Consider the following 144,179-nt stretch of genomic DNA (forward strand, 5'->3'; position numbering starts at 1 on the left):
TCTCAAGGGCCAGTTCACACTTGGTGTGCTTTTGGTGGAGGGCGTTTCTGCTCTTTGCTGATAGCCGGTATTCAGCAAAGCACTGTGGTAAATCCTTGCAGTGCCTGAGGTGTGCATATGTCGCACAGGTGCACTGCGTGCAACATTTCGGTGGCAGTTAGAATGCCATTCTCATTCTCTGGAATGCGATTCGAAAAACGCAATCAATGCAGCATGGAGCCACAATTGCTTGGTAAAAATGCAATCACACTCCATAGGCGATTGTGATTTGCCTTTTGAGATCCCAATGTTAAACCAGGCCTAAGGGGGACCAACTGGGTCCGAATTATTTATCAAGTGGTCGTTGTGTTTCCAGACTTTACACTTGAGGGTGTAAGATGGTACCCATGATTACCACCTATCCCTCTTATCCCTCTTCAAAACTGCCATCCCCTATACCTCTCTCACTTCCTTTCTCCAACCTGCCCTAAGAGTCTACCTTGCCATGGTGGGCCGGCTTACAATCCTATTGGCCAAAATGTGATCTACTTTTAGCCAATTGGATTAGCCAAAGTACTCTGCCAAAAAAGAATATAATAAACCATCTGAGAGGGAGATCAACTAATTAGAGCCCTTTTGTATTAGGCACGTTACAATTAAAAAATGGTATCGTGCCCATTTTGCCAATAGCAACAGCACGGCGATGAACATGTAAATTGCATTGCCTGGTTTTTGCTAGTGCAATTGGTATTTTCAATAATTACCATTGTCGGCCTGCATCTTTTTTGTTTTGTTTGCGCTTCTATGCTTTGTAACTTTTTGGTGAGGGTTGGTATGGCTGTGGGGAGGAGGAGGCCATACGTAGAACTTGGGGGTTTATTTAAATCATTTTAAATATGCCCCTGAGTTCTACACTGCAGGCTGCAACAATTTGTAATCACCAATCAAATTCTCTTAAGGGCCAGTTCACACTTGGTGTGCTTTTGGTGGGGAGCATTTCTGCTCTTTGCTGATAGCCGGTATTCAGCAAAGCAATGTGGTAAATCCTTGCAGTGCCTGCGGTGTGCATATGTCGCAAAGGTGCACTGCGTGCAACATTTCGGTGGCAGTTAGAATGCCATTCTCATTCTCTGGAATGAGACTCGAAAAACGCAATCACTGCCGCATGGAGCCACAATTGCTTGGTAAAAACGCAATCACACTCCATAAGCGATTGTGATTTTCCTTTTGCGATCCCAATGTTGAACCAGGCATAAGGGGGACCAACTGGGTCCCAATTATTTATCAGGTGGTTGTCATGGATTCCAGACTTTACACTTGAGGGTGTAAGAGTGGTACCCATGATGACCACCTATCCCCCTTATCCCCCTTCAAAACTGCCATCCCCTATGCCTAACTCACTCCCTTCCCCCAACCTGCCCTAAGAGTCTACCTTGCCATGGTGGGCCGGCTTACAATCCTATTGGCCATAATGTGATTTACTTTTAGCCAATTGGATTAGCCAAAATACTCTGCCAAAAAAGAATATAATAAACCATCTGAGAGGGAGATCAACTAATTAGAGCCCTTTTGTATTAGGCACGTTACAATAAAAAAATGGTATCGTGCCCATTTTGCCAATAGCAACAGCACGGCGATGAACATGTAAATTGCATTGCCTGGTTTTTGCTAGTGCAATTGGTATTTTCAATAATTACGATTGTCGGCCTGCATCTTTTTTGTTTTGTTTGCTTTGTAACTTTTTGGTGAGGGTTGGTATGGCTGTGGGGAGGAGGAGGCCATACGTAGAACTTGGGGGTATATTTAAATCATTTTAAATATGCCCCTAAGTTCTACACTGCAGGCTGCAACAATTTGTAATCACCAATCAAATTCTCTTAAGGGCCAGTTCACACTTGGTGTGCTTTTGGTGGGGAGCAATTCTGCTCTTTGCTGATTGCCGGTATTCAGCAAAGCAATGTGGTAAATCCTTGCAGTGCCTGCGGTGTGCATATGTCGCAAAGGTGCACTGCGTGCAACATTTCGGTGGCAGTTAGAATGCCATTCTCATTCTCTGGAATGAGACTCAAAAAACGCAATCACTGCAACATGGAGCCACAATTGCTTGGTAAAAACGCAATCACACTCCATAAGCGATTGTGATTTTCCTTTTGCGATCCCAATGTTGAACCAGGCATAAGGGGGACCAACTGGGTCCCAATTATTTATCAGGTGGTTGTCATGGGTTCCAGACTTTACACTTGAGGGTGTAAGAGTGGTACCCATGATGACCACCTATCCCCCTTATCCCCCTTCAAAACTGCCATCCCCTATGCCTAACTCACTCCCTTCCCCCAACCTGCCCTAAGAGTCTACCTTGCCATGGTGGGCCGGCTTACAATCCTATTGGCCAAAATGTGATTTACTTTTAGCCAATTGGATTAGCCAAAGTACTCTGCCAAAAAAGAATATAATAAACCATCTGAGAGGGAGATCAACTAATTAGAGCCCTTTTGTATTAGGCACGTTACAATTAAAAGATGGTATCGTGCCCATTTTACCAATAGCAACAGCACGGCGATGAACATGTAAATTGCATTGCCTGGTTTTTGCTAGTGCAACTGGTATTTTCAATAATTACGATTGTCGGCCTGCATCTTTTTTGTTTTGTTTGCTTTGTAACTTTTTGGTGAGGGTTGGTATGGCTGTGGGGAGGAGGAGGCCATACGTAGAACTTGGGGGTGTATTTAAATCATTTTAAATATGCCCCTGAGTTCTACACTGCAGGCTGCAACAATTTGTAATCACCAATCAAATTCTCTTAAGGGCCAGTTCACACTTGGTGTGCTTTTGGTGGGGAACATTTCTGCTCTTTGCTGATAGCCGGTATTCAGCAAAGCAATGTGGTAAATCCTTGCAGTGCCTGCGGTGTGCATATGTCGCAAAGGTGCACTGCGTGCAACATTTCGGTGGCAGTTAGAATGCCATTCTCATTCTCTGGAATGAGACTCGAAAAACGCAATCACTGCAACATGGAGCCACAATTGCTTGGTAAAAACGCAATCACACTCCATAAGCGATTGTGATTTTCCTTTTGCGATCTCAATGTTGAACCACGCCTAAGGGGGACCAACTGGGTCCCAATTATTTATCAGGTGGTTGTCATGGGTTCCAGACTTTACACTTGAGGGTGTAAGAGTGGTACCCATGATGACCACCTATCCCCCTTATCCCCCTTCAAAACTGCCATCCCCTATGCCTAACTCACTCCCCTCCCCCAACCTGCCCTAAGAGTCTACCTTGCCATGGTGGGCCGGCTTACAATCCTATTGGCCATAATGTGATTTACTTTTAGCCAATTGGATTAGCCAAAGTACTCTGCCAAAAAAGAATATAATAAACCATCTGAGAGGGAGATCAACTAATTAGAGCCCTTTGTATTAGGCACGTTACAATTAAAAAAAAGGTATCGTGCCCATTTTGCCAATAGCAACAGCACGGCGATGAACATGTAAATTGCATTGCCTGGTTTTTGCTAGTGCAATTGGTATTTTCAATAATTACGATTGTCGGCCTGCATCTTTTTTGTTTTGTTTGCTTTGTAACTTTTTGGTGAGGGTTGGTATGGCTGTGGGGAGGAGGAGGCCATACGTAGAACTTGGGGGTATATTTAAATCATTTTAAATATGCCCCTGAGTTCTACACTGCAGGCTGCAACAATTTGTAATCACCAATCAAATTCTCTTAAGGGCCAGTTCACACTTGGTGTGCTTTTGGTGGGGAGCATTTCTGCTCTTTGCTGATAGCCGGTATTCAGCAAGGCAATGTGGTAAATCCTTGCAGTGCCTGCGGTGTGCATATGTCGCAAAGGTGCACTGCGTGCAACATTTCGGTGGCAGTTAGAATGCCATTCTCATTCTCTGGAATGAGACTCGAAAAACGCAATCACTGCAACATGGAGCCACAATTGCTTGGTAAAAACGCAATCACACTCCATAAGCGATTGTGATTTTCCTTTTGCGATCCCAATGTTGAACCAGGCATAAGGGGGACCAACTGGGTCCCAATTATTTATCAGGTGGTTGTCATGGGTTCCAGACTTTACACTTGAGGGTGTAAGAGTGGTACCCATGATGACCACCTATCCCCCTTATCCCCCTTCAAAACTGCCATCCCCTATGCCTAACTCACTCCCTTCCCCCAACCTGCCCTAAGAGTCTACCTTGCCATGGTGGGCCGGCTTACAATCCTATTGGCCAAAATGTGATTTACTTTTAGCCAATTGGATTAGCCAAAGTACTCTGCCAAAAAAGAATATAATAAACCATCTGAGAGGGAGATCAACTAATTAGAGCCCTTTTGTATTAGGCACGTTACAATAAAAAAATGGTATCGTGCCCATTTTGCCAATAGCAACAGCACGGCGATGAACATGTAAATTGCATTGCCTGGTTTTTGCTAGTGCAATTGGTATTTTCAATAATTACGATTGTCGGCCTGCATCTTTTTTGTTTTGTTTGCTTTGTAACTTTTTGGTGAGGGTTGGTATGGCTGTGGGGAGGAGGAGGCCATACGTAGAACTTGGGGGTATATTTAAATCATTTTAAATATGCCCCTAAGTTCTACACTGCAGGCTGCAACAATTTGTAATCACCAATCAAATTCTCTTAAGGGCCAGTTCACACTTGGTGTGCTTTTGGTGGGGAGCAATTCTGCTCTTTGCTGATTGCCGGTATTCAGCAAAGCAATGTGGTAAATCCTTGCAGTGCCTGCGGTGTGCATATGTCGCAAAGGTGCACTGCGTGCAACATTTCGGTGGCAGTTAGAATGCCATTCTCATTCTCTGGAATGAGACTCAAAAAACGCAATCACTGCAACATGGAGCCACAATTGCTTGGTAAAAACGCAATCACACTCCATAAGCGATTGTGATTTTCCTTTTGCGATCCCAATGTTGAACCAGGCATAAGGGGGACCAACTGGGTCCCAATTATTTATCAGGTGGTTGTCATGGGTTCCAGACTTTACACTTGAGGGTGTAAGAGTGGTACCCATGATGACCACCTATCCCCCTTATCCCCCTTCAAAACTGCCATCCCCTATGCCTAACTCACTCCCTTCCCCCAACCTGCCCTAAGAGTCTACCTTGCCATGGTGGGCCGGCTTACAATCCTATTGGCCAAAATGTGATTTACTTTTAGCCAATTGGATTAGCCAAAGTACTCTGCCAAAAAAGAATATAATAAACCATCTGAGAGGGAGATCAACTAATTAGAGCCCTTTTGTATTAGGCACGTTACAATTAAAAGATGGTATCGTGCCCATTTTACCAATAGCAACAGCACGGCGATGAACATGTAAATTGCATTGCCTGGTTTTTGCTAGTGCAACTGGTATTTTCAATAATTACGATTGTCGGCCTGCATCTTTTTTGTTTTGTTTGCTTTGTAACTTTTTGGTGAGGGTTGGTATGGCTGTGGGGAGGAGGAGGCCATACGTAGAACTTGGGGGTGTATTTAAATCATTTTAAATATGCCCCTGAGTTCTACACTGCAGGCTGCAACAATTTGTAATCACCAATCAAATTCTCTTAAGGGCCAGTTCACACTTGGTGTGCTTTTGGTGGGGAACATTTCTGCTCTTTGCTGATAGCCGGTATTCAGCAAAGCAATGTGGTAAATCCTTGCAGTGCCTGCGGTGTGCATATGTCGCAAAGGTGCACTGCGTGCAACATTTCGGTGGCAGTTAGAATGCCATTCTCATTCTCTGGAATGAGACTCGAAAAACGCAATCACTGCAACATGGAGCCACAATTGCTTGGTAAAAACGCAATCACACTCCATAAGCGATTGTGATTTTCCTTTTGCGATCTCAATGTTGAACCACGCCTAAGGGGGACCAACTGGGTCCCAATTATTTATCAGGTGGTTGTCATGGGTTCCAGACTTTACACTTGAGGGTGTAAGAGTGGTACCCATGATGACCACCTATCCCCCTTATCCCCCTTCAAAACTGCCATCCCCTATGCCTAACTCACTCCCCTCCCCCAACCTGCCCTAAGAGTCTACCTTGCCATGGTGGGCCGGCTTACAATCCTATTGGCCATAATGTGATTTACTTTTAGCCAATTGGATTAGCCAAAGTACTCTGCCAAAAAAGAATATAATAAACCATCTGAGAGGGAGATCAACTAATTGGAGCCCTTTGTATTAGGCACGTTACAATTAAAAAAAAGGTATCGTGCCCATTTTGCCAATAGCAACAGCACGGCGATGAACATGTAAATTGCATTGCCTGGTTTTTGCTAGTGCAATTGGTATTTTCAATAATTACGATTGTCGGCCTGCATCTTTTTTGTTTTGTTTGCTTTGTAACTTTTTGGTGAGGGTTGGTATGGCTGTGGGGAGGAGGAGGCCATACGTAGAACTTGGGGGTATATTTAAATCATTTTAAATATGCCCCTGAGTTCTACACTGCAGGCTGCAACAATTTGTAATCACCAATCAAATTCTCTTAAGGGCCAGTTCACACTTGGTGTGCTTTTGGTGGGGAGCATTTCTGCTCTTTGCTGATAGCCGGTATTCAGCAAGGCAATGTGGTAAATCCTTGCAGTGCCTGCGGTGTGCATATGTTGCAAAGGTGCACTGCGTGCAACATTTCGGTGGCAGTTAGAATGCCATTCTCATTCTCTGGAATGAGACTCGAAAAACGCAATCACTGCAACATGGAGCCACAATTGCTTGGTAAAAACGCAATCACACTCCATAAGCGATTGTGATTTTCCTTTTGCGATCCCAATGTTGAACCAGGCATAAGGGGGACCAACTGGGTCCCAATTATTTATCAGGTGGTTGTCATGGGTTCCAGACTTTACACTTGAGGGTGTAAGAGTGGTACCCATGATGACCACCTATCCCCCTTATCCCCCTTCAAAACTGCCATCCCCTATGCCTAACTCACTCCCTTCCCCCAACCTGCCCTAAGAGTCTACCTTGCCATGGTGGGCCGGCTTACAATCCTATTGGCCAAAATGTGATTTACTTTTAGCCAATTGGATTAGCCAAAGTACTCTGCCAAAAAAGAATATAATAAACCATCTGAGAGGGAGATCAACTAATTAGAGCCCTTTTGTATTAGGCACGTTACAATTAAAAGATGGTATCGTGCCCATTTTACCAATAGCAACAGCACAGCGATGAACATGTAAATTGCATTGCCTGGTTTTTGCTAGTGCAACTGGTATTTTCAATAATTACGATTGTCGGCCTGCATCTTTTTTGTTTTGTTTGCTTTGTAACTTTTTGGTGAGGGTTGGTATGGCTGTGGGGAGGAGGAGGCCATACGTAGAACTTGGGGGTATATTTAAATCATTTTAAATATGCCCCAGAGTTCTACACTGCAGGCTGCAACAATTTGTAATCACCAATCAAATTCTCTTAAGGGCCAGTTCACACTTGGTGTGCTTTTGGTGGGGAGCATTTCTGCTCTTTGCTGATTGCCGGTATTCAGCAAAGCAATGTGGTAAATCCTTGCAGTGCCTGCGGTGTGCATATGTTGCAAAGGTGCACTGCGTGCAACATTTCGGTGGCAGTTAGAATGCCATTCTCATTCTCTGGAATGAGACTCGAAAAACGCAATCACTGCAACATGGAGCCACAATTGCTTGGTAAAATTGCAATCACACTCCATAGGCGATTGTGATTTTCCTTTTGCGATCCCAATGTTGAACCAGGCCTAAGGGGGACCAACTGGGTCCCAATTATTTATCAGGTGGTTGCCATGGGTTCCAGACTTTACACTTGAGGGTGTAAGAGTGGTACTCATGATGACCACCTATCCCCCTTATCCCCCTTCAAAACTGCCATCCCCTATGCCTCACTCACTCCCTTCCCCCAACCTGCCCTAAGAGTCTACCTTGCCATGGTGGGCCGGCTTACAATCCTATTGGCCATAATGTGATTTACTTTTAGCCAATTGGATTAGCCAAAGTACTCTGCCAAAAAAGAATATAATAAACCATCTGAGAGGGAGATCAACTAATTAGAGCCCTTTTGTATTAGGCACGTTACAATAAAAAAATGGTATCGTGCCCATTTTGCCAATAGCAACAGCACGGCGATGAACATGTAAATTGCATTGCCTGGTTTTTGCTAGTGCAATTGGTATTTTCAATAATTACGATTGTCGGCCTGCATCTTTTTTGTTTTGTTTGCATTTCTATGCTTTGTAACTTTTTGGTGAGGATTGGTATGGCTGTGGGGAGGAGGAGGCCATACGTAGAACTTGGGGGTATATTTAAATCATTTTAAATATGCCCCTGAGTTCTACACTGCAGGCTGCAACAATTTGTAATCACTAATCAAATTCTATCAAGGGCCAGTTCACACTTGGTGTGCTTTTGGTGGAGGGCGTTTCTGCTCTTTGCTGATAGCCGGTATTCAGCAAAGCACTGTGGTAAATCCTTGCAGTGCCTGAGGTGTGCATATGTCGCACAGGTGCACTGCGTGCAACATTTCGGTGGCAGTTAGAATGCCATTCTCATTCTCTGGAATGAGATTCGAAAAACGCAATCGATGCAGCATAGAGCCACAATTGCTTGGTAAAAATGCAATCACACTCCATAGGCGATTGTGATTTGCCTTTTGAGATCCCAATGTTAAACCAGCCCTAAGGGGGACCAACTGGGTCCGAATTATTTATCAGGTGGTCGTTGTGTTTCCAGACTTTACACTTGAGGGTGTAAGGGTGGTACCCATGATTACCACCTATCCCTCTTATCCCTCTTCAAAACTGCCATCCCCTATACCTCTCTCACTTCCTTTCTCCAACCTGCCCTAAGAGTCTACCTTGCCATGGTGGGCCGGCTTACAATCCTATTGGCCAAAATGTGATTTACTTTTAGCCAATTGGATTAGCCAAAGTACTCTGCCAAAAAAGAATATAATAAACCATCTGAGAGGGAGATCAACTAATTAGAGCCCTTTTGTAATAGGCACGTTACAGTTAAAAAATGGTATCGTGCCCATTTTGCCAATAGCAACAGCACGGCGATGAACATGTAAATTGCATTGCCTGGTTTTTGCTAGTGCAATTGGTATTTTCAATAATTACGATTGTCGGCCTGCATCTTTTTTGTTTTGTTTGCGCTTCTATGCTTTGTAACTTTTTGGTGAGGGTTGGTATGGCTGTGGGGAGGAGGAGGCCATACGTAGAACTTGGGGGTATATTTAAATCATTTTAAATATGCCCCTGAGTTCTACACTGCAGGCTGCAACAATTTGTAATCACCAATTAAATTCTCTCAAGGGCCAGTTCACACTTGGTGTGCTTTTGGTGGAGGGCGTTTCTGCTCTTTGCTGATAGCCGGTATTCAGCAAAGCACTGTGGTAAATCCTTGCAGTGCCTGAGGTGTGCATATGTCGCACAGGTGCACTGCGTGCAACATTTCGGTGGCAGTTAGAATGCCATTCTCATTCTCTGGAATGCGATTCGAAAAACGCAATCAATGCAGCATGGAGCCACAATTGCTTGGTAAAAATGCAATCACACTCCATAGGCGATTGTGATTTGCCTTTTGAGATCCCAATGTTAAACCAGGCCTAAGGGGGACCAACTGGGTCCGAATTATTTATCAAGTGGTCGTTGTGTTTCCAGACTTTACACTTGAGGGTGTAAGATGGTACCCATGATTACCACCTATCCCTCTTATCCCTCTTCAAAACTGCCATCCCCTATACCTCTCTCACTTCCTTTCTCCAACCTGCCCTAAGAGTCTACCTTGCCATGGTGGGCCGGCTTACAATCCTATTGGCCAAAATGTGATCTACTTTTAGCCAATTGGATTAGCCAAAGTACTCTGCCAAAAAAGAATATAATAAACCATCTGAGAGGGAGATCAACTAATTAGAGCCCTTTTGTATTAGGCACGTTACAATTAAAAAATGGTATCGTGCCCATTTTGCCAATAGCAACAGCACGGCGATGAACATGTAAATTGCATTGCCTGGTTTTTGCTAGTGCAATTGGTATTTTCAATAATTACCATTGTCGGCCTGCATCTTTTTTGTTTTGTTTGCGCTTCTATGCTTTGTAACTTTTTGGTGAGGGTTGGTATGGCTGTGGGGAGGAGGAGGCCATACGTAGAACTTGGGGGTTTATTTAAATCATTTTAAATATGCCCCTGAGTTCTACACTGCAGGCTGCAACAATTTGTAATCACCAATCAAATTCTCTTAAGGGCCAGTTCACACTTGGTGTGCTTTTGGTGGGGAGCATTTCTGCTCTTTGCTGATAGCCGGTATTCAGCAAAGCAATGTGGTAAAACCTTGCAGTGCCTGCGGTGTGCATATGTCGCAAAGGTGCACTGCGTGCAACATTTCGGTGGCAGTTAGAATGCCATTCTCATTCTCTGGAATGAGACTCGAAAAACGCAATCACTGCAACATGGAGCCACAATTGCTTGGTAAAAACGCAATCACACTCCATAAGCGATTGTGATTTTCCTTTTGCGATCCCAATGTTGAACCAGGCATAAGGGGGACCAACTGGGTCCCAATTATTTATCAGGTGGTTGTCATGGATTCCAGACTTTACACTTGAGGGTGTAAGAGTGGTACCCATGATGACCACCTATCCCCCTTATCCCCCTTCAAAACTGCCATCCCCTATGCCTAACTCACTCCCTTCCCCCAACCTGCCCTAACAGTCTACCTTGCCATGGTGGGCCGGCTTACAATCCTATTGGCCATAATGTGATTTACTTTTAGCCAATTGGATTAGCCAAAATACTCTGCCAAAAAAGAATATAATAAACCATCTGAGAGGGAGATCAACTAATTAGAGCCCTTTTGTATTAGGCACGTTACAATTAAAAAATGGTATCGTGCCCATTTTGCCAATAGCAACAGCACGGCGATGAACATGTAAATTGCATTGCCTGGTTTTTGCTAGTGCAATTGGTATTTTCAATAATTACGATTGTCGGCCTGCATCTTTTTTGTTTTGTTTGCTTTGTAACTTTTTGGTGAGGGTTGGTATGGCTGTGGGGAGGAGGAGGCCATACGTAGAACTTGGGGGTATATTTAAATCATTTTAAATATGCCCCTAAGTTCTACACTGCAGGCTGCAACAATTTGTAATCACCAATCAAATTCTCTTAAGGGCCAGTTCACACTTGGTGTGCTTTTGGTGGGGAGCAATTCTGCTCTTTGCTGATTGCCGGTATTCAGCAAAGCAATGTGGTAAATCCTTGCAGTGCCTGCGGTGTGCATATGTCGCAAAGGTGCACTGCGTGCAACATTTCGGTGGCAGTTAGAATGCCATTCTCATTCTCTGGAATGAGACTCAAAAAACGCAATCACTGCAACATGGAGCCACAATTGCTTGGTAAAAACGCAATCACACTCCATAAGCGATTGTGATTTTCCTTTTGCGATCCCAATGTTGAACCAGGCATAAGGGGGACCAACTGGGTCCCAATTATTTATCAGGTGGTTGTCATGGGTTCCAGACTTTACACTTGAGGGTGTAAGAGTGGTACCCATGATGACCACCTATCCCCCTTATCCCCCTTCAAAACTGCCATCCCCTATGCCTAACTCACTCCCTTCCCCCAACCTGCCCTAAGAGTCTACCTTGCCATGGTGGGCCGGCTTACAATCCTATTGGCCAAAATGTGATTTACTTTTAGCCAATTGGATTAGCCAAAGTACTCTGCCAAAAAAGAATATAATAAACCATCTGAGAGGGAGATCAACTAATTAGAGCCCTTTTGTATTAGGCACGTTACAATTAAAAGATGGTATCGTGCCCATTTTACCAATAGCAACAGCACGGCGATGAACATGTAAATTGCATTGCCTGGTTTTTGCTAGTGCAACTGGTATTTTCAATAATTACGATTGTCGGCCTGCATCTTTTTTGTTTTGTTTGCTTTGTAACTTTTTGGTGAGGGTTGGTATGGCTGTGGGGAGGAGGAGGCCATACGTAGAACTTGGGGGTATATTTAAATCATTTTAAATATGCCCCAGAGTTCTACACTGCAGGCTGCAACAATTTGTAATCACCAATCAAATTCTCTTAAGGGCCAGTTCACACTTGGTGTGCTTTTGGTGGGGAGCATTTCTGCTCTTTGCTGATTGCCGGTATTCAGCAAAGCAATGTGGTAAATCCTTGCAGTGCCTGCGGTGTGCATATGTTGCAAAGGTGCACTGCGTGCAACATTTCGGTGGCAGTTAGAATGCCATTCTCATTCTCTGGAATGAGACTCGAAAAACGCAATCACTGCAACATGGAGCCACAATTGCTTGGTAAAATTGCAATCACACTCCATAGGCGATTGTGATTTTCCTTTTGCGATCCCAATGTTGAACCAGGCCTAAGGGGGACCAACTGGGTCCCAATTATTTATCAGGTGGTTGCCATGGGTTCCAGACTTTACACTTGAGGGTGTAAGAGTGGTACTCATGATGACCACCTATCCCCCTTATCCCCCTTCAAAACTGCCATCCCCTATGCCTCACTCACTCCCTTCCCCCAACCTGCCCTAAGAGTCTACCTTGCCATGGTGGGCCGGCTTACAATCCTATTGGCCAAAATGTGATTTACTTTTAGTCAATTGGATTAGCCAAAGTACTCTGCCAAAAAGAATATAATAAACCATCTGAGAGGGAGATCAACTAATTATAGCCCTTTTGTATTAGGCACGTTACAATTAAAAAATGGTATCGTGCCCATTTTGCCAATAGCAACAGCACGGCGATGAACATGTAAATTGCATTGCCTGGTTCTTGCTAGTGCAATTGGTATTTTCAATAATTACGATTGTCGGCCTGCATCTTTTTTGTTTTGTTTGCTTTGTAACTTTTTGGTGAGGGTTGGTATGGCTGTGGGGAGGAGGAGGCCATACGTAGAACTTGGGGGTATATTTAAATCATTTTAAATATGCCCCTGAGTTCTACACTGCAGGCTGCAACAATTTGTAATCACCAATCAAATTCTCTTAAGGGCCAGTTCACACTTGGTGTGCTTTTGGTGGGGAGCATTTCTGCTCTTTGCTGATAGCCGATATTCAGCAAAGCAATGTGGTAAATCCTTGCAGTGCCTGCGGTGTGCATATGTCGCACAGGTGCACTGCGTGCAACATTTCGGTGGCAGTTAGAATGCCATTCTCATTCTCTGGAATGCGATTCGAAAAACGCAATCAATGCAGCATGGAGCCACAATTGCTTGGTAAAAATGCAATCACACTCCATAGGCGATTGTGATTTGCCTTTTGAGATCCCAATGTTAAACCAGGCCTAAGGGGGACCAACTGGGTCCGAATTATTTATCAGGTGGTCGTTGTGTTTCCAGACTTTACACTTGAGGGTGTAAGATGGTACCCATGATTACCACCTATCCCTCTTATCCCTCTTCAAAACTGCCATCCCCTATACCTCTCTCACTTCCTTTCTCCAACCTGCCCTAAGAGTCTACCTTGCCATGGTGGGCCGGCTTACAATCCTATTGGCCAAAATGTGATCTACTTTTAGCCAATTGGATTAGCCAAAGTACTCTGCCAAAAAAGAATATAATAAACCATCTGAGAGGGAGATCAACTAATTAGAGCCCTTTTGTATTAGGCACGTTACAATAAAAAAATGGTATCGTGCCCATTTTGCCAATAGCAACAGCACGGCGATGAACATGTAAATTGCATTGCCTGGTTTTTGCTAGTGCAATTGGTATTTTCAATAATTACGATTGTCGGCCTGCATCTTTTTTGTTTTGTTTGCATTTCTATGCTTTGTAACTTTTTGGTGAGGATTGGTATGGCTGTGGGGAGGAGGAGGCCATACGTAGAACTTGGGGGTATATTTAAATCATTTTAAATATGCCCCTGAGTTCTACACTGCAGGCTGCAACAATTTGTAATCACCAATCAAATTCTCTCAAGACCAGTTCACACTTGGTGTGCTTTTGGTGGAGGGCGTTTCTGCTCTTTGCTGATAGCCGGTATTCAGCAAAGCACTGTGGTAAATCCTTGCAGTGCCTGAGGTGTGCATATGTCGCACAGGTGCACTGCGTGCAACATTTCGGTGGCAGTTAGAATGCCATTCTCATTCTCTGGAATGAGATTCGAAAAACGCAATCGATGCAGCATAGAGCCACAATTGCTTGGTAAAAATGCAATCACACTCCATAGGCGATTGTGATTTGCCTTTTGAGATCCCAATGTTAAACCAGCCCTAAGGGGGACCAACTGGGTCCGAATTATTTATCAGGTGGTCGTTGTGTTTCCAGACTTTACACTTGAGGGTGTAAGGGTGGTACCCATGATTACCACCTATCCCTCTTATCCCTCTTCAAAACTGCCATCCCCTATACCTCTCTCACTTCCTTTCTCCAACCTGCCCTAAGAGTCTACCTTGCCATGGTGGGCCGGCTTACAATCCTATTGGCCAAAATGTGATTTACTTTTAGCCAATTGGATTAGCCAAAGTACTCTGCCAAAAAAGAATATAATAAACCATCTGAGAGGGAGATCAACTAATTAGAGCCCTTTTGTATTAGGCACGTTACAGTTAAAAAATGGTATCGTGCCCATTTTGCCAATAGCAACAGCACGGCGATGAACATGTAAATTGCATTGCCTGGTTTTTGCTAGTGCAATTGGTATTTTCAATAATTACGATTGTCGGCCTGCATCTTTTTTGTTTTGTTTGCGCTTCTATGCTTTGTAACTTTTTGGTGAGGATTGGTATGGCTGTGGGGAGGAGGAGGCCATACGTAGAACTTGGGGGTTTATTTAAATCATTTTAAATATGCCCCTGAGTTCTACACTGCAGGCTGCAACAATTTGTAATCACCAATCAAATTCTCTTAAGGGCCAGTTCACACTTGGTGTGCTTTTGGTGGGGAGCATTTCTGCTCTTTGCTGATAGCCGGTATTCAGCAAAGCAATGTGGTAAATCCTTGCAGTGCCTGCGGTGTGCATATGTCGCAAAGGTGCACTGCGTGCAACATTTCGGTGGCAGTTAGAATGCCATTCTCATTCTCTGGAATGAGACTCGAAAAACGCAATCACTGCAACATGGAGCCACAGTTGCTTGGTAAAAACGCAATGACACTCCATAAGCGATTGTGATTTTCCTTTTGCGATCCCAATGTTGAACCAGGCATAAGGGGGACCAACTGGGTCCCAATTATTTATCAGGTGGTCGTTGTGTTTCCAGACTTTACACTTGAGGGTGTAAGAGTGGTACCCATGATGACCACCTATCCCTCTTATCCCTCTTCAAAACTGCCATCCCCTATACCTCTCTCACTTCCTTTCTCCAACCTGCCCTAAGAGTGTACTTTGCCATGGTGGGCCGGCTTACAATCCTATTGGCCAAAATGTGATTTACTTTTAGCCAATTGGATTAGCCAAAGTACTCTGCCAAAAAAGAATAAAGTAAAGTAATAAAAAAGAATTGGTATTTTCCAGAACTACGATTGCCGGCCTGCATCTTTTTTGTTTTGGTTGTGCTTCTATGCTTTGTAACTTTTTGGTGAGGATTGGTATGGCTGTGGGGAGGAGGAGGCCATAAGTAGAACTTGGGGGTATATTTCAATCATTTTAAATATGCCTCTGAGTTCTACACTGCAGGCTGCAACAATTTGTAATCACCAATCAAATTCTCTTAAGGGCCAGTTCACACTTGGTGTGCTTTTGATGGGGAGCATTTCTGCTCTTTGCTGATAGCCGGTATTCAGCAAAGCAATGTGGTAAATCCTTGCAGTGCCTGCGGTGTGCATATGTCGCAAAGGTGCACTGCGTGCAACATTTCGGTGGCAGTTAGAATGCCATTCTCATTCTCTGGAATGAGACTCGAAAAACGCAATCACTGCAACATGGAGCCACATTTGCTTGGTAAAAATGCAATCACACTCTATAGGCGATTGTGATTTGCCTTTTGCAATCCCAAGGTTGAACCAGGCCTAAGGGGGACCAACTGGATCCCAATTATTTATCAGGTGGTCGTCGTGTTTCCAAACTTTACACTTGAGGGTGTAAGAGTGGTACCCATGATGACCACCTATCCCTCTTATCCCTCTTCAAAACTGCCATCCCCTATACCTCTCTCACTTCCTTTCTCCAACCTGCCCTAAGAGTGTACTTTGCCATGGTGGGCCGGCTTAAAATCCTATTGGCCAAAATGTGATTTACTTTTAGCCAATTGGATTAGCCAAAGTACTCTGCCAAAAAAGAATAAAGTAAAGTAATAAAAAAGAATTGGTATTTTCCAGAACTACGATTGCCGGCCTGCATCTTTTTTGTTTTGGTTGTGCTTCTATGCTTTGTAACTTTTTGGTGAGGATTGGTATGGCTGTGGGGAGGAGGAGGCCATAAGTAGAACTTGGGGGTATATTTCAATCATTTTAAAGATGCCCCTGAGTTCTAGACTGTAGGTTACAACAATTTGTAATCACCAATCAAGTTCTCTCAAGGGCCAGTTCACACTTGGTATGCTTTTGGTGGGGAGCGTTTCTGCTCTTTGCTGATAGCCGGTATTCAGCAAAGCAATGTGGTAAATACTTGCAGTGCCTGCGGTGTGCATATGTCGCAAAGGTGCACTGCGTGCAACATTTCGGTGGCAGTTAGAATGCCATTCTCATTCTCTGGAATGAGACTCGAAAAACGCAATCACTGCAACATGGAGCCACATTTGCTTAGTAAAAATGCACTCTATAGGCGATTGTGATTTGCCTTTTGCGATCCCAATGTTGAACCAGGCCTAAGGGGGACCAACTGGGAACTGAAGTAAGAGTTATACGGAGGCTGCCATATTTATTTCCTTTTAATCAATACCAGTTGCCTTGCAGCCCTGTTGATCCTCTGCCTCTAATACTATTAGCCATAGCCCCTGAACAAGCATGCAGCAGATCAGGTGTTTCAGACTTTAAAGTCAGATCTGACAAGACTAGCTGCATGCTTGGTTCTGGTGTTATTCAGATACTACTGCAGAGAAATAGACCAGCAGGGCTTCCAGGCAACTGGTATTGATTAAAAGGAAATAAATATGTCAGCCTCCGTATACCTCTTACTTCAGTTCCCCTTTAAAGTGTCATTATCTCTGCTTTGTTTTTTTTAGCTTAAAAGACAGCGTGGTTTTATAATGGAAACTGGGACAGTATGATGCAATGTTATACAAAAAAAAAGGCTATATAACGGAAAATAAAAATACGGGACTCTTTTCTTCACTACTAATGTTGTAGTCATTATCCATAGTGCACATAATATTCATTATATCATAATTTTTTTTTCTCTTCAGATTTGCTTTAAACAGCTGAACTAAAAGAATATATTTTTACTGATACTATATTTCTTGCCCCAGCCACAATAATGAACAGGAAACAAGCATATCAGGAGTGGCGTAGCAATAGGGGGTGCAGAGGTAGAGACCACACCTGGGCCCTTGGGCCAGAGGGGCCTGCTAGGGTAACTCCTTCAGTCATCTTATTCACTTTCTATTGGTGCTATGCTGCTAATTAACACCTCTATATATGCATTGAATAGTAATAATCCCTAAAAAGCTATTGTCTTACTCTGATTACACCTCTCTGACACTGCAGCTCTCCATACTGATAGTGCTTGGGGCCCCTTGTAAAACTCGCAACCAGGGCCCCAAGCTCCTTAGTTAGGCCGCTGCGTTCTAGCTTTTATAAGATGCTATGATAATGACCAGTCTCACCTCTCCTGTGTCCTTATCCCTCTGTGTGAGCAGCAGCTACTGCTGCACTGACTGTATAACAAACAATGATATATCAGGCGCGTTTGGAAAAGCCGTTATTTTTTTCTTCTATTAGTGTCTATAAAGCTGTCACATTGTGTAATGCAGACTATTATCAAACATTATGATCTCTTCTGATACGATACTCTGTTGCCAAATGACATGCCAGCAAAGATATAACATTAAAAGGGCCGGTCCAGAAGGACAGACTTAGTTTGTTTGTCATCATTAAAAAAAGGAACTGTAATGACATAGAGTAGCATGCAGTAAATTATTCAGGATACCCAGTTTTTCTCTAATTTTCCTGGTTTCAGCATCAGAAACACTTCCTGTATCTGTATACTGGCGTGTAGCTCCGCCCTCCCAGTGACGCTTAGCCTAGGCTGTTTATTATGCGGAATTCTTCCCCCAGCGCTTTCTGGTTGACCAGCTATGAATATTGTAAAAGAATAAACAAATTTGTCCGTTATGTTATTTTGGTTACAGTTTCTTTCTAAGGCCGGTTTTACACTTGAGGCGTGTGTTTGCAGTGTGATGCCCCACCCCCGCTGCATCGAACCACAACGCACAAAATCACAGGTGCTCCCCTCACCGCCCCTCACTCAGTGACATACTCCCTGCTGGACAGGAAGTATGTTAAAGGGACTCCAGGGGATCCCCATCGTATTCTCATTGTTGTGCGCCGCAATGCTGGCGCCAACCATTTAAAAGCTATGCATTATCCATTGCCTTACATTACTTCCACCGTAGCGAAAGTCCAGCGGTAACGCGCTGTTGGCTTTGTGGTGCCGGATTGTGCACTTCTGGCGTGATGCGGTAAGTGTGCTAAGCTCCATTGAATTGCATTGCAGTAAAAGACGGTAACACAACACTCACTTGCAGTGCAGGTGTGCCTCAAGGAAACCTGAAGGGTTAAAATGTGCCCTAAATAGGTACTTACCTTAGTAAAGGTAATTCACCGGATAATCCAGAGACTTCCCCCATCCCCTTCGCTTCCACTGATCCAGTGCAGGGAGCCCACAAATGTCTTTGACAAGGGCTTGCTGAAGAGTGCCCTACTACCCTCCAGTCTCTGAACGAGCTCAGCCACACTGCGCAGGTGCAGGATGCTGCAGGGGATCGGCAGAAACAGCCAAGCCGGAGTGACCACTGCGCAGGCACGAGGTGTTCAGCACCTGTGCAATGCAGCTGTGCTTGTTCATCAACGGGAGAGTGCCTGCGAACGTCCAGAGGGTCCCGGGGTCCAGTGGTGGTCTCAAGGAGGTTGTGGGAAGCCTCTGGAACCTGGCCATCTGCCCATGTAAGTGTCTAACTTTTCCCTTTCTTACAGATACAGATTTGCTTTAAAGGGATAAAAAATTCAATATTTCTTACCTGGGGCTTCTACCGACCCCTTGCAGTCGGCCTGTACTGTAGGATGCTGCAATCCCCTGCTACGGCTCCGTTTCGATTTTGGCGACTGTGTCTGTGGCTGGCCACAGCACCTGCATGACCCTGGCTGTGCGTGTCCTCATTCGCGCTCCCGTCACTGGGATCTTCCTACGCAGGTGCAGTATGAGAAAATCTCTACTGCGCCTGCGCAGGACACTCCAGGCACCGGGAGCGAGTACGAGGGTGCACGCAGCCCAGGCTCAGTGGCCTTTTGTCGCCAAAAGCTAAACAGATCTGCGGCAGGGGACCAGAGCATCCTTGAGTACTATACTTCATTTTTTAGACTGACTTAAGTTTCCCTTTAAGAGCCCAAGGGAGTTATGTAGCTGCGAACATAATCGACTCCAGAAAAATCAACCTGCAGCAAACGACAGTAAAGGATATGAACGCTCCCACTCATCTTAATTACAGCGCGGTGGATTCCTAGCGTTAAACGTCAGGGACAGTTGCTGTACATCTGAACCAGCCCTAACTAACTTTATTGGAGTTCAGTAAATACTAAATTCAAGTGCATCCTTGAGACATCATTATATAGCAGCACATTGAGGTCACACAAAAAGCTTGCTTAGTTGTTGGCTCTTGTGACAAAGGACAGAATGCAAAAATCTTACAGCTATACCACAGATCTGATAGGACAATTATAGAAAGTAAAACAGTGTACAGGGCGCTCAACAAGAAATTGATAATAATAACATTAGCATCTGCGTAAAACACTTCACGTAATGAATACAAAAGAGTCCTCATAAGCTTCCCTCAATGCTGATGACCCTTGAGGTTTAAACTCTTCCCTAGGCAGCTCCTTCACCAATAGTACAAGTATACGCTCACCAGATAATATGGCTGTCCAATCTAGGATCAGCAACACATGCCTCTGGCCTTGCCAGTTCACAGATATGCCACATGTACTCCACCTCCGATCTTCATGGCTCCATGCATGTAACAACAAATAACAACACAATAGTGCAACACTCACTGTATGGCTTTTCCAAGCTACCACAACACCACCAGTGTTCCTTAGCAGAACTCAAGCACCCAGTGTTCCACCACCGAGCTAGAAACTTAAGCCTCTCACCAGAAATGCTGGCCGACCCAGCACAGATCAGCAGTCAGAGCTTGAAAGCGTGTAACGATCACTCCTTCCAATATAGGATTTCCTAAGCCTCAAACAGGCTGGATATAGTGTAACTCCGTTTTTATTAAAATATTTAAAAAAAAGTAGTGCACTTACAAATTTCCACTTTAAAATGTGCATATCAGATCAAATTATCCCGGGCTCATCTAGTTTCTGCTTCGCTCCTTTGGCTCCGCAGTGCACTACTTTTTTAAATATTTTAATAAAATCGGAGTTACACTATATCCAGCCTGTTTGAGGCTTAGGAAATCCTATATTGGAGGGAGTGATCGTTAAACCTCAAGGGTCATCAGTGTCACAGAGCCCCTGGTGGCCAGACCACAAATTGCCTTCCAATCGGTTTCAGTACACAGACCATGCAAGCTGTGGTCGCGATCACTTGGCAGAAATCGACAGAATTTTTGCAGCAGCCCGACCAGAAGGGAGCCAGTGAGGTACGGTAATTACAACTTACACATATTTCAGGGTATAACTGCCACAGTGGCGGACACAGCCAGCAGTGGGCCCCTGTGCAAAATTGTAATTGTGGTCCCCCTATGACCTGCGGCGCGCTAAGCGCGCCGCGGCAAAAAATAGTGGATAGAGCCGCGGCAAAAAATGGGCGTGGCAATGACCGGATGAGGGCGGAGCTAACTGTAACTTAAAGCGAACCCGGGGTGAGGGTTTATTTCCTTTTAAACAATACTAGTTGTCTGGCGGCCCTGCTGATCTATTTGGCTGCAGTAATAAACTGAATTACACCAGCAACAAGCATGCAGCTAATCTTCTCAGTTCTGACAATATTGTCAGAAACCCCTGACCTGCTGCATGCTTGTTCAGGGTCTATGGTTGAAAGAATAAGAGGCAGAGGACCAGCACGGCAGCCAGGCAACTGGTATTGCTTAAAAGGAGAGAAATATGTCAGCCTCAATATTATTCTCACCTCAGGTTCCCTTGAAAAGTGCAACGCAAAGACAGTGGGCCCAAGTTTTGGTGACCCTTTCCCCAGAAAATTCACATAATTGTGCAGGTTTTCTCAAGAAAATACACATATATGCCCAGAAAATACGTGCAATCATGTCGGCAGATATGCCCAGAAAATACGTGCAATCATGTCGGCAGATATGCCCAGAAAATACGTGCAATCATGTCGGCAGATATGCCCAGAAAATACGTGCAATCAAGTCGGCAGATATGCCCAGAAAATACATGCAATCAAGTCGGCAGATATGCCCAGAAAATACGTGCAAACAAGTCGGCAGATATGCCCAGAAAATACATGCAATCAAGTCGGCAGATATGCCCAGAAAATACGTGCAAACAAGTCGGCAGATATGCCCAGAAAATACGTGCAATCATGTCGGCAGATATGCCCAGAAAATACATGCAATCATGTGGCAGACCTGCCCAGAACATACACCTGCTAATATAAATAAAACAAAAACATTTACTCACCTGCAGCAGCAGACCTCCTGTCCCAGCCTCCATCCGGCGCGCAGCTCCCATGGGTGGTTGGGTGGATAGGTAGCCTAGTGGGTGGGTTAGTGGGTGGGTGAGTGAGTGGGTGGGTGAGTGAGTGGGTGAGTGAGTGAGTGGGTGAGTGAGTGGGTGGGTGGGTGGGTGGGTAGGTAGCCCGGTGGGTGGGTAGGTAGGTAGCCTGGTGGGTGGGTTGGTAACTAGCCCGGTAGGTAGCCGGGTGGGTGGTTAGGTAGGTAGCCGGGTGGGTGGTTAGGTAGGTAGCCTGGTGGGTGGGTGGTTAGGTAGGTAGCCTGGTGGGTGGGTGGGTGGTTAGGTAGGTAGCCTGGTGGGTGGGTAGGTAGCCTGGTGGGTGGGTTGGTAACTAGCCCGGTAGGTAGCCGGGTGGGTGGTTAGGTAGGTAGCCTGGTGGGTGGGTTGGTAACTAGCCCGGTAGGTAGCCGGGTGGGTGGTTAGGTAGGTAGCCGGGTGGGTGGTTAGGTAGGTAGCCGGGTGGGTGGGTGGGTAGCCTGGTGGGTGGGTGGGTAGGTAGCCTGGTGGGTGGGTTGGTAACTAGCCCGGTAGGTAGCCGGGTGGGTGGTTAGGTAGGTAGCCGGGTGGGTAGGTAGGTAGGAAGCCTGGTGGGTGGGTAGCCGGGTGGGTGGGTAGGTAGGTAGCCGGGTGGGTAGGTAGGAAGCCTGGTGGGTGGGTAGGTAGCCTGGTGGGTGGGTGGGTAGGTAGGTAGGTAGCCTGGTGGGTGGGTAGGTAGCCTGGTGGGTGGGTTGGTAACTAGCCCGGTAGGTAGCCGGGTGGGTGGTTAGGTAGGTAGCCGGGTGGGTGGTTAGGTAGGTAGCCGGGTGGGTAGGTAGGTAGGTAGCCGGGTGGGTAGGTAGCCGGGTGGGTAGGTAGCCGGGTGGGTGGTTAGGTAGGAAGCCTGGTGGGTGGGTAGGTAGCCGGGTGGGTGGTTAGGTAGTTAGGTGGGTGGTTAGGTAGGAAGCCTGGTGGGTGGGTAGGTAGCCGGGTGGGTAGGTAGGTAGGAAGCCTGGTGGGTGGTTAGGTAGTCGGGTGGGTAGGTAGGAAGCCTGGTGGGTGGGTAGATAGGTAGCCGGGTGGGTAGGTGGTTAGGTAGCCGGGTGGGTAGCTATCCGGGTGGGGGGCCCGACTCCTATCCTCCCTCCCTCCCTCCCTTCCTTCCTCACCTCGGGGGGCCCCCTCCCGATATGCGCGGCGGGAGAGCGAGCGGCAAATGCAGGAAGTCTTCAGGGCTCTCCAGGCATCCGCTAGAGGCCCAGCCGCTGAGTCTCCAATATGTCTCCAACTGGAGACATATTGGAGACTAAGCGGCTGGGCCTCTAGCGGATGCCTGGAGAGCCCTGAAGACTTCCTGCATTTGCCGCTCGCTCGCTCGCTCTCCCGCCGCGCATATCGGGAGGGGGGCCCCCCGAGGTGAGGGAGGGAGGGAGGATAGGAATCGGGGGGCCCCCCGGGGAATAAAATAATTTAAAAAAAAAAATACTTAATGGGCCCCTGAAGAAAACGGAACTTCAGGGGCCCTCGTGCGGCGGCACGGCCTGCACGGCCGTATGTCCGCCACTGAACTGCCACCACTTCTGCTTTCCTGGGCCAGAAGCACCCACTGACTAGCTATTTCTAGACCTGCAAATAAAACACACTCTATTCTGTCTAGCTAGCAACGAAAGTAGCGTCTCCTCAGAAGTCTGGGTTCAGTTTCTGTGTATAGCTGAATAATAGGGTAGCTGAATAAACAAAGGACGTTTGAACGTCCTTTAATAAAATATGCAATATAAATAATTAATATATACAGAAAATTATTAAAATCAACAATTATTGAGACATGAGATAACACAGTATGAAAATAAAAGGGAGAAAAACACGGATACTTAACCACTTCGGGACCACAGTCTTTTCGCCCCTTAAAGGGACACTTAAGTCAAACAAAAAAAACGAGTTTTACTCACCTAGGGCTTCCAATAGCCCCCTGCAGCTGTCCGGTGCCCTCGCCGTCTCCCTCCGATTCTCCTGGCCCCGCCGGCAGCCACTTCCTGTTTCGGTGACAGGAGCTGACAGGCTGGGGACGCAAGTGATTCTTCACATTCCCAGACACATTAGCACCCTGTATGCTGCTATATGGTATATGATATATGGTATAGTAGCATAGATGGCGCTATTGTGGCCAGGAACGCGAAGAATCACTTGCGTCCCCAGCCTGTCAGCTCCTGTCACCGAAACAGGAAGTGGCTGCCGGCGGGGACGGGAGGATCGGAGAGACACGGCGAGGGCAACGATCAGCTGCAGGGGGCTATTGGAAGCCCCAGGTGAGTAAAACTCAATTTTTTTGTTTGACTTAAGTGTCCCTTTAAGGACCAGAGCCTTTTTCTCCATTCAGACCACTGCAGCTTTCACGGTTTATTGCTCGGTCATAAAACCTACCACCTAAATTAATTTTACCTCCTTTTCTTGTCACTAATACAGCTTTCTTTTGATGCTATTTGATTGCTGCTGCGAGTTTTACTTTTTATTATATTCATCAAAAAAGACATGAATTTTGTCAAAAAAATGACTTTTTTAACTTTCTGTGCTGACATTTTTCAAATAAAGTAAAATTTCCTATACATTTGAGCGCGAAAGTTATTCTGCTACATGTCTTTGATAAAAAAAAAAACATTCAGTGTATATTTATTGGATTGGGTAAAAGTTATAGCGTTTACAAACTATGGTGCCAAAAGTGAATTTTCCCATTTTCAAGCATCTCTGACTTTTCTGCGCACCTGTCATGTTTCATGAGGGGCTAAAATTCCAGGATAGTACAAATACCCCCCAAATGACCCCATTTTGGAAAGAAGACATCCCAAAGTATTCAGTGAGAGGCATGGTGAGTTCATAGAAGATTTTATTTTTTGTCACAAGTTAGCGGAAAATGACAGTTTGTGACAAAAAAAAAAAAAAAAAAAAGTTTCCATTTCTTCTAACTTGCGACAAAAAAAAATGAAATCTGCCACGGACTCACTATGCTCCTCTCTGAATACCTTGAAGTGTCTACTTTCCAGAATGGGGTCATTTGTGGGGTGTGTTTACTGTCCTGGCATTTGGGGGGTGCCTAATTGTAAGCACCCCTGTAAAGCCTAAAGATGCTCATTGGACTTTGGGCCCCTTAGCGCAGTTAGGCCGCAAAAAAGTGCCACACATGTGGTATTGCCGTACTCAGGAAAAGTAGTATAATGTGTTTTGGGGTGTATTTTTACACATACACATGCTGGGTGGGAGAAATATCTCCGTAAATGACAATTTTTTTATTTTTTTTACACACAATTGTCTATTTATAGAGATATTTCTCCCACTCAGCATGGGTATGTGGAAAAATACACCCCAAAACACATTATACTACTTCTCCTGAGTACGGCGATACCACATGTGTGGCACTTTTTTGCACCCTAACTGCGCTAAGGGGCCCAAAGTCCAATGAGTACCTTTAGGATTTCACAGGTCATTTTGAGAAATTTCGTTTCAAGACTACTCCTCACGGTTTAGGGCCCCTAAAATGCCAGGACAGTATAGGAACCCCACAAATTACCCCATTTTAGAAAGAAGACACCCCAAGGTATTCCGTTAGATGTATGGTGAGTTCATAGAAGATTTTTTTTTTTTGTCACAAGTTAGCGGAAATTGATTGTAATTGTTTTTTTTCACAAAGTGTCATTTTCCGCTAACTTGTGACAAAAAATAAAATCTTCTATGAACTCGCCATTCTCCTAACGGAATACCTTGGGGTGTCTTCTTTCTAAAATGGAGTCATTTGTGGGGTTCCTATACTGCCCTGGCATTTTAGGGGCCCTAAACCGTGAGGAGTAGTCTTGAAACCAAATGTGGCAAAATGACCTGTGAAATCCTAAAGGTACTCATTGGACTTTGGGCCCCTTAGCGCACTTAGGGTGCAAAAAAGTGCCACACATGTGGTACCGCCGTACTCAGGAGAAGTAGTATAATGTGTTTTGGGGTGTATTTTTACACATACCCATGCTGGGTGGGAGAAATATCTCTGTAAATGACAATTATTTGATTTTTTTTACACACAATTGTCCATTTACAGAGAGATTTCTCCCACCCAGCATGGGTATGTATAAAAATACACCCCAAAACACATTATACTACTTCTTCTGAGTACGGCGATACCACATGTGTGACACTTTTTTGCAACCTAGGTGCGCTAAGGGGCCTAACGTCCTATTCACAGGTCATTTTGAGGCATTTGGATTCTAGACTACTCCTCACGGTTTAGGGCCCCTAAAATGCCAGGGCAGTATAGGAACCCCACAAGTGACCCCATTTTAGAAAGAAGACACCCCAAGGTATTCTGTTAGGAGTATGGTGAGTTCATAGAAGATTTTTTTTTTGTCACAAGTTAGCGGAAAATGACACTTTGTGAAAAAAAAAACAATACATATCAATTTCCGCTAACTTGTGACAAAAAATAAAATCTTCTATGAACTCATCATACACCTAAAAGAATACCTTGGGGTGTCTTCTTTCTAAAATGGGGTCACTTGTGGGGTTCCTATACTGCCCTGGCATTTTAGGGGCCCTAAACCGTGAGGAGTAGTCTTGAACCCAAATGTCTCAAAATGACCTGTGAAATCCTAAAGGTACTCATTGGACTTTGGGCCCCTTAGCACAGTTAGGCTGCAAAAAAGTGTCACACATGTGGTATCGCCGTACTCAGAAGAAGTAGTATAATGTGTTTTGTGGTGTATTTTTACATATAACCATGCTGGGTGGGAGAAATATCTCTGTAAATGACACATTTTTGATTTTTTTTACACACAATTGTCCATTTACAGAGAGATTTCTCCCACCCAGCATGGGTATGTGTAAAAATACACCACAAAACACATTATACTACTTCTCCTGAGTATGGCGATACCACATGTGTGACACTTTTTTGCAGCCTAGGTGCGCTAAGGGGCCCAACGTCCTATTCACAGGTCATTTTGAGGCATTTGTTTTCTAGACTACTCCTCACGGTTTAGGGCCCCTAAAATGCCAGGGCAGTATAGGAACCCCACAAGTGACCCCATTTTAGAAAGAAGACACCCCAAGGTATTCCGTTAGGGGTATGGTGAGTTCATAGAAGATTTTATTTTTTCTCACAAGTTAGTGAAAAATGACACTTTGTGAAAAAAACAATAACAATCCAATTTCCGCTAACTTTTGACAAAAAATAAAATATTCTATGAACTCATCATACACCTAACAGAATACCTTGGGGTGTCTTCTTTCTAAAATGGGGTCACTTGTGGGGTTCCTATACTGCCCTGGCATTTTACGGGCCCAAAACTGTGAGTAGTCTGGAAACCAAATTTCTCAAAATGACTGTTCAGGGGTATAAGCATCTGCAAATTTTGATGACAGGTGGTCTATGAGGGGGCAAATTTTGTGGAATCGGTCATAAGCAGGGTGGCCTCTTAGATGACAGGATGTATTGGGCCTGATCTGATGGATAGGAGTGCTAGGGGGGTGACAGGAGGTGATTGATGGGTGTCTCAGGGGGCGGTTAGAGGGGAAAATAGATGCAATCAATGCACTGGGGAGGTGATCGGAAGGGGGTCTGAGGGGGATCTGAGGGTTTGGCCGAGTGATCAGGAGCCCACACGGGGCAAATTAGGGCCTGATCTGATGGGTAGGTGTGCTAGGGGGTGACAGGAGGTGATTGATGGGTGTCTCAAGGTGTGATTAGAGGGGGGAAATAGATGCAAGCAATGCACTGGCGAGGTGATCAGGGCTGGGGTCTGAGGGCGTTCTGAGGTGTGGGCGGGTGATTGGGTGCCCGCAAGGGGCAGATTAGGGTCTAATCTGATGGGTAACAGTGACAGGTGGTGATAGGGGGTGATTGATGGGTAATTAGTGGGTGTTTAGAGGAGAGAATAGATGTAAACAATGGATTTGGGAGGTGATCTGATGTCGGATCTGCGGGCGATCTATTGGTGTGGGTGGGTGATCAGATTGCCCGCAAGGGGCAGGTTAGGGGCTGATTGATGGGTGGCAGTGACAGGGGGTGATTGATGGGTGGCAGTGACAGGGGGTGATTGATGGGTGATTGACAGGTAATCAGTGGGTTATTACAGGGGAGAACAGATGTAAATATTGCACGGGCGAATTGATAAGGGGGGGGTCTGAGGGCAATCTGAGCGTGTGGGCAGGTGATTGGGTGCCCGCAAGGGGCAGATTAGGGTCTAATCTGATGGGTAACAGTGACAGGTGGTGATAGGGGGTGATTGATGGGTAATTAGTGGGTGTTTAGAGGAGAGAATAGATGTAAACAATGGATTTGGGAGGTGATCTGATGTCGGATCTGCGGGCGATCTATTGGTGTGGGTGGGTGATCAGATTGCCCGCAAGGGGCAGGTTAGGGGCTGATTGATGGGTGGCAGTGACAGGGGGTGATTGATGGGTGGCAGTGACAGGGGGTGATTGATGGGTGATTGACAGGTAATCAGTGGGTTATTACAGGGGAGAACAGATGTAAATATTGCACGGGCGAATTGATAAGGGGGGGGTCTGAGGGCAATCTGAGCGTGTGGGCAGGTGATTGGGTGCCCGCAAGGGGCAGATTAGGGTCTAATCTGATGGGTAACAGTGACAGGTGGTGATAGGGGGTGATTGATGGGTAATTAGTGGGTGTTTAGAGGAGAGAATAGATGTAAACAATGGATTTGGGAGGTGATCTGATGTCGGATCTGCGGGCGATCTATTGGTGTGGGGGGGTGATCAGATTGCCCGCAAGGGGCAGATCAGGGGCTGATTGATGGGTGGCAGTGACAGGGGGTGATTGACGGGTGATTGACAGGTGATTGACAGGTGATTGACAGGTGATTGACAGGTGATCAGGGGGGATAGATGCATACAGTACACGGGGGGGGGGGTCTGGGGGGGGTCTGGGGAGAATCTGAGGGGTGGGGGGGTGATCAGGAGGGAGTAGGGGGCAGATTAGGGACTTAAAAAAAAAATAGCGTTGACAGATAGTGACAGGGAGTGATTGATGGGTGATTAGGAGGGTGACTGGGTGCAAACAGTGGTCTGGGGGGTGGGCAGGGGGGGGTCTGAGGGGTGCTGTGGGCGATCAGGGGGCAGGGGGGGGGGAAATCAGTGTGCTTGGGTGCAGACTAGGGTGGCTGCAGCCTGCCCTGGTGGTCCCTCGGACACTGGGACCACCAGGGCAGGAGGCAGCCAGTATAATAGGCTTTGTATACATTACAAAGCCTATTATACACTGTTGCAGCGGCGATCCGGATGCCAGTAACCCGCCGGCGCTTCCGAACGGCCGGCGGGTTACGGCGAACGGGGGGCGGAGCCAGTCCCCGGCGGCTGATCGCGTCACGAATGACGCGATCGCCGCATAGCCACTCCCGCAGCCGCCCCCGCCGATGGGCGTATTGCGGTCGTTTGGGCCCAGACTTTGCCGCCGCCCATCGGCTGGGGGCGGTCGTTATGTGGTTAAAGTTCATGGAGAGATGTCCTTTTGTGGGAAAATCATAAAGTCCTTGGTTTCAATTTCAGCAAAGTTCTTTAGTTTCAGCTCAGAGCAAAGTCCAAACAGGATGGCCGCTAACCATGTATCCTCTGGCTAGCAGCAGACAGGCTCTCATAAAGATGGAATTTGGAGGACTGAAGTCCGCCTGCTGGCACCGTGCTTTTGATGAAGCTGGCTCGGGGGTGTGGCAATGCCCGTCCTCTCTGAATTACCAACCAATGACAGTTCATTCTCTCTGAGAGAGATTTGAGGTTTAAACTTATAAAATGCCGTAACTCGTGGACGATACATGTCATATTTAGGTGGATAGCAGATTCCTAATTGTCAGAAAATACTGATTAATATGACATCAGACATGACTAAGGCAGCGGGTCAGGTTCCTGAGAAGATTCATACCGCAATAACTGGACGAGATGTTGCCATGAATGTTATATCAGCGCGTTGGGCAGACTTTAACGAATAAGACTATAGCTGTGCGATATACGGTCTCCATATAATAGGTAAGAAACCATACATCACATGCATTCATATCTGTCACTATCGGTGCCGCCCCGGCTGGCTTTCTCGGGGCCCCCCTGGGAAGCCAGCTTCCTGGCTCTTTTCATGGAGCCATTTGGCTGTGGGGGGAATGAGCTGGTCCCTGCAGGGAATCTGGCCACGTGCGACATTCCTGAGGGGTGAGGGGAATGCTTTGCTCACAGGGGGACAGATCTCTGGTTTAAAAAAAACAACAACACACACAAGCAATAGAACACAGCAGTACATGCATCCAGCTACATTTGAAATTGGTCAGCAGGTGCTCGTCAGCCAATCAGGATGCACTGTCATACACCCTTTACCTGCCATATCATATCTAGCAGCCATTAGCATTCAGGTGGGAGGCTTCAGTTGGACGCCATCGCAAGATTGCGTCGCTAGCAGGACCGCCCCGTGCAGGCATCCCTCCCACAGGGGTCCCTCCCTAACCGCTCACCTGTCCGCCATGTCCTAGAGCTGAAAGAAGACGTTTAAAAACACACGATTGGTTCACACGATGGCCAGGGGCCCCGGACCTCTCTCACTGGCCGGGGTCCCAAGGCCAACACGTGATACCTGGAGGGGAGTGCAGGTGGGCCTGGACCTCTCACACCCAGGCTCTGGACCTCTCACATCCAGAAAACCCACCAACACTGCCTCCATACTGAATGCTAAATTCAACACACACAAGCAATAGAACACAGCAGTACATGCATCCAGCTACATTTGAAATTGGTCAGCAGGTGCTCGTCAGCCAATGAGGATGCACTGTCATACACCCTTTACCTGCCATACCATATCTAGCAGCCATTAGCATTCAGGTGGGAGGCTTCAGTTGGACGCCATCGCAAGATTGCGTCGCTAGCAGGACCGCCCCGTGCAGGCATCCCTCCCACAGGGGTCCCTCCCTAACTGCTCACCTGTCCACCATGTCCTAGAGCTGTTTTCTTTCAGCTCTAGGACATGGCGGACAGGTGAGCGGTTAGGGAGGGACCCCTGTGGGAGGGATGCCTGCACGGGGCGGTCCTGCTAGCGACGCAATCTTGCGATGGCGTCCAACTGAAGCCTCCCACCTGAATGCTAATGGCTGCTAGATATGGTATGGCAGGTAAAGGGTGTATGACAGTGCATCCTGATTGGCTGACGAGCACCTGCTGACCAATTTCAAATGTAGCTGGATGCATGTACTGCTGTGTTCTATTGCTTGTGTGTGTTGAATTTAGCATTCAGTATGGAGGCAGTGTTGGTGGGTTTTCTGGATGTGAGAGGTCCAGAGCCTGGGTGTGAGAGGTCCAGGCCCACCTGCACTCCCCTCCAGGTATCACGTGTTGGCCTTGGGGCCCCGGCCAATGAGAGAGGTCCGGGGCCCCTGGCCATCGTGTGAACCAATCGTGTGTTTTTTAAAAAAAACCACAAAGAAGTAATTTTCTGATCGCTTGCACGACTGGCAAATCTGACCAAGAATTTGGAAAAATCGTTCCTCCCGGCTTTTCCGTGACAGCTGGGAGAAAGAGAAACTCCAGGTTGCTACAGGTAGCCCCTACACAACCAATCCAGATCCTATTGATCTGAATCGCAATCGATGCAGAGAATCGATTGCGTTCGCATTTTCTTCACAGGCGGTTCTTTGACGCGTTTGCGGCCACGCAACCGTCCGTGACAATCAGCATTGAGGGAAGCTTATGAGGACTCTTGTATTAATTGCTAATCTGAAAGGACATTACGTGAAGTGTTTTACACAGATGCTGATGTTATTATCAGTTTCTTGTTGAGTGCCCTGTACACTATTTTATTATCTGACTTAAAGTGGTACACACACTATTTTAGCAGGTGTGATCCAAGCTATATGTATTAACTAACTGGGATATAGGCACAACCTCAAGGTGAAAAGTTTAGTGTAAACAGAAGTGAGATTAACCCTTTTAATTATAGAAAGTAAATAGTGAAAGATGGAATAGAAAAAAGGCATTTAATGTGGACTTGAATTCAGAACTTCTTCTCTGCTCTAAAAGATACCCAACAGGATAATAACCTTTAAAGAAAAACATGTCTTTGTTACAGCTGATACAAATCCTACAATAAATCTGCAGTGTGTCTACTTCCTGTTTTCATGGAAGCAGACATATTGTTAATATCCCGTGCTTTCAAATGAGCTTATCTACCGTGGCAGACGTGGGAGAGTTCAAATTACAACTTGTGATTGGACACAGATGAGATGTTTTCCTTCTTCCCTGTGCAAGAGTTCAGGTCCACTTTAAGGCCTTGTTCACATTATAAATCGCCAGCGCTATCGCAAGCGCTGGCGATTTATGGGGGGATTTTGAAAGCGCTTTTACAGGAGCTTTCAGAGCGATTTCGGCGGAGCGAATGTTTTTTTACTTCCTGACATCAGTGAATTCTTTAACCCAGAAATGAATAAATACAATGTATTTATTCTTAAAATCGCTTGTGAAATCGCTATACAAAGGGCTTTTTCAAAAGCTTTGCGATTTCCCTATACCTTCCATTGAGCCAAAATGCTCCGACAATGGTACAGGTAGTGCGTTAGCATTTATAAAAAAAATCCAAACGCTCAAATGTGAACATTCTCATAGGAAGTTATTGCACAAACGCTTTTAGAGCGATTTGCAAAATTGCCAGCGCTTAAAAAATTCAGCAAAAACTCATAGTGTGAACAAGCCCTAAGGCTACTTGCACACCAAGACGTTGCGTTAGGTGCTACGTTAAGGTCGCATAACGTGCACCTAACACAACGTACGGTGCTGCAAGAGCCGACGGTAGAGTGAGCCGCGTTAGGCGGCTCGATTCCTATAATGTCTCCCAGAGTGGCGCTGATTGGCCAGTGGGTCCACGTGATGCGGAGCGAGACACTCCGCATCACGTGGTCCCGCCGGCCAATCAGCGCCCGCCAGTGCAGTGAATATTAAGTAGCCATGTGCGCGGCTACTGTAGCTGGCTCTTCCCACCTCCTCTCCGCCCCCCACTGCGCATGTGCAAACAGTCTAACACGGCTATAGCCGCTCCAACGCCGTAGCATGCTGCACTTTGCGGAGAACGTGCAGCGTTACATGTAACGCAACGTGGGCTGTGTGAACAGCCCACTTGTGTTACATTGCTGTGCGTTGGGGGAGCGCGCCTGTAACGTCTTGGTGTGTAAGCAGCCTAAAGGAAAGTGCACAAAATGATCCAAGAGACTTGAGCGCAATCAAGCAGGCACACGGATAGGACCACGCATGCGCAGCAACCCCCAACAAAAAATGGTTGTAGATCTTTCTGAGGGGGGCAGTGGCACAATGGAGGGGACATGAAGGGAGCCGATACATTTAAAAGACTAAGGGGGGAGGCTGCAAGGGCTGCTGCCCTGAAAGTCATGAATAAATACAATGTGTTGGGTCTTATTTACACACTTGGTAAGTGTTGGGTCTTATTTACACAATTTTCTGTTCGTTGCCCTTAAAATAAACCTGAGATGATTTGTACTTACCTGGGGCTTCCTCCAGCCCCCTGTAGTCTATTAGTTCCCTCAATGTCCTCCCGGTCCGATCTGCTGTGCTGCTGTGAAGTCTGTGATCCATCTGGGTTGCGGGTTACTGTGCATGCGCTGTTCTGGGCGCACACCACCTCGATCGTTCTGCCGTGACCGGGGGCGTTCTGCTCAGGCGCAGTTACAATCTTAATGAAGTTCCCATTTGCAGAACACTCCTGGGCACCACAGCATGATGGGGGCAAGGGTTTTAATATTGTACCCCCCTCCCCCGTGGGCTTGAGAATGGTAATTACGATGCGATAATTAGCCCCCAAGTATAGGTAGCCAGCTATAGGCGCCCCATAGTAGGTTATCCAGCCATAGGTGCCCCAGTAAAGGTTAGTTAGCCATAGGTGGCCCAGTATAGGTTAGCCAGCCATTGGTGACCCCAGTAAAGGTTAGCCAGCCATAGGTACCGCCAGTGTAGGGTTAGCCAGCCATAGGTGCCCCCAGTATAGGTTAGCCAACCGTAGGTGCTGCCGTAAAAGGTTAGCCAGCCATAGGTGCCGCCAGTGTAGGGTTAGCCAGCCATAGGTGCCCCTAGTAAAGGTTAGCCAGCCAAAGGTGCCCCCAGTATAGGTTAGCCAGCCATAGGTGCCCCCATGTAAAGGTTAGCCAGCCATAGGTGCCCCCAGTAATGGTTAGCCAGCCATAGGTGCCCCCAGTATAGGTTAGCCAGTCATAGGTGCCCACAGTATAGGTTAGTCAGCCATAGGTGCAGCCGTAAAAGGTTAGCCAGCCATAGGAACCCCCAGTATAGGTTAGCCAGCCAAAGGTATTGTTGCCAGTATAGCTTAGCCAGCCATAGCCGCCCCCATCGCTGACAGTGGCATAGCGGATCGGACTGGGAGGGCATTGACAGACTTAAGCAGGTTCCCCAAAGGTTTTCGGTCGAGGGCCGGGTCAACATACTTCAGACTGCTGGGGGGCCGGAATATACATAAAATGATGTAGAAGTCTTTGCGGGCCAGACAGTGAAGCATACCCAAGTAACAAACTGCAGTCCAATTGGACAGCAGTGTCACCGGATGTGGAATTTGATTGGATGTGAATGGGTGGCCAGCACTGCTATTCTATATGCAGACCACCAATATTTAAAGATGTAGCTGACCGCATCTATAAGTTATACATTTTGTGTTTGGGGGCCGGTAAAAAAAGCCTCAGGGGGCCATATTCGGCCCGCGGGCCTTAGTTTGAGGACCACTGGACTAAAGGGAAGCCTCAGGGAAGTAAGCATCTCTTTGTCCCGTTCATCTCAGGTTTACTTTAACATTGTTCACTTTGCCTATCCCATATCCATATTTAGGACAGATCAATCAATACATTTTTCTTACAGTTTTATTTTTTTCCTTATAATATTTACAATACATTTTTATTCTCATGAATCCATTATTTATTTCTCTTTATTCCCAGCAGCATATCAGTAGTGGAAGTCATCAGTTTGAGCCTCCTGTTTAGAAGGGATGCTGCCTCCCTGGATGTGATTAGAAGGTGGGTTATCATTCTCCTTTTTTATTAAAATCGACCAATATTGCCTCCAGCTTTCTAACATCCCGGTAATATATGGATGTTTTTGTGATTTCTTTGATCTCAGTCTAGATTATCAGTATTGTTTCTAGCATTGAGTGCATTTTTATTGTTTACCACAAGATGGCAGCATTTAGCAATATTAAGTATTGTTAGTTTTGATGGCAGTGAAATGCTAAATTCTGAATACTCACCTGAAGACACAGGAAGATGGATCACAATGAGAACACCAGACTAAGAGCATTCCCCCACCCATCGTCCTGCCCGTGGGAACATGCAATGTCACGTTATGGCACACGTCGGGCGCAAAGGAGAGTTCAAACCATCGCCGCACTTTCTGCGGGAGTCATCCGGGATCTTAACAATCTGTTCCGCCATGACAGTCATAATCGATGCGTGCTACAAAACATTGTTCCTCTAATAGCACGCTCATACTCACATCGCGAGATCATGGAAACAATCGCTTGTTGCTCATAAAATCGCTGGTGGCTGGAAGAATAACCTACAAAATCACGACGTGGGTACGAGCCTTGAAGGAAAACTGTAACGAGAGGGACATGGAGGCGGACATATTTATTTCCTTTTAAACAATACCAGGTGCCTGGAAGCCCTGCTGGTCTGTTTGGCTGCAGTAGTGTCTGAATCACACCAGAAACAAGCATGCAGCTAATCTTGTCAAATCTGACAATATTATTTTAAAGGATTGCGGTGATGCCGCCGCGCAGTCTGGCGGGGGGGCGGCTCTCTCCGCGTTCAGACCGGCGGTTTCCGCACAGCAGCATGCGTCTGGTTTGTCTGAGCCTTCTAGTGCACACAGATGGAGAGCTACGCGCGCGCTGGGAGGCAGGACCTTTATGCCAGGAGGAGAGGGATCAGCTGATCAGGTTGGTCAGCTGATCCCAGCGCAGACTGTCATTGGCTGGGTAGCGCTGAGGAGCGCGGCACTATATATATAGATCTCGCTGGTCAGTCTCAGGTTGTCTGCCGTTGCGAATACATACGTGTGAGCACTCAGAACATAGTCAGATCTCACAGTGTGTTAGAACCAGGTGGACCTGGGAATTCACACTTAGCCAGATTACGCTTGTGTCATTACTGTGTTATACTTTAGACCAGTTCCAGAGTGTTGTGACCAAGGACCTCACACCCAAGCTTAGGAATACTGTGTCATTGCTGTGTTATACTTTAGACCAGTTACAGGGTTTTGTGACCAAGGACCTCACACCCAAGCTTAGGAATACTGTGTCATTGCTGTGTTATACTTTAGACCAGTTCCAGGGTGTTGTGACCAAGGACCTCACACCCAAGCTTAGGAATACTGTGTCATTGCTGTGTTATACTTTAGACTAGTTCCAGGGTTTTGTGACCAAGGACCTCACACCCAAGCTTAGGAATACTGTGTCATTGCTGTGTTATACTTTAGACCAGTTCCAGGGTGTTGTGACCAAGGACCTCACACCCAAGCTTAGGAATACTGTGTCATTGCTGTTTTATACTTTAGACTAGTTCCTGGGTGTTGAGACCACGGACCTCACACTCTAGACTAGGCCTCTGCTTTATCTGTTATGACCAATTGCTCTCTCGACCTCTCTCCTGCTTTCTGATTCGGTACCTATGCATATCTGCCTACCTGTTGCCATACCCTGCCTGTACCTGGTTACCGAATCAGCTTTCTGTCTCTGTACCTTATCTGCTCGTGTGTTGCCAACCTAGCCTGGCCGACCCTTCTGGCTGTCACTCATGCCTTGAGTGTTCAGTCTGTCTGTACTACCTGTGACACTACCCCGCCAAGTGTCAGGTAGCTGCAGAGACCTCCTGTTCCTCAGATAGGCCTCACGGCAGTCCAGTCAGGGGCTCTATCCCTTAGGATTCCTTTGGCTGCAGTATAGTCTGATTCCCAGTATTGCAGGGAATCACTGGCTCGCAGGTTATCTCTATCCCCTTTCCTAGGAGATAGTTCACACACAGCCAGGGGCCTCCTGCTCCTCAGGTGGTCCATGCTCATTGTTATCTGCATCTCCCGCCCCACGGGAGGCAGCCTACTGTTGCACCAAAACACTTACAATTTATCAGGTGTCCAGAGGTTAGTCATACTTGTATTATTGGTGATTCTGCAGATCATCAATAACCGGGTATATATCTGTATTGTTGGTGATACTGCAGATCACCAATAATCAAATTCTCTCTGTGTGCTGACACCAATCGTTACAGAACGGCAGACCCAAAAAACAAAATGGATGCACTCCACAGCCATCTTGATGCACTCACCACCTCGGTGGAGAATTTCATCAGAGTGCTGGACGGTCATCAGACCCAGATCACTGCCTTGTCTGGGTCCATACAAGTCCTTCAGACGGCTGTGAATTCAGTGCGATCCCCTCCAGTTACAGACTTACGTATGTCTGTACCCGAAAGGTTTTCTGGTCATAGATCTGACTTTCAGAATTTTAAAAATCGAGTAATGTCATATTTTGAGTTGAGACCCAACTTGTCAGGAACTGACACACAGAGAATTACATTTATTAAGACCCTGCTGTCAGGGGATTCTCAAACATGGGCATATAGCCTTCAGACAGGGAATGAGGCTTTGACGTCAGTCGAGGAATTTTTTAAGGCCATGGCCATAATTTATGATTATCCGGACATTGCCTCCACTGCTGAGCGGAAGCTCAAAACTTTGCGTCAAGGCAAGGATCCGGTAGAAGTCTACGCAGCTGAGTTCAGGAAGTGGTCTGTGTCAGCTAGGTGGGGGACATTTGCATTGTTAGACTGTTTTTTATCAGGGTTGTCAGACGCAGTCTCAGATTTGATGTTGGGACACCCTGAACCTAAGTCTATCGATGAGGCAATCGCCTTAGCAGTACGGGTTGATCAGCGTTTACGCTATCAGAAACAGACCCGGGGTAAGAACACTGTGAGATATGTCTCCTACGCCTCTCCTCCACCTGTGTCACCTCCACCAGAGCCAATGCAAATTGGGCAGTCAAAATTGACACGGGTGGAAAAGAATCGCAGGAAAACAGAACTGCTCTGTTTATACTGTGCAGAGGAGGGTCATAAGGTACAGAATTGTCCCAAGAAGTCGGGAAACGCTGCCGCCTAGGTGTAGTCAGATGTAATACCCTAGGCGCGCAGTCTTTACCTCTAAACGATAATCGCTTGCTCCTTCCCTGTTCTGTCACATGGGAAGGTCAGACTGTTTCCACTGAAGCTTTCTTAGACTCTGGCTCAGCGGCCAACTTTATGGATTACGAGTTTGCAAAAAAGTTGGGGATTCCCATACTTCCATTGGACCTGTAGGTTTTTGGTCACTGCAGTAGATGACTCTCCTATGCAAAGTAGACATCCCCTGTCTCGGACCCCGGAGTTGGGGTTCAGTGTTGGGGTACTACATAAAGAGAGTCTACAGTTTCTGGTCTTGCGTATGGCAACCTCCACCGTTATTCTTGGTATGCCATGGTTACAGCTTCACTCACCTCAGATAGACTGGGTTTCAGGTCAGCTAACAAGCTAGTCTACCCATTGTTATCATCACTGTTTAGCGAAAGTAACCGTGGGTAACACCAAGATTCAGGTTAAAGGTGTGCCAAGCCAATACGCAGAATTTGCAGACGTGTTTTGTTCCAAATCAGCTGATAAACTTCCCCCCCACCGTACCTTTGACTGTCCCATCGATTTAAGATCTGGTTGTATGCCTCCCAGAGGTCACCTCTATAATCTATCTGGGCCTGAGAAACTGGCAATGCAGGAGTATATCAAAGAAAATTTGGCTAAAGGGTTCATCCGCCCCTCTCGTTCACCAGCAGGGGCAGGATTCTTTTTTGAGAAAAAAGATGGAGGCCTTCGTCCTTGCATTGATTACCGAGGTTTAAACAAGATTACAGTGAAAAATCGTTATCCTCTGCCCTTGATTGACCATTTGTTCACTCAGGTTACTAACGCCAAGATTTTCTCGAAATTAGATTTGAGAGGTGCATACAACCTAGTTCGTATCAGGGATGGTGACGAATGGAAGACGGCCTTCAACACACCCGACGGACACTACGAGTACCTGGTGATGCCCTTCGGGTTGTGTAACGCCCCGGCCGTCTTCCAGGAGTTGATTAATGAGGTGTTCAGGGAGGTGTTGGGGAAGTTTGTCCTAGTATATCTGGACGATATTCTGATCTTTTCGTCTAATCTCTCGGAACACCGAAAGCATGTCAAGTTTGTCCTATGGAAGTTAAGACAGAATCTGCTTTACGCTAAACTTGAGAAATGTCTTTTCGAAGTGACCTCTGTTGCCTTCCTGGGGTAGATTATCTCTACGTCTGGCCTCTCTATGGATCCTGGTAAGGTTTCTGCTGTCTTGGAGTGGCCTCAGCCTGTGGGACTGAAGGCGCTCCAAAGGTTTTTGGGCTTTGCCAACTACTACAGGAGGTTTATAAAGGGGTACTCTACAGAAGTCTCGCCCCTCACCAGTCTCACCAAAAAGGGGGCTGATACTTACCACTGGTCAGCAGAGGCACATACTGCTTTTTCCACACTGAAAAAACTGTTCTATTCTGCACCCATATTGAGACATGTGGATGTCACCTTCCCCTTCATCGTGGAGGTGGATGCTTCAGAGGTAGGGGTGGGGGCTGTATTGTCTCAGCGTTCGGGTTTACAGGGTAAACTCCACCCATGCGCCTACTTCTCTCGTAGGTTTTCACCCACAGAGAAAAACTACGATATAGGCAACCGGGAGCTTTTGGCTATCAAGTTAGCCTTTGAGGAATGGCGACATTGGCTAGAAGGTGCAGAACACACTATCACAGTTTATACAGATCATAAAAATTTGGAGTACATAGAGGGTGCCAAGAGACTTAGCCCCCGTCAGGCCCGATGGTCTTTGTTCTTCTCGAGATTTAGATTTGTAATTACGTATACCCCTGGTAGTAAAAACGTCAAGGCCGACGCCTTGTCCAGGTGTTTCGAGCCCGAGACGGTACAGCCCTCAGCCCCTGAGACCATTCTACCTCAGAAGGTGGTTTTGGCAGCCACTGAGACCTGGAAAGATTGGACAGTCACTCTGATCCCTTACCAACAGGATGTTCCAGAGGGGAAGCCTGACGGGGTTATGTTTGTGCCACTAGCTTTCCGTCTACAACTGTTACAGCTGTTCCATTCTCACAAAAATGCTGGTCATGCCACCAGAACTTAGGATTTGCTGGCCAGATGTGCTTGGTGGCCTACATTAGCAACAGACTGTAAGGAGTTTGTAAGAGAGTGTGCAGTGTGTGCTAGGAGTAAACCTTCTCGTCAGGCTCCTGTTGGTACTTTACAACCTTTACCAGTCCAGAGTGAATCTTGGACTCACTTGTCCATGGATTTTGTGGGAGAACTCCCCAGGTCTGAGGGCAAGACGGTCATTTGGGTGGTAGTAGACAGATTCAGTAAGATGGCTCACTTTGTCCCCTTGAAAGGACTCCCCTCAGCCCAGGAATTGGCCGATCTCTTCATCCAGCACATTTTCCGGCTGCATGGCATTCCGGAAAATGTAGTGTCAGATCGGGGAGTCCAATTTGTATCTAAGTTTTGGAGAGCTTTTTGCCATCAGCTGGACATGGATCTTGCATTCTCATCAGGCTACCACCCACAGACCAATGGCCAGACCGAGAGAGTTAACCAGTCCCTGGAATAATTTCTTAGATGTTATGTTGCAGATGCGCAATCCGATTGGGTAAAATTTTTGCCGTTTGCAGAATTTGCACACAACAACCTGAAGAGTTCCTCTTCAGGGTTTTCCCCATTTCAGATAGTGTCGGGAAGATCGCCCAAGTTTGCCCCATTGCCAGTGGCTTCTACACCATTCCCGGCCCTGGAGGACTGGCAGAGGGCTTTGAAGGAGATTTGGTGAATGGTTAAGAGAAACTTGGGGAAAGCCTTCCAGACCCAGAGAAAGCAGGTGGACAAAAGGAGGTCCGCAGAGTGGAAATTCTCTCCAGGGGACTTGATGTGGGTGTCCACTCGGCATTTGGCCTTGAAGCAACTGTCACCCAAACTGGGTCCTAGATTTATAGGACCTTTTCCAGTGACCAGAAAAATCAATAACGTCACTTATGCTATTGATCTCCCAGCCAGCATGCGAGGTGTGAGATCATTCCATGTGTCTCTGTTGAAGCCGGCAGTGCACGTGGATTCCTCCCCCCCCCCCCCCCTTGTGTTGGTTGATGACCAACCGGAATATGAGATTGAAAAGATTCTAGACTCTCGGTTAGTGCAGAATTCCGTGCAGTATCTGGTTCATTGGAAGGGATATGGTGTAGAGGAAAGAACTTGGGTGCCAGATTGTCGCATGCATGCGGAAGAATTAAAGAAAGAGTTTCATGACTCACATCCTGGGAAGCCTGGTGGGAAGTGTCCGGAGTCCACTCCTCGGGGGGGGGGGGGGGGGGTACTGTAAAGGATTGCGGAGATGCCGGCTGTCTACGCGTTCAGACCGGCGGTTTCCGCACAGCAGCATGCGTCTGGTTTGTCTGAGCCTTCTAGTGCACACAGATGGAGAGCTACGCGCGCGCGCTGAGAGGCAGGACCTTTATGCCAGGAGGAGAGGGATCAGCTGATCAGGTTTGTCAGCTGATCCCAGCGCAGACTGTCATTGGCTGAGTAGCGCTGGGTGGCACTGAGGAGCGCGGCACTATATATAAATCTCGCTGGTCAGTCTCAGGTTGTCTGCCGTTGCGAATACATACGTGTGAGCACTCAGACCATAGTCAGATCCCACAGTGTGTTAGAACCAGGTGGACCTGGGAATTCACACTTAGCCAGATTACACTTGTGTCATTACTGTGTTATACTTTAGACCAGTTCCAGGGTGTTGTGACCAAGGACCTCACACCCAAGCTTAGGAATACTGTGTCATTGCTGTGTTATACTTTAGACCAGTTCCAGGGTGTTGTGACCAAGGACCTCACACCCAAGCTTAGGAATACTGTGTCATTGCTGTGTTATACTTTAGACTAGTTCCTGGGTGTTGAGACCACGGACCTCACACTCTAGACTAGGCCTCTGCTTTATCTGTTATGACCAATTGCTCTCTCGACCTCTCTCCTGCTTTCTGATTCGGTACCTATGCATATCTGCCTACCTGTTGCAAACTCTGCCTGTACCTGGTTACCGAATCAGCCTTCTGTCTCTGTACCTTATCTGTTTGTGTGTTGCCAACCTGGCCTGGCCGACCCTTCTGGCTGTCACTCATACCTTGAGTGTTCAGTCTGTCTGTACTACCTGTGACACTACCCTGCCAAGTGTCAGGTAGCTGCAGAGACCTCCTGTTCCTCAGAGAGGCCTCTCGGCAGTCCAGTCAGGGGCTCTATCCCTTAGGATTCCTTTGGCTGCAGTATAGTCTGATTCCCAGTATTGCAGGGAATCACTGGCTCGAAGGTTATCTCTATCCCCTTTCCTAGGAGATAGTTCACACACAGCCAGGGGCCTCCTGCTCCTCAGGTGGTCCATGCTCATTGTTATCTGCGTCTCCCGCCCCACGGAAGACAGCCTACTGTTGCACCAAAACACTTACAATTTATCAGGTGTCCAGAGGTTAGTCATACTTGTATTATTGGTGATTCTGCAGATCATCAATAATCGGATTCTTTCTGTGTGCTGACACCAATCGTTACAATTATCAGAAACACCTGATCTGCATATGATTGTTCAGGGTCTATGGCTACAAGTATTAGAGACAGAGAATCAGCAGGGCTGCCAGGCAACTGGTATTTTTTTTCAAAGAACGGGATCTCCTGGACGGCTTCCCCCGTCGCCATGGCGACGGGCGGGATGACGTCACCGACGTCATCGACGTCGTGACGTCAGAGGGGACTCCGATCTGCCCCATAGCGCTGCCTGGCACTGATTGGCCAGGCAGCGCACGGGGTCTGGGGGGGGGGGGGGCGGCCGCGGCGAGAGGAATTGCGGCGGATCGGCGGGTAGCGGCGGCGATCAGATGCTACACGCAGCTAGCAAAGTGCTAGCTGCGTGTAGCAAAAAAAAATTATGCAAATCGGCCCAGCGGGGCCTGAGCGGTGCCTCCCGGCGGCATAGCCCGTGCTCAGCACGGGCTTACCGCCAGGGAGGTTAACACATCAGGTACACTTTTATGTTTGATGCTGTTATTGTGCATTCTGCTGATCTGTGTTTTATAGTTTGTTGTATTTCTTGCTGTTGTGAAGCTTACCAGTTAATTCCTAACACATTCAGCTGGCAAAAACAATTGCATGCCTTGGACATGAGTGATGCACATACCCCAGGCATCTGCACTCTGCAGACAAATGGGGCAGATCAGCTTGTGGTGGCACATGGGCACTGTAGGACCATGTTACTTGTTGTCTCCATGGGCCTCTCTACTGGACTTGGTGAGACTGGCTGGCTTGTTTATGGCATGGCACATGTGGTGCACTAGACATGCCCAGTGTTCTGCCCCTCTGTTGGAATTATAAAAAAAACCAGATACTCCACAGCCTGTCCTGTCCCCTGAGAAAAACTCAAAACAGAAAAAATACACCTTTATTTCAAATTCAGGGTCGTAACAATAGACCATGCAAGGGATGCCTCCGCAGGGGGCCCAGAAGCCACAGGGGGCCCGTGGGGGGAACAGTTTGAGTGTCTGACAGCTAAGGACATGGAGAGAAAAAACGTATTCTGCTCTCGCACCATTGTTATATTGACTGCATATGACACAGATAAGGACTCATACACTGTCCCTGCTCCTTAGGGTTCATAAAAAAACATCTGTCTCTAACTGCTGCAAAGTTCTGATGACTTCATGTACAACCTTACAAAGTAGTCACGTTTTGAAAAAAAGTTGAAGACTTTCCCTTTTCAGCAATCACTCCGAAAGGATTCCTAGATTCTTATCACACACAGGCTAATGACCTTATGGCTCTGATTACATTTACAACACAGTGGAGTGGAGATTGATGTCTGACTGTTGCTGCCTTTTTGAGAGCTTGTTGTCTCACATGGAGTCCAAGATCCTGTAATAACAGTATCAATCAGTGACATTTTGAATGTTTTGCCAAAGTTACAGTAAATACTATATCTTCTTATGTTCAGCATGCCATTGTTGTTCCTCCATATAGCATGTGCTCTCATGTAGTAAGATAATACGGCTGTGTGTGTATGTATGTAGTGGGAGCAGAGCTTCGACAAGGGACTTGTCGGCTGCAAGGGGCTGGAGGAAGCCCCGGGTAAGTAGATCTAGGGGTAGCATAGATTGCCTGACGTTTCCTTTAAGTCTAAGTGTTTTTATCAGCATGGGGAAAACACATTGGTCCTGTAATGAACAGCGGAGATGCCGCCGCATGGTCTAGTGACAGGGCGGCTATCTCCGCGGTCAAACCGGCGGTTTCCGCGCAGCGACACACGTCTGGCTTGGCTGGACCTTCTAGTTCACACAGATGGAGAGCTACGCCGCGCGCCAGGCGACAGGACAGTTATATCAGCAGAAGGGGAATCAGTTGATCAGGCCGATCAGCTGATCCCAGCTGGACTCTGGATTGGCTGAGTGGCTCGGGCGGAGCTGCACAACACTGCAAGTATATATAGATCTTGCTTGTCAGTTGCTGCTTGTCTGCCGTTGCGAATACTTACGTGTGACCACTCAGACCTCAGTCAGATCCTACAGTGTGTTAGAACCAGGTGGACCTGGGAATTCACACTTAGCCAGATTACGCTATTGTTATATGCTGTGTTATACTTTAGACCAGTTCCAGGGTGTTGTGACCAAGGACCTCACACCCAAGTTTAGGATTACTGTGTCATTACTGTGTTATACTTTAGACCAGTTCCAGGGTGTTGTGACCAAGGACCTCACACCCAAGCTTAGGATTACTGTGTCATTACTGTGTTATACTCTAGACCAGTTCCAGCAGTTCCAGGGTGTTGAGACCAAGGACCTCACACCCAAGCATAGGATACTGTGTTATTCTTTAGACTAATTCCTGGGTGTCTAGACCAAGGTCCTCACACCCCAGACTAGGATTGTGATTTATATCTGTTATGACCATTTGCTCGTGTTTTGCCGACCTGGCCTGGCCGACCCTTCTGGCTGTCACTCATCCCTTGAGCGTTCAGTCTGTCTGTACTACCCGTGACACTATTCCACCAAGTGTCAGTTAGCTGCAAGGACCTCTTGCTCATCCGAGAGTCCTTCCTGCAACACAGCCAGTGGCCTCTATCCCATTGGAGTCCCTTGGCTGCAGTACAGTCTGATTTCCAGTTTACCAAGGAATCACTGGCTGCCAGATTATCACTATCTCCTCTCTCTAGGAGATAGTCCCTGCACAGTCCAGGGCCACCTGCCCCTCAGGTGGTTCCTGGCCGAGCTGCCTGTATCTCCCGCCTCACGGGAGATAGCCTACAGTTACACTTAACACTTATACTTCATTAGGTGTCCAGAGGTTAGTCATACTTGTATTATTGGTGATTCTGCAGATCATCCATAATCAGGTATACATCTGTATTGTTGATGATTCTGCAGATCATCAATAATCAGATTCTCTCTGTGTGCTGACACCAATCGTTACAGGTCCTCAGTTTTCCTGTGCAGAAAGCGAGGGGGGTGGGAGGGCCCCATCCAAAGCCTTGTACCTGCCGTATCTGTGACTTTTACGTCAACTTCATCTTAGGGTTATGACATCTGCACTTCACGAACTTGGTTGACAGCAGCCCCATTCTGTAGGACGTCACATCACTGACACAAGTATTGGCTTATCTTAACTCCTACCTTCATCAGTAAAGCAGCCTGCGCTCGCTTGCACACATGCCAAAATACTAATGTTTACCAGCTTCAGAGATCAGCTTACATAATGTGGTATTTATAAGGTGGGGACATTTCTTGGCAGCACCGAGTGTCAACATACCAGTTCTAGAGACAGTGCTGAAACACTGGCAGTGTAAATAGCTTCACTCGTAAACACCTTGCTTCACGAAAATAAACTCCAGGCTGGTGGAGTGTGCACCGCAGAGGGGAGGAGCTACTATCAGCTAATACTGGGTGACCAATAGCAAGATTTTCTATTCAGAAACTGTTACTGTTTTGCACTTTAGTTCTGTTGTCTTATAGTATTAAGTGTACTTATGATGAAGATATGGGGTTAACTCTAAATTGTCCCCAGATTATTCATGTAACTAATTATGACTCTTTACTCCCTTAAAGCAGAATATAACCCAGCATTTCATATTTGCTCTAAAACATTGTTTACAGCATATTATATGAAATCAGCATATTTTTTTTATTCGAAGGGTTACACACAGAGCTTGAAAGTTCAGTGCAGTGAAATGTGGACACATCCGAAGATTTAGATTATGTTATCTTGTGTTTACTTAAATGTATCAAGTGAGGAATGTGACACATTCTCTGACTGCGGAGAAGCAGCTCAACACAGAGACTCAAAGCATGTCTGCCTTTAATACATAATGAATAAAAACAGTTATTAATACAATGCAAAGTCAGCTCACAAAGCAAAAAACTGTACTTTTGGAAACCTATAACTTCTAAATGAATAATAATACTTATGCACATATGCAAATATGATAACCGTATGGCATATAAAAAGTAGGAAAACATGTTTTTATTGAATATTATGTCAGGGTTTTAAATCACTTTAAAGAGATCTGAGGCCCCCAGCTGCATATTGTTCTTATTTTAATTACATATGACACACTTTATTGGCAATCTTTAAACTTAAAGGGTACCAGATGTGAAAATAGTAATAGAAACGGAGGGAGCAGGCATATAGTCTTACCTGTCCTGATGCCTGTCGCTCCCCCCATTCTCTTTTCTGCCCCCCGCATTATGCCTAAATGCCCCCCGGGACCCTCTTCCAGGTTGCCGGAGTCAGGCTTTACTGCTCAGATGCTGGCCAGGCTGTGCGCATCCTACAGCGCACGCCTGTGGCTGGGAGAGCTCTGCACATGCATATGACTTAATTCGCATGACGTAGTGACATCACTGTAGGACGCGTACAGCCCGTCCAGCACCTGCTCAGTAAAGCCCGACTCTGGCGACCCGGAAGAGGGATCTGGGGGACATTTAGGCATAATGTGGGGGGCAGAAAGGAGAACAGGCGAGCGACATGCAAAGGAAACCAGGAAAAAAATGATTGACTCGCATACATGCCCCTTTTCCAGTATAGCCCCCTCCAGAATAGCCAGATGTGCCCCCGGTACAAGTCAGCCCCCTCCCCATAGCTAAAGGTGCCCCAAGGATGATGCAGCAGTGTCTCAAGAAGCAACTAGATGGTGTCATAGATTTGAGATACAGCCATTGCTGCACAGGAAGCATCCCCGATCATTGCACTGCAAATAAATTGCTTGCACGCTCAACTCCACAAGCCAGGGGACATAGGTAGTCTTGAGCAATGCACTCTGCACACCATGTTGCCGGGGATGGAGGGCATAGTGTGTATCCAGGCTGAAGTACTTCCTCACATGTGGTAGGAGCGTGCGAGTGCTGCTGTAGGCTTGGACTGCTAGGCTATAAACAAAATACATGGCAGCCGGTCAGCATAATGGTAGTAGCGGTGGGGGAGGGGCGCCTTTTCCCCACACAGCACCTCAAGCAGTTGCTTGTACTGCCTTTTGGTAGAAGCACCCCTGTTCACAAGGGAAACATCACTGTTGCAAATTACAGATGCAGAAGAGTCTCAATCTTTCACTTGTAATATTAAAATACTTAACTCAGGAAGAAGTGAAGGCAAGACTAAATAAATAAAAAATAGACAAGGCACCTGGCTCGGATGGCATAAATCCTCGGGTCCTAAGGGAATTAAGTTCAGTTAGAGATAAACCCCTTTATCTTATCTTTTTTGTGAGTCTCTTTCAACTGGCAGAGTCCCAGTGGATTGGCGTACAGCCCACATTTTCCCATTATTTAAGAAGGGCAAACAATCAGATCCAGGAAATTATAGACCTGTAAGCGTAACATCAGTTGTATGCAAACTATTTGAAGGGTTACTAAGAGATACTATGCAGGACTTCATAGTAGAAAATAATCTTATTTCTGAGCATCAGCATGGGTTTACTAAAGACAGGTCCTGTTTGACTAACATGCTCAGCTTTTATGAGGTAGTGAACGCTAATGTGGATATTGGGAATGCTGTAGATGTGATATACTTGGACTTTGCTAAGGCCTTCGAACCTGTTCCCCACTGGTGCAAAAGTTGAGGATGCAAGGACTGGGGAAGAGTCTGTGTGCATGGATAGGGAACTGGCTAATGGACAGAAAACAAAGAGTTGTGGTCAATGGATCATACTCAAAATGGGAGACTGTTAGCAGTGGGGTCCCACAGGGATCTGTACTGGGTCCAGTGCTCTTCAATTTATTTATTAATGACCTAGTAGATGCAGTAGATCATCAACTCTCAGGAATATAGTGACATATTGCAACAGGATCTGGAAAGGATGGCTATATGGACACATAAATGGCAGATGAAATTCAATGTTGAAAAATGTAAAGTCATGCATTTTGGTCATACCAATGGCCTAGCACCATATAAAATAAATGGGATACAGTTGGGGACATCAAACTTGGAGAAGGACTTAGGAGTACTCATCGACAGCAAGTTACATAGTTATTTTGGTTGAAAAAAGACATACGTCCATCGAGTTCAACCAGAGAACAAAGTACAACATCAGCCTACTCCCTCACATGTCCCTGTTGATCCAGAGGAAGGCAAGGAAGTTAAATAATCGTATTCAATGCCAAGCCGCTGCAGCTAAAGCTAATAAAATTTTGGGATGCATTAAAAGGGAAATATAAACTTGAGATGCTAGCATAATATTGCCCCTATTTAACTCTCTAGTAAGGCCACATCTGGAATATGGAATTCAGTTCTGGGCACCACATTACAGGAAAGATATTGCAGTTTTAGAGCAGGTGCAGAGATGAGAAACAAAATTGATATGAGGGACGGAAGGTCTCACTTACCAAGAAAGGTTAGATAAACTGGGTTTATTTAGTCTAGAGAAAAGACGCCTTAGAGGGGATCTAATTAACATGTATAAATACATCAGAGTGCAATATAAAAGATTGGTGGATGAGCTTTTTGTCCCTAGGCCTTCTCAAAGGACTAGCGGACATGATCTGCGCATGGAGGAAAAACATTTAAGCCATTTATTTAGATAAGGGTTCCTTACAGTAAGAGTGATTAAGATGTGGAATGCATTGCCACAGAAAGTAGTTATGGCAAATTCTATATCTGCATTTAAAGGGGACTTAGATGCTTTCCTTTCGTTGAAAGACATCCATGGCTACAATTACTAGGTAATGCCCAGTGATGTTGATCCAGGGATATTATCTGATTGCCATTTGGAGTCAGGAAGGAATTTTTTTACCTTTTGGGGCTAATTGGACCATGCCTTGTAAGGGTTTTTCGCCTTCCTCTGGATAAATATGTGAGGGAGCAGGCTGGTGTTGTACTTTGTTCTCTGGTTGAACTCGTTGGACGTATGTCTTTTTTCAACCTAAACAACTATGTAACTAAAATCTCTAAAAACGTCTGTAAATGCTCATTAATGTTAAGGTCTGGGGATTGTGGTGGCCAGATGAGTTGCTCAACTTCATTAGAATGTTCCCCGTGCCATTCTTTAACTATTCTAGCTGTATGGATTGGGGCATTATCATCTTGAAAGATGACATTCCCCTCCGGAAACCGTTCTTGAACCATAGGATGAACTTGGTCACCCAAAATTCCTAAATAGTCTCTGCTGTTAATTCTTCCATGAAGGTGTGAAGGATTGCGGAAAAGCCGCCGTGTGCTCTGACGGCGCGGCGGCTGGTTCCGCGTTCAGCCTGGCGGTTTCTGCGCGGCGACATGTGTCTGATGTGGTTCAGCCTTCCTGTGCACATAGGCTGAGGAATGCGCACGCCGAGAGGCAGAAGCTTTATGGGAAGCAGAAAGGGGTCAGCTGACTCTACTGGTCAACTGATCCCAGAACGAATGGCGGTTGGCTGAAGGGGACTGGGCGGCGCTGATCTGCGCTGCACTATGTAGCTGCTTGTCCTTCAGTCTCACGTTGTCTGCCGTTGCGAATGCTTATGTGTTGGCACACAGACCACAGTCAGATCCTACAGTGTGTTAAGAGCCAGGTGGACCTGGGGATTCACACTGAGCTAGATTACTCTTGTGGCTATGTTGTGCTTTAGACCAGTTCCAGGGTGTTGTGACTATGGACCTCACACCCAAGACTAGGACACTGTGTCAGTTCTATGTTATGCTTTAGACCAGTTCCAGGGTGTTGTGACTAGTGTTGGGCGAACACCTAGATGTTCGGGTTCGCGAACGTTCGCCGAACATCGCCGCGATGTTCGGGTGTTCGCGCCGAACTCCGAACATAATGGAAGTCAATGGGGACCCGAACTTTCGTGCTTTGTAAAGCTTCCTTACATGCTACATACCCCAAATTAGCAGGGTATGTGCACCTTGGGAGTGGGTACAAGAGGAAAAAAAATATTTGAAAAAGAGCTTATAGTTTTTGAGAAAATTGATTGTAAAGTTTCAAAGGAAAAACTGTCTTTTAAATGTGGAAAATGTCATGTTTCTTTGCACAGGTAACATGCTTTTTGTCGCCATGCAGTCATAAATGTAATACAGAGAAGAGGTTCCAGGAAAAGGGACCGGTAACGCTAACCCAGCAGCAGCAGCACACGTGATGGAACAGGAGCAGGCGCAGGAGGAGAAGGCCATGCTTTTTGAGACACAACAACCCAGGCCTTGCATGAGGACAAGAAGCGTGCGGATAGCATGCTTTTTAACGCCATGCAGTCATAAATGTAATAAAGATAAGAGGTTCAATAAACGGGGACCGGGCGTCAACGCTAACCCAGCAGCAGCAGCAGACGTGATGGAACAGGAGGAGGCGCAGGAGGAGAAGGCCACGCTTTCAGGTGCAACTCAGGCCTTGCATGAGGACAAAAAAATGTGTGCGCAAAGCAATGCAATGAGTAGTTTTCAGGACACAATGGGCTATTCGGAGGAGCTATTCCCACCCCCACAATCTTCTACCTGTGAAAGGTCAATGGAACAGCCACAAATGTTGTGCCCGGATTCACAACCTTTTTCTGTGGAAAATGCACCTCGCACTGAAATGCAAGGCGAGGCCGAGGATGAACATGACGTCAACAACTCAACATGACGCAAAATGGGGGCGGAACAGAAAGCTGCTTTCAATGTTTTGAAGGCCTTAATTGCCTCCGGTGGCCAGTTAGATGCATCATTCATCACACCCAAATCCCAGAGCAATGTGTGCAGGAATTTGAATCGCAGGAGGTGTACCGAGATCATCTGGACAAGTGACCAAGTGACAAGTGACCAAGTGACAAAGTGACCAGTGACAAAGTGACAAAATGACAAAGTGACAAGTGACAAAGTGACAAGTGACAAAGTGACAAAATGACAAGTGACAAAATGACAAAGTGACCAGTGACAAAGTGACAACTGAGAGGTTGTTCTGGGGAGCTCCACTGCACTCAGTCGCATATGAGGAGAGGTCTCGTCGGGACTGCTGATCCTCCTCAGCTTGCTCAAAGCCTTGAGGGTTCCTGAAGATCCTCTGCTTGGAGTTCGCCGGGGTTCAGCTTGGTGTCGGGGTCGGCGGCGTCCTCCTCACTCCAACGTGGCAGATCTTCTGTTGGAGGAAAAAAAAAAAAAACATTGTTAAAAGTCCAGTACCGCTTCTGAAGGACTCACCAAGAGATGCAGGAGATGCTTCATCGCTCGCTGGGTGATGTCCCTCCCTACGCGCTGGAATTCTACGCTGCACATGCTAGCACGCTTTTGCGCAGTGCCGAGGCGCATTCCAGCAGCTAGCTACCAAGCTTCTGTGGATCTGATTGGGCCACCATGTTAGATCTCTGCCAAGTCCTCCAAAATTTTGAGCAATCCACGTTGCGTGACTGAGCAGTGACAACTCTACAGTCAGCATTACAATACCACTGCTGTGTTTACTGAAGAAATCAATGTTGAAGATGGAAACCGCTGGCATGATGCAAGTGGGGGATTCTGAAGATGAAAACGATCAGCGTGATGATACCAACATCAGGCAACCTGCCTCAGGAAACGCTGGTCCCAGCTATGACAAAGAACAGGACGAGGAACAGCTGGAGTTGGAGCAGGAATTGGATGCCCCCACTGCCGAGGGACAGAGCGGTGCACGTTGGACTTCCACAATTTAGCGGGAATGGACAGCAGAAGAGGAAGAAAGTGATGCTGGTGACGAATATGGTGCATCACAACAATCACAACGCTCACAAGAACATGAAGACAGAGGAGTCTGGCAGGACTCTCTGGCACACATGGCTCAATTCATGCTAGACTGCATTGAACGCGGCCCGCGCATTATTCACTATTCATTATTATTCATTATTCTGGAATCTGGACAACACCAATTACTGGGTTTATACCCAGTTTATACAAACACAATGTTAAAAAACTGATTGAAGAAAGTGTCAGACAGGTCAAAAATGGAACAATTCCAGCAGGCCCTTGACGATGGAGACTTTAGAGAGGAGATTGACATCCTCCTCCTTCTCTAGCCAGTTGTACGCCGACAGACTGACTTCAGCAAACCCAGGAGGACCAGGAGGGCAGCAAAGAACACAAGCTGCTGCTAGTGCCGAAAAGGGAATGGTATTGGCAGTGTCCTTGGAGTGGGAACATTTTCTGACACCCATGCAGCAGCCCACAGAACAGCAATCGGGCAGTTCCACGTCCTCCAACACCAATCGCCTGGAGAAGATGGTCAAGGTCCAGGACTACATGTCAGATGGCGTAGCTGTGTTGAACAATCCATCTGCAGACAGACGGTGAGTGTGACAGGCAGCACAGAAGGACCATGGCAACTCACTCATAGTACCACAGTTTGATAGTGCTGCCCAAAAAATTATATGGATCCGTGGACCCGGGCACTGCGGGCAGTACTGGGAAGTGGGAACGCAGATTTTAGTACCTAAACACACGATACAACATGTTTTCCGGGGTCGGACTCTGAGGCACATACAGATGGTCCCGATCATCATCCTCATCATACAACTCTTCTCCTGAGTCTGACCCACCCACCACCTCTGCCACCCCAACATCCCCAGACACAGACCCCTCATCGTCCTCAACATTAACTTGGGATGCTGGCCTGAGCCAGACCTCCTCCTCCACATCAGGCCCCATCATCTCCTCAATGGCAGCCCTCATTAATCGCTCTGGCGACGGACCGATGGACACAACGTTCTCCTCCGGGGAGGGCTGCTGCTGACCACTGGCTGCTGGGGTGGAGTTTATAGCTTGCGTGGGGCGTTGGCTGTTGCTGTTGTTGGGAGTGCTGCTCACAGCGGAGGTCTCTGAGGAACTCATGGTGAGCTCATATAGTGGTTGGCGGTGAGTGGAGTATTACTGATCCCAGCAATATACACACTGACTGGCAGAGTACGCAATGCTATATAGTCTGGCTGAGCGGTGTACACAGAGTGGCAGTACACACAATGCTATATAGTCTGGCTGAGCGGTGTACACAGAGTGGCAGTAAACAGAATGCTATATAGTGTGGCTGAGCGAGCGGTGTACTACTATTCCCAGCAGACACAGAACAGTAAACAGAATGCTATATAGTGTGGCTGAGCGAGGTACACAGAGTGGCAGTAAACAGAATGCTATATAGTGTGGCTGAGCGAGCGGTGTACTACTATTCCCAGCAGACACAGAACAGTAAACAGAATGCTATATAGTGTGGCTGAGCGAGCGGTGTACTACTATTCCCAGCAGACACAGAACAGTAAACAGAATGCTATATAGTGTGGCTGAGCGAGGTACACAGAGTGGCAGTAAACAGAATGCTATATAGTGTGGCTGAGCGAGCGGTGTACTACTATTCCCAGCAGACACAGAACAGTAAACAGAATGCTATATAGTGTGGCTGAGCGAGCGGTGTACTACTATTCCCAGCAGACACAGAACAGTAAACAGAATGCTATATAGTGTGGCTGAGCGAGGTACACAGAGTGGCAGTAAACAGAATGCTATATAGTGTGGCTGAGCGAGCGGTGTACTACTATTCCCAGCAGGCACAAAACAGTAAACAGAATGCTATATAGTGTGGCTGAGCGAGGTACACAGAGTGGCAGTAAACAGAATGCTATATAGTGTGGCTGAGCGAGCGGTGTACTACTATTCCCAGCAGACACAGAACAGTAAACAGAATGCTATATAGTGTGGCTGAGCGAGGTACACAGAGTGGCAGTAAACAGAATGCTATATAGTGTGGCTGAGCGAGCGGTGTACTACTATTCCCAGCAGACACAGAACAGTAAACAGAATGCTATATAGTGTGGCTGAGCGAGGTACACAGAGTGGCAGTAAACAGAATGCTATATAGTGTGGCTGAGCGAGCGGTGTACTACTATTCCCAGCAGACACAGAACAGTAAACAGAATGCTATATAGTGTGGCTGAGCGGTGTACCACTATTCCCAGCTGCGATACAGAGCACAATGCTATACAGTGGCGGGTGAGCGGTGTACCACTATTCCCAGCAGCGACACAGAGCACAATGCTATACAGTGGCGGGTGAGCGGTGTACCACTATTCCCAGCAGCAACACAGAGCACAATGCTATACAGTGGCGGGTGAGCGGTGTACCACTATTCCCAGAAGACAGAGTGGCAGTAAACAGAATGCTATATAGTGTGGCTGAGCGAGCGGTGTACTACTATTCCCAGCAGACACAGAACAGTAAACAGAATGCTATATAGTGTGGCTGAGCGAGCGGTGTACTACTATTCCCAGCAGACACAGAACAGTAAACAGAATGCTATATAGTGTGGCTGAGCGAGGTACACAGAGTGGCAGTAAACAGAATGCTATATAGTGTGGCTGAGCGAGCGGTGTACTACTATTCCCAGCAGACACAGAACAGTAAACAGAATGCTATATAGTGTGGCTGAGCGAGCGGTGTACTACTATTCCCAGCAGACACAGAACAGTAAACAGAATGCTATATAGTGTGGCTGAGCGAGGTACACAGAGTGGCAGTAAACAGAATGCTATATAGTGTGGCTGAGCGAGCGGTGTACTACTATTCCCAGCAGGCACAAAACAGTAAACAGAATGCTATATAGTGTGGCTGAGCGAGGTACACAGAGTGGCAGTAAACAGAATGCTATATAGTGTGGCTGAGCGAGCGGTGTACTACTATTCCCAGCAGACACAGAACAGTAAACAGAATGCTATATAGTGTGGCTGAGCGAGGTACACAGAGTGGCAGTAAACAGAATGCTATATAGTGTGGCTGAGCGAGCGGTGTACTACTATTCCCAGCAGACACAGAACAGTAAACAGAATGCTATATAGTGTGGCTGAGCGAGGTACACAGAGTGGCAGTAAACAGAATGCTATATAGTGTGGCTGAGCGAGCGGTGTACTACTATTCCCAGCAGACACAGAACAGTAAACAGAATGCTATATAGTGTGGCTGAGCGGTGTACCACTATTCCCAGCTGCGATACAGAGCACAATGCTATACAGTGGCGGGTGAGCGGTGTACCACTATTCCCAGCAGCGACACAGAGCACAATGCTATACAGTGGCGGGTGAGCGGTGTACCACTATTCCCAGCAGCAACACAGAGCACAATGCTATACAGTGGCGGGTGAGCGGTGTACCACTATTCCCAGAAGACAGAGTGGCAGTAAACAGAATGCTATATAGTGTGGCTGAGCGAGCGGTGTACTACTATTCCCAGCAGACACAGAACAGTAAACAGAATGCTATATAGTGTGGCTGAGCGAGGTACACAGTGACAGTAAACACAATGCTGAGCGAGCGGTGTACTACTATTCCCAGCAGCGACACAATGACTGGGGGGACCCTGGCTAGCGTGGCTGGAGTGCGAACTACCCTGCCTGCCTACCCAAAGCTAAACCCACAGACAAATGGCGGAAATATGACGTGGTTCGGGTATTTATTTACCCGAACCACGTGACAGTTCGGCCAATCAGAGCGCGTTCGGGTCCGAACCACGTGACCCGTTCGGCCAATCACAGCGCTAGCCGAACGTTCGGGGAACGTTCGGCCATGCGCTCTTAGTTCGGCCATGCGGCCGAACGGTTTGGCCGAACACCATCAGGTGTTCGGCCGAACTCGAACATCACCCGAACAGGGTGATGTTCTGCAGAACCCGAACAGTGGCGAACACTGTTCGCCCAACACTAGTTGTGACTACGGACCTCACACCCAAGACTAGGATACTGTGTCAGTTCTATGTTATGCTTTACACCAGTTCCGGGGTGTTGTGTCTACGGACCTCACACCCAAGACTAGCATACTGTGTCAGTTCTATGTTATGCTTTAGACCAGTTCCGGGGTGTTGTGACTACGGACCTCACACCCAAGACTAGGATACTGTGTCAGTTCTATGTTATGCTCTAGACTAGTTCTGGGGTGTTGTGATCACGGACCTCACACCCCAGAACTAGGGTAATTCGGTAGGCTAGTTCCAGGGTGTTGTGATCACGGACCTCACACCCAGAGCTAGGATTGTATTGTATGTGTATTTGCCTTAGCCCAGTTCCAGGGCATAGATAATAGGCCCTCACACCTAATTAGGGCCAGTCTGTTCATATTAGCAGCAGGGCTTCCTGCAACCCAGCCTGGGTCCCTCTCCTAGGGAGTCCTCAGGCTACAGGAATATTCCCCACAGTCAGGGGAGTATTCCTCAAGTCACTCAGGCCACCGGGGTCCCTGGTGGTCTATACTTTACAGTTGTACTGTTACACCAAACACTCACATTATACTGGTGTCCAGAGGTTAGACATTCCCGGATTATTGGTGATACTGCAGATCATCCATAATCTGGTGTATATCTGCATTGCGGGTGATTCTGCAGATCACCAGTAATCAGATTCTCTCTGCGTGTTGACACCCATCGATACAGAACGGCAGACCAAAACAATATGGACGCACTTGACAGTCGTCTGCTTGCATTCACCACCTCGGTGGAGAATTGCATCAGCGTGCTGGATAGTCATCAGACCCAGATCAATGCTTTGTCTGGGTCTATGCAAGCCCTTCAGACGACTGTTAATGCAGTGCGGTCCCCTCTTGTTACCGATTTACGCATGCCGGTGCCCGAGAAGTTTTCTGGTCACAGATCTGACTTTCGAAACTTTAAAGATCGAGTGTTATCATACTTTGGGTTAAGACCTAATTCATCTGGTACTGTCGCACAGAGAATTATCTTTATTAAGACTCTGTTGACAGGGGATTCTCAGACCTGGGCATATGGTCTGCAACCAGGGGATAAGGCCCTGACCTCGGTGGAGGAATTTTTAAAGCTATGGCTATAATTTACGATGATCCGGATATTGCTTCGACCGCTGAGCGGAATCTCAAGACTCTGCGGCAGGGCAAGGATTCGGTAGAGATTTATGCAGCTGAGTTCAGGAAGTGGGCGGTGTCGGCTAGATGGGGCTCATTCGCACTGTTAGACTGCTTCTTGTCAGGATTATCAGATGCAGTTTCTAGTCTGATGTTAGGCTATCCTGAACCAAAGTCCATTGATGAGGCCATTACACTAGCAGTCAGAGTGGATCGTCGCTTACGATATCAGAGGCAGACTCGGGGCAGGAATAGTGTGATATATGTTTCCTATGCCTCGTCTCCACCTACGTCACCTCCTCCTGAACCCATGCAGATTGGTAGGTCAAAATTGTCTCGGGTCGAGCAGAGTCGCAGGAAAGCCGAGCAGCTCTGTTTGTACTGTGCAGAGGAGGGTCATAAAGGGCAGAACTGTCCCAAGAAGTCGGGAAACACTGCCACCTAGGAGTAGTCAGAGGTAATACCCTAGGCGTGCAGAATTTATCTCTTCATGATGATCGGTTGCTTCTCCCATGTATAATTTCATGGGAAGGTCAGACAGTTTCTACTGAGGCCTTTCTTGACTCTGGCTCTGCGGCCAATTTTATCGACTACGAATTTGCCAGAAAATTGGGAATTCCTATTCTCCCATTAGATCATAAAGTGTTGGCTACTGCGGTGGATGACTCTCCTCTGCAGAGTAAATACCCTCTGTCTCAGACTCCAGAGTTGGGGGTCACCATAGGGGTTTTACATAGAGAGAGTCTGCAGTTTTTTGTGTTACGGATGGCAACTTCCACGGTTATCCTTGGCCTGCCGTGGTTACGACTTCACGCCCCTCAGATTAATTGGGCCTCTGGTCAGCTAACGAGCTGGTCTACCCACTGCCATCATCATTGTTTGGCGAAGGTAACCATGGGTAACACCAGAATTCAGGTGTAAGGATTGCCAGAGCAGTATAAAGAATTTGCTGATGTATTTTGTCCTAAGGCAGCAGATAGACTACTTTCAAATCCTAATTATGGGTGCACAGGTGCTGAATAATATGGATGGAGAATTAATCGATAATAAATGGATCAATATTTTATTATAAAAGTCAAAATTACATGCATAATCCACATGCATTACACTCAATCACACTGTATCCACACATGCATGGGAGTCATATGGTGTCCATTAAAAAATGTGTAAATTACATATATACTTAGAGACTCCGCAGGGTTTTTCTTTAAAAATACTAAAAGACTGAAAGAGTATCTCTAATCAATCCCACAGTTCCGTGGCTGTTATCAGCTTTCCCTGTATATGTTTATGTCCCAAACAAATTGTTGTCCACAAATATGCACTATATATACTGTTTGGTGGGTTTTGAAAAAAAAAAGGTTGATGTCACCTGACACTGTGGTATTCCTGATGCTTAGTTCGTTTTGAACTCCCGACCTGGGTAGCGGCGAGCTACGCTTTGATCTCTGTGGCTCCACGTAGGTACTGGACGGTGTCACCGGCCGAGTTCTCCTATAGTCTCGTGGGAACTCGCCGGACTCTCCAGTCATACAACTCAGAGCGCTCCTGCGCGGTGACGTCACGTCTTTTCCCAGTGGTATGGAGCTGCGTATTGGTCCGCTCTATTTTGTGTTAAGCTCCGGGTTTTCACCTTGCTGTTTTGCGTTCCACGGCGCTTCCTGGATTGGATGCGTTCCACAGCGCTTCCTGGATTGCAAGAGTTGAAATAGTACTGATTCTGAGGAAGACAATAGTTATTGTCGAAACATGTCAATCAAAGTCAGTCTGTAGGGGCGCCCCATTGACTGCTGAAGTACCGAGCACTAGGAGGTTTGACTGACATCTGAAGTTGATGCTAAAAAATCTGCTGTTTATTTCAACTCTTGCAATCCAGGAAGCGCTGTGGAACGCATCCAATCCAGGAAGCGCCGTGGAACGCAAAACAGCAAGGTGAAAACCCGGAGCTTAACACAAAATAGAGCGGACCAATACGCAGCTCCATACCACTGGGAAAAGACGTGACGTCACCGCGCAGGAGCGCTCTGAGTTGTATGACTGGAGAGTCCGGCGAGTTCCCACGAGACTATAGGAGAACTCGGCCGGTGACACCGTCCAGTACCTACGTGGAGCCACAGAGATCAAAGCGTAGCTCGCCGCTACCCAGGTCGGGAGTTCAAAACGAACTAAGCATCAGGAATACCACAGTGTCAGGTGACATCAACCTTTTTTTTTCAAAACCCACCAAACAGTATATATAGTGCATATTTGTGGACAACAATTTGTTTGGGACATAAACATATACAGGGAAAGCTGATAACAGCCACGGAACTGTGGGATTGATTAGAGATACTCTTTCAGTCTTTTAGTATTTTTAAAGAAAAACCCTGCGGAGTCTCTAAGTATATATGTAATTTACACATTTTTTAATGGACACCATATGACTCCCATGCATGTGTGGATACAGTGTGATTGAGGGTAATGCATGTGGATTATGCATGTAATTTTGACTTTTATAATAAAATATTGATCCATTTATTATCGATTAATTCTCCATCCATATTATTCAGCACCTGCGCACCCATAATTAGGATTTGAAAGTAGTGTTTTTTAAGGTGGGAGGAGGGGGATACCCACCTCATCTGGGAAGCAGCAGGTGGGCAGTATCAGGATCTTTTTAGCTTTATTCAGGCAGCGCCATCTAACTTTTGTTGAGCAGATAGACTGCCTCCTCACCGTCCCTTTGATTGTCCAGTTGACTTAAGATCTGGTTGTATGCCCCCTAGGGGTCATCTATATAACTTGTCCGGGCCAGAGAAATTGGCAATGCAAGAATACATCAAAGAAAATGTAGCCAAGGGTTTTATCCGTCCCTCTCGGTCACCTGCGGGGGCCGGGTTCTTTTTTGGCAAGAAAAAAGATGGGGGCCTACATCCCTGCATTGACTATCGGGGCGTAAACAAGATCACAGTAAAAAATCGTTACCCCCTGCCTATGATTGATGATTTATTTTCTCAGATCACAAATGCTAAAATTTTCTCGAAATTGGACTTAAGGGGTGCATACAACCTTGTACGTATCAGGGACGGTGATGAGTTGAAGACATTCTTTAATACACCCGATGGGCATTACGAGTATCTGGTGATGCCCTTCGGGTTGTGCAACGCTCCTGCCGTCTTCCAAGAGCTGATTAACGAGGTCTTTAGACCGATTTTGGGCAAATTTGCCTTGGTATATCTCGATGATATACTGATCTTTTCAGCTACTCTTTCAGAGCATCGGAGACATGTCAAGTTCGTGCTGGGAAGACTAAGACAAAATCAATTGTATGCCAAACTGGAAAAGTGTATTTTTGAGGTGACCTCTGTTGCTTTCTTGGGGTATTTAATATCCACCTCGGGCCTATCTATGGATCCTGGGAAGGTCTCTGCAATGCTGGACTGCCCGCAGCCTCTGGGTTTGAAGGCCATCCAGAGATTCCTGGGTTTTTGCAAATTACTACAGGAGATTTATAAAGGAGTACTCTACAGTGGTCGCGCCCCTCACCAGTCTTACCAAGAAGGGGGCTGATACTTACCACTGTTCCGAGGAGGCTCTTATGGCGTTTGACACACTGAAGAAACTGTTTTGTTCTGCACCAATTTTGAGACACGTTGATGTCACCTTCCCTTTTATACTGGAGGTCGATGCCTCAGAGGTGAGGGTGGGGGCTGTGCTGTCTCAGCGTTCTGGTTTGCAGGGTAAGCTTCACCCATGTGCCTACTTCTCTCGTAGGTTTTCCCCAGCAGAGAGAAACTACGATATAGGTAACTGAGAACTCCTGGCCATCAAGTTAGCCTTTGAGGAATGGCGGCATTGGCTAGAGGGAGCAGAACACATTATCATTATTTTATGGTTAACACGGACCATAAAAATTTAGAGTACATAGAAAACGCTAAGAGACTCAGTCCCCGACAGGCCCGGTGGTCACTGTTCTTTTCCAGATTCAATTTTGTAATTACATACACTCCTGGTAGTAAAAACGTTAAGGTTGATGCCTTGTCCAGGTGTTTCGAGCCCGAGACGGCACAGCCCTCAGCACCCGAGACTATTCTGCCTTGGAAGGTGGTTTTGGCAGCCACAGATACCTGGAAGGATTGGGCTGCCACACTGGCCCCATATCAGCAGGATGTTCCTGAAGGAAAGCCTGAGGGAGTGTTGTTTGTGCCCCTGCCTTTTCGCCTACAGCTCTTACAGTTATTTCATTCTCATAAGAATGCTGGTCATCCAGGGGCCACCAGGACACAGGATCTCCTTGCCAGGTGTGCATGGTGGCCATCTTTAGCCACGGACTGTAAGGAGTTTGTGAGAGAGTGTGCTGTGTGTGCTAGGAGTAAACCTTCCCATCAGGCACCAGTGGGAACTTTGCAGCCTTTGCCGGTGCCAAATGAACCGTGGACTCATCTGTCCATGGATTTTGTGGGTGAACTCCCCAGGTCAGAAGGCATGTCTGTCATTTGGGTGGTAGTAGACAGATTCAGCAAGATGGCCCATTTTGTCCCTCTGAAAGGACTCCCCTCAGCCCAGGAGCTGGCTAATCTCTTCATCCAGCACATTTTCCGGCTGCGCGGCATTCCGGAGAATGTGGTGTCAGATAGGGGAGTCCAATTCGTTTCTAAGTTCTGGAGGGCATTTTGTCATCTAATGGGCATGGATCTTTCGTTTTCATCAGGCTACCACCCGCAGACCAATGGCCAGACAGAAAGAGTCAACCAATCCATGGAACAGTTTCTCAGATGTTATGTGGCTGATGCGCAAACCGACTGGGTTAAGTTTTTGCCTTTTGCAGAGTTTGCGCACAACAATCTGAGAAGTTCTTCCTCTGGGTTTTCCCTATTTCAGGTGGTGTCAGGAAGGTCACCTAAGTTTGCTCCTTTGCCAGTGACATCTAGTCCTTTCCCAGCATTAGAGGATTGGCAGGGGGCGTTAAAACAGATTTGGGCTATGGTGAAAACAAATTTGGAGTAGGCATTCAAGTCTCAGAAAAAACAGGCGGACAAAAGGCGGTCTACTGAATGGGACTTTTCACCAGGAGATTTGGTCTGGGTGTCTACGCGACACCTGGCACTGAAACAACTGTCACCCAAATTGGGGCCTAGGTTTGTTGGGCCTTTTCCAGTGACCAAAAAGATTAATGCTGTCACTTATGCTGTAGATCTTCCTACCAGTATGCGAGGTGTAAGATCTTTCCACGTGTCATTGCTCAAGCCGGCAGTACAGGTGGATTCTGCTCCCCCCCCCCCCTGTGTTGATTGATGATCAACCTGAGTATGAGGTTGAAAAGATTCTGGACTCACGGCTAGTGCAGAACTCCGTGCAGTATCTGGTGCACTGGAAAGGTTATGATGTGGAGGATAGGACTCGGGTGCCAGAATGTCGCATGCACGCAGAGGAGTTAAGGAAAGAGTTCCATGACTTACATCCTGGGAAGCCTGGCGGGAAGTGTTCGGAGTCCACTCCTCGGGGGGGGGGTACTGTGAAGGATTGTGGAAAAGCCGCCGCGTGCTCTGACTGCGCGGCAGCTGGTTCCGCGTTCAGCCCGGCGGTTTCTGCGCGGCGACATGTGTCTGATGTGGTTCAGCCTTCCTGTGCACATAGGCTGAGGAATACGCACGCGCGCGCTGAGAGGCAGAAGCTTTATGGGAAGCAGAAAGGGGTCAGCTGACTCTACTGGTCAGCTGATCCCAGAACGAACGGCGGTTGGCTGAAAGGGACTGGGCGGCGCTGATCTGCGCTGCACTATATAGCTGCTTGTCCTTCAGTCTCACGTTGTCTGCCGTTGCGAATGCTTATGTGTTGGCACACAGACCACAGTCAGATCCTACAGTGTGTTAAGAGCCAGGTGGACCTAGGGATTCACACTGAGCTAGATTACTCTTGTGGCTATGTTATGCTTTAGACCAGTTCCAGGGTGTTGTGACTACGGACCTCACACCCATGACTTGGATACTGTGTCAGCTCTATGTTATGCTTTAGACCAGTTCCAGGGTGTTGTGACTACGGACATCACACCCAAGACTAGGATACTGTGTCAGTTCTATGTTATGCTTTAGACCAGTTCCAGGGTGTTGTGACTACGGACTTCACACCCAAGACTAGGATACTGTGTCAGTTCTGTGTTATGCTTTAGACCAGTTCCAGGGTGTTGTGACTACAGACCTCACACCCAAGACTAGGATACTGTGTCAGTTCTATGTTATGCTTTAGACCAGTTCCAGGGTGTTGTGACTACGGACCTCACACCCAAGACTAGGATACTGTGTCAGTTCTATGTTATGCTTTAGACCAGTTCCAGGGTGTTGTGTCTACGGACCTTACACCCAAGACTAGGATACTGTGTCAGTTGTATGTTATGCTTTAGCCCAGTTCCGGGGTGTTGTGACTATGGACCTCACACCCAAGACTAGGATATTGTGTCAGTTCTATGTTATGCTCTAGACTAGTTCCGGGGTGTTGTGATCACGGACCTCACACCCAAGACTAGGGTATTCGGTAGGCTAGTTCCAGGGTGTTGTGATCACGGACCTCACACCCAGAGCTAGGATTGTATTGTATGTGTATTTGCCTTAGCCCGGTTCCAGGGCATAGAGAATAGGCCCTCACACCTAGTTAGGGCCAGTTTGTTCATATTAGCAGCAGGGCTTCCTGCAACCCAGCCTGGGTCCCTCTCCTAGGGAGTCCTCAGGCTACAGGAATATTCCCCACAGTCAGGGGAGTATTCCTCAAGTCACTCAGGCCACCGGGGTCCCTGGTGGTCTATACTCAGAGTTGTACTGTTACACCAAACACTCACATTATACTGGTGTCCAGAGGTTAGACATACCCGGATTATTGGTGATACTGCAGATCATCCATAATCTGGTGTATATCTGCATTGCGGGTGATTCTGCAGATCACCAGTAATCAGATTCTCTCTGCGTGTTGACACCCATCGTTACAAAAGGGAAATCATTTGCCTGGCGGATTTCCAAGAAATAGCACCCCAGATCATCACAGAACCCCGCCATGTTTTATGGTTCGGAGAAGGCAGTCTGGATGAAATGCTTCTTTCGGCTGTCTCCAAACGTACACTCGGCCAGAAATAAGGTAAGCGATGATTCGTCAGAGAAAATCTAATTTTTCCACTGCTCGAGGGACCAATTCTGGTGGTTTCTACACCACTCTTCTCACACGCTTTGAAACATTTGTCATTGAGAGCAGAGGTTTTCTAATTGCAGTTCTTCCGTGGAATCCAGATTTGTGCAGCTCCCAATGAACAGTTTTTGTGGAAACTGGGTTCTGCAGGTGTTCATTCAGCTCTGCAGTGATTTTAGGAGCCGTGGTCTTGCGAGCTTTTGTAACAATTCGATTTAGAGTCCGACGGTCTCTCTCAGACAACTTCGACTTTCGGCCACACCTGTGCTTTGCTGAGGACGTTTTTCCTTCTCTCTCAAAGGCAGTCCTTTCTTTTGAGACAGTACCTCTTGAAATATCCAAGCATTCGGGCAGTTTTTGTTACAGTAGCGCCTGCCATACGAGCACCAACAATTTGGCCTCTTTGAAAGTCTGAGAGATCTGCCATTTTTATAAATTACTAGCTGATTGCCCGGCATTGCCCGGGTATGTATTTGGTTGGTGTTGGCTCCGCCCACTTTTCTAACCCAAACACACAATGACTCAATGGCCTAGTTTGTGAGCTTTGCATTGTTTGGCATCAATAATTTGCATTGAAATGAAACAAATCTGATTGGCTGTGGCTCCACCCTCTTTTCTGATTTTGAACCCCAGTCACCAAATGACCAACTGTACCAGGTTTTAAGCTTGTGTCCTTAACAGTGCAAGAATGGCAGCAATTGAATATTCCCCTTGAAAAGCAATAAATGAATTTGGATTGGCTTTTGTAGGCTCCACCCTCTTTTATGAATATTAATCCCAGTAACCCAGTGACCAACTGTGCAAAGTTTGAGAACTCTACCGTTAACAGTGTAAGAATGGCTGTAGTTTACATTTTCCCGGTGACATTTCTATTTGTCTCCGCCCACTGATGACCCAGCATTGCCTGGGTATGTATTAGGCTGGTGATGGCTATGCCCACTTTTTTAATAGTAACAGACAATTACTTAATTACTCAGTGACCAAATTTGTGAGCTTTGCAGTCTTGGGCTGTTTGTGTCTTCACCCCTTTTCTGCATTTGAACCCCAGTCACCCAATAAATAACTGTACCCAGTTTGGGGCTTGTGCCATCAACAGTGCAAGAATGGCAGTAATGAAATACTTCCCTTGAAAATCAATAGATTAATTTTGATTGGCTTTTGTAGGCTCCATCCACTTTTATGAATAATAGCTGATGAATCGGCGTTGCCCGGGTATGTATTTGGCTGGTGTTAGCTCCGGCCACTTTTTCTAACCCTAACACACAAATACTCAATGACCAAGTTTGTGAGCTTTGGAGTCTTTGTCATCAAAAATTTGTATATTCCCGGGGGCGTGGCCGGCTATGCAGGAGTGAAGACGCGATCTCCCGCGGCTCCTCCACCTCACCTCTAATCCTGCGGTATCCTGATTCTCCCAGCAGCCCAACTGCCACGCAACCTTGCCCCAGTGACGGCGGATCACCTCAGCTCCCAATTGAGCCCCGACATGCCGAAATCCGCGCAAGCCAGAGCCGAGGAGGCGGCAGAGAAGCTGGCTAAATATGCGCACAGGGCCAGCCAAGATGGCGCCGCTCCGTTCCCAGCCAACCCGCCCGTCATACAAGCTGACACTCTCTCGAGCGACGACACAGACATGGAACAGGAGGGGGAGACAGAACACACAACCTCTCAAACTGTGAGTAGATGCCCCAGCCCCAAGATTCATGAAGGGGAATCCAGCAGGAAAAAAAAGCGGGCACAAACATCTAGTGATGGGGAATCAGACAAGGGGGAGAGGGAGCCATCCAGAGCCGAGCTTCTAGAAGCAATAAGAGCATTACAAGTTAATGTGACAGCCAAACTCGATACAGTACAATCTGACTAATCTCTGGTAAAAGATGATTTGAGAAAACTAAGGGAAAGGCTGCAGCATCAGATAGAAGAATCAGTGACATTGAAGATGCTATAAAACCCATGCGAGCAGCACAGTATACCATGATAAAAACTTCAGTCTCACACGCTCTGAAATTAGATGACCTAGAGAATAGATCAAGGAGATCCAATTTACGGTTTGTGGGATTCCCTGAAAAGTCAGAGGGAACCGCCCCAGAGAACTTTCTAGAACAATGGCTGAAGTCCACCATTCCAAACGTCATACCTCCCAACATTTTAAGTGTCGAAAGTGGGACACTTAGACCACGCCCCCAACCCCCTAGTCACGCCCACTATTTTATGTTATTTTTTTTAATTTATTTTTTATTAAAAAAATGTAATTAATTACTCCCGAAAGGGAGGGTGCCAGTGGGAGGGGGAGGAGGGTGGTGAGGGTGGCCGAGGGGGGGAAAAGAAAACCCGATCGAGGCACCAGCCCGGGGATGCGTATGCGGCATGGATGCCGCATGGACGCTATTAAGCTTCTCCCTCCCTCCCTCCTAATGTGCCCCCAGTGTCCCATTATGTGATTAATTAGGGGGGTTGTCAGTGGAGGGGGGGAGAATGCCCGTCACCGTGGGTGGGGAGGAGGGTGCCACTTTTAGGTGGGGGGGGCGCCTGGGCAGAGAATGGAGGCGGAAAAACTGATCGAGGCTCCAGCCGCGGTACTGAGGGATGCGGGAGCCCGGCTTCAATACTTCCTCCCTCCCTCCCTCTGTGAATGCCCCCTAATGTATGTCCGTGTGCCCCCCTCTCCTCCCCTCCCTATAGGCAGAGTGAGCGCAGCGGAGCGGGCAGTCGGGTCCTCTTACCGCTGGCTGATGCACGCGTACTGTCTCTGGCATCCGACCTCCATGTGCTTCCTGTGACGTCATAGTAAACAGGAAGCACATGGAAGTCCGATGCCAGAGACAGTACGCGTGCATCAGCCAGCGGTAAGAGGACCCGACTGCCCGCTCCGCTGCGCTCACTCTGCCTATAGGGAGGGGAGGAGAGGGGGGCACACGGACATACATTAGGGGGCATTCACAGAGGGAGGGAGGGAGGAAGTATTGAAGCCGGGCTCCCGCATCCCTCAGTACCGCGGCTGGAGCCTCGATCAGTTTTTCCGCCTCTATTCTCTGCCAGCCGTCGGGATTCGAGAGGGGGGGCCCGGGATAGCGGGAGGGCCCCCCCAAATCGGGAGAATCCCGACGAAAACGGGACGGTTGGGGGGTATGCAAACTTAGTTCTCACACACTCCTTTTCAATAGAAAGGGCGCACAGAATCCCAGGTGGGAACCCAACACCAGGCAAACCCCTGAGACCTATGATTGCTAAATTGCTAAATTACAGAGACAAAACCGAGATTCTGCAGAAAGCCAGGCTGGCTCCTCAAATGGAATATAACGGCAAAAAAATCTCCATCTATCAAGATTTCTCTGCTGAAATACAAAAACTCAGGGCCACATTCCAAGCTGTTAAAGCAGGCCTCAGGGACAAACAGATTAATTACAGTATGCTTTTTCCAGCCAAGCTGAAGATCCTGTTTAAAGGCAAAGCACTCTTCTTTACAACTTCTGCTGAAGCAGCTGCTTGGATGGAGGAACAGGATATTCCAATTCCAATCATCTCCAACAAGCCAAAACGCTGAACAGTAATGCAGCAACCTATCTACTTATATACACTGATTTACAGGTCTGGAATTTAGGTCCTTGGAAAATTTGACACTGGATCAATACACCAGCCCACTAGATCCTTTTTTTTTTCTCATGCTCCAATGTTCATAGCATAGATGTGTGCTGGTTTTCCTTAAATTACAAACTAACTGTGTAATAATTCAAATCAGTTTACTGACTCTCTTCCCCAACCAATAACAGCATACCAAGATAACTTTCCTCCTGGGATGACTTCCCTATTTTGTTTTTTTTCCACAGGTTCCCACTTTCAACTTTCAATTGAATATAAGTTTATCAGCACCATATAACCATTTGTAATACAACAGCGACACCTACTGGCATGCTTTTGAATTAATGGTTTAAATGTTTTTCTCAGCTGCTTTCTCATACTCCAAATGGTTCTCTGATTTCAAATATCCAACCGCATACTACCTCTTGCTGTATTGGACACCGGATAACATAATAATCTTTAACTATCTACACAGAATAATCTCTTTTAGTTAACTATTATGGTAGCAGGCTGAAATGTTACATTGACACTTATATGTTTTTATCCATGTATGTTGTTATTCTAGCAATATATGCTCCCCTCCCCCCTGTACCCTCCTCCCCTCAACCTCCCCCCCCCCCCCCCCTTAACCTGAGACTGCTAAGACACTAATGTCATTGAGTTTGTTTTCTCTAAACATGAAGGTACTATTCTATCTCAAATAATGGGAGAAAAACATTTTTTCTGATGGTGAGTTGGACATAGTCGACCCTTTGTTGCTTACTCCTTTCGTTAGTTTAGGGCACAAGACTCTCTGTAGTTGGAACAGGGAGTAGGGTGTTTGAGTTTGTTTTAGGTAGGTAATCTCGTAATGACGAGACGTCCTCCTAGGGATTTTTGGTTATTTTTCTCTTCCCTTTTCTTTTTCCCTTTTCTTCTTTTACTCCATTCCAGCAAAATGTGATAGACAACTTTTGTCTCACAGTGTCATTAGAGAAGGAATAATAGTGAATAACCCATTCTTTAAGACATATGAAACAATATATCTATGGCTCTGATTCCAATACTGTCGTGGAACGTCAGGGGAATGAATAATCCTATTAAACGTAAACTAGTGTTCAACCATATCCGTAAATTAGCCCCACAAATAATCTGCCTGCAAGAAACCCACCTATTAGGAGCCAGAGCATTTCTCCTTAAAAAACCCTGGGTAGCCAAATATTACTTGGCACACTATTCTTCCTACTCGAGGGGCACGGCCATTTTGGTCACTAGAACATTCCAGGGTAGTGTCTCGGAGGTCAGGGTGGATCCCAAGGGAAATTTCGTAATAATTAAATGCCTAATAGAAGGGCGCTCATTTATATTTGCATCCATATATATAGCCACCTCCTTTTGACATATCTGTATTATCAGCACTGATGTCCAAGACACATTCCCTGCTAGACGGTCCATTAATCATAATCGGAGATTTTAATGCAGTTCTAGACCCAGACATAGATAGACTAAAAACAGGGGGGAGATCCTTTCCAACATTACTAAACTGGCTAGACACATACAATTTACAGGACATATGGAGATGGAAATTCCCTGACTCTAAAGTATTTTCCTGTTTCTCAGACCCATATAAAACTATGTCTAGAATTGATATGTGCCTAGGCTCCTCAGATACCCTACCACTAATAGACTCTATTAACTATTTACCACATGGTATATCAGATCATTTCCCCCTGCTTTGCAAACTACGGCTCCCTACCCTGACCTCCCAAACATTGTGGCGAATGAATCCATGTTGGCTAGAAGACGAGATGGTTCTTCAGGAATGTCAGAGGGGTATGGATGACTTCTGGCGCATTAACACAGGGACAGCTGGGGAGAACATATGCTGGGATGCAGGCAAGGCGGTGCTTAGAGGCCACTTTCGTGCATCTCTCTCACGAATTAGACAAAACGAAACCGCATCGCAGGAATATCATGAAGAAGCCACCAATGACGCCCAAACCGCTTTAATTAATAACCCCTCGGATGACAACTATACCAGATGGCAAATAGCCCGCAGAAAGCTTGAATTAATCAATTTACAAAGAACCAAACGCAAGGACATCATTCAGTCTCAGCGGTATTTTGAATATGGGAATAAGTGTAGCAAATTGCTAACATATCTATTAAAATCTACGTCAGAGTCTATGGCAATTCCCAACATCAAGTCCCCCGCTGGCACTGTATGTAATAAATCTCCTGACATTGCTCATGCCTTCACTAATTTCTATACAGACCTATACTCCACTAAAGTTGGAAATATAGACACAGAAATCGAGGTGTTTCTTCGAGATCTGGATCTGCCAACTCTATCAGAAGAGGCAATTAAAACCCTTGATGCTCCCATAACACCCCAGGAAATAAGTATAACCATCTCCTCCTTTAAACATAACAAAGCCCCAGGCCCGGATGGTATACCTATCGAATGGTATGCAAAAAATAAGTCCTCTATAATTCCCCACCTAGTATCTTTATTTCAACACATATATGACACTGGCTCTCTCCCTGATACTATGTATGAAGCTTTAATTACGTTAATTCTTAAACCTAACAAAGACCCCACCTCGTGTGATTCATATCGTCCAATATCACTTATTAACACTGATATAAAAATTCTCACTAAAATTCTGGCCTCTAGACTCAATAACTGCATTACCTCCATTATACACCAAGACCAAACGGGCTTTATCCCCAATCGCTCTACCAGGCTTAATATAAGGAGACTTTTTTCAAACTTACAATTTCCACACAAAAATTCTGGTTCAAGAGTAATCTTATCACTCGACGCTAATAAAGCGCTTGACTCAATCGAATGGATATATGTAAGAGCAGTTCTCAAAGCCTTCGGCTTTGGTCCAGTCTTTCAAAATTGGTTCCAGATTTTATATAACAAACCAAAAGCCAAGATAAGAATTAACTCTTTGATTTCCCCTCTTTTTTCTATTTCTAGAGGTACGAGGCAGGGATGCCCACTTTCACCTCTTCTTTTTGCCATTGCTATTGAACCCCTTGCCCAAGCTATCCGTCACAGCCCTTTAATTCAAGGCCTCAAAATACACAATGTTGAAGAACGCATCTCCCTATATGCCGATGACATGCTGGTATATTTGGCAGATCCAGGTCCCTCTTTAGAGGCCACTTTAAATATATATAATGCCTTTTATAAAATATCGGGACTCTCTATCAATTGGTCCAAATCAATCTTATTTCCTCTGGATACCTTTGACCACCAGAGAATTTCCAAACTCTCTCAACTACAGGTAGTGGAGGAATTTAAATACCTAGGAATATGGGTAAGACGCCATCTAAAATCCTTCATAGAGACAAATCTCGACCCTGTTATGACACAGGTTGAATTAAAACTACGAAAGTGGGCCTCTTTGCCCCTAAATCTAGCTGGTAGAATATGTATTATTAAAATGGTAATAGCCCCCAAAATACTATATATTATGCAGATGTCCCCAGTTTGGATCCAACAATCCTTTTTTAAACGTATCAACTCTATGATACTTTCATTCATTTGGTCCGGCTCCCCAACGCGCATATCATTAGCTACACTCCAACTCCCCCCAGCTTTAGAAGGCCTGGCCTTACCTAATTTTATGCTATATCACATGGCGGCACAACTAATTCCCATTCAAAGTTGGCTGAGTGATGACAGATCAAATTCCAGCTTAGCGGTGGAAGCGGACATTGCAGGCTCCTATGAATCATTATGCGGTGCGGTCTATCGATATAAAGTCTCTGGAGGTCTAGAGGGAACATCCCTCATTTGTAACACCATACGAATGTACAAAAAAGCGCGAAAACTACTAGATGAACCCCTGAGATATGTCTCCCTTAGTTCTCCCTTATGGGGCAACCCCAAGCTCCCTGAATTACATACACTGCCTGATATTATCTTCTGGCATACACATAATGTCAAGTATATATCCCAACTGCATGACAGTGGCACTTTTAAAGACTTTAATACTCTACGCTTAGAATTTGGTCTACCCAAACATGCTCTATTTCGGTATTTTCAATTACGACACGCCTTAAAAGCACAAATTGGGCTAACAGGGGTAACCCTTGAACCCTCGGAACTAGAAAAACTTCTCCTCAAAAAAGATCACACAAAACAACTATCCACCTTATCCAATTTTTTAAGCACCCACGGAAATAACAGGAGAATCCTGGTTTCGAGAAACCGATGGTCGGCTATCGATCCAAATTTATCCCAAGAGAAATGGTCAGAACATGCGGAAGGCTTTAATAAGAATATCATTGCCTCATATGACAAAATTACAAATATTAAATGGTTTCACCAAGTTTACTATACACCACTAAGATTAGCTAAAATGAGTTCCTCTTATGATGATTGTTGCTTTAAGTGCAAAGCCCCCCACGCTGACTTCCTCCACTGCGTATGGAGCTGTCCTTTAGTCAATAACTACTGGAAATCTGTCATACATTTTCTACGAGATACTCTACAACTACCGGTGATGCTAGATATACAGCTGTGCTTGTTAGGGATCCTGGGAGACATACCCTGTAGCAAATATCAGTCTATCCTAGTTAAAATTCTTCTATATTATGCCAGAAAAGCTGTAGCCTTAAAATGGAAACTACCTACAATTCCCTCAATAAGAGACTGGAAAAAACTGGTAAATTCAGCGCTCCCACTTTACAAAATCACCTACCAGTCACGAAACCAATTCAAAAAATTCGATAAAATCTGGTATAGATGGGTAGATGCTACGGAAACTACAATCCCTAATCTCGATATAAGCGTAGCTGTTCAAGACCTACAATGGGTTTAAAAAAGATGTTTGCAGACACATTTATGGGCATCAATGCCACCTTCACCACAACGAATGTCAATAATACCTGTGAGAAATCAAAGTTTGTCTAAAATATTAATGTTTATGACCAACTGCTGATTATAATCAAATCATTGATCTGTGCCAATATTCGTATGTACGCTGGAATGTTTTTCTTTTTTTCTTTCTCTATTTTATGTTTTTATTGTACTGCTTTAAAAAAAAACAATAAAAATTCTCTGTTAAAAATAAATAAATTGTATATTCCCATAGAAATTGAGCAAATCAGATTGGCTGTTTGTGGCTCTGCATTTGAACCCCAGTCACCCAATGACCAACTGTAGCAGGTTTGAGGCATCTGCTATTAATAGAGCAAAAATGGAAGCAATTTAAATATTCCCCTTGAAAATAAACAGGTGAATTTTGATTGGCTATTATAGGCTCCACCCACTTCCCATAATATTAATCTCAGTCACCCAGTGACCATCTGGGCAAAGTTTGAGAACCCTTGCCATTAACAGTGTAAGAATGGCTGCAGTTTATATTTTCCTATTGAAATTTGTTTTTGGCTCTGCCCAATTTTTGTAACCTTGACACACAGTCACTCAATGACCAAGTTTGTGAGCTCTGGGGTCCTTGGCATCATTAATTTGTAATTTACCAGTGAGATGAAACAAATCTGATTGGCTGTTTGTAGCTCCACCCCTTTTCTGAATTTGAACCCCAGTGACCCAATGACCAACTGTACCAGGTTTGAGGCTTGTGCCATTAGCAGTGCAAGAATGGCAGCAATTTAAATATTCCCCTTGAAAATCAACAGGTGAATTTTGATTTTCTTTTTAGGCTCCACCCACTTTTTTGAATATTAATCCCGGAAAATCCCAGTGACCAAGTTTTAAGCTTTTGGGTTTCTGCCATCAAAATTGTGTGAATGGAAGCAGTTTATCCAGTAAAGTAATCTGATTGGCTGTTTGTGGCTCCACCCCTTTAGTGCATTTGAACCCCAGCCACTTCATTACCGACTGTAGCTGGTTTGAGGCTTCTGCCATTATTAGTGTAAGAGTGGCAGCAGTTTCAATATTTCCCTTAAAAATCAATAGGTGAATTTTGATTGGCTGTTGTAGGTTTCACCCACTTTCCTGAATATTAATCCCATTCATCCATTGACCAACTGTGTCACGTTTGAGAACCCTGCCAATAACAGAATGGCTGAAATCAATCTAACAAATCTGATTAGCTGTTTGTGGCTCCATCCCTTAAGTGAATTTGGACCCCAGTCACCTATCAGCTAAGAGGCCTCTGCCATTAACAGTGTAAGAATGGTAGCAATGTAAATATTCCCCTTGAAAATCAATAGGTGAAATTTGATTGGCTGCTGGCTCCACCCACATTTCTGAATATTAATCCCAGTGGCCCACTGTGTCAAGTTTGGGAACCCCGCCATTAACAGTGTAAAAATGGCTGCAGTTTATATTTTCCCCTGGAATAAAATATAGTTGTTGGCTCTGCCCACTTTTTCTAACCTTAACATACAGTCACTCAATGATCAAGTTTATGAGCTTTGGGCTTTTGGTATCAATTATTTGTGTATTCCCATTGAAATTAAATAAATCTGATTGGCTGTTTGTGGCTCCGCCCCCTTTCTGAATTTGAACCCCAGTCACCCAGTGACTAACAGTACCAGGTTTGAAGCATCTGCCATTAACAGTGTAAGAATGGCAGCAATGTAAATATTCCCTTTGAAAATCAACAGGTGAATTTTAATTGGCTGTTGTAGGCTCCACCCACTCTCTTGAATATTCATCCTATTCACCCATTGACCAACTGTGCAAAGTTTGAGACCCCTGCCAGAAACAGTGTAAGAATGGCTGCAGTTTATATTTTCCTAGTGAACTTTATTTTTGGCTCCGCCCACTTTTTGTAACCTTGACACACAGTCACTCAATGACCAAGTTTGTGAGCTTTCAGGTTCCTGGCATCAAAAATGTGTGAATGGAAGCAGTTTATCCAGCAAGGAAATCTGATTGGCTGTTTGTGGCCCCGCCCCTTTAGTGAATTTGGACCCCAGTCACCCAATGACCAACTGTACCAGGTTTGAAGCCTCTGCCGCTAACAGTGTAAGCATGGCAGCAGTTTTAATATTCCCCTTGAAAATCAATAGGTGAATTTTGATTGGCTGTTGTAGGCTCCACCCACTTTCTTGAATCTTAATCACATTCACCCAGTGACGAACTGTGGCAAGTATGAGAACCCAGTCTAAGAATGGCATTTACATGTTTCCATTTAAAATGAATGGCTGAAATTTGATTGGCTGTGTTATGCTCCTCCCACTTTTCCTGGATTTGTAACCTCAGTCACCAAGTGACCAACTGTGCCAAGTGTGGGGACTCTGGCTTGATTACTGTGAGAATGGCAGCCTGTAACGATCGGTGTCAGCTCGCAGAGAGAATCTGATTATTGGTGATCTGCAGTATCACCAAGAATACAGATCTATACCTGGTTATGGATGATCTGCAGAATCACCAACAATACAGATATAGTGCTAACCTCTGGACACCTCTTAAAGTATATAGTGAGTGTTTGGTGTAACAGTATAACTTTGAGTAACCCACCTGAAGAGCAGGTGGCCCTAGGCAGTACAGGAAGTACTGCTATAGAGAGTACAGAAACCTTCCAGCAGCTTGAGACTCTCCAAGGGGTGGAATCAGGCTGAAGGTAGGAAGGACCAGAGAGTGAGTGACACCTGGAGGTGGATGTCACTGACAGATCTGGAGACTATCTCTTAAGTGGAGAGAGATAGCTCTCGAGGTCGGACAAGCCAGGTCGGCAACACACGGACAGACAAAGTACAAAAGACAGAAGGCTGATTCGGTATCCAGGGCAGGCAGGGTTTGGCAACGGTATATCAGATATGGGTGGTACCGATTCAGAGAGCAGAGGGATAGTCAGGAAAGTAACAGGTCATAACAAATATCAAACAATGCCTAGTCTTGGGTGTGAGATCCGTGGTCTCTACACCCTGGAACTAGTCTGATGTATAACAGAATGATAACACAAGTTCCCTAGTCTTGGGTGTGAGGTCTGTGGTCTCTACACCCTGAAACTAGTCTGAAGTATAACAGAATAAACACAAGTAATCTGGCTCAGTGTGAATTCCCAGGTCCTCCTGGTTCAAACACACTGTAGGATCTGACTAAGGTCTGAGTGCTTCCACGTAGTGATCGCAATGGCAGACAATTTGAGAGTGGCCAGCAGTAACCATATATAGAGCAGTGCTCACTGGCGCCGCCCTAAAATGATCAACCAATGGTTACCAGCTCTGAGGTCAGCTGACCAGCCTGGTCAGCTGATCCCCCCTTGGCCATCATAAAAGTTCTGCTTTTCAGCGCGCGCGCGTGTATTCCTAAACCTATGTGAACTAACAGGCTCAGCCACCCCGGCTGCACGCTGCTGCGTGCAAACCGCCACGCTGGACGCGGAACCAGCCGCCTCGCTATCAATACATGCAACAGCTTTTCCGCGTTCTGCCATGTCACTAGATGCACGCTTCCGCGTGCAGACTGCCGCATTGGACGCGGAATCAGCCACCTTGCTGCTAGTACACGCGGCGGCTTTTCCGCGTTTTCTCACACAGCCTTTTACATTTTTTCCATTGACTTGAATGGGTGAAATCTGATTGGCTGTTTGTAGCTCCGCCCAGGTGTGCAGGGGTGCCGCGAGACCCCCAGAACATATCATCCCAGGTAGTAAGGGATCTGTGGTCTCTACACCCTGAAACTAGTCTGAAGTATAACAGAATAAACACAAGTAATCTGGCTCAGTGTGAATTCCCAGGTCCTCCTGGTTCAAGTTTAGTTCAAATCGGTCGAGCTGTTTTCGCGTGATCGCGGCACACACACATACATACACACATACATACATGCACACACATATACATACATACATACGATTTTATATATATAGATAACCAACTTTTGTTTAAATATCTGTAAAAAACTATTATTTTCATTAAACATCAAATGACAAAAATAATAAAAATTAACATATGTCAAGTTTTGATTGCTTAAAACATGTTCAAAGATTATGATGCCAAAAGGTGTTTCCATTATTTTGTCCAGCCCCTGTATTGGTGTGCAAGATCTGTCCCCTGGAGTTTAAAGGGAATTGCGTTGAATCTCTTCACATAAGGATCCGCACCATTCAGTTAAAGCCACTTTATTTAATCTTCTTAAAATCACATTAAAGCATCAAATGTACCAGATCTACCATGACAACTCCTTTCAAATCTGGTGATGCTTCTTCAAGTCATTAGACACAAAAGCACAACTGCTTGCAGTTTTTGAAAGGGACAGTTGAAGCTATGTAATCAGTTCCTACCCGTTTTGATTAACTCAGTTTCTAGCTGCATACAATGTGCACGTAAACTGGAATTATAGACATCTTATTGCCTATCTCTGTACTTCACACATCACACCAAAGCTGTATCATTCACAAGGCCACCCAAGGCAGGTGCCTAGAGCCTAATCCGTGTTCAGGGGCCTGGCTGGCAACCAGAGCCGGGACAAGGTCCTCCAGCACCCAAGGCTGAGACACCAAAGGGTGCCCTCCATCACCCCCACCACAGTCTTTACACTCTGGTTGCTATTTGATTACTAGAAAACCCAACCCCCCCCCCCCCCTGCCCCACCACCACCTTAATCTCTAGTAATCTGGCTTGCAGTCACTGCCATGTATCCCCTTTTCTTATTTCTCTCTGCTTCAGACACAATAGGGTATTGATAGCTGAATGAGTTGTGCGCCCCCTCCTACACTGCGCCCTGAGGATGGAGCCTCTCTCGCCTCTGCCTCGGCCCTGGCAACTTTTATGAACCCTATTCCCCTTCTTACCTAATCAAAGAAAGGTAAATCCACAATATCCAGGCAAGTCTCTCGCTTTTGACAACTACAATCACGTTAGTAAAATATTGAGTTTAGAGCGCAGCTTGGTGGACAGCCAGGCTATGTTTGTAATTGCCAAGTGCTCTGTATAGGACAAGCCATGCCAACTACACTACTGCAGTAAATCACTAAGACTGTTTATTTGTTGTTTGGGTGCTGTCCTAACGCTGATAGGTGTTGCTCTTTGCTCTTGTTCAGTATGATGTTATTGCGTTTCTTTTATGCTGACGTTATTGTCTGTGTTTTTCAAACAAACAAAAATTATATTGTACTGCATTATAGCTATGAAGTGATAACAACAATACCAATAACATTTCTTTAGCACTTTTCTCCCATAGGACTCATGATGTAAAATGAAATCCATATTACCTAATATTTCTTACATCTGTCATGTATGAACTGTTTATCTACTCTAGGTGATGCTTTTATACCTGTGCTTCAGCTGTGTGTGTTATGGTTACAGGAAAATCAATAAAATATATTTGACCACCAATTATTGTCATCTGCAGAGTCGAGCTTCTGTTTCAGCAAAAACTGGGACCTCGAGTTGCACAAAGAAGCCATTCAGGATGATAGAATGTATCTGTGACCTAAGAGTAAGGGCTGGGATCCCGGCACTTTGCGATCAGCTGCGGTCAGAAAAGCGCTGCAGCAGTAGAACCCTGGGAAGGTGATTCCACAGCTGCTGCCTGCACCATTTTTGCCGCAATCCCAGAGCAATTGTATTCAAGGAAATTTGGGGAAAATTTGCCATCCGATTTGGAGATATTATAGCAATTACTTAAAGGACCTCTGTTGCGAAAATCTTAAAATTTTAAATCGATGTAAACATATACAGATAAGAAGTACAGTACTTTTCTTCCAGAGTAAAATGAACTATAAATTACTTTTCTCTTATGTTGCTGTCACTTACAGTAAGTAGTAGAAAACTGACAGAACCGACACGTTTTGGACTAGCTCATCTCCTCATGGGTTTTCTTTATTTTGAAAAGCACTTAGTTAATGGCAGTTGCTCCGCCCAACTGCCAAGAAAGTGTGCAGCGAGCAGGCAGGCTGGCCAGCATCTTTTTATAAATCTTTTCCAAGGAGTGTTTTTATAAAGAATAAAGGCCATGCTGAAAATCCCCTATGGAGAGATGGACTAGCCCAAAACCTGTCAGTAATGTCAGATTTCCACTACTTACTGTAAGTGACAGCAACACAGGAGAAAAGTAATGTATGGCTCGTCTTACTCTGGAAGAAACTTCTTATCTGCTTCTTATCTGTATGTGTTTACATGTATTTTAAAGTAAAGATTTTCACAGCAGTGGTCCTTTAAATATTTCCATATTTGTTTTTTCTCCCAAGGTTAGAGTGGGATGGAGGGGTGAAGCAGGCAATTTGGGTTCCCCGCTAATGCTGAAAGCTTGGGCGCCGCCGTAGGCACCTATAGGAATATTGGCATTGAGCTGTGATTTGATTGCCCAATAAATAGCCGATGCAGTGCCCGTTATTAATTGGGCACTGGGAGCACCCAAATTACTGCTCAATGATGATATTTCTATTCCATTGATATTGGATGATATTTCTAATACCATAGCTGTGCATGGCACAGCTTCTGGGATTCATCTGTGTCCTCGCAGAACAGGAAGTGCTGCCACGCGCGGCAGATAGTGATAACAAACCTGTAATCAATTAGTCTCAGATCCTTCCTTTGGCTAGAAAGTGTAATGGTCAAGGACTTTACCTCTGACACGAGACCTGGGTTCAAATCTCTACTCTTCCTGTTCAGTAAGTTGCACCTATTCAGTAAGGAGACCTTGGGTGAGACACCCTAACACTACACCGTTCTAATGAGTGCGCTCCAGTGGCTGCCTCGCAAGGCGCTTTGAGTCCGACAGGAGAAAAGCACTATACAAATACTGGAATTTATTTTATTTATTCCTTTCTTTCAAATACTGTCAGTTGGCAAACATCTGCTGTCTGTAAGTAACTTGTACCCTGTGACTGAGTCACTGACATCGGAAATAAATATTCACATCTGCATTAGAGAGCTTGGAGAATAGGTGCGGAAGAGGCAGTCTCTTGTATTGACTATAAGTTTTGTCTATGTGTAGCACTAATAGCTTCTGACCCACTTCAGCTGTTTACCTGCAAGTGAGCAGTGCGGTAATCAGAAATGATGTTATTCAACAAACACAAGCTGATACGACGCGAGGGCATCTTCATGCTTAACGTGCAGCGCTGTATTGATTCTATCGGTGATTACCGGTGTGAAATGAAAACATGGCAAGACCTAAGGCAAAGCTCATTTATTTGCTTTCACTTCCAAGCGACCTATAGATGGCAGGTGATCGCCATTTGATAGCAAACAATACAGTGTTTTAAAGATTCCAGTAAGGTATGTGCTGGGTGGCCATAAGTAGCCAAAGCCGGCACTATCAGCAATGATCAGGTGATGATCATGTTAATAAACCAATAATTATGACGTCATGTATCTACACAGCTATAGCGGCGTTCGAATGCCCGACGACCGACGCTAGCTGCAATACATTACCTGTTCCGGCCGGGGCATGTCCCCTGGTCTCCGCTGTCACTTCTCTGTGCTCTGCTCCTCCACCTTCAATGAACTTAGTGTCCCGGCAGGAACTTTAAACAGTAGAGCGCCCTCTACTGTTTAAACTTCCCCGGCAGGAAGTTCAGTGAAGCTGGAGGAGCCGAGCACAGAGAAGGGACAACGGAGACCAGGGGACATGCGCCGGCCAGAGCAGGTAATGTATGCAAGGGGAGGGGGCCGCGGCAGCACCACCACCACAGATTGTGATCGGTTTCATGCTGAAATCGATTCACAATCTGTTTGCAGTAAAGCCAGCCATACGATCCCTCTCTGATCAGATTCGATCAGAGAGGGATCTATCTGTTGGTCGGATCTGATGGCAAATCAACCAGTGTATGGCTACCTGTAGAGGGGAGAGAGATTGTAGAGAGCTTTGTAGGTTAGGGTTAAGGGCTTGTTCACTCCTAGGGCGTTTTGCGTTTTTTTTCAAGCACCGGCGATTTTGAAAATCCCCTTCAAAGTGCTTGTGCAATGATTCCCTATGAGAGTGTTCACATTTGAGCTTCTCATTTCCGATCCGCTCAATGGAAAAGTATAGTATGCCTCAATGGAAAGTATAGGGGAATCACACAACCCCTGAAAAAGCGCTTTGCTTAGCGATTTCCCAGGCGCTTTTAAGAATAAATACAATGGGCTTGATTCACAAAAGGGTGATAACTGAGTTATCACGCCTAAAAGCTTTGCACTTGCAAACTAGGGTGCAAACTACTCAGCACCCTAGTTTGCACGTGCAAAGCTTTTAGGCGTGATAACTAAGTTTTTAGGCGTGATAACTGAGTTATCACGCTTTTATGAATCAAGCCCATTGTATTAATTATTTTCCGGTTCAAAGAGTTCACTTCCTGACTGACGTCAGGTAGTGAAAAAACAAATCGCTCTGCAAAAGCGGATAAAAAACGCAGCTCCCCCCCCCCCCCCCCCCCAAGCGCTGGCAGAGGAAAAACATTTGCCCACAAAATTGAAAATCGCTGACGTTTTCAATTTCAGCCATGTTCAGTGCAGATTAAAGGGGAGCCTGTCTGGTAGTTGGTGGTCCAAAAAGTAGTATATTACAATAGCCCAATAGGTGTTTTGTACTAACAGTGGCGTAGCAATAGGGGGTGCAGAGATTGCAACCGCATCAGTGCCCTTGGGCCAGAGGGGCCCTACCTCAACCACAGTATTAGCTCTCTATTGGTCCTGTGCTTGTAATAATCACTTCTATAGATGCCTTGAATAGTAATAGTAATTATTAGCACACTGTCCCCATCTCCTTCTTGCACCTCTGACACTGTGGTTCTCCTTGGCAGGATTTGGTGCGCCCTATCAATTGTTGTGTATAGAGTGCTTGGGGAGCCCCAATGTAAAACTTGCACCAGGGCCCATTGCTCCTTAGCCACGCCACTACCGATAGCCTGGCTGCGTTGTGCTTTGTCGCGCGTTTACGGCCCGGCTGCACACTTGCCCCAGTCATGCTCCAGCAGGCTCAGGACGCTCCCAGCGACGGGGGCATGCTTGCAGCCAGCCCACACATACTTGACAAAACGTGACTTGGCCAGGCTATCGCCCCGTGCAGCAGGAGCCACCAGGGGAGTTGTAGAGGGGCCGAGTGGCCACAAGGGGCTTAAGGAAGCCCCGGGTAAGGGTCCATCTGAAAATGGCACCTGCGAATAATGGCGCACGGTGTTGTTGCTAATCCGTTTGACGCTTATCGCTATTTAACGTTAAAGCCTTATCGCTATTTAACGTTAAAGCCTTATTGTTATTTAGCGTTAACACACAGAACCCTCTCTGTACCTATCCCTAACCCCCCCCTGGTGGTGCCTAACCCTAACCACCCCCCTGGTGGTGCCTAACCCTAACCACCCCCATGGTGGTGCATAACCCTAACCACCCCCCTGATGGTGCCTAACCCTAACCACCCCCTTGGTGGTGCCTAACCCTAACCACTCCCCTGGTGGTGCCTAACCCTAAGCACCTCCATGGTGGTGCCTAAGCCTAAGACCTCCCAGTGGTGCCTAACCCTAACCACCCCCCTGGCGGTGCCTAATCCTAACCACCCCCTTGGTGGTGCCTAACCCTAACCACCCTCCTGGTGATGCCTAACCCTAACCACCCCCTTGGTAGTGCCTAACCCTAACCACTCCCCTGGTGGTGCCTAACCCTAAGACCTCCATGGTGATGCCTAACCCTAAATCTCCCCTGATGGTGCCTAACCTTGACAGTGTTACATTAAATCCATTCACTGTTTTGCAGTTAAATAACTTCTGCAGTTTGGCTTATGTAGGGCGCTATTGATAAATAATGTTACTGTGCACAATAACGTCTGCTGTTTGGCATATGAACAGCACTATTGATAAATAACGTTACTGTGTGCCGTTTTTCTTCTTTTTTCCCTGTGCGCCATTATTATGCAGTACTAACGATAAATAGTGATAAGCGTATCTTTTTAATGCGGCGCCAATTTTATGCATAGGCGCTGTGCGCAATTATTCGCTGATACCAAGTCAGGAATAGGTACCTCAGCATACATAGCCAGGATTAGATGCCTCTGTATAGATAGTCAGGAACAGGTACCTCAGTATACATAGCCAGGATTAGATGCCTCTGTATAGTCAGGAATAGCTACCACAGTATACATAGCCAGGAGGATTAGATGCCTCTGTATAGATAGTCAGGAATAGGTACCTCAGTATACATAGCCAGGAGGATTAGATGCCTCTGTATAGATAGTCAGGAATAGGTACCTCAGTATAGGTAGTCAGGATTAGATGCCTCTGTATAGATAGTCAGGAATAGGTACCTCAGTATACATTGCCAGAATTAGATGCCTCTGTATAGATAGTCAGGAATAGGTACCTCAGTATACATAGCCAGGATTAGATGCCTCTGTATAGATAGTCAGGAATAGGTACCACAGTATAGGTAGCCAGGATTAGATGCCTCTGTATAGTCAGGAATAAGTACCTCAGTATAAATAGCCAGGATTAGATGCCTCTGTATAGATAGACAGGAATAGGTACCTCAGTATACATAGCCAGGATTAGATGCCTCTGTATAGATAGTCAGGAATAGGTACCACAGTATACATAGCCAGGTTTAGATGCCTCTGTATAGATAGACAGGAATAGGTACCTCAGTATACATAGCCAGGATTAAATGCCTCTGTATAGATAGTCAGGAATAGGTACCACAGTATAGGTAGCCAGTATTAGATGCCTCTGTATAGATAGTCAGGATTAGATGCCTCTGTATAGGTAATTCAAAAAGGTAAGGGGAAAAAATAACCTAATGAGCGTGTATGTCCAACAAACCCACTGTGTGGTCACTTTATTAGTGCATTAGAAAAAGTTAAAGTGCATACTCAGACAAACATCTTGTAAAATATCTGACAGATCTGTCAAAATATAAAAAAACAATATGGCCGGCCCATGCTGTAATGCAATTCACACACCACCTACAACTACCTGCCAGGAATGGTCCGCTGGACTACACCTACTAGCTATGAGCAAAAGTTCAGAGAGCAGGTATCTCTGGTCGCAATCCCCAGATATTCATTTATTAATAGCATCAAGCACAATTCATGATGAAAAAGCAATGATGCTTGGCGCCTTAAGCTGATGCTGTCATTCCTCAAACAATTGCCAATTAGAAATGGCCCGAATGGTTCGAGGCGAACTTTGGGTGGTTCGCCTTCGCCGGCGAACTTTCCTGGAAGTTCGATTCACCCCATAATGCTCCATTAGTGTCAACTTTGACCCTCTACATCACAGTCAGCAGGCACATTGTAGCCAATCAGGCTACACTCAGTCCTGGAGCCACTCCCCCCTTATATAAGGCAGGCTCCGCTGGCCATTACACTCACTCGTGTGCCTGCAATAGTGAGAGTAGGGTGAGCTGCTTCAGACTGTTTCTCCTAGGGAAAGATTAGTTAGGCTCTTGGCTTGTTAGCTTGCTCCTGGCTGATTGTTATTGCTAAAATAGTACCAACCAACAGCTCTTTTGAGAGCTAATATTCTCCTGATGTGTTTTTTTTTTGTGTTGCTCACTGACACTGACATTATACAGCCCTATCTGTTGCAGCTGGACCTTGGTAATTGTTATTACTGTGCCAGCCAGGCCCTGCCTAACTATCTATACTGGGACACCTACCTATGCCTTCTTAACTACATTAGGGGACCTACCTATGCCTACTTACCTATACTGTGACTCCTACCTATGCCTACCTACCTATACTGTGACTCCTACCTATGCCTACCTACCTATACTGGGACACCTACCTATGCCTACCTACCTATACTGGGTCTCCTACCTATGCCTAGCTAACTACTGAGGCACCTACCTATGCCTATCTACCTATACTGGGACACCTACCCATGCCTACCTACCTATACGGGGACACCTACCTATGCCTAGCTAACTACTGGGGCACCTACCTATGCCTACCTACCTATACTGGGTCTCCTACTTATGCCTAGCTAACTACTGAGGCACCTACCTATGGCTATCTACCTATACTGGGACACCTACCTATGCCTACCTACCTATACTGGGACTCCTACCTATGCCTAGCTAACTACTGGGGCACCTACCTATGCCTACCTACCTATACTGGGTCTCCTACCTATGCCTAGCTAACTACTGAGGCACCTACCTATGCCTATCTACCTATACTGGGACACCTACCTATGCCTACCTACCTATACTGGGATTCCTACCTATGCCTAGCTAACTACTGGGACACCTACCTATGCCTACCTACCTATACTGGGATTCCTACCTATGCCTACCTACATACAAGAAGATAATAAGGTAGTTGCTTCATTGTTATCTCTGTTTAGATAGTTAGGAATAGGTACCTCAGTATACATAGCCAAGATTAGATGCCTCTGTATAGTCAGGAATAGGTACCTCAGTATAGGTACCATAGGTGCCTCTGTATAGATAGACAGGAATAGGTACCTCAGTATAGATAGCCAGGAATAGATGCCTCTGTATAGATAGTCAGGAATAGGTACCTCATTATACATACAGTAGACAGGATTAGATGCCTCTGTATAGATAGTCAGGAATAGGTACCTCAGTATAGATAGGCAGGATTAGATACCTCTGTATAGATAGCCAGGAATATGTACCTCAGTATAGATAGGCAGGATTAGATACCTCTGTATAGATAGCCAGGAATAGGTACCTCAGTATAGATAGGCAGGATTAGATACCTCTGTATAGATAGCCAGGAATATGTACCTCAGTATAGATAGTCAGGATTAGGTACCTCAGTATAGATAGGCAGGATTAGATACCTCTGTATAGATAGCCAGGAATAGGTACCACAGTATAGATAGTCAGGATTAGATGCCTCTGTCTAGATAGTCAGGAATAGGTACCTCAGTATAGATAGTCAGGATTAGATGCCTCTTTATAGGTAGCCAGGAATAGGTACCTCAGTCAGGATTATGCCACCATGAAGCGTGTACAAAAGCAAGCAATGCAGCATGTGTAAAAACACAAGGCATTGCGGCTCAGAGACAAACGAAGCTACCGTTGTAAAGCAGAAGTCTCTCACCCATGCGCTGGACAACCACTTTCTATCTGGTCTCAAGATGCTGCTAAGTCCATAACACAGGGCTTCAGCTCAGAGCCGCGCTGCACAGAGCGCTGGGTGGATGACACACGGCGGACCTCCGTATGCAGCTACACACTGATGGCACGCTGATGCAGGTGGCATGGACGGTGTTGCAACGTGGTACCCGGTAGGAAACGCCTCTGTATAGGTAGCCAGGATTAGATGCCTCTGTATAGTCAGGAAATCGGTACCTCAGTATAGATATCCAGGATTAGATGCCTGTCTAGATAGTCAGGAATAGGTACCTCAGTATAGTCAGGATTAGATTCCTCTTTATAGGTAGCCAGGATTAGATGCCTCAGTATAGATAGACAGGATTAGATGCCTCAGTATAGTCAGGATTAGATGACTCTGTATAGATAGTCAGGAATAGGTACCTCAGTATAGATAGCCAGGATTAGATGTCTACCTACCTACCTATACTGGGACTCCTACCTATGCCTAGCTGACTACTGGGGCACCTACCTATGCCTACATGCCTATACTGGGACTCCTACCTATGCCTAGCTAACTACTGGGACTACCTACCTATACTGGGACTCCTACCTATGCCTACCTACATACAAGAAGATAATAAGGTCGTTGCTTCATTGTTATCTCTGTCTAGATAGTCAGGAATAGGTACTTCAGTATACATAGCCAGGATTAGATGCCTCTGTATAGATAGTCAGGAATAGGTACCTCAGTATACATAGCCAGGATTAGATTCCTCTGTATAGATAGTCAGGAAATAGGTACCTCAGTATAGATAGCCAGGATTAGATGCCTCTGTCTAGATCAGGGGTCCCCAAATGTTTTGGGTCGAGGGCCGGGTCAACATACTTCAGACAGCTGGGGGCCCGGAGTATATATAAAATGATGTAGAAGTCTGCGGGCCAGACAGTAAAGCATACCCAGGTAACAACCTGCAGTCCAATTGGACAGCAGTGTCATCTGATGTGGAATTTGAATGGAAAGCAGCAAAAAAGTTGGAAATATACATCTGGAAATATGCCTGAAGAAGGGGACTAGATCCCAGAAAGCTTGCATCATTTAACTCTATTAGTTAGCCATTAAAAGGTATTATTTTTTACAAAACGTTGTTTTTTTCTACCTATATAATTGGAATGCAGCGAATTACTGCTTTCTGGCTTCCATGTGGATGGGTGGTGCCAGCACTGCTATTTTATATGCGGACCACCAATATTTAAAGATGTAGCTGATCGCATCTTTAAGTAATACATTTTGTGTGTGGGGGGCCGGTAAAAATGCCTCTGGGGGCCACATTCGGCCCGCAGGCCTTAGTTTGAGGCCCACTGGTCTAAATAGTCAGGAATAGGTACCTCAGTATAGTCAGGATTAGATGCCTCTTTATAGGTAGTCAGGATTAGATGCCTCAGATAGATAGCCAAGATTAGATTCCTCTGTATAGTCAGGAACAGGTACCTCAGTATAGGTAGCCAGGATTAGATGCCTCTGTATAGATAGTCAGGAATAGGTACCTCAGGATACATAGTCTGTATAGTCCAGAATAGGTACCTCAGTATACATAGCCAGGATTAGATGTCTCTGTATAGATATCCAGGAATAGGTACCTCAGTATACATAGTCAGGATTAGATGCCTCTGTATAGATAGTCAGGAATAGATACCTCAGTATAGGTAGCCAGGATTAGATGCCTCTGTATAGATAGTCAGGAACAGGTACCTCAGTATAGGTAGCCAGGATTAGATGCCTCAGTATAGTCAGGATTAGATGCCTCTGTATACATAGTCAGGAATAGGTACCTCAGTATAGATAGCCAGGATTAGATGCCTCTGTATAGATAGCCAGGATTAGATGCCTCTGTATAGTCAGGATTAGAGGCCTCAGTATAGGTAGCCAGGATTAGATGCCTCTCTATAGATAGTCAGGATTAGATGCCTCTTTATAGGTAGCCAGGATTAGATGCCTCAGTATAGATAGTCAGGATTAGATGCCTCTGTATACATAGTCAGGAATAGGTACCTCAGTATAGATAGCCAGGATTAGATGCCTCTGTATAGATAGCCAGGATTAGATGCCTCTGTATAGTCAGGATTAGAGGCCTCAGTATAGGTAGCCAGGATTAGATGCCTCTCTATAGATAGTCAGGATTAGATGCCTCTTTATAGGTAGCCAGGATTAGATGCCTCAGTATAGATAGTCAGGATTAGATGCCTCTGTATAGATAGTCAGGAATAGGTACCTCAGTATAAATAGCCAAGATTAGATGCCTCTGTATAGTCAGGAATAGTTACCTCAGTATACACCAGGATTATATGCCTCTGTATATAGTCAGGAATAGGTACCTCAGTATAGATAGCCAGGATTAAATGCCTCTCTACAGTCAGGAATAGGTACCTCAGTATAGATAGTCAGGATTAGATGCCTCTTTATAGGTAGTCAAGAATAGGTACCTTAGTATAGATCAGCTATGGCGAACCTATGGCACGCGTGCTAGACCCAGTTTGTGACAGCTATCTGGAGTGCCATTTACCTTCCGTGTCATTATTGAACTGGCAGTGAATTTATATTTCTTTGGCTGCATTTTCCCAGTGTTGGCTTCCAACACTTGGGTGATCCTCGCTCCACGGACATTTGGGTTTTTATTGGTGGGTGGGTTGGACAGGCATCGGGCTTCTGACATCCAATATTGCATTTTACCCTTTTTTGATACAATAAAGCGATGATTTTTCATACCATTTAATCCCTTGTCAAGTATTGGTTTAATCACGCTTTGCACTTCAAACTCCTTTTTATTACACCTCATGTATAGGTAGTCAGTATTAGATGGCTCTGTATAGGTAGTCAGGATTAGATGCCTCTGTATAGTCAGGATTAGATGCCTCTGTATAGATAGTCAGTATTAGATGCCTCTGCATAGATAGTCAGGATTAGATGGCTCTGTATAGGTAGTCAGGATTCGATGGCTCTGTATAGGTAGTCAGGATTCGATGCCTCTGTATAGTCAGGATTCAATGCCTCTGTATAGTCAGGATTCGATGCCTCTGTATAGTCAGGATTAGATGCCTCTATATAGGTAGCCATGCGGAGGGGGGACACAGCAGCAGAGGCTCAGCTGTCATCGGATAGTCACTTCGGCGAGGATCCACTCTCTGCAGCTACAAACTTGGTGGACCTCCGTATGCAGCTACACGCTGATGCAGGGGGCATAGGCGGCATTGTTACGTGGTACCCGGAAGGAAACGCTTATGTATAGGTAGCCAGGATTAGATGCTTTTGTAGTAGAAGTAGTCAGGATTAGATGCCTCTGTATAGGTAGCCAGGATTAGATGCTTCTGTATAGGAAGTCAGGATTATATGCCTCTGTATAGGTAGCCAGGATTAGATGCTTCTGTATAGATAGTCAGGATTAGATGCCTCTGTATTGGTAGCCAGGATTAGATGCTTCTGTATAGGTAGTCAGTATTAGATGCCCCTGTATAGGTAGCCAGGATTAGATGCTTCTGTATAGGTAGTCAGGATTAGATGCCTCTGTATAGGTAGTCAGGATTAGATGCCGTAGTATAGGTAGCCAGGATTAGATGCCTCTGTATAGGTAGTCAGTATTCGATGCCTCTGTATAGGTAGTCAGGATTAGATGCCTCTGTATAGATAGTCAGGAACAGGTACCTCAGTATAGGTAGCCAGGATTAGATGCCTCTCTATAGTCAGGAATAGGTACCTCAGTATAGGTAGCCAGGATTAGATGCCTCAGTATAGTCAGGATTAGATGCCTCTGTATACATAGTCATGAATAGGTACCTCAGTATAGGTAGCCAGGATTAGATGCCTCTCTATAGTCAGGAATAGGTACCTCAGTATAGGTAGCCAGGATTAGATGCCTCAGTATAGTCAGGATTAGATGCCTCTGTATACATAGTCAGGAATAGGTACCTCAGTATAGATAGCCAGGATTAGATGCCTCTGTATAGTCAGGATTAGATGCCTCAGTATAGATAGCCAGGATTAGATGCCTCTGTATAGTCAGGATTAGAGGCCTCAGTATAGGTAGCCAGGATTAGATGCCTCTCTATAGATAGTCAGGATTAGATGCCTCTTTATAGGTAGCCAGGATTAGATGCCTCAGTATAGATAGTCAGGATTAGATGCCTCTGTATAGATAGTCAGGAATAGGTACCTCAGTATAAATAGCCAAGATTAGATGCCTCTGTATAGATAGTCAGGAATAGTTACCTCAGTATACACCCAGGGCCGGATTTGTACTTCTTACCGCCCAAGGCCGACTATTACCAGCCGCCCCAACCGTATCCTACCACCTCTCTCCACACACATCCATCAAAAAAAATTTGGGCCGATGGTGTCCACTATTGGGGCTAGTGCCGAGGTCTCCATGGCAACGTGAAGTGAATCAATCATGTCACATGGGGGAACTGGTCAATCAAGCGATCTACAGGTGATGGGCGTGGTAGGAGCCTTCCACCATACACACATAGTCAAAAGTGGCTCACAATTGGACATTGGGTGGGGTCAGCAACACGTAAAAGTGAGTCCTGTACCCACTGCTGTCTCCAGGGTAACAGCGCTGGCCAATCAATAATTAAGAAATGGGTACTGTGAGAGGCTGCCTTCTGTATTCTGTACTATTTGCTGGTGCTGCCCCTGGTCCTTTCATCACCCACACCAAGTGTGTGAGACCCGGCCTTCTGTAACTGCCTGAAGCTGCTGCTATGTCATTGGACAAGGTCTGGCTTTTTGCTAGTCACACACTGTTCACAAACGTTTGGTTAACGGACTGCAGCTGCCTGTAGCACAGCACAGGCAGATGCCAGCTGGTACTAATAGTGCAGTTATCCTGACCACTTTCATTTGTTTGGACACTTGCAAATAATGCCCTCCAAATAATGCCCACTGTCTGCAGGCCGCCCCTTGTTTATCTGGTGCCCTAGGCCATGGCCTATGTGGCCTTGCCAGAAATCCGGCCATGTATACACCAGGATTATATGCCTCTGTATATAGTCAGGAATAGGTACCTCAGTATAGATAGCCAGGATTAAATGCCTCTCTACAGTCAGGAATAGGTACCTCAGTATAGATAGTCAGGATTAGATGCCTCTTTATAGGTAGTCAGGAATAGGTACCTTAGTATAGATCAGCTATGGCGAACCTATGGCACGCGTGCTAGACCCAGCACGCATAGCCTCATCTGCAGACACGCCATCGCTGCTGCGCTATGTCCCGGATTTAACAGTTCATAGCCCGCAGCCCCGCTCCAGTCTGCAGGGCTACGGGAAGATGACGCCCGAAGCCCTGCACTGGAGACTATTTATGTCTCCAGTACAGGGCTTCGGGCGCCATCTTCTTGTAGCCCTGCATTCTGCCTGTCAGCGCGGGAGACTGCAGGAGCATCATCTGGGGAACTGCACACCAGAGACCGCCGGGAGAGGAGACTTCTGTCAGGTGAGTAAATTTTTTTTTCTTTGCAGGTGAAATGCTGCCATCTTTGCGTTTATTTTTGGTGAAAAGCTGCCATCATTGCGTTTATTTTCTGGTGAAAAGCTGCCCTCATTGCGTTTATTTTCTGGTGAAATGCCGCCATCATTGCGTTTATTTTCTGGTGAAAAGCTGCACTCACTGTGTTTATTTTCTGGTGAAAAGCTGCCCTCATTGTGTTTATTTTCTGGTGAAATGCTGCCATCATTGCGTTTATTTTCAGGTGAAAAGCTGCACTCACTGTGTTTATTTTCTGGTGAAAAGCTGCCCTCATTGCGTTTATTTTCTGCTGAAATGTTGCCCACTGCGTTTATTTTCTGCTGAAATGTTGCCCACATTGTGTTATTTTCTGCTGAAATGTGGCCCACTGCATTATTTTCTGCTGAAATGTTGCCCACTGCGTTTATTTTCTGCTGAAATGTTGCCCACTGCGTTATTTCCTGCTGAAATGTTGCCCACTGCGTTTATTTTCTGCTGAAATGTGGCCCACTGCGTTTATTTTCTGCTGAAATGTTGCCCACTGCGTTTATTTTCTGCTGAAATGCTGCCCACTGCGTTTATTTTCTTCTTAAAAGTTGCCCAAAAAATAAAACACTAATGAGCGTGTATGTCCAACAAACCCACTGTGTTGTCACTTTATTAGTGCATTAGAAAAAGTTAAAGTGCATACTCAGACAAACATCTTGTAAAATATCTGACAGATCTGTCAAAATATTAAAAACAGTATGGCCGGCCAACGTTGTAATGTCATTCATACACCACCTACAACTACCTGCCAGAAATGGTCCGCTGGACTACACCTACTAGCTATAAGCAACATTTCAGAGAGCAGGTATCTCTGGTCGCAATCCCCAGATATTTATTTGCATGTTAATAGCATCAAGCACAATTCATGATGAAAAAGCAATAATGCTTGGCACCTTAAGCTGATGCTCTCATTCCTCAAACAATTGCCAACGCAATAATTCCGGCAGTGTCCACACTATTCCAGCAGAGTGTCCAGATCACAACTCAATCGTAGTTATTGAATCAGTTAGCACTCTTGAGTATGGAATATGGCACCATGAAGCGTGTACAAAAGCAAGCGATGCAGCATGTGGAAGCACAAGACATTGCCGCCCAGAGACAAACGAAGCTACTGTTGTAAAGCAGAAATCTCTATTCAATCCATTGGACAACTGCTTCCTATCTGGTCTCAAGATGCTGCTAAGTCCATAACACAGGGCTTCAGAGTGCTGGGTGGATGACACACGGTGGACCTCCGTATGCAGCTACACGCTGATGCAGTGGGCATGGGTGGCGTTGTTATGTGGTACCCGGAAGGAAACGCTTCTGTATAGGTAGCCAGGATTAGATGCCTCTGTAGTAGTCAGGATTAGATGCCTCTGTAGAAGTAATCAGGATTAGATGCCTCTGTATAGATAGTCCGGATTAGATGCCTCTGTATAGATAGCCAGGATTAGATGCCTCTGTAGAAGTAGTCCGGATTAGATGCCTCTGTATAGATAGCCAGGATTAGATGCCTCTGTATAGATAGTCAGGATTAGATGCCTCTGTAAAGGTAGTCAGGATTAGATGGCTCTGTATAGGTAGCAAGGATTAGATGCCTCTGTATAGGTAGCCAGGATTAGATGCTTCTGTATAGATAGTCAGGATTAGATGCCTCTGTATAGGTAGTCAGGATTAGATGCCCCTGTATAGGTAGCCAGTATTAGATGCTTCTGTATAGGTAGTCAGGATTAGATGCCTCTGTATAGGTAGTCAGGATTAGATGCCTCTGTATAGGTAGTCAGGATTAGATGCCTCTGTATAGGTAGTCAGGATTAGATGCCTCTGTATAGGTAGTCAGGATTAGATGCCTCTATATAGATAGTCAGGATTAGATGCCTCTGTGTAGGTAGTCAGGATTAGATGCTTCTGTATAGGTAGTCAGGATTAGATGCTTCTGTATAGATAGTCAGGATTAGATGCCTCTGTATAGGTAGCCAGGATTAGATGCTTCTGTATAGGTAGTCAGGATTAGATGCCCCTGTATAGGTAGCCAGTATTAGATGCTTCTGTATAGGTAGTCAGGATTAGATGCCTCTGTATAGGTAGTCAGGATTAGATGCCTCTGTATAGGTAGTCAGGATTAGATGCCTCTGTATAGATAGTCAGGATTAGATGCCTCTGTGTAGGTAGTCAGGATTAGATGCTTCTGTATAGGTAGTCAGTATTAGATGGCTGTGTATAGGTAGTCAAGATTAGATGCCTCTGTATAGTCAGGATTAGATGCCTCTGTATAGGTAGCCAGGATTAGATGCTTCTGTATAGGAAGTCAGGATTATATGCCTCTGTATAGGTAGCCAGGATTAGATGCTTCTGTATAGATAGTCAGGATTAGATGCCTCTGTATAGGTAGCCAGGATTAGATGCTTCTGTATAGGTAGTCAGGATTAGATGCCCCTGTATAGGTAGCCAGTATTAGATGCTTCTGTATAGGTAGTCAGGATTAGATGCCTCTGTATAGGTAGTCAGGATTAGATGCCTCTGTATAGGTAGTCAGGATTAGATGCCTCTATATAGATAGTCAGGATTAGATGCCTCTGTGTAGGTAGTCAGGATTAGATGCTTCTGTATAGGTAGTCAGTATTAGATGGCTGTGTATAGGTAGTCAAGATTAGATGCCTCTGTATAGTCAGGATTAGATGCCTCTGTATAGGTAGCCAGGATTAGATGCTTCTGTATAGGAAGTCAGGATTATATGCCTCTGTATAGGTAGCCAGGATTAGATGCTTCTGTATAGATAGTCAGGATTAGATGCCTCTGTATAGGTAGCCAGGATTAGATGCTTCTGTATAGGTAGTCAGGATTAGATGCCCCTGTATAGGTAGCCAGTATTAGATGCTTCTGTATAGGTAGTCAGGATTAGATGCCTCTGTATAGGTAGTCAGGATTAGATGCCTCTGTATAGGTAGTCAGGATTAGATGCCTCTATATAGATAGTCAGGATTAGATGCCTCTGTGTAGGTAGTCAGGATTAGATGCTTCTGTATAGGTAGTCAGTATTAGATGGCTGTGTATAGGTAGTCAAGATTAGATGCCTCTGTATAGTCAGGATTAGATGCCTCTGTATAGATAGTCAGGATTAGATGCCTCTGTATAGGTAGCCAGGATTAGATGCTTCTGTATAGGAAGTCAGGATTATATGCCTCTGTATAGGTAGCCAGGATTAGATGCTTCTGTATAGATAGTCAGGATTAGATGCCTCTGTATAGGTAGCCAGGATTAGATGCTTCTGTATAGGTAGTCAGGATTAGATGCCCCTGTATAGGTAGCCAGTATTAGATGCTTCTGTATAGGTAGTCAGGATTAGATGCCTCTGTATAGGTAGTCAGGATTAGATGCCTCTGTATAGGTAGTCAGGATTAGATGCCTCTGTGTAGGTAGTCAGGATTAGATGCTTCTGTATAGGTAGTCAGTATTAGATGGCTGTGTATAGGTAGTCAAGATTAGATGCCTCTGTATAGTCAGGATTAGATGCCTCTGTATAGATAGTCAGGATTAGATGCCTCTGCATAGATAGTCAAGATTAGATGGCTTTGTATAGGTAGTCAGGATTCAATGCCTCTGTATAGTCAGGATTCGATGCCTCTGTATAGATAGTCAGGATTAGATGCCTCTGTGTAGGTAGTCAGGATTAGATGCCTCTGTATAGATAGTCAGTATTAGATGGCTGTGTATAGGTAGTCAGGATTAGATTCCTCTGTATAGATAGTCAGTATTAGATGCCTCTGTATAGGTAGCCAGGATTAGATGCCTCTGTATAGGTAGCCAGGATTAGATGCTTCTGTATAGGTAGTCAGGATTAGATGCCTCTGTATAGGTAGTCAGGATTAGATGCCTCTGTATAGGTAGTCAGGATTAGATGCCTCTGTATAGATAGTCAGGATTAGATGCCTCTGTGTAGGTAGTCAGGATTAGATGTTTCTGTATAGGTAGTCAGTATTAGATGGCTGTGTATAGGTAGTCAAGATTAGATGCCTCTGTATAGTCAGGATTAGATGCCTCTGTATAGATAGTCAGTATTAGATGCCTCTGCATAGATAGTCAGGATTAGATGGCTCTGTATAGGTAGTCAGGATTAGATGGCTCTGTATAGGTAGTCAGGATTCGATGCCTCTGTATAGTCAGGATTCAATGCCTCTGTATAGTCAGGATTCGATGCCTCTGTATAGATAGTCAGGATTAGATGCCTCTGTGTAGGTAGTCAGGATTAGATGCCTCTGTATAGATAGTCAGTATTAGATGGCTGTGTATAGGTAGTCAGGATTAGATGCCTCTGTATAGATAGTCAGTATTAGATGCCTCTGTATAGGTAGCCAGGATTAGATGCCTCTGTATAGGTAGTCAGGATTAGATGCCTCTGTATAGCCAGGATTAGATGCTTCTTTATAGGTAGCCAGGATTAGATGGCTCTGTATAGATAGTCAGTATTAGATGCCTCTATATAGGTAGCCATGCGGAGGGGGGACACAGCAGCAGAGGCTCAGCTGTCATCGGATAGTCACTTCGGCCAGGATCCACTCTCTGCAGCTACAAACTTGGTGGACCTCCGTATGCAGCTACACGCTGATGCAGGGGGCATGGGCGGCATTGTTAAGTGGTACCCGGAAGGAAACGCTTATGTATAGGTAGCCAGGATTAGATGCTTTTGTAGAAGTAGTCAGGATTAGATGCCTCTGTATAGATAGTCAGGATTAGATGCCTCTGTATAGGTAGCCAGGATTAGATGCTTCTGTATAGGTAGTCAGGATTAGATGCCTCTGTATAGGTAGCCAGGATTAGATACTTCTGTATAGGTAGTCAGGATTAGATGCCTCTGTATAGGTAGTCAGGATTAGATGCCGCAGTATAGGTAGACAGGATTAGATGCCTCTGTATAGGTAGTCAGGATCAGATGCCTCTGTATAGGTAGTCAGTATTAGATGGCTGTGTATAGGTAGTCAAGATTCGATGCCTCTGTATAGTCAGGATTAGATGTCTCTATACAGAGGCATCGAATCCTGACTACTATACAGAGACATCTAATCCTGACTATACAGAGGCATCGAATCCTGACTACTATACAGTCAGGATTCAATGCCTCTGTATAGATAGTCAGGATTAGATGCCTCTGTATAGGTAGTCAGGATTAGATGCATCTGTATAGCCAGGATTAGATGCCTCTGTATAGATAGTCAGTATTAGATGCCTCTGTGCAGATAGTCAGGATTAGATGCCTTTGGTTAGGTAGTCAGGATTAGATGCCTCTGTATAGCCAGGATTAGATGCTTCTTTATAGGTAGCCAGGATTAGATGGCTCTGTATAGATAGTCAGAATCAGATGCCTCTATATAGGTAGCCAGGCGGAGGGGGTATGCAGCAGCAGTGGCTCAGCTGTCATCGGATAGTCACTTCGGCCAAGATCCACGCTCTGCAGCTACAAAATTCTTCCTGTCCTATGTTCCAGCTCACAGCAAGAGCGCCCCTAGGGAGCACTCTTAATGTGAGATGGAGCACAAGAACAGGAAGAAGTTTGTAGCTGCAGAGCGTGGATCGTGGCGAAGTTAGTATCTGATGACTCCCTCAATGGCAGCACTGTGGTAGGAACAAGCGGGCCCCTCAGGGGCCCGGTTGCACAGGCAACTGCTGCGACCTTGGCCCCTATGCCCTGATCCTCCTCCTAAAAATGTGTTGTTGTTTTTTTAGATATCCCAGTTTTATTTAATATTTAAATCTACTTTTTAAGTTTTTACTGTTTCATTGTCTCTGCTCAATAGCCCTTTATTGAAGTATGCCAGAGCTACAATCTATGAACTGTTGACCCTTTTTAATCTATTTTCTGCTCTCAGAAGCCATTTTCTGTATTATAGCTGGAATTCCTTATCAGTGAGGGTTACGCTGTGGTCCCACCCAGTCCCAAGCCAGTCACTTGCATGCCTGATGTTTAACTCTTTCAGGCAGGGAAAGAAAAAAAGGAACACAGCATAGTTATTTGTATGCTTGGCGCTGTACATACACATGTCTATGTCATCATGTCACCTCGTGCATCCTTTCAAGGGTACCTGAAGTGAAAAAAAGATAATTGAACACTTACCTCAGTAGTGGGAAGCCTCTGGAGAGTTCAGAGTCTTCTCAATCCTCCTTGATCCCACCGATCCAGAACTTATTCGACAAGGGCTTGAGGAGGTTATGGAAACAAAACATTTAATTTATCAATACTGTTATAAACGTTGATTAATATTATTAAAATATGAATGACTCCATTCACATAAAAAACATTACTTCAAGGTGGTAATTTAGGAATGATCTCTGTATAGGCATGCTAGCGGGCTATCTGCTGAGTAGCCTGTTCTGTTGTATGGAAAGGGGAGGGGAAAAGGGGTGAGCTGGAGGTGTAGGAAAAACAATAGAAGATAACTGTCAGACAATGCTGACCTAAAGTGTGCAATGGCTGAAGGGAATGCCAGGAACATTGGGGGCACCTGGACACACACTTCAGACTACTTGAACAATTTATTTGAGCAGCAAGATTCTAATATACTGTATATGCTTTATAAGTGTTGTGCAGTTACGTTCAGGACACTCAAGCAGTCCCCACAATATCTATACCAGAGGTGTAACCACAGAGAGCAGCCCCAGTGACTGCAGGGGGTTCCAGAGCTGTGGGGGCACAGCTTCTAACCTCCCCCCCCCCCTCCAATACAGGGGCCCATCTCACATATCATAAAATGCAGCACATTAGCCAGTATAGAAAATGTAGTGCATACATGTGAAATCAGCCCGGTAGACTTGGGCACAGGACACAGCAGGTATATAGCTGATCCCAGGGCCGGCCCGAGACTTTTTGCCGCCTGAGGCAAATTTTAAAAAAATTATTGCTGCCGCCGCCGAGCTGGAGGGGTAGCGGGCAGGGCGGGGGTATTGTGCCTAGCGGCGGGGAGGGGGGTCGGACCCCCCCCCTCCCTCGCCTGGGTCCCCGTCCTCCGCTCCCCTCCAGCCTTAAATACATCAGAACTAGCGCAACTCGTAAGAGGCAGTGGGCGGGGAGGACTCGCCTCTTCCTCGCTCGATCCAGCGTGCGCTCCACTGACGTCCCTTCCTGCAGCGCCGTCCATTTACAATACAGTGGGCGGCGTGCAGGAAGTGACGTCAGTGGAGCGCACGCTGGATCGAGCGAGGAAGAGGTGAGTCCTCCCCGCCCACTGCCTCTTACGAGTTGCGCTAGTTCTGATGTATTTAACCACTTCAGGACCACAGTCTTTTCGCCCCTTAAGGACCAGAGCCTTTTTCTCCATTCAGACCACTGCAGCTTTCACGGTTTATTGCTCGGTCATACAACCTACCACCTAAATGAATTTTACCTCCTTTTCTTGTCACTAATACAGCTTTCTTTTGCTGCTATTTGTTTGCTGCTGCGAGTTTTAGTTTTTATTATATTCATCAAAAAAGACATGAATTTTGGCAAAAAAATGACTTTTTTAACTTGCTGTGCTGACATTTTTCAAATAAAGTAAAATTTCCTATACATTTGAGCGCGAAAGTTATTCTGCTACATGTCTTTGATAAAAAAAAACCCATTCAGTGTATATTTATTGGATTGGGTAAAAGTTATAGCGTTTACAAACTATGGTGCCAAAAGTGAATTTTCCCATTTTCAAGCATCTCTGACTTTTCTGCGCACCTGTCAGGTTTCATGAGGGGCTAAAATTCCAGGATAGTACAAATACCCCCCAAATGACCCCATTTTGGAAAGAAGACATCCCAAAGTATTCAGTGAGAGGCATGGTGAGTTCATAGAAGATTTTATTTTTTGTCACAAGTTAGCGGAAAATGACACTTTCTGACAAAAAAAAGAAAAAAAAAAAGTTTCCATTTCTTCTAACTTGCGACAAAAAAAAATGAAATCTGCCACAGACTCACTATGCTCCTCTCTGAATACCTTGAAGTGTCTACTTTCCAAAATGGGGTCATTTGTGGGGTGTGTTCACTGTCCTGGCATTTTGGGGGGTGCCTAATTGTAAGCACCCCTGTAAAGCCTAAAGATGCTCATTGGACTTTTGGCCCCTTAGCGCAGTTAGGCTGTAAAAAAGTGCCACACATGTGGTATTGCCATACTCAGGAGAAGTAGTATAATGTGTTTTGGGGTGTATTTTTACACATACCCATGCTGGGTGGGAGAAATATCTCCGTAAATGACAATTGTTTAATTTTTTTTACACACAATTGTCTATTTATAGAGATATTTCTCCCACTCAGCATGGGTATGTGTAAAAATACACCCCAAAACACATTATACTACTTCTCCTGAGTACGGCGATACCACATGTGTGGCACTTTTTTGCACCCTAACTGCGCTAAGGGGCCCAAAGTTCAATGAGTACCTTTAGGATTTCACAGGTCATTTTGAGAAATTTCGTTTCAAGACTACTCCTCACGGTTTAGGGCCCCTAAAATGCCAGGACAGTATAGGAACCCCACAAATTACCCCATTTTAGAAAGAAGACACCCCAAGGTATTCCGTTAGGAGGATGGTGAGTTCATAGAAGATTTTTTTTTTTTGTCACAAGTTAGCGGAAATTGATTTTAATTGTTTTTTTTCACAAAGTGTCATTTTCCGCTAACTTGTGACAAAAAATAAAATCTTCTATGAACTCACCATACTCCTAACGGAATACCTTGGGGTGTCTTCTTTCTAAAATGGGGTCATTTGTGGGGTTCCTATACTGCCCTGGCATTTTAGGGGCCCTAAACCGTGAGGAGTAGTCTTGAAACCAAATGTCGCAAAATGACCTGTGAAATCCTAAAGGTACTCATTGGACTTTGGGCCTCTTAGCGCACTTAGGGTGCAAAAAAGTGCCACACATGTGGTACCGCCGTACTCAGGAGAAGTAGTTTAATGTGTTTTGGGGTGTATTTTTACACATACCCATGCTGGGTGGGAGAAATATCTCTGTAAATGACAATTGTTTGATTTTTTTTTACACACAATTGTCCATTTACAGAGAGATTTCTCCCACCCAGCATGGGTATGTGTAAAAATACACCCCAAAACACAATATACTACTTCTTCTGAGTACGGCGATACCACATGTGTGACACTTTTTTGCAACCTAGGTGCGCTAAGGGGCCTAACGTCCTATTCACAGGTCATTTTGAGGCATTTGGATTCTAGACTACTGCTCACGGTTTAGGGCCCCTAAAATGCCAGGGCAGTATAGGAACCCCACAAGTGACCCCATTTTAGAAAGAAGACACCCCAAGGTATTCCGTTAGGGGTATGGTGAGTTCATAGAAGATTTTATTTTTTGTCACAAGTTAGTGAAAAATGACACTTTGTGAAAAAAACAATAAAAATCCAATTTCCGCTAACTTTTGACAAAAAATAAAATCTTCTATGAACTCATCATACACCTAACAGAATACCTTGGGGTGTCTTCTTTCTAAAATGGGGTCACTTGTGGGGTTCCTATACTGCCCTGGCATTTTACGGGCCCAAAACTGTGAGTAGTCTGGAAACCAAATTTCTCAAAATGACTGTTCAGGGGTATAAGCATCTGCAAATTTTGATGACAGGTGGTCTATGAGGGGGCAAATTTTGTGGAACCTTTCATAAGCAGGGTGGCCTCTTAGATGACAGGATGTTTTGGGCCTGATCTGATGGATAGGAGTGCTAGGGGGGTGACAGGAGGTGATTGATGGGTGTCTCAGGGGGCGGTTAGAGGGGAAAATAGATGCAATCAATGCACTGGGGAGGTGATCGGAAGGGGGTCTGAGGGGAATCTGAGGGTTTGGCCGAGTGATCAGGAGCCCACACAGGGCAAATTAGGGCCTGATCTGATGGGTAGGTGTGCTAGGGGGTGACAGGAGGTGATTGATGGGTTTCTCAAGGTGTGATTAGAGGGGGGAAATAGATGCAAGCAATGCACTAGCGAGGTGATCAGGGCTGGGGTCTGAGGACGTTCTGAGGTGTGGGCGGGTGATTGGGTGCCCGCAAGGGGCAGATTAGGGTCTAATCTGATGGGTAACCGTGACAGGTGGTGATAGGGGGTGATTGATGGGTAATTAGTGGGTGTTTAGAGGAGAGAAGAGATGTAAACACTGCACTTGGGAGGTGATCTGATGTCGGATCTGCGGGCGATCTATTGGTGTGGGTGGGTGATCAGATTGCCCGCAAGGGGCAGGTTAGGGGCTGATTGATGGGTGGCAGTGACAGGGGGTGATTGATGGGTGGCAGTGACAGGGGGTGATTGATGGGTGGCAGTGACAGGGGGTGATTGATAGGTGATTGACAGGTGATCAGTGGGTTATTACAGGGAATAACAGATGTAAATATTGCACTGGCGAATTGATAAGGGGGGGTCTGAGGGCAATCTGAGCGTGTGGGCGGGTGATTGGGTGCCCGCAAGGGGCAGATTAGGGTCTAATCTGATGGGTAACAGTGACAGGTGGTGATAGGGGGTGATTGATGGGTAATTAGTGGGTGTTTAGAGGAGAGAAGAGATGTATACACTGCACTTGGGAGGTGATCTGATGTCGGATCTGCGGGCGATCTATTGGTGTGGGTGGGTGATCAGATTGCCCGCAAGGGGCAGGTTAGGGGCTGATTGATGGGTGGCAGTGACAGGGGGTGATTGATGGGTGGCAGTGACAGGGGGTGATTGATAGGTGATTGACAGGTGATCAGTGGGTTATTACAGGGAATAACAGATGTAAATATTGCACTGGCGAATTGATAAGGGGGGGTCTGAGGGCAATCTGAGCGTGTGGGCGGGTGATTGGGTGCCCGCAAGGGGTAGATTAGGGTCTAATCGGATGGGTAACAGTGACAGGTGGTGATAGGGGGTGATTGATGGGTGATTGATGGGTAATTAGTGGGTGTTTAGAGGAGAGAATAGATGTAAACAATGGATTTGGGAGGTGATCTGATGTCGGATCTGCGGGCGATCTATTGGTGTGGGGGGGTGATCAGATTGCCCGCAAGGGGCAGGTTAGGGGCTGATTGATGGGTGGCAGTGACAGGGGGTGATTGACGGGTGATTGACAGGTGATTGACAGGTGATTGACAGGTGATCAGGGGGGATAGATGCATATAGTACACGGGGGGGGGTCTGGGGGGGGGGGGGTCTGGGGAGAATCTGAGGGGTGGGGGGTGATCAGGAGGGGGCAGTGGGCAGGGGGGGGGATAAAAAAAAAATAGCGTTGACAGATAGTGACAGGGAGTGATTGATGGGTGATTAGGGGGGTGACTGGGTGCAAACAGTGGTCTGGGGGGTGGGCAGGGGGGGGTCTGAGGGGTGCTGTGGGCGATCAGGGGGCAGGGGGGGGGAAATCAGTGTGCTTGGGTGCAGACTAGGGTGGCTGCAGCCTGCCCTGGTGGTCCCTCGGACACTGGGACCACCAGGGCAGGAGGCAGCCAGTATAATAGGCTTTGTATACATTACAAAGCCTATTATACATATGTGCAGCGGCGATCCGGGTGGTAGTAACCCGCCGGCGCTTCCGAACGGCCGGCGGGTTACTACGAGCGGTGGGCGGAGCCAGTCCCCGGCGGCTGATCGCGTCACGAATGACGCGATCGCCGCATAGCCACTCCCGCAGCCGCCCCCGCCGATGGGCGTATTGCGGTCGTTTGGGCCCGGACTTTGCCGCCGCCCATCGGCTGGGGGCGGTCCTCAAGTGGTTAACGCTGGAGGGGAGCGGAGGACGGGGACCCAGGCGATGGAGGGGGGGGTCCGACCCCCCTCCCCGCCGCTAGGCCCAATACCCCCGTCCTGCCCGCTACCCCTCCAGCTGGGCGGCCGGCTCCCCGCACCCTCCGACGGGCGGATGCCGCCCCTAGAAATTTGCCGCCTGAGGTAAAAGTTTCACCCCGCCTCATGAGCGGGCCGGCCCTGGCTGATCCTGCTTCTGCACAAGTCCGGGCCGTGTTAATTACTATTCCTCCTCCAGGCCGCCATGGATAGGGGGGAATGATATAATTTGGCTTCCAGCGATTGCTGGAGGCCGATTTATTGTGTGATTTAAGCAACTTCGGCTCTGTCTTCTGACAGCGCCAACGTTACTCACTGAGCGCTGTGTGATGTGATTCCTATAATAGTCTATGGTGGCGCCGGCTGCGCTCAAATCTAGCAGTGCTAAAAATCACTTCTCCGAATGCAGCCCATATATAAAATGTATCACATTGGCCCATATGGAAAATGTAGCACTTTAGCCCATATGGAAAATGCAGCACTTTAGCCCATATGGAAAATGCAGCACTTTAGCCCATATACAAAATGCAGCACGTTAGCCCATATACAAAATGCAGCACGTTAGCCCATATGGAAGAGTAGAAGTATTGGAGGCTGGCACTTCCAAACGTGAAAAAAGCTCTTTATTGAAACATTAAAATTTGTGGTAATACAGCTGTATAATAAACAAACCCATATATAAAATGCAGCATGTTAGTCCATATATAAAATGCAGCATATTGACCCATATATAAAATGCAGCATGTTAGTATATATATAAAATGCAGCATATTGGCCCATATATAAAATGCAGCATGTTAGCCAATATATAAAATGCAGCACATTAGACCATATGGAAAATGCAGCACTTTAGCCCATAGGGAAAATATAGCACTTTAGACCATAGGGAAAATACAGCACTTTAGCCCATAGGGAAAATTCAGCAATGTTACATGTGGCACTTGTGCCACGGTTTCCAGATTGAAAGTTCCAGGACGGAGGGGCGGAGCACAGCACTACAGCAGCAAATAGCAGGAGCATGACAGGAGCATCACATCCCTGGCACCCAACACAGAAAGCAACAAAGAGGCATGACAGCCAGGTGGAAAGGTACAGAGGAGGGGGCGGAGCTAATCGAGTGGTCGCGGTGTTACAGCTGTATTTTCTATTGCATTAGTGCAGCCGGCCCAGGGTGAAATGTCCCCCCTTTGCTAGCTGTACACTTCAGGTAGACCGCCATGGGTCTCCATGAGGCTCGCAGCAGACCCCCCTATCGCCGGTAAAGAGAATAGGACCCTTGGCTAAGGCCGCCATAGCAGCTACTATGGCTCCTATGGAGATTCCTATGCCACTTGTGCTGGAGGAGGGAGAACTCAGTGTAGGTGCTGGGAGGAGGAAGAGGTCAGGATGGGTGCTGGGCGGGGGTCAGTGTGGGTGTCGGGGGAGGGACAGGTCAGTGTGGTTGTTGGGGAAGGGAGAAGTTAGTGTGGGTTCTGGGGGGTGGGAGAGGTTAGTGTAGGGGGTGGGGGAAGGGAGAGGTCAGTGTGATTGTCGAGGAAGGGAGAGGTCAGTGTGGTTGTCGGGAAAGGGAGAGGTTAGTGTGGGTTCCGGGGGTTGGGACAGGTTAGTGTAGGGGGTGGGGGAAGGTAGAGGTCATTGTGATTGTCGGGGAAGGGAGAGGTCAGTATGATTGTCAGGGAAGGGAGAAGTTAGAGTGGATTGTGGGGGGTGGGAGAGGTCAGTGTGGATGATGGAGAGGTTAGTGTGGGTGGAGGGTGAGGTCAGTGTGTGTGTGTGTGTGTGTGTGTGTGTGTGTGTGTGTGGGTGTGTGTGTGGGTGTGTGTGTGTGGGGGGGGGGGGGTATGAAGTTACTGTGGGTTCTAGGGGGGGGTGATGGGTCAGTGTAGGTGATTGGTGGAGGGAGAGGCCAGTGTGGGTGTAGGGGGTGTGTGTGTTGGATGAGGAAGAAGTTACTGTGGGTTTTGGGGGTGGGGTGGGGGGGGGGGGGGGTGAGGGATCAGTGTGTGTTGATTGGTGGAAGGAGGGGTCAGTGTGTGTGTGTGTGTGGGGGGGGGGGGGGTTCTTGAGGGAGAAAGTACTGTGGGTGCAGGTGGGGGGAGGGGTCAGTGTCGGTGTGTGGATAAAGGAGAAGTTAGTTGGAAGGGGGTGGAGCTCAGTGAGGGTGCTGCAATGGGGGATGCACATTCTCACCTGATCCCAAATTCCTGTCAGGGCTGCCTGCCTCTCCAAAGTGTCCTGGATAGGGGGGCGGAGCTTCTCGCGGCGGGGGGGCGGAGCTTCTCGCGGTGGGGGGCGGAGCTTCTCGCGGCGGGGGGCGTGGCTTCTTGCAGCCACCTTTGTTGTATGTAAAAAAAAGGCATGTGGGGGTCGGGGGGGATGTGCCAGAGCCCCTCCCCTCTGCACGTGACGGAGCCGCATCTGTGCTTCCAGTGCCGACAGCTCCGGGGTCACGTGACAGGCTTTGTGCTTCTCCAATCACACTAAACTGCTCATAACTCCCCATCACCGCCCCCTGGAGGCCCCAAATAGCATTACACCTGTCTATCAGAGAGCCCTCCTCCACCCCCAGCAGCGATCTCTCCTCTCTGCCCCCTCTCACCCCCGCAATCTGCCCCCGAACAGCCGTCTTCACACCGCTGGCGCTGTGACCGCCAGGGGGCGCCCATGGATCGTATGATTTCCACATGAAAGCGGCGGCATTCCTCCGGGATTCCTGTTCGGGTCTTCGGGGCGGAGTCCGGAGATGGAGACATGCGGGTGGTCCCGGGTTTGGGGATCACCGATCGCCTGAAAACCCCGCGAAGAGGCGGGAGAAGAAACACAAATGTGGCGCAGCGGCACGCGGTGGCTGTGTGTGTTCTCAACGTGGTCCGCTCTGTGGCTGTATAAAGCTCCGCTGCGGGAGCGAGGCATTCGCCTAGAGACCGCCGAGCCGAGGGGCACCTCTGCCGCTGATCGCAGCTCCGATGCTGCAACGGAAGGAAGGAATGTTTTAGTAATTATTCTTTTTATTATTTAAACATCAATCATAGAGTCACATAAGGATTTTAATACAGCAAATATATTAATGAAAGCGTTATATATATATATAGCAGCCAGAGAAAAAGCGATGTAAGCAGATATACCAAATGACATAAGAAATGATGGCTATATATATATATATATATATATATATATATGTGTGTGTGTGTGTATTTTTTGTTTAAACGTTTTATTGAAAAGGTAAGCAAAGTCCATATATACAAAAAAGTCAACAAACCTCACTCAGGAAGCATTACATCAGCGTGAATTATGAAAAGAAAATATAATCAAATCCCTAGTACAGAATACATTATCATTTACATGCAAACAGTCCTGACATGCTGTAAATTGTCTTTCCAGATGAAAACTTGACTGATCAGTTATAGCTGTTTTTTCCCACCTGATGACCTCACAATACTCAGCTGGGTACAGATAGAGGATGCTTGGATTACCTGATGACCTCACAATACTCAGCTGGGTATAGAGGATGCTAGGATTACCTGATGACCTCACAATACTCAGCTGGGTATAGAGGATGCTGGGATTACGTGATGGCCTCACAATACTCAGGTGGGTATAGAGGATGCTGGGATTACCTGATGACCTCACAATACTCAGCTGGGTATAGAGGATGCTGGGATTACCTGATGACCTCACAATACTCGGCTGGGTATAGAGGATGCTGGGATTACCTGATGACCTCACAATAAACTCGGCTGGGTATAGAGGATGCTGGGATTACCTGATGACCTCACAATACTCGGCTGGGTATAGAGGATGCTGGGATTACCTGATGACCTCACAATAAACTCGGCTGGGTATAGAGAATGCTAGGATTACCTGATGACCTCACAGTACTCAGCTGGTTATACATAGAGGATGCATGTAGGAAGAATAAGTATATGGAATAGAGAACATACAGGCTAGGTGCACACTTAGCAGAAACGCTAACGTTGCAGAACGGAAGTCAATGGGCCGCAGGAAAAATGCATATAAAAACGCATATGCGTTTTCAAACATGCGTTTTTAAAATTCAGGTTTTGTTGCATAATATTAAAAAACACACATAATGAAAGTCAATGGGAACGCAATGGTATGCATTTTTTATGTTTTATGTTTGCATTTTACATGCGCTTTTATATGCGTTTTTATTTTAAAAAATTGTTTTCTTATGTATTTCCGCTTCCTGTTGTCTTCCTAGGGATTAGCATAAAACGCAATTGAAAAGCGCATACAAAACACATATGGGTTTTGTATATACCAAACACAAATGCATAAAAATGCACACAAACGCTTGAAAAACGCATCTGCAAGGAAAAACCGCAAACGTACTAAAAACACACACAAAAAACCCCACACATGACAGAAAACGCAACCTTTCACGCTGTGTTATGTGTGCACCCAGCCTCAGTCAGTTTTAAGCACTGAGTATGAGCTGAGTGTAAAGGTTGCCATACACTTATAGATTTGCAGCAGATTTGACCATCAGATAGATTTATGGCAGATGCCTGTCAAGTCCAATCTGACAGGAATCTATCTGATGTGCCACACAATAGGAACAGATTTCCTGAAATCTATTGAAAATCAATCTAAATGCATTATTGAACCATTAAATCCAATGCAAGGTATACACACTACAACTTACGCCACTCCCACATCAGCCTCTGGCCAAGTTGTGCTCCTCACTAGCAAACCTAAAAACACATCACCTCTTGGTATACATGTTGTTTACTACCCCATCCCCCGAATTCCCATAGATAGTAAACTCACTCATTATTGGACCATTAGAGCCAATGCAACTCTATGGGTCATCGATCAGAAATTGATTCTATCAAATTCCCCATTCGATCGATTTGCGGCCAATTTTCGATCGATTTGATCTATCTGACAGGATGGAAAATTTAGGTCGATCCTGTCAGATAGATCAAATCGATCGAACTTGGCCGCAAATCGATCGAATGGGGAATTTGATAGAATCGATTTCTGATCGATCGATCGCTGAAATCAACCACTGTATGGGCCCCTTAAGTGCATTAGTAACCATAACTGTGGATTCCTGATTGGCCAGTTTGGTGTTAGTAGTTTTCAGATCATCAAATCATATTTGTGATCTGTTCACAGAAATTATGGTAATTAGTAGCCAAATAGAAAGTTATATAAACAGATCACAAATATAATGATTTGATGATCTGAAAACTACTAACACCAAGCAGGCCAATCATGGCAGAACGATGGAACGTTTGACATGTTTAGTAGCCTGGTACACACTTTCAATTATGATTGGCCAATAACTTACCAATTACCACCTATGGCTAGGTCCACACTTGTCAGTTCAGGATCAAATCCGTTTTAAAAGGGTCCTTTTTTATTTTTTTCTCTAAACAAAACAGAGGCTAGGGTAAAGCCACAGGTGACGTTTCCAGTCCATGGAAACGTCAGTGGGGAGGGGGGTCATTCCCCCCTCACCTGGGTCCCCCGTCCCCGCTCTCCCTCCAGCTAGTTGGGGTCCTTGAAAATGTTGCAAATACGGACCGTCCGTTCAGGTTTTAAAAACGGGTCCCCCTGAACGCAGACAGATCCGTTTTTTTTTTATGGGTGAAGAGAACTGCCATCTTTAACACTGGTATCCGTAGCTCCAGTTTTGATCCGGCCTGAAAAACAGAGCCACAGATATGTTAACGGACCAAGTGTGAACCTAGCTATATGTAGTGTGATTGTTTACCTGCACAATCTGCTCATTAAATCCAATATCTGTTGGCTCCCATAGTGCATTTTGGTAAGGTTAGTTAGTGATTGGCCAATCATAATTGAAAGTGTGTACCAGGATTTACTCACTGGGAAGACTACATCCTATAGGTGTTATGCCTGGGTCACACCATGCAATTTCCTTCAGATGGACGGATCGAATTGATAATTTCCAACAGATTAGATCTGATTTCAGATCGTTTTTCCAATTAAACTTTCCAAAAACTTCTACAAAAAATGCATCAGAAACATGATCAGAAATCAGATCAGATTGGACCTGTCAGAAATCATCGTTTGGACCCGTCTATCAGATGGGAAATTGCATGGTGTGTATGTACCAGGCATAACAACTAGCTGGAAGCATCTGAGTCAAGTATCTGATATCTGATCAAGTATGATATGTGTGAAAGTGGAGATTCCATTCTACAATGGGGCACAGTTCCATCTTATCTCTGCTTATTAATATTACTTTTTCTTTATGGTTATGATTGGCTCACAAGGTTATATTCTCTACCTCAGGCTTATTAACTCCTTCCATAGAGTCAGGATCAGGCCCGTTTTGTAGGGCCGTGTGGCCACCCTGAGGGGGGCGCAGTGATGGAGGGGGAGCTGCAGCTGTGGGGAGAGTGGCCCGACCTCTCTCTCCCTTCCTCTCCCGGGCCGCCCTCCATGCTCCCTCTCTGATGCAGAGTAAAGCGCAGCAGGAAGCAATGTAGAGAGTAACAGGAAGCAATGTAGAGAGCAAATCCAATCAATTAGTGGCGCCAATGGTCCACACATGCCCAATTAAGATTGTGATACCTTAAAAATAAAAACACAGACAAGCGGGTCTCCTCATAGTGAGTATTGCCTCAATACAGTACACCCTACTGCCAACACACATTGCGTGAGGGTAATAGCTATCACCAAAAGGCAGGGGATCACCCCCCCCCCCTCAATCGCCGCTCACCGGATGGCTTCTTTCAATAATTACACATCAAACATTTCATTCCGGCTGCACATAAAATACACTGGTATGTTTACATATCACAACACCCGTCCGCCGACACCGGTCACCTCTCACATCCCCAGGCCGCGTCTGGTTCAGTATTCAGTTTGCGTGCGTCCTCCTGACTGAGTCACAATCCTGACGAAATGCGTAGGGCGGAGCTTGGAGGACGCACACAAACTGAATACTGAACCAGACGCGGCCTGGGCATGTGTGAGGTGACCGGTGTCGGCGGATGGGTATTGTGATATGCAAACATACCAGTTTATTTTATGTGCAGCCGGAAGAGTTGGGAGAATTATTAAGCAACATTGGGGTGCTCTTTCGCAGTCGCTCCCCGCTGTCCCTGAGTTCCAGAATCCGCCTTTATTCTCTTACAAAAGGGCCCCTACACTCAGGGATAAACTTGTACACGCTGAAATTAAACCTTCTGACAAAAAATGTGGGGGCTCTAGGAGAGGCATGTATCCGTGCCTTAATTGTGTGCACTGCAACTCAGTTATCAGGAGCAACTTTTTCACTCATCCTAGATTGGGTACCAAGTTTGAGATTAGGAGTATCTATAACTGTGATTCCCAATATGTGATATACATATTGAAGTGCCCTTGTGGCCTTCTCTATGTGGGGGAGACTACTCAAAAATTCAAGATTAGACTGTCTGCTCATAAACATGCTATCCGGGAACGCCTGGTGGAGCAACCAGTGGCCTGTCACTTCGCCCAAGTTAACCATTCTGTTAGTCAGTTACGCTGTCAAATTATTGACAGCGTGCCTCCTTTAAAACGGGGTGGCGATAGACACAGGCTACTGTTACGCCGCGAGGCTCACTGGATACGTGTTCTTGACACTTTGGAACCACGGGGCATGAATCGTGAATACGATCTATTGCCCCTTTTGTGATTCCTTGTAATTTTTTGCAACAATAGATTTTTTTACAACTGATCTCATCTTAAGATCATATCCTTTTTTATCTTTTTTCTTTTATTTTTTCTGGGCATTCTTCCCCTTAATGTCTGTGGTTTGATTTTTATTCCTAATCTGGACTATAGAGATCAAGTGATGTGCTGTGTTTGGATGAGACCCGGTGACTGCTGCTGCGCGGTGGCTATTCTGGGCTGTTTATGCTCTGTGTGTTCCTCTCTACATCCGCATCTCTGCCCCGGCGTGTACATCGCTATGGCAACGTGTAAGCTGGTCTACACGTAGCCATGTGGTGTAACAGCGTGCCGGCCAATTGGTGGACCATGGAGCCACCTGATTGGCCAGGACCACAGTGACGTCATCCACTGGTTTGATAGACGCACGGGGCTCTCTCCGTGGCGTCTTCACTGTTCCCCTGACAACGTCCATGTGACGTTGTAGCACCGCCTACTCGACGCTCAGTTTCCCATCTGGTCCGTGCGACTGGTGGGAGTGGTTCCATCACTGTGACGCCGAGCTGTGGGGCAGACCTGGCGTGATGCGGATGTGGAGTGTGATTGCATATGACGCAGGTGAGTTCTCCTTTTCTCCATTGGCTCCTACATTTTCGTGCATAGTTCCCCATCAGGTCCTCCCTTGTGTGGAGACAGGGGATTGGTCTATTATGTTTTGATAGCCTACAATTGGTGAATTTAAAATGTGGGTGTGTTATATAAACTACTGTTGAAAACTTACACTTTGAGACTGCCATAGCTTGATAAAGGAGCATAACATCTGCTCCGAAACGTCGCTGTTATGTATGACAGTCTTTAATAAAAAGTAAAAGAGCTTTGATGGTGCCGGCTTTACTTCTTTGCTATATGTACTCGAGTGGTGATCGAGCAGCCTGGGCACATCTTCATTAGACCTTCAGCGGGGTGTGCATCTCTTCAGATCTTCATGTGCAGCCGGAATGAAATGTTTGATGTGTAATTATTAAAAGAAGCCATCCGGTGAGTGGGGATTGAGAGGGGGGGTGATCTCCTGCCTTTTGGTGATAGCTATTACCCTCACGCAGTGTGTGTTGGCACTAGGGTGTACTGTATTGAGGCAATACTCACTATGAGGAGACCCTCTTGTCTGTGAGACCTTAAAAATAAAAACACAATCTGAATTGGGCGTGTGTGGACCATTGGCACGTCTAATTGATTGGATTTGTTTCACTGGGACTTGTCTCTGTGCATAGTCAGCAGCCACACAGGAGCTTGAGGACTGAGCGCAACATCACGGTGAAATTGAAAATGTAGAGAGCAACTCACCTGCCTGAGTTCCAATCGGCGGTAACTAGCCGCTGGTCTCCTCCTCTGCATAGCTGCTTATACACACTATACTTCTTGTTTGGGGGTACTGGTTTAGCAGGAAGTATAGTGTGTGTATAAGCGGCTATGCAGAGGAGGAGACCAGCGGCTAGTGACCGGCGATTGGAACACAGGCAGATGCGCTCTACATTGCTTCCTGTTGCTCTCTACATTGCTTCCTGCTGCGCTTTACTCTGCATCAAAGGGGGAGCACGGAGGGCAGCCCGGGAGAGGAAGGAAGGGAGAGGTTGGGTCGCTCTCCCCTCGGCTGACTCCCCCCTCCATGATGGGGAGGAGGGTACCTACCTATCTAGCTGATACTAGGGGCAGCTACCTATCTAACCTATACTGGGGGTACCTACCTATCTAACCTATACTGGGGGCACCTACCTATCGAGCCTATACTGGAGGTACCTACCTATCTAACTTATACTGGGGGCACCTACCTATCTAGCCTATCCGGGGAAAAACTACCTATCTAACCTATACGGGGGCAGCCTCCTATCTAGCCTATACTGGGGGTAGCTACCTATCTAACCTATACTGGGGGCACCTACCTATCTAACCTATACTGGGGGCACCTACCTATCTAGCCTATACTGGAGGTACCTACCTATCTAACTTATACTGGGGGCACCTACCTATCTAGCCTATCCGGGGAAAAACTACCTATCTAACCTATACGGGGGCAGCCTCCTATCTAGCCTATACTGGGGGTACCTACCTATCTAACCTATACTGGGGGCACCTACCTATCTAACCTATACTGGGGGCACCTACCTATCTAGCCTATACTGTGGGGCATCTACCTATCTAACCTATACTGGGGGCAGCTACCTATCTAACCTATACTGGGGGCAGCTACCTATCTAACCTATATTGCAGGTACCTACCTATCTAACCTATACTGGGGGCACCTACCTATCTAACCTATATTGCAGGTACCTACCTATCTAACCTATACTGGGGGCAGCTGCCTATCTAACCTATACTGGGGGCAGCTGCCTATCTAACCTATATTGCTGGTACCTACCTATCTAACCTATACTGGGGGCAGCTACCTATCTAACCTATATTGCAGGTACCTACCTATCTAACCTATACTGGGGGCACCTACCTATCTAACCTATATTGCAGGTACCTACCTATCTAACCTATACTGGGGGCACCTACCTATCTAACCAATACAGGGGTACCTACCTATCTAACCTATACTAGGGGCACCTACCCGTCTAGCCTATACTGGGGGGCACCTACCTATCTAACCTATACTGGAAGTACCTGCCTATCTAACCTATACTGGGGGCAGCTGCCTATCTAACCTATATTGCTGGTACCTACCTATCTAACCTATACTGGGGGCAGCTACCTATCTAACCTATATTGCTGGTACCTACCTATCTAACCTATACTGGGGGCAGCTGCCTATCTAACCTATATTGCAGGTACCTACCTGTCTGAAGAAACCCGACGCCGGGTGAAATGCGTCACGTGAGGCTACGGTCATGTGACGGATCTCGGTGTACGGCCTCGCTCTCTCCTCCCAGCATCCTGGTTCCTGCTTCAAAACGCCCGAACAGCTGAAGTAGCCGGTGCACATAAACGGACGGCGGCAGACGAGTGGCACGCAAGGGAACCTGGCATATGGACGTTGCTAGTGCCGGAAGTACCCGCCATTATAGCGTAATACACTTATACAAAAGGACAGGTGAGTCCCGGCAAGTGCCGGTCTGCTTAGAAAAATTGCTGTGGATGTTCTGCATATAAAAAGGGGAGCTAAAGTAAGAGGCTGAAGTCTATTCATCATATGCTATCCATGACATATGGCACATGACCTGGATACCTATAGAGAACATCACAAGGATTGTTAGCATCCTGAGTGTACATAAAGGGGATCCAGAAGAAATACGCTATTGGTAACTGTTGCTTGTGCTTGAATAATAGAAGTGCACTCCAAATTCATCTAGCGCTAGGCCTACCATCCTCTATGGGAACCGCAGCCATTTTTATGGTTTTAAATTGGGCAGGGGGGGTTATTCACACTATGCTTTTTGAATAAAAAATATTTTTGATACGTTGTATATGAGGCTCCCTTTTTTGTCATACCTACCTATCTAACCTATACGGGGGGCAGCTACCTATCTATCCTATACTGGAGGCACCTACCTATCTAGCCTATACTGGAGGCACCTACCTATCTAGCCTATACTGGAGGCACCTACCTATCTAGCCTATACTGGGGGCACCTACCTATCTAACCTGTACTGGGGGCACCTACCTATCTAGCCTTTACTGGGGGCAGCTACCTATCTAACCTATATTGGGGGCATCTACCTATCTAACCTATACTGGGGGAACCTACCTATCTAGCCTATACTGCGGGCACCTACCTAGCTAGCCTATACTGGGGGCACCTACCTAGCTAGCCTATACTGGGGCAACTATTCTGGCTACTTATATTGGAGACACCCACCTAGCTAACCTGTACTGGGGGCACCTACCTATCTAACCTATAGCGGTGACACCTGCCTATCTAACCTATGCCGGGACAACAATACTGCATACCTATACTGGAGGCACCTACCTGGCTAACCTATACTGTGGGGACCTATAGCTGGCTACCTATACTGGGGCACCTATGCCTAGCTACCTATACTGAGGGGACTTATAGTTGGCTACCTATACTTAGTGCAACTAGACCTTGCTAACCTATACTGCAGGCCCCTATACCTGGCTCCACGTGGAGGGGGTGCACTTTTCACACCCTCGCCCTGAGTGTATTTTTGCCTAGAAACTGCCCTGGTCAGGATTACCTGATGACCTCACAATACTCAGCTGGGTATAGATAGAGGATGCTGGGAACCTCTGGTCCACGCCCTCTCAGGTGGTGCTTTTCACTGCTGTTCTAGTATGCATGCACATTGGGGAAGAGGACGGAAAGGAAAGCAGATCCTGGTCACTCTGCAGTACTGGAGGCCAGGTGCCAGATTCTGCAGAGTATACATCCTGTAAGACAGTCCTGCAGCTCTACAAATGGGAGAGGTACCGCAAAGTCATTTCTCACCACCAGAGCCGGGACAAGGTCCTCCAGCACCCAAGGCTGAGACACCAAAGTGCGCCCCTCCATCCCTCCCACCCCAGCCGTCACACACTGATTGCTATTAGACTAAGAGGGCCACAGGGCCCACAACCTTCCCAACACCTTAATATCTAGTTATCTAGCTTGCAGTCATTGCCATGTATCCCCTTTTCTTATTTCTTTCTGCTTAAAACACAATTAGGAATGACAGCTGAATGAATTGTGCGCCCCCTCCTACACTGCGCCCTGAGGCTGGAGCCTCTCCAGCCTATGCCTCGGCCCGGCCCTGCTCACCACCATTTACAACTGACTGACAGAGCGTGACTGTATACGGCCCTGAAACATGGTCACACTTGATAGTAATCTGGTGTTACAATTTATAGGATGACAGGGTGGCAACAATTCTCCAGTTATTTCATGCAACAGCTATGAATTGCTGCTATGAATTATTACTCTGTGCTAGTATATGGTCCTGAAAAAAGCATCACACTTGATAGCTACATTTTCCAACAAGTATACACACTACAACTTACGCCACTCCCACATCAGCCTCTGGCCAAGTTGTGCTCCTCACTAGCAAACCTAAAAACACATCACCTCTTGGTATACATGTTGTTTACTACACCATCCCCCGAATTCCCATAGATAGTAAACTCACAAGGACAAGGCTCTCTCAACATGTTGTGTCTTGAAATGTGTTATACATTTTATTCATCATGTAACATTTGTCACTGTAATTACTTTTTCTACCAAGTCTGAATTTTGAGCCAGTGTGTTTATATTTGGTGTATATGTTACGGCCAGAACCTGAAGTTTGGCCACTTCGCGTTCTGGCTGGCCACTTCGGGTTCTGGCCGGCCAATGTGGCTGCTGCGCTGCGGCCAGTGTTAGAAATGAAATGATTCCTGAAAGATGAATGTATTTTCTGGCTGTCTCGCTGAATGTATGAAAAGTTAGTTAATGTTAATGAAATTAAGCCGGCAGCAAATGTAGCAGATGAAGCCGCTGGCTTCAGCTCTGCCTCTCTCTCCTTCCCCTGCCTCTCTCTCCTACTGGCAGCCGGGGGGGACACGCGTGTCCCCGAGAGTCGTTCGTCACACCAGGGAAGCATAGCGGGGAAGGCTGCAGACATTGCTTGTGCCAACACCCGCTCTGCAAGAACGGCAGGATTCCCTGCTGCGACGAACGACTCTCGGGGACACGCGTGTCCCCCCCCGGCTGCCAGTAGGAGAGAGAGAGAGGCAGGGGGGAGGAGAGAGAGGCAGAGAGGAAGCCGGCGGCTACATTGCTGCCGTCTTAATTTCATTAAATTAATTAACTTTTCATACATTCGGCCGCAGCGAGACGGCCAGAAAATACATTCATCTATCAGGAAACATTTCATTTCTAACACTGGCCGCAGCGCAGTGGCCACTTCGCACATTGGCCGACCAGAACCTGAAACTTCGGGTTCTGGCCGTAACATATAAATTTTTCTATATTACAGTACACCCCATATTTTTACTTACTTTGTACCGCGCACAGTAATTTATTGGTGTTTGGAGTGCTTTTGGTGGGGAGCGTTTCTGCTCTTTGCTGATAGCCGGTATTCAGCAAAGCAATGTGGTAAATCCTTGCAGTGCCTGCGGTGTGCATATGTCGCACAGGTGCACTGCGTGCAACATTTCGGTGGCAGTTAGAATGCCATTCTCATTCTCTGGAATGAGACTCGAAAAACGCAATCACTGCAACATGGAGCCACAATTGCTTGGTAAAAACGCAATCACACTCCATAGGCGATTGTGATTTTCCTTTTGCGATCCCAATGTTAAACCAGGCCTAAGGGGGACCAACTGGGTCCCAATTATTTATCAGGTGGTTGTCATGGGTTCCAGACTTTACACTTGAGGGTGTAAGAGTGGTACCCATGATGACCACCTATCCCCCTTATCCCCCTTCAAAACTGTCATCCCCTATGCCTCACTCATTCCCTTCCCCCAACCTGCCCTAAGAGTCTACCTTGCCATGGTGGGCCGGCTTACAATCCTATTGGCCATAATGTGATTTACTTTTAGCCAATTGGATTAGCCAAAGTACTCTGCCAAAAAAGAATATAATAAACCATCTGAGAGGGAGATCAACTAATTAGAGCTCTTTTGTATTAGGCACGTTACAATTTAAAAAAAGGTACCGTGCCCATTTTGCCAATAGCAACAGCACGGCGATGAACATGTAAATTGCATTGCCTGGTTTTTGCTAGTGCAATTGGTATTTTCAATAATTACGATTGTCGGCCTGCATCTTTTTTGTTTTGTTTGCTTTGTAACTTTTTGGTGAGGGTTGGTATGGCTGTGGGGAGGAGGAGGCCATACGTAGAACTTGGGGGTATATTTAAATCATTTTAAATATGCCCCTGAGTTCTACACTGCAGGCTGCAACAATTTGTAATCACCAATCAAATTTTCTTAAGGGCCAGTTCACACTTGGTGTGCTTTTGGTGGGGAGTATTTCTGCTCTTTGCTGATAGCCGGTATTCAGCAAAGCAATGTGGTAAATCCTTGCAGTGCCTGCGGTGTGCATATGTCGCACAGGTGCACTGCGTGCAACATTTCGGTGGCAGTTAGAATGCCATTCTCATTCTCTGGAATGAGACTCGAAAAACGCAATCACTGCAACATGGAGCCACAATTGCTTGGTAAAAACGCAATCACACTCCATAGGCGATTGTGATTTTCCTTTTGCGATCCCAATGTTAAACCAGGCCTAAGGGGGACCAACTGGGTCCCAATTATTTATCAGGTGGTTGTCATGGGTTCCAGACTTTACACTTGAGGGTGTAAGAGTGGTACCATGATGACCACCTATCCCCCTTATCCCCCTTCAAAACTGTCATCCCCTATGCCTCACTCACTCCCTTCCCCCAACCTGCCCTAAGAGTCTACCTTGCCATGGTGGGCCAGCTTACAATCCTATTGGCCATAATGTGATTTACTTTTAGCCAATTGGATTAGCCAAAGTACTCTGCCAAAAAAGAATATAATAAACCATCTGAGAGGGAGATCAACTAATTAGAGCCCTTTTGTATTAGGCACGTTACAATTAAAAAATGGTATCGTGCCCATTTTGCCAATAGCAACAGCACGGCGATGAACATGTAAATTGCATTGCCTGGTTTTTGCTAGTGCAATTAATATTTACAATAATTACGATTGTCGGCCTGCATCTTTTTTGTTTTGTTTGCGCTTCTATGCTTTGTAACTTTTTGGTGAGGGTTGGTATGGCTGTGGGGAGGAGGAGGCCATACGTAGAACTTGGGGGTATATTTAAATCATTTTAAATATACCCTGAGTTCTACACTGCAGGCTGCAACAATTTGTAATCGCCAATCAAATTCTCTTAAGAGCCAGTTCACACTTGGTGTGGTTTTGGTGGGGAGCATTTCTGCTCTTTGCTGATAGCCGGTATTCAGCAAAGCAATGTGGTAAATCCTTGCAGTGCCTGCGGTGTGCATATGTCACAAAGGTGCACTGCGTGCAACATTTTGGTGGCAGTTAGAATGCCATTCTCATTCTCTGGAATGAGACTCGAAAAACGCAATCACTGCAACATGGAGCCACAATTGCTTGGTAAAAACGCAATCACACTCCATAGGCGATTGTGATTTTCCTTTTGCGATCCCAATGTTGAACCAGGCCTAAGGGGGACCAACTGGGTCCCAATTATTTATCAGGTGGTTGTCATGGGTTCCAGACTTTACACTTGAAGGTGTAAGAGTGGTACCCATGATGACCACCTATCCCCCTTATCCCCCTTCAAAACTGCCATCCCCTATGCCTCACTCACTCCCTTCCCCCATCCTGCCCTAAGAGTCTACCTTGCCATGGTGGGCCGGCTTACAATCCTATTGGCCATAATGTGATTTACTTTTAGCCAATTGGATTAGCCAAAGTACTCTGCCAAAAAAGAATATAATAAACCATCTGAGAGGGAGATCAACTAATTAGAGCCCTTTTGTATTAGGCACGTTACAATAAAAAAATGGTATCGTGCCCATTTTGCCAATAGCAACAGCACGGCGATGAACATGTAAATTGCATTGCCTGGTTTTTGCTAGTGCAATTGGTATTTTCAATAATTACAATTGACGGCCTGCATCTTTTTTGTTTTGTTTGCGCTTCTATGCTTTGTAACTTTTTGGTGAAGGTTGGTATGGCTGTGGGGAGGAGGAGGCCATACGTAGAACTTGGGGGTATATTTAAATCATTTTAAATATGCCCCTGAGTTCTACACTGCAGGCTGCAACAATTTGTAATCACCAATCAAATTCTCTTAAGGGCCAGTTCACACTTGGTGTGCTTTTGGTGGGGAGCATTTCTGCTCTTTGCTGATAGCCGTTTTTCAGCAAAGCAATGTGGTAAATCCTTGCAGTGCCTGTGGTGTGCATATGTCACAAAGGTGCACTGCGTGCAACATTTCGGTGGCAGTTAGAATGCCATTCTCATTCTCTGGAATGAGACTCGAAAAACGCAATCACTGCAACATGGAGCCACAATTGCTTGGTAAAAACGCAATCACACTCCATAGGCGATTGTGATTTTCCTTTTGCGATCTCAATGTTAAACCAGGCCTAAGGGGGACCAACTGGGTCCCAATTATTTATCAGGTGGTTGTCATGGGTTCCAGACTTTACACTTGAGGTTGTAAGAGTGGTACTCATGATGACCACCTATCCCCCTTATCCCCCTTCAAAACTGCCATCCCTTATGCCTCACTCACTCCCTTCCCCCAACCTGCCCTAAGAGTCTACCTTGCCATGGTGGGCCGGCTTACAATCCTATTGGCCAAAATGTGATTTACTTTTAGCCAATTGGATTAGCCAAAGTACTCTGCCAAAAAGAATATAATAAACCATCTGAGAGGGAGATCAACTAATTAGAGCCCTTTTGTATTAGGCACGTTACAATTAAAAAATGGTATCGTGCCCATTTTGCCAATAGCAACAGCACGGCGATGAACATGTAAATTGCATTGCCTGGTTTTTGCTAGTGCAATTGGAATTTTCAATAACTACGATTGTCGGCCTGCATCTTTTTTGTTTTGTTTGCGCTTCTATGCTTTATAACTTTTTGGTGAGGGTTGGTATGGCTGTGGGAAGGAGGAGGCCATACGTAGAACTTGGGGGTATATTTAAATCATTTTAAATATGCCCCTGAGTTCTACACTGCAGGCTGCAACAATTTGTAATCACCAATAAAATTCTCTTAAGGGCCAGTTCACACTTGGTGTGCTTTTGGTGGGGAGCATTTCTGCTCTTTGCTGATAGCCGGTATTCAGCAAATAAATGTGGTAAATCCTTGCAGTGCCTGCGGTGTGCATATGTCGCAAAGGTGTACTGCGTGCAACATTTCGGTGGCAGTTAGAATGCCATTCTCATTCTCTGGAATGAGACTCAAAAAACGCAATCACTGCAACATGGAGCCACAATTGCTTGGTAAAAACTCAATCACACTCCATAGGCGATTGTGATTTGCCTTTTGAGATCCCAATGTTAAACCAGGCCTAAGGGGGATCACCTGGGTCCGAATTATTTATCAGGTGGTCGTTGTGTTTCCATACTTTACACTTGAGGGTGTAAGAGTGGTCCTCATAATGACCACCTATCCCTCTTATCCCCCTTCAAAACTGCCATCCCCTATGCCTCACTCACTCCCTTCCCCCAACCTGCCCTAAGAGTCTACCTTTAAAAACACACGATTGGTTCGCACGATGGCCAGGGGCCCCGGACCTCTCTCACTGGCCGGGGCCCCAAGGCCAATGCGCGATACCTGGAGGGGAGTGTAGGTGGGCCTGGACCTCTCACACCCAGGCTCTGGACCTCTCACATCCAGAAAACCCACCAACACTGCCTCCATACTGAATGCTAAATTCGACACACACAAGCAATAGAACACAGCAATACATGCATGCAGCTACATTTAAGTCGTCAGCAGGTGCTCGTCAGCCAATCAGGATGCACTGTCATACACCCTTTACCTGCCATACCACATCTAGCAGCCATTAGCATTCAGGTGGGAGGCTTCAGTTGGACGCAAATCGCAAGAATGCGTCGCTAGCAGGACCGCCCCGTGCAGGCATCCCTCCCACAGGGGTCCCTCCCTAACCGCTCACCTGTCTGCCATGTCCTAGAGCTGAAAAAAAAAAACGTTTAAAAACACACGATTGGTTCGCACGATGGCCAGGGGCCCCGGACCTCTCTCACTGGCCGGGGCCCCAAGGCCAATGCGCGATACCTGGAGGGGAGTGTAGGTGGGCCTGGACCTCTCACACCCAGGCTCTGGACCTCTCACATCCAGAAAACCCACCAACACTGCCTCCATACTGAATGCTAAATTCGACACACACAAGCAATAGAACACAGCAATACATGCATGCAGCTACATTTAAGTCGTCAGCAGGTGCTCGTCAGCCACTCAGGATGCACTGTCATACACCCTTTACCTGCCATACCACATCTAGCAGCCATTAGCATTCAGGTGGGAGGCTTCAGTTGGACGCAAATCGCAAGATTGCGTCGCTAGCAGGACCGCCCCGTGCAGGCATCCCTCCCACAGGGGTCCCTCCCTAACCGCTCACCTGTCTGCCATGTCCTAGAGCTGAAAAAAAAACGTTTAAAAACACACGATTGGTTCGCACAATGGCCAGGGGCCCCGGACCTCTCTCACTGGCCGGGGCCCCAAGGCCAATGCGCGATACCTGGAGGGGAGTGTAGGTGGGCCTGGAGCTCTCACACCCAGGCTCTGGACCTCTCACATCCAGAAAACCCACCAACACTGCCTCCATACTGAATGCTAAATTCGACACACACAAGCAATAGAACACAGCAATACATGCATGCAGCTACATTTAAGTCGTCAGCAGGTGCTCGTCAGCCAATCAGGATGCACTGTCATACACCCTTTACCTGCCATACCACATCTAGCAGCCATTAGCATTCAGGTGGGAGGCTTCAGTTGGACGCAAATCGCAAGATTGCGTCACTAGCAGGACCGCCCCGTGCAGGCATCCCTCCCACAGGGGTCCCTCCCTAACCGCTCACCTGTCTGCCATGTCCTAGAGCTGAAAAAAAAAAACGTTTAAAAACACACGATTGGTTCGCACGATGGCCAGGGGCCCCGGACCTCTCTCACTGGCCGGGGCCCCAAGGCCAATGCGCGATACCTGGAGGGGAGTGTAGGTGGGCCTGGACCTCTCACACCCAGGCTCTGGACCTCTCACATCCAGAAAACCCACCAACACTGCCTCCATACTGAATGCTAAATTTGACACACACAAGCAATAGAACACAGCAATACATGCATGCAGCTACATTTAAGTCGTCAGCAGGTGCTCGTCAGCCAATCAGGATGCACTGTCATACACCCTTTACCTGCCATACCACATTTAGCAGCCATTAGCATTCAGGTGGGAGGCTTCAGTTGGACGCAAATCGCAAGATTGCGTCGCTAGCAGGACCGCCCCGTGCAGGCATCCCTCCCACAGGGGTCCCTCCCTAACCGCTCACCTGTCTGCCATGTCCTAGAGCTGAAAAAAACCGTTTAAAAACAAACGATTGGTTCGCACGATGGCCAGGGGCCCCGGACCTCTCTCACTGGCCGGGGCCCCAAGGCCAATGCGCGATACCTGGAGGGGAGTGTAGGTGGGCCTGGACCTCTCACACCCAGGCTCTGGACCTCTCACATCCAGAAAACCCACCAACACTGCCTCCATACTGAATGCTAAATTCGACACACACAAGCAATAGAACACAGCAATACATGCATGCAGCTACATTTAAGTCGTCAGCAGGTGCTCGTCAGCCAATCAGGATGCACTGTCATACACCCTTTACCTGCCATACCACATCTAGCAGCCATTAGCTTTCAGGTGGGAGGCTTCAGTTGGACGCAAATCGCAAGATTGCGTCGCTAGCAGGACCGCCCCGTGCAGGCATCCCTCCCACAGGGGTCCCTCCCTAACCGCTCACCTGTCTGCCATGTCCTAGAGCTGAAAAAAAAAACGTTTAAAAACACACGATTGGTTCGCACGATGGCCAGGGGCCCCGGACCTCTCTCACTGGCCGGGGCCCCAAGGCCAATGCGCGATACCTGGAGGGGAGTGTAGGTGGGCCTGGACCTCTCACACCCAGGCTCTGGACCTCTCACATCCAGAAAACCCACCAACACTGCCTCCATACTGAATGCTAAATTTGACACACACAAGCAATAGAACACAGCAATACATGCATGCAGCTACATTTTAAGTCGTCAGCAGGTGCTCGTCAGCCAATCAGGATGCACTGTCATACACCCTTTACCTGCCATACCACATTTAGCAGCCATTAGCATTCAGGTGGGAGGCTTCAGTTGGACGCAAATCGCAAGATTGCGTCGCTAGCAGGACCGCCCCGTGCAGGCATCCCTCCCACAGGGGTCCCTCCCTAACCGCTCACCTGTCTGCCATGTCCTAGAGCTGAAAAAAAACGTTTAAAAACACACGATTGGTTCGCACGATGGCCAGGGGCCCCGGACCTCTCTCACTGGCCGGGGCCCCAAGGCCAATGCGCGATACCTGGAGGGGAGTGTAGGTGGGCCTGGACCTCTCACACCCAGGCTCTGGACCTCTCACATCCAGAAAACCCACCAACACTGCCTCCATACTGAATGCTAAATTCGACACACACAAGCAATAGAACACAGCAATACATGCATGCAGCTACATTTAAGTCGTCAGCAGGTGCTCGTCAGCCAATCAGGATGCACTGTCATACACCCTTTACCTGCCATACCACATCTAGCAGCCATTAGCATTCAGGTGGGAGGCTTCAGTTGGACGCAAATCGCAAGATTGCGTCGCTAGCAGGACCGCCCCGTGCAGGCATCCCTCCCACAGGGGTCCCTCCCTAACCGCTCACCTGTCTGCCATGTCCTAGAGCTGAAAAAAAAAACGTTTAAAAACACACGATTGGTTCGCACGATGGCCAGGGGCCCCGGACCTCTCTCACTGGCCGGGGCCCCAAGGCCAATGCGCGATACCTGGAGGGGAGCTTAGGTGGGCCTGGACCTCTCACACCCAGGCTCTGGACCTCTCACATCCAGAAAACCCACCAACACTGCCTCCATACTGAATGCTAAATTCGACACACACAAGCAATAGAACACAGCAATACATGCATGCAGCTACATTTAAGTCGTCAGCAGGTGCTCGTCAGCCAATCAGGATGCACTGTCATACACCCTTTACCTGCCATACCACATCTAGCAGCCATTAGCATTCAGGTGGGAGGCTTCAGTTGGACGCAAATCGCAAGATTGCGTCGCTAGCAGGACCGCCCCGTGCAGGCATCCCTCCCACAGGGGTCCCACCCTAACCGCTCACCTGTCTGCCATGTCCTAGAGCTGAAAAAAAAAACGTTTAAAAACACACGATTGGTTCGCACGATGGCCAAGGGCCCCGGACCTCTCTCACTGGCCGGGGCCCCAAGGCCAATGCGCGATACCTGGAGGGGAGTGTAGGTGGGCCTGGACCTCTCACACCCAGGCTCTGGACCTCTCACATCCAGAAAACCCACCAACACTGCCTCCATACTGAATGCTAAATTCGACACACACAAGCAATAGAACACAGCAATACATGCATGCAGCTACATTTAAGTCGTCAGCAGGTGCTCGTCAGCCAATCAGGATGCACTGTCATACACCCTTTACCTGCCATACCACATCTAGCAGCCATTAGCATTCAGGTGGGAGGCTTCAGTTGGACGCAAATCGCAAGATTGCGTCGCTAGCAGGACCGCCCCGTGCAGGCATCCCTCCCACAGGGGTCCCTCCCTAACCGCTCACCTGTCTGCCATGTCCTAGAGTTGAAAAAAAACCGTTTAAAAACACACGATTGGTTCGCACGATGGCCAGGGGCCCCGCACCTCTCTCACTGGCCGGGGCCCCAAGGCCAATGCGCGATACCTGGAGGGGAGTGTAGGTGGGCCTGGACCTCTCACACCCAGGCTCTGGACCTCTCACATCCAGAAAACCCACCAACACTGCCTCCATACTGAATGCTAAATTCGACACACACAAGCAATAGAACACAGCAATACATGCATGCAGCTACATTTAAGTCGTCAGCAGGTGCTCGTCAGCCACTCAGGATGCACTGTCATACACCCTTTACCTGCCATACCACATCTAGCAGCCATTAGCATTCAGGTGGGAGGCTTCAGTTGGACTCAAATCGCAAGATTGCGTCGCTAGCAGGACCGCCCCGTGCAGGCATCCCTCCCACAGGGGTCCCTCCCTAACCGCTCACCTGTCTGCCATGTCCTAGAGCTGAAAAAAAAAACGTTTAAAAACACACGATTGGTTCGCACAATGGCCAGGGGCCCCGGACCTCTCTCACTGGCCGGGGCCCCAAGGCCAATGCGCGATACCTGGAGGGGAGTGTAGGTGGGCCTGGACCTCTCACACCCAGGCTCTGGACCTCTCACATCCAGAAAACCCACCAACACTGCCTCCATACTGAATGCTAAATTCGACACACACAAGCAATAGAACACAGCAATACATGCATGCAGCTACATTTAAGTCGTCAGCAGGTGCTCGTCAGCCAATCAGGATGCACTGTCATACACCCTTTACCTGCCATACCACATCTAGCAGCCATTAGCATTCAGGTGGGAGGCTTCAGTTGGACGCAAATCGCAAGATTGCGTCGCTAGCAGGACCGCCCCGTGCAGGCATCCCTCCCACAGGGGTCCCTCCCTAACCGCTCACCTGTCTGCCATGTCCTAGAGCTGAAAAAAAAACGTTTAAAAACACACGATTGGTTCGCACGATGGCCAGGGGCCCCGGACCTCTCTCACTGGCCGGGGCCCCAAGGCCAATGCGCGATACCTGGAGGGGAGTGTAGGTGGGCCTGGACCTCTCACACCCAGGCTCTGGACCTCTCACATCCAGAAAACCCACCAACACTGCCTCCATACTGAATGCTAAATTCGACACACACAAGCAATAGAACAGAGCAATACATGCATGCAGCTACATTTAAGTCGTCAGCAGGTGCTCGTCAGCCACTCAGGATGCACTGTCATACACCCTTTACCTGCCATACCACATCTAGCAGCCATTAGCATTCAGGTGGGAGGCTTCAGTTGGACGCAAATCGCAAGATTGCGTCGCTAGCAGGACCGCCCCGTGCAGGCATCCCTCCCACAGGGGTCCCTCCCTAACCGCTCACCTGTCTGCCATGTCCTAGAGCTGAAAAAAAAAACGTTTAAAAACACACGATTGGTTCGCACAATGGCCAGGGGCCCCGGACCTCTCTCACTGGCCGGGGCCCCAAGGCCAATGCGCGATACCTGGAGGGGAGTGTAGGTGGGCCTGGACCTCTCACACCCAGGCTCTGGACCTCTCACATCCAGAAAACCCACCAACACTGCCTCCATACTGAATGCTAAATTCGACACACACAAGCAAAAGAACACAGTAATACATGCATGCAGCTACATTTAAGTCGTCAGCAGGTGCTCGTCAGCCAATCAGGATGCACTGTCATACACCCTTTACCTGCCATACCACATCTAGCAGCCATTAGCATTCAGGTGGGAGGCTTCAGTTGGACGCAAATCGCAAGATTGCGTCACTAGCAGGACCGCCCCGTGCAGGCATCCCTCCCACAGGGGTCCCTCCCTAACCGCTCACCTGTCTGCCATGTCCTAGAGCTGAAAAAAAAACGTTTAAAAACACACGATTGGTTCGCACGATGGCCAGGGGCCCCGGACCTCTCTCACTGGCCGGGGCCCCAAGGCCAATGCGCGATACCTGGAGGGGAGTGTAGGTGGGCCTGGACCTCTCACACCCAGGCTCTGGACCTCTCACATCCAGAAAACCCACCAACACTGCCTCCATACTGAATGCTAAATTTGACACACACAAGCAATAGAACACAGCAATACATGCATGCAGCTACATTTAAGTCGTCAGCAGGTGCTCGTCAGCCAATCAGGATGCACTGTCATACACCCTTTACCTGCCATACCACATTTAGCAGCCATTAGCATTCAGGTGGGAGGCTTCAGTTGGACGCAAATCGCAAGATTGCGTCGCTAGCAGGACCGCCCCGTGCAGGCATCCCTCCCACAGGGGTCCCTCCCTAACCGCTCACCTGTCTGCCATGTCCTAGAGCTGAAAAAAAAACGTTTAAAAACACACGATTGGTTCGCACGATGGCCAGGGGCCCCGGACCTCTCTCACTGGCCGGGGCCCCAAGGCCAATGCGCGATACCTGGAGGGGAGTGTAGGTGGGCCTGGACCTCTCACACCCAGGCTCTGGACCTCTCACATCCAGAAAACCCACCAACACTGCCTCCATACTGAATGCTAAATTCGACACACACAAGCAATAGAACACAGCAATACATGCATACAGCTACATTTAAGTCGTCAGCAGGTGCTCGTCAGCCAATCAGGATGCACTGTCATACACCCTTTACCTGCCATACCACATCTAGCAGCCATTAGCATTCAGGTGGGAGGCTTCAGTTGGACGCAAATCGCAAGATTGCGTCGCTAGCAGGACCGCCCCGTGCAGGCATCCCTCCCACAGGGGCCCCTCCCTAACCGCTCACCTGTCTGCCATGTCCTAGAGCTGAAAAAAAAAACGTTTAAAAACACACGATTGGTTCGCACGATGGCCAGGGGCCCCGGACCTCTCTCACTGGCCGGGGCCCCAAGGCCAATGCGCGATACCTGGAGGGGAGTGTAGGTGGGCCTGGACCTCTCACACCCAGGCTCTGGACCTCTCACATCCAGAAAACCCACCAACACTGCCTCCATACTGAATGCTAAATTCGACACACACAAGCAATAGAACACAGCAATACATGCATGCAGCTACATTTAAGTCGTCAGCAGGTGCTCGTCAGCCAATCAGGATGCACTGTCATACACCCTTTACCTGCCATACCACATCTAGCAGCCATTAGCATTCAGGTGGGAGGCTTCAGTTGGACGCAAATCGCAAGATTGCGTCGCTAGCAGGACCGCCCCGTGCAGGCATCCCTCCCACAGGGGTCCCTCCCTAACCGCTCACCTGTCTGCCATGTCCTAGAGCTGAAAAAAAAAACGTTTAAAAACACACGATTGGTTCGCACGATGGCCAGGGGCCCCGGACCTCTCTCACTGGCCGGGGCCCCAAGGCCAATGCGCGATACCTGGAGGGGAGTGTAGGTGGGCCTGGACCTCTCACACCCAGGCTCTGGACCTCTCACATCCAGAAAACCCACCAACACTGCCTCCATACTGAATGCTAAATTCGACACACACAAGCAATAGAACACAGCAATACATGCATGCAGCTACATTTAAGTCGTCAGCAGGTGCTCGTCAGCCAATCAGGATGCACTGTCATACACCCTTTACCTGCCATACCACATCTAGCAGCCATTAGCATTCAGGTGGGAGGCTTCAGTTGGACGCAAATCGCAAGATTGCGTCGCTAGCAGGACCGCCCCGTGCAGGCATCCCTCCCACAGGGGTCCCTCCCTAACCGCTCACCTGTCTGCCATGTCCTAGAGCTGAAAAAAAAACGTTTAAAAACACACGATTGGTTCGCACGATGGCCAGGGGCCCCGGACCTCTCTCACTGGCCGGGGCCCCTGGCCAATGCGCGATACCTGGAGGGGAGTGTAGGTGGGCCTGGACCTCTCACACCCAGGCTCTGGACCTCTCACATCCAGAAAACCCACCAACACTGCCTCCATACTGAATGCTAAATTCGACACACACAAGCAATAGAACACAGCAATACATGCATGCAGCTACATTTAAGTCGTCAGCAGGTGCTCGCCAGCCACTCAGGATGCACTGTCATACACCCTTTACCTGCCATACCACATCTAGCAGCCATTAGCATTCAGGTGGGAGGCTTCAGTTGGACGCAAATCGCAAGATTGCGTCGCTAGCAGGACCTCCCCGTGCAGGCATTCCTCCCACAGGGGTCCCTCCCTAACCGCTCACCTGTCTGCCATGTCCTAGAGCTGAAAAAAAAACGTTTAAAAACACACGATTGGTTCGCACAATGGCCAGGGGCCCCGGACCTCTCTCACTGGCCGGGGCCCCAAGGCCAATGCGCGATACCTGGAGGGGAGTGTAGGTGGGCCTGGACCTCTCACACCCAGGTTCTGGACCTCTCACATCCAGAAAACCCACCAACACTGCCTCCATACTGAATGCTAAATTCGACACACACAAGCAATAGAACACAGCAATACATGCATGCAGCTACATTTAAGTCGTCAGCAGGTGCTCGTCAGCCACTCAGGATGCACTGTCATACACCCTTTACCTGCCATACCACATCTAGCAGCCATTAGCATTCAGGTGGGAGGCTTCAGTTGGACGCAAATCGCAAGATTGCGTCGCTAGCAGGACCGCCCCGTGCAGGCATCCCTCCCACAGGGGTCCCTCCCTAACCGCTCACCTGTCTGCCATGTCCTAGAGCTGAAAAAAAACGTTTAAAAACACACGATTGGTTCGCACGATGGCCAGGGGCCCCGGACCTCTCTCACTGGCCGGGGCCCCAAGGCCAATGCGCGATACCTGGAGGGGAGTGTAGGTGGGCCTGGACCTCTCACACCCAGGCTCTGGACCTCTCACATCCAGAAAACCCACCAACACTGCCTCCATACTGAATGCTAAATTCGACACACACAAGCAATAGAACACAGCAATACATGCATACAGCTACATTTAAGTCGTCAGCAGGTGCTCGTCAGCCAATCAGGATGCACTGTCATACACCCTTTACCTGCCATACCACATCTAGCAGCCATTAGCATTCAGGTGGGAGGCTTCAGTTGGACGCAAATCGCAAGATTGCGTCGCTAGCAGGACCGCCCCGTGCAGGCATCCCTCCCACAGGGGTCCCTCCCTAACCGCTCACCTGTCTGCCATGTCCTAGAGCTGAAAAAAAACCGTTTAAAAACACACGATTGGTTCGCACGATGGCCAGGGGCCCCGGACCTCTCTCACTGGCCGGGGCCCCAAGGCCAATGCGCGATACCTGGAGGGGAGTGTAGGTGGGCCTGGACCTCTCACACCCAGGCTCTGGACCTCTCACATCCAGAAAACCCACCAACACTGCCTCCATACTGAATGCTAAATTCGACACACACAAGCAATAGAACACAGCAATACATGCATGCAGCTACATTTAAGTCGTCAGCAGGTGCTCGTCAGCCAATCAGGATGCACTGTCATACACCCTTTACCTGCCATACCACATCTAGCAGCCATTAGCATTCAGGTGGGAGGCTTCAGTTGGACGCAAATCGCAAGATTGCGTCGCTAGCAGGACCGCCCCGTGCAGGCATCCCCCCCACAGGGGTCCCTCCCTAACCGCTCACCTGTCTGCCATGTCCTAGAGCTGAAAAAAAAAACGTTTAAAAACACACGATTGGTTCGCACGATGGCCAGGGGCCCCGGACCTCTCTCACTGGCCGGGGCCCCAAGGCCAATGCGCGATACCTGGAGGGGAGTGTAGGTGGGCCTGGACCTCTCACACCCAGGCTCTGGAACTCTCACATCCAGAAAACCCACCAACACTGCCTCCATACTGAATGCTAAATTCGACACACACAAGCAATAGAACACAGCAATACATGCATGCAGCTACATTTAAGTCGTCAGCAGGTGCTCGTCAGCCAATCAGGATGCACTGTCATACACCCTTTACCTGCCATACCACATCTAGCAGCCATTAGCATTCAGGTGGGAGGCTTCAGTTGGACGCAAATCGCAAGATTGCGTCGCTAGCAGGACCGCCCCGTGCAGGCATCCCTCCCACAGGGGTCCCTCCCTAACCGCTCACCTGTCTGCCATGTCCTAGAGCTGAAAAAAAACCGTTTAAAAACACACGATTGGTTCGCACGATGGCCAGGGGCCCCGGACCTCTCTCACTGGCCGGGGCCCCAAGGCCAATGCGCGATACCTGGAGGGGAGCTTAGGTGGGCCTGGACCTCTCACACCCAGGCTCTGGACCTCTCACATCCAGAAAACCCACCAACACTGCCTCCATACTGAATGCTAAATTCGACACACACAAGCAATAGAACACAGCAATACATGCATGCAGCTACATTTAAGTCGTCAGCAGGTGCTCGTCAGCCACTCAGGATGCACTGTCATACACCCTTTACCTGCCATACCACATCTAGCAGCCATTAGCATTCAGGTGGGAGGCTTCAGTTGGACGCAAATCGCAAGATTGCGTCGCTAGCAGGACCGCCCCGTGCAGGCATCCCTCCCACAGGGGTCTCTCCCTAACCGCTCACCTGTCTGCCATGTCCTAGAGCTGAAAAAAAAACGTTTAAAAACACACGATTGGTTCGCACAATGGCCAGGGGCCCCGGACCTCTCTCACTGGCCGGGGCCCCAAGGCCAATGCGCGATACCTGGAGGGGAGCTTAGGTGGGCCTGGACCTCTCACACCCAGGCTCTGGACCTCTCACATCCAGAAAACCCACCAACACTGCCTCCATACTGAATGCTAAATTCGACACACACAAGCAATAGAACACAGCAATACATGCATGCAGCTACATTTAAGTCGTCAGCAGGTGCTCGTCAGCCAATCAGGATGCACTGTCATACACCCTTTACCTGCCATACCACATCTAGCAGCCATTAGCATTCAGGTGGGAGGCTTCAGTTGGACGCAAATCGCAAGATTGCGTCACTAGCAGGACCGCCCCGTGCAGGCATCCCTCCCACAGGGGTCCCTCCCTAACCGCTCACCTGTCTGCCATGTCCTAGAGCTGAAAAAAAACCGTTTAAAAACACACGATTGGTTCGCACGATGGCCAGGGGCCCCGGACCTCTCTCACTGGCCGGGGCCCCAAGGCCAATGCGCGATACCTGGAGGGGAGTGTAGGTGGGCCTGGACCTCTCACACCCAGGCTCTGGACCTCTCACATCCAGAAAACCCACCAACACTGCCTCCATACTGAATGCTAAATTCGACACACACAAGCAATAGAACACAGCAATACATGCATGCAGCTACATTTAAGTCATCAGCAGGTGCTCGTCAGCCAATCAGGATGCACTGTCATACACCCTTTACCTGCCATACCACATCTAGCAGCCATTAGCATTCAGGTGGGAGGCTTCAGTTGGACGCAAATCGCAAGATTGCGTCGCTGGCAGGACCGCCCCGTGCAGGCATCCCTCCCACAGGGGTCCCTCCCTAACCGCTCACCTGTCTGCCATGTCCTAGAGCTGAAAAAAAAACGTTTAAAAACACACGATTGGTTCACACGATGGCCAGGGGCCCCGGACCTCTCTCACTGGCCGGGGCCCCAAGGCCAATGCGCGATACCTGGAGGGGAGTGTAGGTGGGCCTGGACCTCTCACACCCAGGCTCTGGACCTCTCACATCCAGAAAACCCACCAACACTGCCTCCATACTGAATGCTAAATTTGACACACACAAGCAATAGAACACAGCAATACATGCATGCAGCTACATTTAAGTCATCAGCAGGTGCTCGTCAGCCACTCAGGATGCACTGTCATACACCCTTTACCTGCCATACCACATCTAGCAGCCATTAGCATTCAGGTGGGAGGCTTCAGTTGGACGCAAATCGCAAGATTGCGTCGCTAGCAGGACCGCCCCGTGCAGGCATCCCTCCCACAGGGGTCCCTCCCTAACCGCTCACCTGTCTGCCATGTCCTAGAGCTGAAAAAAAAACGTTTAAAAACACACGATTGGTTCGCACGATGGCTGGGGCCCCGGACCTCTCTCACTGGCCGGGGCCCCAAGGCCAATGCGCGATACCTGGAGGGGAGTGTAGGTGGGTCTGGACCTCTCACACCCAGGCTCTGGACCTCTCACATCCAGAAAACCCACCAACACTGCCTCCATACTGAATGCTAAATTCGACACACACAAGCAATAGAACACAGCAATACATGCATGCAGCTACATTTAAGTCGTCAGCAGGTGCTCGTCAGCCAATCAGGATGCACTGTCATACACCCTTTACCTGCCATACCACATCTAGCAGCCATTAGCATTCAGGTGGGAGGCTTCAGTTGGACGCAAATCGCAAGATTGCGTCGCTAGCAGGACCGCCCCGTGCAGGCATCCCTCCCACAGGGGTCCCTCCCTAACCGCTCACCTGTCTGCCATGTCCTAGAGCTGAAAAAAAAAAAGTTTAAAAACACACGATTGGTTCGCACGATGGCCAGGGGCCCCGGACCTCTCTCACTGGCCGGGGCCCCAAGGCCAATGCGCGATACCTGGAGGGGAGTGTAGGTGGGCCTGGACCTCTCACACCCAGGCTCTGGACCTCTCACATCCAGAAAACCCACCAACACTGCCTCCATACTGAATGCTAAGTTCGACACACACAAGCAATAGAACACAGCAATACATGCATGCAGCTACATTTAAGTCGTCAGCAGGTGCTCGTCAGCCAATCAGGATGCACTGTCATACACCCTTTACCTGCCATACCACATCTAGCAGCCATTAGCATTCAGGTGGGAGGCTTCAGTTGGACGCAAATCGCAAGATTGCGTCGCTAGCAGGACCGCCCCGTGCAGGCATCCCTCCCACAGGGGTCCCTCCCTAACCGCTCACCTGTCTGCCATGTCCTAGAGCTGAAAAAAAAACGTTTAAAAACACACGATTGGTTCGCACGATGGCCAGGGGCCCCGGACCTCTCTCACTGGCCGGGGCCCCAAGGCCAATGCGCGATACCTGGGGGGGAGTGTAGGTGGGCCTGGACCTCTCACACCCAGGCTCTGGACCTCTCACATCCAGAAAACCCACCAACACTGCCTCCATACTGAATGCTAAATTCGACACACACAAGCAATAGAACACAGCAATACATGCATGCAGCTACATTTAAGTCGTCAGCAGGTGCTCGTCAGCCAATCAGGATGCACTGTCATACACCCTTTACCTGCCATACCACATCTAGCAGCCATTAGCATTCAGGTGGGAGGCTTCAGTTGGACGCAAATCGCAAGATTGCGTCGCTAGCAGGACCGCCCCGTGCAGGCATCCCTCCCACAGGGGTCCCTCCCTAACCGCTCACCTGTCTGCCATGTCCTAGAGCTGAAAAAAAAACGTTTAAAAACACACGATTGGTTCGCACGATGGCCAGGGGCCCCGGACCTCTCTCACTGGCCGGGGCCCCAAGGCCAATGCGCGATACCTGGAGGGGAGTGTAGGTGGGCCTGGACCTCTCACACCCAGGCTCTGGACCTCTCACATCCAGAAAACCCACCAACACTGCCTCCATACTGAATGCTAAATTCGACACACACAAGCAATAGAACACAGCAATACATGCATGCAGCTACATTTAAGTCGTCAGCAGGTGCTCGTCAGCCAATCAGGATGCACTGTCATACACCCTTTACCTGCCATACCACATCTAGCAGCCATTAGCATTCAGGTGGGAGGCTTCAGTTGGACGCAAATCGCAAGATTGCGTCGCTAGCAGGACCGCCCCGTGCAGGCATCCCTCCCACAGGGGTCCCTCCCTAACCGCTCACCTGTCTGCCATGTCCTAGAGCTGAAAAAAAAACGTTTAAAAACACACGATTGGTTCGCACGATGGCCAGGGGCCCCGGACCTCTCTCACTGGCCGGGGCCCCAAGGCCAATGCGCGATACCTGGAGGGGAGTGTAGGTGGGCCTGGACCTCTCACACCCAGGCTCTGGACCTCTCACATCCAGAAAACCCACCAACACTGCCTCCATACTGAATGCTAAATTCGACACACACAAGCAATAGAACACAGCAATACATGCATGCAGCTACATTTAAGTCGTCAGCAGGTGCTCGTCAGCCAATCAGGATGCACTGTCATACACCCTTTACCTGCCATACCACATCTAGCAGCCATTAGCATTCAGGTGGGAGGCTTCAGTTGGACGCAAATCGCAAGATTGCGTCGCTAGCAGGACCGCCCCGTGCAGGCATCCCTCCCACAGGGGTCTCTCCCTAACCGCTCACCTGTCTGCCATGTCCTAGAGCTGAAAAAAAAACGTTTAAAAACACACGATTGGTTCGCACGATGGCCAGGGGCCCCGGACCTCTCTCACTGGCCGGGGCCCCAAGGCCAATGCGCGATACCTGGAGGGGAGTGTAGGTGGGCCTGGACCTCTCACACCCAGGCTCTGGACCTCTCACATCCAGAAAACCCACCAACACTGCCTCCATACTGAATGCTAAATTCGACACACACAAGCAATAGAACACAGCAATACATGCATGCAGCTACATTTAAGTCGTCAGCAGGTGCTCGTCAGCCAATCAGGATGCACTGTCATACACCCTTTACCTGCCATACCACATCTAGCAGCCATTAGCATTCAGGTGGGAGGCTTCAGTTGGACGCAAATTGCAAGATTGCGTCGCTAGCAGGACCGCCCCGTGCAGGCATCCCTCCCACAGGGGTCCCTCCCTAACCGCTCACCTGTCTGCCATGTCCTAGAGCTGAAAAAAAACGTTTAAAAACACACGATTGGTTCGCACGATGGCCAGGGGCCCCGGACCTCTCTCACTGGCCGGGGCCCCAAGGCCAATGCGCGATACCTGGAGGGGAGTGTAGGTGGGCCTGGACCTCTCACACCCAGGCTCTGGACCTCTCACATCCAGAAAACCCACCAACACTGCCTCCATACTGAATGCTAAATTCGACACACACAAGCAATAGAACACAGCAATACATGCATGCAGCTACATTTAAGTCCTCAGCAGGTGCTCGTCAGCCAATCAGGATGCACTGTCATACACCCTTTACCTGCCATACCACATCTAGCAGCCATTAGCATTCAGATGGGAGGCTTCAGTTGGACGCAAATCGCAAGATTGCGTTGCTAGCAGGACCGCCCCGTGCAGGCATCCCTCCCACAGGGGTCCCTCCCTAACCGCTCACCTGTCTGCCATGTCCTAGAGCTGAAAAAAAAAAACGTTTAAAAACACACGATTGGTTTGCACGATGGCCAGGGGCCCCGGACCTCTCTCACTGGCCAGGGCCCCAAGGCCAATGCGCGATACCTGGTGGGGAGTGTAGGTGGGCCTGGACCTCTTACACCCAGGCTCTGGACCTCTCACATCCAGAAAACCCACCAACACTGCCTCCATACTGAATGCTAAATTCGACACACACAAGCAATAGAACACAGCAATACATGCATGCAGCTACATTTAAGTCGTCAGCAGGTGCTCGTCAGCCAATCAGGATGCACTGTCATACACCCTTTACCTGCCATACCACATCTAGCAGCCATTAGCATTCAGGTGGGAGGCTTCAGTTGGACGCAAATCGCAAGATTGCGTCGCTAGCAGGACCGCCCCGTGCAGGCATCCCTCCCACAGGGGTCTCTCCCTAACCGCTCACCTGTCTGCCATGTCCTAGAGCTGAAAAAAAAACGTTTAAAAACACACGATTGGTTAGCACGATGGCCAGGGGCCCCGGACCTCTCTCACTGGCCGGGGCCCCAAGGCCAATGCGCGATACCTGGAGGGGAGTGTAGGTGGGCCTGGACCTCTTACACCCAGGCCATGAACCTCTCACATCCAGAAAACCCACCAACACTGCCTCCATACTGAATGCTAAATTCGACACACACAAGCAATAGAACACAGCAATACATGCATGCAGCTACATTTAAGTCGTCAGCAGGTGCTCGTCAGCCACTCAGGATGCACTGTCATACACCCTTTACCTGCCATACCACATCTAGCAGCCATTAGCATTCAGGTGGGAGGCTTCAGTTGGACGCAAATCGCAAGATTGCGTCGCTAGCAGGACCGCCCCGTGCAGGCATCCCTCCCACAGGGGTCCCTCCCTAACCGCTCACCTGTCTGCCATGTCCTAGAGCTGAAAAAAAAAACGTTTAAAAACACACGATTGGTTAGCACGATGGCCAGGGGCCCCGAACCTCTCTCACTGGCCGGGGCCCCAAGGCCAATGCGCGATACCTGGAGGGGAGTGTAGGTGGGCCTGGACCTCTTACACCCAGGCTCTGGACCTCTCACATCCAGAAAACCCACCAACACTGCCTCCATACTGAATGCTAAATTCGACACACACAAGCAATAGAACACAGCAATACATGCATGCAGCTACATTTAAGTCGTCAGCAGGTGCTCGTCAGCCAATCAGGATGCACTGTCATACACCCTTTACCTGCCATACCACATCTAGCAGCCATTAGCATTCAGGTGGGAGGCTTCAGTTGGACGCAAATTGCAAGATTGCGTCGCTAGCAGGACCGCCCCGTGCAGGCATCCCTCCCACAGGGGTCCCTCCCTAACCGCTCACCTGTCTGCCATGTCCTAGAGCTGAAAAAAAACGTTTAAAAACACACGATTGGTTCGCACGATGGCCAGGGGCCCCGGACCTCTCTCACTGGCCGGGGCCCCAAGGCCAATGCGCGATACCTGGAGGGGAGTGTAGGTGGGCCTGGACCTCTCACACCCAGGCTCTGGACCTCTCACATCCAGAAAACCCACCAACACTGCCTCCATACTGAATGCTAAATTCGACACACACAAGCAATAGAACACAGCAATACATGCATGCAGCTACATTTAAGTCGTCAGCAGGTGCTCGTCAGCCACTCAGGATGCACTGTCATACACCCTTTACCTGCCATACCACATCTAGCAGCCATTAGCATTCAGGTGGGAGGCTTCAGTTGGACGCAAATCGCAAGATTGCATCGCTAGCAGGACCGCCCCGTGCAGGCATCCCTCCCACAGGGGTCCCTCCCTAACCGCTCACCTGTCTGCCATGTCCTAGAGCTGAAAAAAAAACGTTTAAAAACACACGATTGGTTCGCACGATGGCCAGGGGCCCCGGACCTCTCTCACTGGCCGGGGCCCCAAGGCCAATGCGCGATACCTGGGGGGGAGTGTAGGTGGGCCTGGACCTCTCACACCCAGGCTCTGGACCTCTCACATCCAGAAAACCCACCAACACTGCCTCCATACTGAATGCTAAATTCGACACACACAAGCAATAGAACACAGCAATACATGCATGCAGCTACATTTAAGTCGTCAGCAGGTGCTCGTCAGCCAATCAGGATGCACTGTCATACACCCTTTACCTGCCATACCACATCTAGCAGCCATTAGCATTCAGGTGGGAGGCTTCAGTTGGACGCAAATCGCAAGATTGCGTCGCTAGCAGGACCGCCTCGTGCAGGCATCCCTCCCACAGGGGTCCCTCCCTAACCGCTCACCTGTCTGCCATGTCCTAGAGCTGAAAAAAAAACGTTTAAAAACACACGATTGGTTAGCACGATGGCCAGGGGCCCCGGACCTCTCTCACTGGCCGGGGCCCCAAGGCCAATGCGCGATACCTGGAGGGGAGTGTAGGTGGGCCTGGACCTCTTACACCCAGGCTCTGGACCTCTCACATCCAGAAAACCCACCAACACTGCCTCCATACTGAATGCTAAATTCGACACACACAAGCAATAGAACACAGCAATACATGCATGCAGCTACATTTAAGTCCTCAGCAGGTGCTCGTCAGCCAATCAGGATGCACTGTCATACACCCTTTACCTGCCATACCACATCTAGCAGCCATTAGCATTCAGGTGGGAGGCTTCAGTTGGACGCAAATCGCAAGATTGCGTCGCTAGCAGGACCGCCCCGTGCAGGCATCCCTCCCACAGGGGTCCCTCCCTAACCGCTCACCTGTCTGCCATGTCCTAGAGCTGAAAAAAAAAACGTTTAAAAACACACGATTGGGTCGCACGATGGCCAGGGGCCCCGGACCTCTCTCACTGGCCGGGGCCCCAAGGACAATGCGCGATACCTGGAGGGGAGTGTAGGTGGGCCTGGACCTCTTACACCCAGGCTCTGGACCTCTCACATCCAGAAAACCCACCAACACTGCCTCCATACTGAATGCTAAATTCGACACACACAAGCAATAGAACACAGCAATACATGCATGCAGCTACATTTAAGTCGTCAGCAGGTGCTCGTCAGCCAATCAGGATGCACTGTCATACACCCTTTACCTGCCATACCACATCTAGCAGCCATTAGCATTCAGGTGGGAGGCTTCAGTTGGACGCAAATTGCAAGATTGCGTCGCTAGCAGGACCACCCCGTGCAGGCATCCCTCCCACAGGGGTCCCTCCCTAACCGCTCACCTGTCTGCCATGTCCTAGAGCTGAAAAAAAACGTTTAAAAACACACGATTGGTTCGCACGATGGCCAGGGGCCCCGGACCTCTCTCACTGGCCGGGGCCCCAAGGCCAATGCGCGATACCTGGAGGGGAGTGTAGGTGGGCCTGGACCTCTCACACCCAGGCTCTGGACCTCTCACATCCAGAAAACCCACCAACACTGCCTCCATACCGAATGCTAAATTCGACACACACAAGCAATAGAACACAGCAATACATGCATGCAGCTACATTTAAGTCGTCAGCAGGTGCTCGTCAGCCACTCAGGATGCACTGTCATACACCCTTTACCTGCCATACCACATCTAGCAGCCATTAGCATTCAGGTGGGAGGCTTCAGTTGGACGCAAATCGCAAGATTGCGTCGCTAGCAGGACCGCCCCGTGCAGGCATCCCTCCCACAGGGGTCCCTCCCTAACCGCTCACCTGTCTGCCATGTCCTAGAGCTGAAAAAAAAACGTTTAAAAACACACGATTGGTTCGCACGATGGCCAGGGGCCCCGGACCTCTCTCACTGGCCGGGGCCCCAAGGCCAATGCGCGATACCTGGGGGGGAGTGTAGGTGGGCCTGGACCTCTCACACCCAGGCTCTGGACCTCTCACATCCAGAAAACCCACCAACACTGCCTCCATACTGAATGCTAAATTCGACACACACAAGCAATAGAACACAGCAATACATGCATGCAGCTACATTTAAGTCCTCAGCAGGTGCTCGTCAGCCAATCAGGATGCACTGTCATACACCCTTTACCTGCCATACCACATCTAGCAGCCATTAGCATTCAGGTGGGAGGCTTCAGTTGGACGCAAATCGCAAGATTACGTTGCTAGCAGGACCGCCCCGTGCAGGCATCCCTCCCACAGGGGTCCCTCCCTAACCGCTCACCTGTCTGCCATGTCCTAGAGCTGAAAAAAAAAACGTTTAAAAACACACGATTGGTTTGCACGATGGCCAGGGGCCCCGGACCTCTCTCACTGGCCGGGGCCCCAAGGCCAATGCGCGATACCTGGTGGGGAGTGTAGGTGGGCCTGGACCTCTTACACCCAGGCTCTGGACCTCTCACATCCAGAAAACCCACCAACACTGCCTCCATACTGAATGCTAAATTCGACACACACAAGCAATAGAACACAGCAATACATGCATGCAGCTACATTTAAGTCGTCAGCAGGTGCTCGTCAGCCAATCAGGATGCAGTGTCATACACCCTTTACCTGCCATACCACATCTAGCAGCCATTAGCATTCAGGTGGGAGGCTTCAGTTGGACGCAAATCGCAAGATTGCGTCGCTAGCAGGACCGCCTCGTGCAGGCATCCCTCCCACAGGGGTCCCTCCCTAACCGCTCACCTGTCTGCCATGTCCTAGAGCTGAAAAAAAAAACGTTTAAAAACACACGATTGGTTCGCACGATGGCCAGGGGCCCCGGACCTCTCTCACTGGCCGGGGCCCCAAGGCCAATGCGCGATACCTGGAGGGGAGTGTAGGTGGGCCTGGACCTCTCATGGCCCGTACTCACGGGCTGCAGAAGTGGCCTGTCGCCAGCACACGTGAGCGTGCTAGCGACAGGCCGGCGACAGCTTCTCTCCAGGTCCCTCCGCGTACACACGCGGAAGAGGGACCAGCGGCGAGACGGAAGCTGTCGCCGACGTTCCTCCTCCCCCTGCCGGAAGCTTCATTCACCTCTATGGAGGTTGCTGTCGCTAGTCCGCGTACTCACGCGGACTAGCGACAGTTGCGGCGGAGGTGCGGCGGCGACTGTTGCCATGCGATTAAAACTTTCAATCGCATGGCGACAAGAGCGGCGGGCGACAGTTCGGGGCGCGCGCGCGTGCGGCGGCCCATACTCACGGGCGACCTGTCGCCGCAACACGCGCGCGCCGCGTGTTGCGGCGACAAATGTCACTCGTGAGTATGGGCCATCACACCCAGGCTCTGGACCTCTCACATCCAGAAAACCCACCAACACTGCCTCCATACTGAATGCTAAATTCGACACACACAAGCAATAGAACACAGCAATACATGCATGCAGCTACATTTAAGTCGTCAGCAGGTGCTCGTCAGCCAATCAGGATGCACTGTCATACACCCTTTACCTGCCATACCACATCTAGCAGCCATTAGCATTCAGGTGGGAGGCTTCAGTTGGACGCAAATCGCAAGATTGCGTCGCTAGCAGGACCGCCCCGTGCAGGCATCCCTCCCACAGGGGTCCCTCCCTAACCGCTCACCTGTCTGCCATGTCCTAGAGCTGAAAAAAAAACGTTTAAAAACACACGATTGGTTCGCACGATGGCCAGGGGCCCCGGACCTCTCTCACTGGCCGGGGCCCCAAGGCCAATGCGCGATACCTGGAGGGGAGTGTAGGTGGGCCTGGACCTCTCACACCCAGGCTCTGGACCTCTCACATCCAGAAAACCCACCAACACTGCCTCCATACTGAATGCTAAATTCGACACACACAAGCAATAGAACACAGCAATACATGCATGCAGCTACATTTAAGTCATCAGCAGGTGCTCGTCAGCCAATCAGGATGCACTGTCATACACCCTTTACCTGCCATACCACATCTAGCAGCCATTAGCATTCAGGTGGGAGGCTTCAGTTGGACGCAAATCACAAGATTGCGTCGCTAGCAGGACCGCCCCGTGCAGGCATCCCTCCCACAAAGGTCCCTCCCTAACCGCTCACCTGTCTGCCATGTCCTAGAGCTGAAAAAAAAACGTTTAAAAACACACGATTGGTTCGCACGATGGCCAGGGGCCCCGGACCTCTCTCACTGGCCGGGGCCCCAAGGCCAATGCGCGATACCTGGAGGGGAGTGTAGGTGGGCCTGGACCTCTCACACCCAGGCTCTGGACCTCTCACATCCAGAAAACCCACCAACACTGCCTCCATACTGAATGCTAAATTCGACACACACAAGCAATAGAACACAGCAATACATGCATGCAGCTACATTTAAGTCCTCAGCAGGTGCTCGTCAGCCAATCAGGATGCACTGTCATACACCCTTTACCTGCCATACCACATCTAGCAGCCATTAGCATTCAGGTGGGAGGCTTCAGTTGGACGCAAATCGCAAGATTGCGTCGCTAGCAGGACCGCCCCGTGCAGGCATCCCTCCCACAGGGGTCCCTCCCTAACCGCTCACCTGTCTGCCATGTCCTAGAGCTGAAAAAATAACGTTTAAAAACACACGATTGGTTCGCACGATGGCCAGGGGCCCCGGACCTCTCTCACTTGCCGGGGCCCCAAGGCCAATGCGCGATTCCTGGAGGGGAGTGTAGGTGGGCCTGGACCTCTCACACCCAGGCTCTGGACCTCTCACATCCAGAAAACCCACCAACACTGCCTCCATACTGAATGCTAAATTCGACACACACAAGCAATAGAACACAGCAATACATGCATGCAGCTACATTTAAGTCGTCAGCAGGTGCTCGTCAGCCACTCAGGATGCACTGTCATACACCCTTTACCTGCCATACCACATCTAGCAGCCATTAGCATTCAGGTGGGAGGCTTCAGTTGGACGCAAATCGCAAGATTGCGTCGCTAGCAGGACCGCCCCGTGCAGGCATCCCTCCCACAGGGGTCCCTCCCTAACCGCTCACCTGTCTGCCATGTCCTAGAGCTGAAAAAAAAACGTTTAAAAACACACGATTGGTTCGCACGATGGCCAGGGGCCCCGGACCTCTCTCACTGGCCGGGGCCCCAAGGCCAATGCGCGATACCTGGGGGGGAGTGTAGGTGGGCCTGGACCTCTCACACCCAGGCTCTGGACCTCTCACATCCAGAAAACCCACCAACACTGCCTCCATACTGAATGCTAAATTCGACACACACAAGCAATAGAACACAGCAATACATGCATGCAGCTACATTTAAGTCGTCAGCAGGTGCTCGTCAGCCACTCAGGATGCACTGTCATACACCCTTTACCTGCCATACCACATCTAGCAGCCATTAGCATTCAGGTGGGAGGCTTCAGTTGGACGCAAATCGCAAGATTGCGTCGCTAGCAGGACCGCCCCGTGCAGGCATCCCTCCCACAGGGGTCCCTCCCTAACCGCTCACCTGTCTGCCATGTCCTAGAGCTGAAAAAAAACGTTTAAAAACACACGATTGGTTCACACGATGGCCAGGGGCCCCGGACCTCTCTCACTGGCCGGGGCCCCAAGGCCAATGCGCGATACCTGGAGGGGAGTGTAGGTGGGCCTGGACCTCTCACACCCAGGCTCTGGACCTCTCACATCCAGAAAACCCACCAACACTGCCTCCATACCGAATGCTAAATTCGACACACACAAGCAATAGAACACAGCAATACATGCATGCAGCTACATTTAAGTCGTCAGCAGGTGCTCGTCAGCCACTCAGGATGCACTGTCATACACCCTTTACCTGCCATACCACATCTAGCAGCCATTAGCATTCAGGTGGGAGGCTTCAGTTGGACGCAAATCGCAAGATTGCGTCGCTAGCAGGACCGCCCCGTGCAGGCATCCCTCCCACAGGGGTCCCTCCCTAACCGCTCACCTGTCTGCCATGTCCTAGAGCTGAAAAAAAAACGTTTAAAAACACACGATTGGTTCGCACGATGGCCAGGGGCCCCGGACCTCTCTCACTGGCCGGGGCCCCAAGGCCAATGCGCGATACCTGGGGGGGAGTGTAGGTGGGCCTGGACCTCTCACACC

The 144,179-nt window shown here is 47.6% G+C and overlaps 1 long non-coding RNA gene across 1 annotated transcript; it reads right to left on the reverse strand.

Moving 5' to 3' along the window:
- Nucleotides 1–43,338: 43,338 nt before the first annotated feature.
- Nucleotides 43,339–105,398, reverse strand: LOC137541619 (uncharacterized). Its single transcript, XR_011025234.1, has 3 exons — nt 105,319–105,398; nt 97,473–97,555; nt 43,339–43,822 (listed from the first exon to the last, which is right to left on the reverse strand). It is a non-coding gene; the product is annotated as an uncharacterized lncRNA (long non-coding RNA).
- Nucleotides 105,399–144,179: the final 38,781 nt, after the last annotated feature.

This window comes from Hyperolius riggenbachi, chromosome 12 (genome assembly GCF_040937935.1).
Source record: "Hyperolius riggenbachi isolate aHypRig1 chromosome 12, aHypRig1.pri, whole genome shotgun sequence".
NCBI classification, from domain to species: Eukaryota; Metazoa; Chordata; class Amphibia; order Anura; family Hyperoliidae; genus Hyperolius; species Hyperolius riggenbachi.